The 144,179-nt window shown below is 35.7% G+C and overlaps 2 protein-coding genes across 6 annotated transcripts in view; both read left to right on the top strand.

Annotated features, from left to right (window-relative positions):
• The window catches only part of LOC136024880 (PDZ domain-containing protein GIPC3-like), a 101,719-nt gene extending 67,006 nt beyond the window's left edge, over positions 1 to 34,713 (top strand). The window contains exons 7-11 of one of the 2 annotated variants that reach the window (XM_065700409.1): positions 606 to 703; positions 7,186 to 7,364; positions 13,480 to 13,606; positions 23,668 to 23,789; positions 34,482 to 34,713. In XM_065700409.1, coding sequence (XP_065556481.1) covers positions 606 to 703; positions 7,186 to 7,364; positions 13,480 to 13,606; positions 23,668 to 23,789; positions 34,482 to 34,595 — 640 coding nt within the window. In that variant the 3' untranslated portion in view covers positions 34,596 to 34,713. The remainder of the gene's footprint in view (positions 1 to 605; positions 704 to 7,185; positions 7,365 to 13,479; positions 13,607 to 23,667; positions 23,790 to 34,481) is intronic. The other variant, XM_065700411.1, reaches the window with a different exon arrangement.
• Positions 34,714 to 61,736: 27,023 nt separating this feature from the next.
• LOC136024876 (phospholipase A and acyltransferase 3-like) lies at positions 61,737 to 143,935 on the top strand. 4 transcript variants are annotated; one of them, XM_065700402.1, is made up of 7 exons: positions 61,777 to 61,870; positions 81,164 to 81,300; positions 113,261 to 113,358; positions 120,499 to 120,680; positions 129,508 to 129,634; positions 138,059 to 138,192; positions 143,590 to 143,935. In XM_065700402.1, exons 3-7 carry the CDS (start codon positions 113,334 to 113,336, stop codon positions 143,722 to 143,724), a joined length of 603 nt encoding a protein of 200 aa, XP_065556474.1. In that variant the 5' UTR covers positions 61,777 to 61,870; positions 81,164 to 81,300; positions 113,261 to 113,333; the 3' UTR covers positions 143,725 to 143,935. The 4 variants fall into 4 exon arrangements, with proteins under 4 accessions (XP_065556472.1, XP_065556474.1, XP_065556473.1 ...); XM_065700400.1 differs by lacking the exon at positions 81,164 to 81,300 and having other exon boundaries at positions 61,737 to 61,870; XM_065700401.1 differs by lacking the exons at positions 61,777 to 61,870; positions 81,164 to 81,300 and adding an exon at positions 78,606 to 78,634.
• The last annotated feature ends 244 nt before the right edge of the window (positions 143,936 to 144,179 follow it).

Below are 144,179 nucleotides of genomic sequence, written 5' to 3'. Positions count from 1 at the left end.
GGATATATATCCAAATTTACCATGTACTTTTGGATTTTGAAAGTTTTTTCAGAGGTTTAAGGCATATTTTTTCCTTCTGAACAGCCCTACTGTATACTGATATCTAAAATTCTATTGAAATAATAGGATTTTTTTTCTTAGTAGAATTCTAGTTTAAGGGCTTCTTATTATCTTGAATATAGGTTGGTTTAGGTGAGTGAAGAATTCAGCAATCAATCCAGGGTCGAAAATATACCCTGCAAATGTATTGTTGAGCTACTATGTCTATTCTTTTCTTATTTCAAGGGTTTAAAAGATTGCATACATGACAGCTTTATCTGAATTTTGACAAAAAATGTTACACCTTAATGTTGAGTCTTTAATCTCTTTTTCAATTCAAGATCCGATTTTTTATAAGAAGGATCTATCTCAATTTAAAAGGAAATGTTAGATAGAACATTTTCTAAATTGTTATTTAAATTTCTTTAAAACTAGTGTATTTGGAACTGCTATTTATTCAATTTTACGGTTTTTACAATTTTAAGTATTCTGTAAATTAGTACATGAGCATATAATCTAAATAGAATATCTTGTATTCTTAAAAAGTCCATTTATATGTCTTTCAGAACATCGGAAGATGACTATCCGAATAAAGGATATAAATCTGATTGGTTTAGAAATGCACCCACTCTAAGGGAAGAGTTTCTTAAGAAGCTTCATATCGGTATGTTTTAGCTCATACTATTTTCTCTCTATTGTCTTTTGTTATTTTTGACCATTACAGCTTTGGTATGTTATCAAACAATTCGTGGTAACGAACTGTAGTAAGGAGCGACCTGGCTGAATAGTAACCGAAACTCTAAATAAATGGAGTTTTGATACCAACAGTTACATCAAAAGAATTGCATTTTAATGCTGATTTTAAATATATAAGTTTTATCAAGATCAGTTATACCCATCAAAAGCTACGAGCCAGATAAAATTTGCCTCATTTAGAAAATAGGGAGGGAAACCCCCTAAAAGTTGTACAATCTTAACAAAAATCACACCATCAAATTCAGCGTATGAGACAACCTCACTGTTGATGTTTCAAGCCCCTATCTACAAAAACGTGGAATTTCGTATTTTTCACCGGAAGACATATCACGGATGCGTGTTTTTTTCCCAGGGGTGATCGTATCGACTGAGTGGTCCTAGAATGTCGCAAGAGGGTTCATTCTAGCGGAAATTAAAAGCTGTAGTGCTCTTTTTAATTTACCGAAAAATTGGAGGGCACCTAGGCCCCATTCCTAGCTCATTTTTTCCTGAAAGTCACCGGATCAAAATTCTGAGATGGTCATTTTATTCACCATTGTCGAATAACCTAATAACTATGTCTTTAGGGACGACTTACTCCCCCACAGTCCTCGTAGGAGAAGCTGCAAATTACAAAATTTGACCTGTGTCAAACAGTTCGTGGTAACGAACTGTAGTAAGGAACGACCCGGCTCATGACAGAAATGCAGACAGATAACAGGCTGGGACTAAGAAGCACAAGTAATTACTCCCCATGGACTTTGTCTGTTACCAACAACCATATATATTTGTTCATTAAAAAAAATATTTGTTTTAATTCTCACATTTTAATGTAAGTTTATTTATATTTACATAATTTTTTTCTCTCTTTCTCGTATAGTGCTGAAGACGGCCCTTGGACATAGGGCCAAAATATTCACAGAATTGATTTCCATTAAATCATTTGAGCTCATTAGATCATATGAAATCCACGAAATCCTATACTTCTGATAACAAAATGTCGCACTTTTTAAAACTTAACTTCCAACTCTTCCTATGTAGTTGTAAAACAAAATTGTTCGTGTAAATCATTTCTAAGATATTTTTTTACATACTTATTGTTTGAATTTGCCTATGGGTCATACTCCCTGGTGTAAATTGTACAAGGATTGGTTACCTGACGAGCTTCGTGCTTCCTTACTTTTGGTCCAATTTTTCTAAGGCTCGTATACCTGAAAGCCTCGTGCTTCCTTACTTTGGTCTAATTTGTCTAAGGCTCGTATACCTGATGAGAGCATGGGATGAGCACGTGGGGTGCAGGTCCCACATATGAAGTATAGCAATATTTTGGTGGATTATGAACAGGATCTGCACCCTTCGGCTGACTACACATTAGAGCCTTGAATTTGAAATAAAATTTAGCCAGAATCACATGCCATTCAGTAGCATTTTAACAACAAAAAATACATGAAGCTGCAATGATGTTATACACTGCATAAAAGGTGTTTCATTTAGACAATATTTTCATTAATATAAAATATGTCTCAAGGGTGACACTAAAGATACCAAGTTAATGGTCTTTTAAGCTTCCTTCAGGTGAAAAAATGTAAAATTTTAAGTTACAAAATTTAAATATCACAAGGGGAGCATCGCGATTTTTGATATGCCCAGGTGAGGGATGACTCAAAACTAAGTGGGAACCACTGGTTGAGGGGAAGGCTTGCGAGTAAGATCTGATCACTCCTTCGTAAATTGAAAATACTCTAATTTTTCTATTTTTCGGAATTGACCCTCCCCCCAGCTCCCCAATGTGAGCGGATCCGTTCTGGTTATAATAGTCACGTATCTAGAATTTTTTCTTATTTTTCCCACTAAGTTTAATCCCGATCCCTCCACTCTAAGCTTTTCCCAAGATTCCCGGTACCACCCACCCACCTCCCCCCAGTGACACTGGACGTGGTCGGGATTTTAAAAAAAATCCGTGTTACGAGGTCCTTCTAAATATGAAATTTCATTAAGATCTGATCACTGTTTCGTAAGTTAAAAATACCTCATTTTTTCTAATTTTCAGAATTAACACCCCCTGACTTCCCAAAGAGAACAGATCCGTTACGGTTATGTCAATCACGTATCTAAGACTTGTGCTTTATTTTTCCATGAAGTCTCATCCCGATCCCTCCACTTTAAGCATTTTCCAAGATATTAGGTTCCCCCCTTCAACTTACCCCAATGTCACAAGATCTGGTTGGGATTTAAAATGAGAGCTCTGAGACATGATATACTTCTGATTATCAAATTTCGTTAGGATCTGATCACCCGTTCGTAAGATAAAAATACCTCATTTTTCGAATTTTTCCGAATTAACTTCTCCTCGCCCCCCCCCCAGACGGTTGAATCAGGGAAACGGCTATTTCTAATTTAATCTGTCTGGTCCCTGATACACCTGCCAAATTTTATCGTCCTAGCTTATTTGGAAGTGCCTAAACTAGCAAAACCGGGACAGGTAGACCGACCGACAGAATTTGTGATCGCTATATGTCACTTGTTTAATACCAAGTGCCATAAAAAGACCACAAGACAATGTCAGTAACAATACTTTAAAATTATTCCCCTTTGCTGTTTTTTATTTGGGACACTAAAGGTGGTGCTCTGTCATTTTTGATAAAAACATTACAATTATATTCCTGTATTACGATCCTGACCGAATAGAAGCACTGCAAGGGTAGATTGCTAAGCATAAGAATATATGTGAAGAGTAGAGAAAAGTCCTATACTCTCCGTTAAAGATTTTAAATTATCAATCTAGACCTCTCTTAATGACTTTGCCTCTTTGTGTACACGCAATGACAAATTTCTGCGCATTTCGACGGGCTTATTCTGTGATGTGAATATTAAAAAGCACAATACAAGTGCATGCCACTAGCAAAATCTTTTTTCGAAAATGACACACATTTCATATCATGTAATTAGACTCTGAGCACAGACGTCAGAGCCATAGTTTCAGTTGCTACTAGGCTTTTCAATTGGAATCATTTTTCATTGCACTTGCGTGAAGATGGAGTCATGAATCTTGAGTGGTTTTAGATCTGTGTCAAAAAAATTTTTGGGGAGTATAGGACTTTTTGCTTCTGCACATTACCTTTACTGTGCAAAAAGCAACTGAAACTACTACTGTGACATGCAGAGTTAAATCCTTTTCTGAGCGCATTAATCTGTATAACATTTGAAGAAACATTCCGCCACTGTTCATGCATATGCTTATGCCCTGCTTTGTACTAGTTGATGTTCCTCCCATAATATCTCCCTGAATAGGTTCTCCTTTCATATCTTCAATTTCAAAACGAATCTTGTGTCATGCGGATGCGAGCAGATTGCAAGACGTGGCCTATTTTTCTGGTTGCCTGTCTATGCATGTAATCTAGTAGCTATGGAGTATCCACTCTGTTTGAGACTTAATAGTACCCAGGCTCCTTTGAAGTGAATCGTCATAATTCCATTGAGGTGAATGGATTATTTGGGGTGAGGTGAATACTAGCGAAAATTTTTGAGGCTTCCGATCAAATTTGATTCTATTAGATCTAATATTGCGAATGACTCCACCTCTTGAAAATATTTTTTTACATTTTACTTGATTGACTTCCTTTTATTCAGAAATTTTGATTGTGCTTGTGTTTACAGCAACCCTTTTGTCTGTCTGACTTCGTAGACCAAGAACCGCAATATTTATTGAAAGCTCGCTAATTATTAGGATAGAATTTGGGTCTCTAATTTCAAGAATTTCTTCTTTTTTTTTAAATTTAAGCATTGATTTGGATAACAACACTAAGAATTGGTAGTGTTTCTTCAAATGCTCTATGATTGCAACTAAATTATTTTTTTATTATGCACGGTAAATAAATGTTTACTTCCGTGTCAAATATATCACTCGTTACCGTACAATTCCTATCTACTGCATATCAAACAGTTCGTGGTAACGAACTGTAGTAAGGAGCGACCCGGCTCAATAGTAACCAAAACTTTAAAGAATTGAATTTTGATATCAATAGCTACATCAAAAGAATCGCATTTTAATGCTGATTTTAAATATATAAGTTTCATCAATTTATTCCTACCCATCAAAAGTTACGAGCCTGAGATAATTTGCCTTACTTATGAAAATAGGGGGAAACAACCCCTAAAGGTCGTAGGATCTTAACGAAAATGACACCATCAGATTCAGCGTATCAGAGAACCCTACTGTAGAAGTTTCAAGCTCCTATCTACAAAAATGTGGAATTTTGTATTTTTGTTCCAGAAGACAAATCACGGGTGCGTGTTTATTTGTTTGATTGTTTTGTTTTTTTTTTCCCCAGGGGTCATCGTATCGATCAAGTGGTCCTAGAATGTCGCAAGAGGGCTCATTCTAACGGAAATGAAAAGTTCTAGTGCCCTTTTTAAGTGACCAAAAAATTTGGAGGGCATCTAGGCCCCCTCCCACCCTCATTTTTTCCCAAAGTCAATGGATCAAAATTTTGAGATAGCCATTTTGTTCAGCATAGTCGAAAACTATAATAACTATGTCTTTGGGGATGACGTACTCCCCCAGAATCCCTGGGGGAGGGGCTGCAAGTTAGAAAATTTGACCAGTGTTTACATATAGTAATGGTTATTGGGAAGTGTACAGACGTTTTCAGGGGGATTTTATTTTATTTGGGGGTGGGGCTGAGGAGAGGGGGCTATGTTGGAGGATCTTTCCCTGGAGGAATCTGTCATGGGGGAAGAAAAATTCAATGAAAAGGGCGCAGGATTCTCTAGCATTACTATGAGAAAACAATGAAAAATAAACATGAAAACGTTTTTTCAAATGAAAGGAAGAAGTAGCATTGAAACTTAAAACGAAATTCAATGAAAAGGGCGCAGGATTTTCCAGCATTACTATTAAAAAAAAAACAATGAAAATATAAATATGAAAAAGTTTTTTCAATTGAAAGTAATGAGAAGCATTAAAAGGAACAGAGATTATTACGGATATGAGGGGTTCTAAAAATACTTTAGCATAAAGAGCGAGGTATTTAGGAGGAGATAAATACCTTGCTCTTTATGCTAAAGTATTTTTTGTAATTTCAACTATTTATTCTACGGCCTTTCTGATTCAGGGGTCATTCTTAAAGAATTGGGACAAAACTTACGATTTAGTGTAAAAAGCGAGGTATTAACGAGGGTACAAACCCACTCGTATACATAATAAAAATATACGGTTATGAAATTTTGTTACGTAAGTTAATTCTTAAGTTACGCATATTTTTTACTAATAAAAACGTTCGTTAAAATTAAAAGTACTAGTTGCCTTTTTAAGTAACCGAAAAATTACAGGGCAACTAGGCCTCCTTCCTCACCCCTTATTTCCCAAAATCATCTGATCGAAACTAAGAGAAAGACATTTAGCCAAAAAAGAAATTAATATGCAAATTTCATTTTAATAATTTATGTGCGGAGAGCCAAAACCAAACATGCATTAATTCAAAAACGTTCAGAAATTAAATAAAAAAAACTAATTTTTTTAGCTGAAAGTAAGGAGCGACATTAAAACTTGAAACGAACAGAAATTAATCCGTATATGAAATGGGTTGTGCCCTCCACAATCCCTCGCTCTTTACGCTAAAGTTTGACTTTTTGCCACAATTCTACTTTTTAAAACAATTAATAGCTTTATCGTAAAGAGCGAGGGATTGCGGAGGGGACAACCCATTTCATATACGGATTAATTTTTGTTCGTTTTAAGTTTTAATGTCGCTCCTTACTTTCAACTAAGAAAATTAGTTTTTTTTATTTAATAAACATGGAAGAATTTATCTGAAAGCACGCGAAATAGAATAATTTTAAGCTTCAAAGAGATAAAAAAAAAGTTTGTGGGGAATATTTGCTTTAATATTTTCATAATTGAAGACATTGCTCTAGGATTTCGAAATAAAAAGAAATGGGTGGTGTTCAGAGATATAGTTTCAAAAGATTTATTCATATTAAATTAGTTACAATTTATTAGCATCGTTCACAAGTTATGATTGTGTGAGAAAACAGTCCAGAGTCTTAGAATAGCTAAAGAATACTTGTCAGTTTCAATCATAGCATCATCTATAAATAAAAGACCGTTTTTGGAAGGTTCTCTAAAATATTTAACCCTTCAACAAATATAATTTATGGATGCGCTTTTTCGTCTCATCCTAAGCTTTCTGCCTTGATTTATAGCAATAGATAATGCATTTAGGCGTGCTATTGATAAGATAATCTGAATTTTAAATTATAATTGAAGTAGGCTGCTCAGCCCACAGACTATCGTTCTAAAAGGCGGATTGAGCTTAAACGCGTTTATTGCTCAAAGGTCTTCGTTTCTTTTTATTTTAACTTTTTTAGTTTTTTAATCTGCTATACGTAACAAAATTTTCCCTTACATAGGAGATTTGTTAGAATTCGATAGACTGACTTATAAACACTGGGCAGTTTATGTTGGATGTGACGAAGTGGTTCATCTCTGTAATGTGAAATCAAGCTTGTTCTCTGGCACTTCTGCGTCTATTTCTACGTCCAAATATACTGAATGTGAAATTACTGACGAAAATCCTGTGCAGAAAAACGTAAAATCTTCTCTCTCTCTCTCTCTCTCTCTCTCTCTCTCTCTCTCTCTCTCTCTCTCTCTCTCTCTCTCTCTCTTGCTCTCTTTCTTTCTCTCTCCCTCAACCCATCTCTGTCCCTCTGCCTCCCTTGCCTCTTTTCCGAAGCCTCCTTCCCCTTTCTATAGATACTGTTTATGATTTACACTCTCCCAGTTTCCCTATTGCCCTTAGATATTTAGGCTAAAATTAAAACATTAAAAAGTCCGGCACCTGTCCGTTAGACATCCTAATTGCACTAATTAAAGCCTTTGCAGACATTCATCCAGAACCTTTGTCAGTAGTTTTTAATGAAATTACCTATACTGGTAAGTTCCCTGATAGTTGGAAATTAGGTTTTATTACTCTCGTAAAAACGAAGTATAGCAAACAAGATTTTGCTGGTATCCAGCCCATTAATCTTACTCCAGTATTTCTAAAGTTATATGAAAGTTTTTTTCCTGATTGGTTGAAAGGTAAATAATCCTAAACGTTGACCAAAGGCTATGCGGAGATTCGCACTATACCTGTACCACACACTATCTGGTTCACATTTTCTTTGTCGCAGTTGACTTAAAAGTTTTTGATTTAATTAACCACAATACATTAGTTAAAAACTAACCAATGCTTTCCTAGTTGACCCCTATTTAATAAGAATGATTTCGTCCTCTCTTTCTAATAGAACGCAAGTAGTTAAATACCTGAATGTATACTCTGATCCCCTCTGAATTCATAATGGTGTACCTCAGGGAACCCTCTTAGGCCCAATTCTATTTCCTACCATGATAAACAGTCTTGGTGTCGATTTCCCGGATAGATTGAAAATCGTTGACGATTTAACTGTCTTAGACATATTCAAATTAACCCAATAGACATCTTGGAGTCAATATCAGACGAAGCTGTTGCTAGCGATATGAGAGCCAGCCCTTTAAAGTCAACAGTTTTAACATTTAGTTTCCTAAAATCTCCCCCTTCTTTCTCTTGTCCTACCCCCTATCCCCTGAAATCTCTGTTAATACTCTGAACTTACTGGGTGTTACCATCTCAAGCGATTTAAAATAGGATTGCGACGTTAATGATTTCTTAAAACGTACAAATACTGCATTTTCTCTCCTCAAACTCCTCAACAAATTGAAATGTCCCAAATATCGCAGTGTTTGAGGATTTGTCTTTCTTTTGTACGTCCTACCCTCGAATACGCTTGTCCTGTTTGGCATCCTGGCATCTTTAATGAATTGTCGGACAGAATAGAGGCAGTTCAAAAAAAGGTACCTAAGAATAATGTTCAGTGAAGGTAAAGTGCCTTACATTTCCCTTCTTTGGAGAACAAATCTAGTCATCCTTAAGGAAAGGAGAGCACAAATTTCCTTGCATTTTGCCCACAACGCCGTGCATAACCCTCGTACTACTTCTCTTTTCCCCAGTGATCATCTACCACCTCCAAACTCGTCCCCACGTTTTGTTTCAAAAAAATCCCCGTTCTTGTCCCAATATGAGTTTGCAATTATCCCTCACATATTTGAAATTTTGAATTAATAACCCTCCCTCCTTCTCACTCTACTTTTATCTTAGAGTTTTAGTGTTTATTTTCCAGTTGATAACTTTGTAATGCTTGCTAGATAGACTTTTGTTTAATTTTGTTTTCCCTGTTTTTACTTTACGAGTTTTTGTCGTTTGACTTTTTTATTGACCGCAAATTATAATTTTGCACCGACACTAAAGTGCGAACTCGGCCCTTTTGGGCTTGTGATAGCCACTTTTTTTTTAAATAAATCTTATCTTATCTCCCTTATTGGATAATTGGATCCCTTATTGTTTTTGAACAATATTTGAACATCGTTATGAACCGTATTTACTAAAATGTTTGCTTTCTGTAATTCCATATCAAGGGAAACTTAAGTCTATTTGTAACATGTGAATGTAGAAACAAGACAGATAGATCTCTTACTTTTGTCATAAAAATGATGTTTGGGATCCACCCCTGTTTTTTTGTCTTTTCAGATAAATGACCTGTTTTTCTATTCTTAATTAAATTTGATTGTGTTTGCCAGTAATCTAATTTTCAAATACGCTAAACTCTCTTCAACAAGGCAACCCTTTTGCTAGAGACAATTACGTGGATTTAACTGTAATTTTGTACGAGTCACTACACGGTCTTATTAAATTTCAGGCTAATGATTGTTAATAAATGCGTAGGGCGAATTCAAATGAGGGACTTGATGCATTATATTGGCCCACGTCACACTGAGCCACACCCTAAGTGCTAAGATTTCTTATGTGTTTGAATATTATATTTGAGTCCACTTTAAGAATCTGAGTTGAGAGTTCATTTTTGGAGTTGATAGATATGTGTTTGTTAGTGACCCTTGGAAGAAATACCCAGGCAGGGTAGGAAAAGAGTTCGCGAGAAATATCGTCATTAGTATATTGACAGGACGATCTGTTTATCCTCCAAGGAAATAGCCAGAGATATTATTGGTGACCCAGGTTCTGCCATCCTTAACCCAGAGGTTGGCCCTTTTGATCGTTCGATCACGTTACCATACTTAACAAAACTGTCAGTGTTGGACCCGGATTTAATTGTGGTTCAGCGGTGGTCGATACATTACAATAGTGGTGGCTGCGATGCAATACCGCTCCAATAAGTGGTGGCAAAGACTAAAGGACCTATCAGGAGCACTGGTAATAAAAGAATCCGTGTTTTCAAAAAATATTATTTAATTTAGTCTGCATAGTAGCCTATTGTAATTAAATGTAAGAAAAATTATCAGAAAAAGACACAATCAATAAAATATATTACGAAAATTTGAATGAGGGTTGCCTAGTTAGAATATAGCAAATTTTTACGAATAAATACATCACACAAATAATAAGCATATGAAAGTAATCGGTGAGACGTAGCAATTTATCACGAGACTCAACTGAAAGATAATTGGACCATTCGAGAAAGTGTTTTCATGTAGGTAGACTGAAGATGTATTTTTATGTTAGCTGGATTTTGAAATAATGTTGGTCAGAGATGATACAGATACGAAACGAAGAAATATGGAACAAACAGATTCAGAAAGTGAATTGAGAGAATAGAACGGTAAAAGGAATCAAAGTAGACCAAGCAGCAGAAGTGGTAGGAACACTGTGAAATCGAGATCCATCAGGGGGTCACAGAAAAATAGTCATGCAGATATGATAAATATATATTAAATTTGATAAAAGAAAGAAAGAAAATACAAACGAAAGAGAGGAAGACAAAAAAAGATAAGAGAGAACAGTGGTAGCCGAAAGAGAGCACCGAGAGTATAATAAAAAATTACAGGATGAGATAGATCAAATTGAATAAAATTGTTAAGCCCATAAAATATATCATCAGGCTCGTATAGATAAAATTGAAATAGATTATCAGACTTGTATGGAAATCCTTACTAAAGCTTGCGAAGCCCGTCATGGACTGTTAATGAGTGAGAGATTGTTAGAGATTAATTCGGAAGTAAATAGGCCAAATAATGTTGAAAATAAGAAGCATGAAATTGATTTTCAAGAAAATTTTCAGAAAACAGAAGACTTCAGAAAACTTTTACTGAATATGAGACGTTGACAAAGTTCATGTCAAGGTGAAACAATTATTGTGCCAAACACAAATGAGAAGAAATATATTGTGGTAGGAACACTGTGAAATCGAGATCCATCAGGGGGTCACAGAAAAATAGTCATGCAGGTATGATAAATATATATTAAATTTGATAAAAGAAAGAAAGAAAATACAAACGAAAGAGAGGATTACAAAAAAAGATAAGAGAGAACAGTGGTAGCTGAAAGAGAGCACCGAGAGTATAATAAAAAATTACAGGATGAGATAGATCAAATTGAATAAAATTGTTAAGCCCATAAAATATATCATCAGGCTCGTATAGATAAAATTGAAATAGATTATCAGACTTGTATGGAAATCCTTACTAAAGCTTGCGAAGCCCGTCATGGACTGTTAATGATTGAGAGATTGTTAGAGATTAATGCGGAAGTAAATAGGCCAAATAATGTTGAAAATAAGAAGCATGAAATTGATTTTCAAGAAAATTTTCAGAAAACAGAAGACTTCAGAAAACTTTTACTGAATATGAGACGCTGACAAAGTTCATGTCAAGGTGAAACAATTATTGTGCCAAACACAAATGAGAAGAAATATATTGTATGCGCTTTTCCTCGTAAAGCTTGATAAAGTTTGGTCCAATATGAAACCACCAAATGATGGAATTCAATTCCTATTTCATGACAAATTATATGTTTCTACGGTAAAAGTAAAGAAAACTAAAAGAGAGAAAAAAGATGGACAGCGAAACTATAAGTTAAAAATTCAATTTTTATTCAGGGGTAAGTTGATTCCTGCTACGACTAGAGAAAGGGGAATAAAAAGAAAAATCTTAGGATGGAGGAGAAGGTCCGTGACCTGTTAAGAAAACTACTGATACTCAGAAAATAAAATTGAATGAACTACCATGGGTTGCGGAAAGATTGGGGAATATTGAATTTTGGGTTGGGTTGGAAAAGTTTGGGAAGGAATCTGAGATTAGTCCTATCAACTCTAACGGAGATTTGGTCCGTGACCTGTTAAGAAAACTACTGATACTCAGAAAATAAAATTGAATGAACTATCATGGGCTGCGGAAAGATTGGGGAATATTGAATTTTGGGTTGGATTGGAAAACTTTGGGAAGGAATCTGAGATTAGTCCTATCAACTCTAATGGAGATTTGGTTTCTTTTGGCGAAGAGGTGCCTCTTTGGGAGCTATGAATGATGTACGGTTAATTCAATAAACAAATTAATAAAAGATTGGGGGATATTGAACTTAGGATTGGATTGGAAAAGCTTGGGAAGGAATCTGAGATTAGTTTTATCAACTCTAACGGAGATTCGGTCTCTTTTGGAGAATAGGAGCCTTTTTGGGATCTATCAATAATGTACTGTTTGTTCGATAAACAACTGGTTGGCCAGTTAGGATGCTGTTTCTGAGATTTTGTCTGTCCGATCTGGAATCCTTGGATAATTCTGCCAGCTCTGTCATATTCCACCCTAACCTTTGTCCAGTAACTTTATTCACGGTTTAAACTTATCATGGGAGTCGACGATTGTTTCCTGCAAATCATTCATTGCATTTGCAAACCTGCAACCGTTCATGGCTTTCATGGTTTGCAAACCAGCAAACCAAGCTCATTCATTAAGTGACTTACTCAAATTTTATCTTAAGTTTGCATAGTTCTTCACTCTACTATCACAGGAGAGGGGACCCAAAATGAACTGATTAAGGATTTGCTAAAACTTTTAGCAGTTTTCCATGTGCCCTTATCGGTTTCAAAGGCCTTTGTATTTTCGGTCATGGATTATTTCAAATTATGCCAAGGGGTAATTTGTATTTTAATTGAGATGGAGCGTTGTTTCCATCGATTGAGATTAAGAGGCTAGTTTAGCCGATTTTTCATGATGACTAGCATTATCGAATCTGTCAGAAATTGTTCTGACACCTGTCAGAACCGGATTAGGTTCTAACCTGAAATAGGTCAGAACCTGTTTCTACGCTTCTCTCAAATGTAAATTCATGAGAGCGAAAAAAATTATTTAATTACGCTACGCACGATGATTTTCTGCAAATCTTGTGGGCTTAAATTTTCAAAACCTCATGTAAATCCCCATACGATCTACACCATCATTGCTATGCAGTGGAGACGTTTGAAGGGTGACAGATCCATAGCAAAGCTGTGAAAGCAGCAGCACAGACTCAGGTCAAAGAAAGAAGACAAATAAATTCAGTGTTCAAGTTGGTAAGAGTGGATCAATGTGGCACATGGGTGGTTATTTATCTCACGGGGAGAGGTTCTGGGGTTCCACCCCTTTTTTCTTTCTTTTTCTTCAGGCAAATGACCTGTTTTCCTTCTTTTATTTGCATTCACTTATATTGAAATGTCAGTATATCAATGAAATATCAAATATATATATATATATATATATATATATATATATATATATATATATATATATATATATATATATATATATATATATATATATATATATATATATATATATATATATACCTGTTTTTACTATAGGATCTATATAAAGTATGGTCCAATAGCCTCTGCAGGATCAACAATTCATTTGATAGAAAGTCTGCTCCAAATCCGTCGTATGAGATTTTCAAAAGGGCAATACTTTTCATTCTTGCTCCCGACAAAGGTAAGGGGTCTAATTTCACTTGAAGCAGTGTTTGTTAAAATTAATTTTTATCGTATAAGGTAATATGAAAAAAGGTTTGGTGTGATATCACCCTGTGGGGAGATTTAAGATTTATCTCCCCTAAATTTAAGATTTGTCTCCCCTTTCAAGCAGTTCGTGGTAACGAACTGTAGTAAGGAGCGACCCAGCTAAATAGTAATCAAAACTCTAAAAAATTGAATTTTGATAGCAATAGCTACATCAAAAGAATTGCATTTTAATGCTGATTTTAAACATATGTGTCTCATCAAGTTTAGTTTTACCCATCAAAAGTTACGAACCTGAGAAAATTTGCCTTTTTTAAGAAAATAGGAGGAAACACACCCTAAAAGTTGTAGAATCTTAACGAAAATGACTCAGATTCAGCGTATCAGAGAACCCTACTGTAGAAGTTTCAAGCTCCTATCTACAAAAATGTGGAATTTTGTATTTTTTTTCCTGAAGACAAATCACTGGTGCGTGTTTATTTGTTTGTTTTTTTTTTTTGTTTTTTTTTCTTTTTCCCAGGGGTCATCGTATCGATCAAGTGGTCCAAGAATGTCACAAGAGGGCTCGTTCTGACGGAAATGAAAAGTTTTAGTGCCCTTTTTAAGTGACCAAAAAATTGGAGGGTATCTAGGCCCCCTCCCACGCTCATTTTTTCCCAAAGTCAACAAATCAGAATTTTGAGATAGCCATTTTGTTCAGCATAGTCGAAAACCATAATAACTATGTCTTTGGGGATGACTTACTCCCCCAAAATCCCTGGAGGAGGGGCTGCAAGTTACAAACTTTGACCGGTGTTTACATATAGTAATGGTTATTGGGAAGTGTACAGACGTTTTCAGAGGGATTTCATTTTGTTTGGGGGTGGGGCTGAGGGGAGGGGGCTATGTTGGAGGATCTTTCCCTGGAGGAATCTGTCATGGGGGAAGAAAAATTCAATGAAAAGGGCACAGGATTTTCTAGCATTACTACAAGAAAACAGTGAAAAATAAACATGAAAACGTTTTTTCAAATGAAAGGATGGAGAAGCATTGAAACTTAAAACGAACAGAGATTATTACGCATATGAGGGGTTCTAAAAATACTTTAGCATAAAGAGCGAGGTATTTAGGAGGAGATAAATACCTCGCTCTTTATGCTAAAGTATTTTTAGTAATTTGAACTATTCATTCTACGGCCTTTCTGATTCAGGGGTCATTTTTAAAGAATTGGGACAAAACTTATGATTTAGCGTAAAGTACGAGGTATTAACAAGGGTACAAACCCCCTTGTATACATAAAAAAAATATAAGATTATGAAAGTTTGTTACGTCAGTTAATTCTTAAGTTACGTATATTTTTTACTAATAAAAACGTTCGTTAAAAATAAAAAGTTCTAGTTGCCTTTTTAAGTAACCGAAAAATTGGAGGGCAACTAGGCCCCTTTCTCCACCCTTTGTTTCTCAAAATCGTCTGATCAAAAAATTAAATTAATATTCAAATTTCATTTTAATAATTTAATTGCGGAGAGCCAAAACCAAACATGCATTAATTCAAAAACGTTCAGAAATTAAATATAAAAAACTAATTTTTTTCGCTGAAAGTAAGGAGTGACAGTAAAGCTTAAAACGTACAGAAATTACTCCACATATGAAATGGATTGTCCCCTCCGCAATCCCTCGCTCTTTACGCTAAAGTTTGACTCTTTGCCACAATTCTACTTTTTAAAACAATTAAAAGCTTTAGCGTAAAGAGCGATCGATTGCGGAGGGGACAACCCATTTCATATACGGAGTAATTTCTGTTTGTTTTAAGTTTTAATGTCGCTCCTTACTTTCAGCTAAAAAAAAATATTTTTTATTTATTTAATGTATATAAAGATTAAGAGATTAAGGTTTATCTCGCCTAATTTAAGATTTATCTCCCCTTTGTATATAAATGGGTAAATATGGTCCTAGTTTTGGCTTATTTTGTAAAGGGAAGGTAAATAGCAGTAGTAATAATTGAATGCGAATTTATATACTCAATAATCTGATAGTAACCAATAGGAAATTTAGTCTTAAAATTGGCCATGTGCGCATTTAGCGAAATAGCGAAATATTGTAGAAGCCATGATAATGTTACCTAGCGAAATTTTAGAATACTATTATTAAGTACTCTTTCTAACAACTATGCATAAGAGAATAGCTGTGCACTGTGCACATATGAATAACTGTGTATTAAAGAACCGATTCTATATAAATTTTAAATATAAATTTTTTCTTGCCTAGAGCTTCAATGTAAGAAACTTTGAGACAGGTCAAATTGTATTGTATCATTTTAGCTTCTAGTTTTGAGAAATAAGGATGAATATGGTCAAAATGCATCTGATTTCCTTAGCAATGCTAGATCATTTGGAGGAACTTAGCTTTCAGTTTTGAGAAACAGGGATTATATGCTTAAAATGCATCTGATATCCTTATCAAAGTTAGATCGTTTTTAGGAATTACCTTTTAGTTTCAAGGGAACAAGGATGTTTATGGTCAAAATGTACCAGATATCCTTTGTAATCTTGATCATTTTAAGTGACATAAAATTTAGTTTTAAGAAACAAGGATGTATATGGTCAAAATAGATTTGATGTCCTTAGGAATGATAAATCATTTTGAGGTACTTAGTTCTAATTGTGATAAACGAGGATGTGTATCGTCAAAATGCATCTAATATCCTTAGCAGTGTTAAATCACTTTGAGGAATTTCATAGAAGCTGGTCCATATTAGAAACTAGAGCATCCTTGCCCGAGATATAAAATACAGGTGAAGGTGAAAGAAGGTCCCTCATGTATACACCCAAAGGGGCACACCGGCATGTGCACACATCTCCTCAGTTGCGAACCTTCTGCCTGTGATGGGTTAAATTACTTGGTGATGCAGAATACTATCGTGGGAGGATCCTTTACAAGAGAATAGCTGGGACATGGTGTGAGGTCCAGATCAATTGAAACCGGCCTTTGCAAAGGGCTGCCTTGACCCTTTTGGGGTATCTGCAAGGCTAAGGATCTTGCAGGCAATTCCATTCCCACTTGAGGAGTGGGGACCCTCGAAGAAATAATAGCCTAGTAAACAACATAACATCGCACAGGCAAATAAGGCGGCTCTGAGATTAGGAATAAATTACTAAAGATTATGAGCATGATTTTCGGAAAACGGGAAGCACCTCAGAAAAATTCTAAATTAAACCGCTGTATACCTTGGATGTTAAAGAAGACTCGTTTCGTCAGGAAGAATTAGTGACAGCACTTAAAGGATTGAAGGATAATAAGATTCAAGGTGCTGGTAATGTGGTAAATGAGTTTCTTAAATATGGTAGCTCTGAGGTTAGAAATAAGCAACTGACTATTATGAATACAATTTTTGAAAAAGATGAAGTATCTACAGATTTTTAGGAAAACCTTAATTAGAACACTGAGTAAAAAAGGTGATAAGTGAGTGTGGTAATTATTGAGGCACTAGTCTGGTCTCTGTAGGTAGCAAATTACTCAGTAATATGATGCTTTTAGACTGAGAGATGCTGTAGACAGTTATAAGAGAAGAACAAAGGAATAAAAGAAGAAAAGGTAGAGGATGTTATGACTAAATTTTTACTCTTAGGTAAATAATCCATAAGTGCCAGAACTATCAGACACCTTTTGTCCTCAGCTTTAAAGATTATGAGCAACCGTTCAATTCTGTTGATAGAAGAGCTTTAGTGAAGATCTTTTGCTTGTAATGGTATACCAGACAAATACATTATAGTGATTAGCGCTATTGACGAGAATAACACTGCTGCAGTTAGGGTAGGACATGAGGTTAGCGAATAATTTCGTAAAGCAGGGTTATGTTCTATCCCCTTTATACAGATCATTTTGATGGACTTTTTTTTAAGGAGCACAGGAAAGACAATTGTAGACCATAGAATCAAATGGGGAGGAAAAACTCTTCTGGACTTAGATTATGCTGATGATTTGAACATATTAGATGAAAGTGTGAGCAAAATGAATGAATTTTTAGAGGTTTTGCGAGTTCATGATACTAAAATATGTTTGAATACTAATGTTAAGAAAACTAAGGCACTAAGGCTAGGAATAAGTGAAGATGTAAAGGTGACATTGGGTAACGAAAAGATTGATCAAGTTGACTGCTTCACTTACCTTGGTAGTATTATTGCTATTACCAGTAAAGACGATGAGAGAAGTGAAGATGTTAAAAACAAGGCTCAAAGTTTTTTCTAAAGTAAAAAAGAATGGAAAGATAAGGCTATAAGCCAAGATTAGAATTTTGGAAGCTGCAGTGATGGTAGTTGTCAAATATGGCTCTGTAGCATGGACGCTCAAAAGCGGATGAAGATTTGCTAGATGTTTTCCAGAGAATTTGCCTACGGACAGTTCTGGGTACTTGGCTGACCGTATTTCAAACAATAGGTTGTACAAAAGTGTAGTTCAATCCTGTTTTCTAGGGATATAATGAGAGAGAGGTTGATATGGCTAAGGTATATTTTGTGGATGAAGGATTTTAGATTGCCTAAGATTGTCCTTTTCAGCCAATTTTCTGTGGCTTAGCTGAAAGGAGTCGTCCGCAGTTGGGGTAGGAGGATGTCTCAAAGAAAGATTTAAAGGAAATGGAAATTTCCTGGCAGGATGTAAAGAGGGAAGCTTGGAATAAATTGTGATTAAAAAAGAGCGTACGTAGCTGTGTTGGTCTCAGACGACTTGGTACTGCGGTGAGTTAATAGCATTAGTAGTAGTAGTAAATACAACAATCTTATGGTCTTTTTTATTATTATAACCTTAAAACTTTCGCTTCATCAATTCTTTTGTTTATTATTAGTTTTGGGATGAACAATCTAATTGCACTGGTCAATTATGGAATAAATTCTCATTATTTTTCTTCTTTTCTTCAATCCATTTTTTTAAATATATTAAAAATCTATTTACTTAGCAATGCTTTGCATACTGGTCTTATTGGGACCAATTGGGGTCTTAGGAATAGACTACGCTTCTTTGAGGTAAAATTTATACAAGTTCAAGTTCAAGTTCCTTTTATTACCAATATCCATCCATTTATAAACAAAAAATATCCCAAAGGGCTCAATGGCCCGTTATTTGGGAAAAAAAACAACAAAACAAAACATAAATAACTATTAATTACATTCACACTTAAAATATATTTAGAGTCTACTCACCAATCCTCACCCGAGTACAACCGGTCTCCGCACCACCTGCTTACAAAAAATAAATAAAAATAAAAAAAATGTATATACATCGAGGATCCAACACTCACACCACCCAAATCTAAATAAATAAATTCAATCTAAAAAATTAAATAAATAAATTAAATCTTGATAACTAAACAATATAAATAACTGATCAATATTATAATTTAATTTATTTTTTTTTGATTAAAAAATTCTTCAACCGTTTCTTGAAGGATCCTATGGTACAGGACCGTCGAATCCCAACAGGAATGGAATTCCAGGCACGTCCAACAGCAACTATCAGACCAAAGTCCGAGCGCACTGCAGGGGTGGATGGCACTAGCACATCATCCTTGTTTCTAGTTTCATAAGGACTGACATTTCGAACAATTTCAAAAAGCCCGGAAAAACTTGATGGAAGGTCTCCACGGAAATACTGAAACGCAATGAAAGAGAGGTGTAATGTATGAATATCTTTAATCTTCAGAAGTTCAACAGAAATATGGGTGGTAGACTGAAGAACTTTTGCTGCTTTCAGTTGGAGATTATGTAAAGGTGTAAGTACAGATGGAAATGTTGACATCCACAGTGACGAGCAGTAGCATAAATAAGGGTAAATAAGAGAGAAATATAATACACGAAGGATAGAGAAAGGAAAGACTCGCTTCAGCTTTCGAATAATTCCAAGGCCTCGAGAAACCTTTAATCTCATTGACTCAGTATGCCGTTTGAAAGATAGATTTTCATCCAGAAGTATCCCAAGAAATCGAATAAACCGGTCAGCTGGGCGGGATATGGATCCCTTAGATGTTTTAAGCTCTGTCACTGTAGGGCAGCTTTTACCTATGCGGGAGAATATAAGAAAAAACGATTTTTTTACATTCAAAGCTAACAAATTTGCATCAAACCAACGATATATATTTTCTGCCATCAATTGTAGCTTGAGGATAAGAGATGATTCATCAGGTGCTGCAGCCCCCAGGGTGGTGTCGTCGGCGAATGCAAAGAGTTCTTCATGTTGACCAGGCGTATCCAAGGCTTCAACCACAGCATCTCCTTTCTGGCACAAATGACAACAGAAATCAGATCGTGGGTTGCTAAATAGTCGATAGAGGTCGTTGACGTATATGAGGAAAAGGGATGGCCCAAGAACTGAGCCTTGTGGCACTCCATATTCGACTGGAATATGCTCATCAGAAGCTTCAACTGCAATAGATCGGCCAGTTAGGAATGAAGAAAACCAGGACAGAGCTTCTCCACGAACACCTTGATGCGACAACTTACCAATAAGTATCTCGTGTGTGAGGCTGTCAAAAGCTTTCTTCACATCAAGGAATATTGCCGCAGGTATAAGGCCGAAGTCTAAAGACTGTCGTACAAAATGAAGAAGCATATTACATGCGTGTTCTGTTGAGCACTTCTCCCGAAAACCAAATTGGTGCCGATGAAAAAACTTCTTCGTGTCTAGGAAACTCAGCAAACGCTTTAGCATAGACTTTTCAAATATTTTAGAAAAGACGGACAGAAGAGATATAGGCCTATAGTTCTCCGGGTCCTCCTGGTCACCTCCTTTAAATAGTGCTATCACTCGTGCCAACTTGAGACGCTGAGGGAATATTCCGAGCTTGAATGACTGGTTAACTAAGTGGCACAGTGGTGTAATAATTGAGGGAAGAATCTGTTTGATTAATTTGGCCGGAATTTGGTCGAATCCAGATGAAGAATTTTTCAATGAAGAAATTATTGTTATCAGTTCCTGCTCCGTAACTAACTCAAGAACCATTGACTTTACACAGGAAGGACCGAGGAACTGCTTCCAAGTTCTAGAACTTGAAGAAGGAACCACACCTAACGCCGTTGTTTTCCCAACCTCAGCAAAAAATTTAGTCATCTGATGTCGTACTTGGTCTTCATCCAAGAAAAGCTGATTCTGAACACTAAGTGATTTAGGGAGCTTTCTAGGTCTTGTCGATGGTTGCGTAACTTCCTTAATTACATCCCAAGTTTTCTTAATATTTTTGCCGCAATCCGCAAACCTTCGGGAAAAATATGTAATTTTAGCTTTTCGAATCAGAGTTTTAAGCATTTTCCGGTATAGTTTAAAAGTCTCTAATTTAGTATCACTTGGTCTGTTCCTATACTCTTTCCAAAGGTTCTGTTTTCTCTTTATTGACTTTAGTATTCCAGCTGTAGTCCATGGGGCTATGGGTGTTGATCTCTTAGAAAGACTTGGTTGGGGTGTTCGGCAATGGTGGATAAATTTCTTCTTTACTGTTTCATTAAAAAAATCAAAAGCCTTATTATAATTTTCTAAGCTCACCCTCTCAGGTATTGTAAACTCCCATGACGTAGTGAATAAATCATCTTTGAGCTTTTCGATGTTTGCTGGTGTATATCGGAATCTTGGTTTATTATCAGGGACTATTCGGCGGGCAGACCGGGGGAGTGGAAGTAAAACTCCTACTGGAAAATGATCCGATGTATCTGATAGTAGCACTTCATTTTTTACAGAATGTATAGATGAGAACACATTGTCAATTAAGGTTGCAGATTGGTTTGAAATTCGTGTAGGGATATTTATACAGGGAGTTAACCCAGACGAGATTACTAGTGCCAGTATATCACAAGCCTGACTCGATGACATATCCATCATGTCAGCGTTAAAATCACCCATTAAAATTATTTCTGCCTTTTCAGACAATACTTTCCCAAGAACAATCTCTAATATTTCCATAAATTGTTTCATTGATCCGCTTGGAGTTCTGTATATTTCGCCAATTATTATCTTTTCATTGGAGCTAGTAGCCAATTCTATGAACAGAGATTCAAATACCCGTTCAATGTTTATAGACAGATCATCTCTTCTTACAACTGCCAGATTACTCAATACATAAAATCCTAGCCCCCCCTTTTTTGCTATCTTTCTATTTAGAAATATTGAATTATATCCGGGTATATCCATAAGTAGCTGGTTCTTTTCATTTAAAAAAGTTTCACATAATCCAATAATTCCAGGGCGAGAATTCTTACATATAAGCTGTATATCATCCAGGGAAGAATTCAGCCCTTGAGCATTCAAATGCACAACCCGGAAGACATCCTCCCACCGAGCCCCAACATCCCATAGCCCAAACTCCTCCACAAAATTACTATCAATAATATTACCTAAATTTTCATCAAAATTCATATTCGGTGTTCTTCCTATCGGGTTATTCAAAATTTCATTAAAATTTACTCTACGACTTTCATATTCACTAATTTCCTTTTCGTGAGATTAGCGTCAGTCCTCGATGAAAACTCAATTTCATACATTACTACTTACCAATATAGGTGATGAATAGAGACCACGCTGTAGTCGAGCGAACACGGGCGACGTAGACATCCTAATGACAGCAAATTCATAAGGCGAAGGCACGAACTTGAATTTTCGCTCTGGAACGGAAAAATATTTACAAGTAAAAAAGTAAAGAAAAGAGTAAATAACATGGAAAGAGAGAAATATAAGAAAATAAATATATAAGAAAAAACATAGATACGCACATTGTAAAAGAAAGCAAAAAAGGGAGTAAATAATATAGTAAATAGAGAAAAGGAAAAATAGGACAATAACTAAAAAAACACACACAGATACGGACGTTGCAAAAAAAGAGCAGCAAAATTGCATCCCCTCACTTTACTGAGGCGAAAATACTCGATAGTTTACGTCACGCGTCAGAAGCACCATCACTAATAACTGCGGATAAAACCAAGGCGAGGGGGTCATGGCATGCATCACTGAACTTAACCCAGTTTGAGCTAGAAGTTTTTTTGTTTCTAGCCATAGTTTAGTACCCTGTTGCATGACTTTAGTTTGAGATACTTTCTCAGCGGTTACTTTGGAATTTCGAAGCAAATTAATTTATGATAAATAATTCAGCTTTGCTATTTTAAGAAAATATTTCTTTTCTTGTTTCGTTTTTATGGCTTTAAATTGCTTTTTTAATATTTTGAAATTCTTTACTCTTTTTGGGTATAATTTGGTGACTTTCAAGAGTCACCTTGAATAAAAAGCAAAATCATCATAGGGGGGGGGGGTTAGGCTTACGGCCCAGAGAAAAATTACCAAAAGAAAGCTACTCAAAGATTTTTCCACTTCTAATCCTGTTTTATTGGCGTGGCTTCTTTTTCAGTGAAGTGTTACTTTTTGTCATAATGGTAAGCGTTTTAAGCTTCAAATTCACTAATTATTTTTATCACCAATTTTTTTGCTGTTTTCTTACTAATTAACCCATCAACCAACTGTCCTGATTGGTTTAAAGCAGAGGTAGTTTCAGGGGGGAGGGGTAAAGGGGCCATTTACCTCGGTTGCAGAAGTTTCAGGGGTACACAATTTTAAATAAATAAGCTAACGATTTTATCCTTTTGTGAATGTTGAAATTTTATTTTTATTAAAATAAATTAGAAGACATATTTATGAATTAAAGTAATTAGCAAATTATTAACGATTCGATAAAATTTATTTAAAAAACAACTAAACAATACTAATTAGGGAATTAAATTAAAATAGTTAATAAAAAGTATACAATTTAAATCAAAAAGTAAGAAACAAATCAATAATTTATAAATTTAAAATAATTTTATTTAGAAATGAATATTTTTTTAAAATTTGACCTGAGAAATGTGTAGGCCTAGTAAACACCTGTGTTTGAACTGCAGCAAAACAAAACATCTCTCTAGTAAAACTTATATTTGTGTATTTGTCCTTTAATTAGACATATCGGATACTTTAAGCATTATTAAGTATTGGAGCAAATATTCCATAGCACAAATTTTAAGACAAATACCTAATGCTTTTCTTCATATTTAGGGTTTAAAGGCTACAATCTTCTCACAATGAATTGCGAACATTTCGCACTCCTAGTCAGGAATAATCGTGCAGAATCGCTACAAGTGGAACAATTAGCAAGACGAATAAAGGATGTTCTTACTGTAAGTTTTTTTACTGTCTTAGTTCGAGGTATAAAATGAAACGTTATAGGTGTCTTCTGTTGTTTGTGGGTATGTTTCATTATCCTTCTACTAGCTTAATATAGAAAAATGAGTGCATCAATTTTATTGAATACGATCCTATTTTGGAAGCCTATAGCATTTCTAGTAGAGGTATTTCAAATTTGACAGTGACAAGCTTTAAGAGGATTACCGGTATACCTTATTGATTCCCTGAAGTTTTTGTTAAGGGAATCCATTTAACCAACCAAAAAATGTGCTTGTCCAGAAGTAGCGTTGAGCTATTAGAGATGTTTTTTCAAACGTAATTTGCTTAGAATCCTGCTGCTTGTCATAAATGGGAAGTTTCTCATAAACTTCCATAATGGGAGCTTGTTATAAATAGGAACATTTCACAAAAATGTTGTTACACGCCTTTCACTATCCATGACTGAGATTTTAGTGTCTCATTTTAGAGTGCTCGGAACTCTGATTCAGACGTTTAAAAAAATTGCATCAGATTCCCAATATTACCTTCGAAAACAGGGTGCCCGAACTGGCAGGTCCGTTTACCCTTTTATTTTGAAACTGTCTACCTACCGGTTTGTCCTTCAGAGTGTGAAAAGTTGCGCTTCCCGTCTCAATCATAGAGTAGTAGATACAGGTTTATGGGAAAGGGGTAATAATAAGTTGTGTTTCGTTTAGACTTAGATTTTTAAGAGAAAGTAGCACCTTGAAGTTAGAACTTTGGCCTCATAATGCTATATTAATACATTATTAATTATAATGTTTAATCATTATAGTTTTATAATTTGTTTCGGCATGGGAGATTCATATAAATATAAAGCAAATTAGACGATTCCACGTAGAAAAATTCTTGTAATTTCGCCGATACGTAATTTTCCAGGGGAAAATTGTAACACATCCAGGTGAAATTCTACCCTGAATTTTTTTTGCTAATGTCAAAAAAGCAGAGACCACTCCCTATTTTGCCAGTATCACAATTTAAAATAATGGAATGAAACAGGCAGGCACATCTGATAGTGCAATAAAAACTAAACATTTTCGCTAAGCCCTCTCAGAAATAGTTCTTAATAGCTCATAAATTTAACTGAAAAAAATGCGCTAAGGACAACCCGAAATATTATCTGATAACACTCTCAAAAAGTATTGCAATATACAGGAGCAGTTCAAATATAGGTAATTTCTTTAAAGTGGTTTTTCATCCTGCATGTCAATTATAGCAGCCAAATTGGAACTGACGATTCATTTAATCATTCTATTATCCCCGAACAGGGGATTCTCCCTGGGTAAAATAGGTCATCATGTAGATTGTAGTCGCCAAATCATAGTTTTAGACAGGCTTTCATGGGGCAGCTAGCTAGCACACCAATCCCTTGAGGGGGAATTCTTTTCGAGTCCTACTGTGGATAAAATCTCTAGATAATAAATATTCCTTGAGAAAAAATCCATGAAAAACAAATATCTTAAAGTATTCTTCAATATAGAACGTGCATTACGCAAAACCTCACATGCATGTCCTCCATAGTTACAAGCAGGGATCCCACACGCGGCCTGAGAAAATAGTTTCACGTGTGAATGCGTCATCCTTAACATTAAAAAAGATTCACTCTTACGTAAGAACCAAAGAAATCTTGAAACGTTTTGAACAAAAATGTCTTAAAAAAGTCTTTCAAATGTCCTTAAGAAAATGAAGAATAATATCTTGAAAATGTCTTAAAATATATTGAAAAACATCTTCGAATAAATCTTGATAACCCCCTCCCGCTTGTCTAACTAATTCTAGCACGGCCTGTTGTGTAGCAATAGAAAAAAACTATTAGATTACGTTTGTATCGTCACTATGAGATTCTGAAGTTAAAAAAAAACTATTGAGTAATTAATACATGCTTTGTTTAGAAAACATTCCCTATGACGTAACATGTAACTTCGTCAAACCCTGATGTAATTACCATTCACCTTGAATTACTGCTCATTTGCATAGATATAGTCTACACTACTGACATCACAGAGGATTTTACAGCTAAGCAGATTCCTGACGTCTCCTTCAAAAGCTGGGTGTCCGAACTGGCACCACTTCAACCTGCTCTTCTGAAACTACCTACGTCTGGGTTTATCCCCTAGGGTGTAAAAAATTGTCCCTACTATATAAGTATAGTGGTAGATACAATATCTACCACAAATAGTGGTAGATACAGTATTTTAGGAATGGGGCAATAACAAGTTGTGTTTCTTTTTTATATAGCTTTTTAGGATAAAGTAGCGACTTAAAGCTAGACTTGTAATTTCATCGTGCGTATTAATGCAATTATTATGGTTTTTAACTTATTCGGGCTTGGGAGATTACGTATAAATGCAAATTAACTTACATGAATGAAAGGTAGAAAAGTCTAGTAATTTTGAAAATATGGAATTCTAGTAATTTTACAGATATGGAAAAGTGTAATACATCAAAGGGAAAATTCGCCCTCAGATATACCACTAACTTCACAAAAACAGAAACCAGTGCTCCTGATTTTATGCTTCATATCGGTCCATCTCTCTTTTATCCTGGACGGATAAATACGTTAGAAAGTATTTTGACAAAATATTCCTACAGATCCCTATATTAGGATCTTATTCAGGAGTAAACATTCAGTGTAAAGTTTTTATAATTATAGTTAATCAACGTTGATTTTTTGGACGGGGGCAGGTCTAATTTTCCTTGGGGATTGAATTTCCTATAAGGGAGGAACAGTGACCTACTTAATATCGTCTCTTTAGTGTAGAACTAGGAATCAATGTAGTTTTATCTAAAATATTAAACAATTAAAGCCCCCACCTGCAGAGTGGATGGACATTGAAATTTTAATCTTCTGTCTGTCTGCTGAAGGCTCAAGTCCTACTATTGGTATAATTCAAGTTTTGGCTTGGGGTGGGGGTTAGGTGACCCTGAAAGCTCAGTCCCCTGTGGTATAGAGGCAATGGACCTTTGAGGCCCGAGCCCTGATCTAGTTGGGTCTGCGTCACTACAGATTCTGATTATAACTCCTGGCAAAAGCGTAAACGTTTCTACTGAATTTAGAATTCAGCTGACCATTGTGCCTAATATAGCTAAACAACAATGCTGTGGTGGATATACAAACGCTCTTGGGCCCTTCGCTAACGGCCAAGTGTACCTTACCACAAACTGTACACTATGATCAGCGATAAATTAAGAGCAAATAACTAATGATCTTAGTCTCATTGGGGATTGCATTTTGGTGGAACAAGACAGATTGAAACAATTATTTTGATGAAAAAAGAGCTTCCAATGACATTACGTATGCTACTTAAAACTCACTGCTGTACCAATTCCCCTAAATCCAACACAATTGTTCACGCTCCTCTTACTTTGCCTAAATCCACTTTAGTTTCACTCTTTTCCACCTCCCAAGAAGTTCCAATTCTCTGTAAATTCGTGTACATGTTTCCACCGATTAAGAGATGACCTTCTTTTTGTTTGGTCCTAGATGATGACCAAAAATTACAGTCCTTGGCAATATGTCATTTTCGTGCTGTAAAATGTCCTATTCATCTTAAATTTGTTTTTCATTACAACCCTACAAAGTAGGATTGACTAATATTTTTCCTATTACTTGCTGTTTGACTAACAGCTAGTCCAACAGATATCTGAAAATACTCGTAGACAATTCTCCTAGAAAAAAAAGCAGGTCTTCGTTTTCCCTCTGAAGCGCCCATGTTTCACAACCAAATTTGAACCGTAGCTTTGAATATTCTAGTCTTGGTTCGCATACAAATTTGTTCGGAGATAGAGTTTTTCTATCAAGTTGTTTGACAAAATGAAAAACCGTTCAAATCAAGGAGGCACAGTATTACTTACTTAGATTTAGGTCCTCCCACGCCGGAGGGCGCAAAAGGCAGCAACAGTGGTTCACCCGACGACCTGTCCTGAGCCCATGACCAAAACTCCTCCATCAAAGACCTCGTCAGCTTTGCCTCCTTCTCTAACATCCCGCCAATGGTCATTTTGGGTCTCCAGAGTTGTGGAGTTCAGGTGCTGTACAACACCATACGTCATGAGGCAGCCTTTCATCAGCCATTCACACCATGTGCCCCCAATACATCCAACATCGCTTTCTAATGACTTCAAGGATAGGGGTATGATTTGTCATGCTAAAAATCTCCTCAATTCTTATTCTCTCCGCTAAATATGTATTCAAAATAGATCTTAGATCTTACTTACCTCCGTTATTCCTGGTCTTGTTGAGGCCAGCCAGATCGGCTCTTCTCACACATTCCGTTTGGAGTTCCTTGATTCCGCGGCACTAAAATCTGCCATCGCTACAGGTCTGCGCTTGGGTTACGAGTCTTTTAAAATATAGGAATACAGGAAATTGCCCAGACGGTGTCTTGGATGCCAAAGTATCCGTCATTCAGTAGCTCACTGTCCATGTGCCCCGAATGAGATGAAGTGCTCTAAATGTTCTGGATGCCATTTCAATACTAAAGACAATCCTTGCTTAGAGGCTCCGAAATGTACCACCTGCGGCGAAGCTCATGTTTCCTATAGTGTGAATTGCCCAGTGATCAAACGCACTCTGAACTCTGCTCCAAAAGGAACCAAGCCAGTATTTTAAATTTTGCTTCTCTCAATATTAACGACACAAAAGACGAAGACTTGTTAATTAATGAATTATTACTCCATAACCTAGTGTTCTTGCAAGAACATCTTTTGATCAAATCAAACGTTTCTAGTATGAAGCGATCTTCTGTCCTCCATTTTTTCGCAAGAAGCCAAGAAAACTACAGCCCGCCCTTTCGGTGGGCTAGCAATTTTTTTCCGTTCCCCATCAAAGCCCTTTGTGATTCATTGTGATGATAACATCTTAGCGATTCAATGTGATAGTACCGCCTTTATAAACGTTTACTTACCTTGCAATCGACGTTCTATAGCATCGTTCACATCTTTCGCTAAATGTTGCTCCAGTTTAAAGTCTCTACTCGAAAGTCTACGTTTGAAAGATCTAAATTGGGTTTTAGCTGTTGATCTTAACTGAGACATTCTTGGTACCTCCGATAGATCAATCCTCTTGCTAGAATCACAACCTAGCATATATCACCTCGCAGTTAAGAGCCTCCCATTCACGTATATTCATAATAGAGGCTGTTCAAAATTGAACCTGGATCGCGTGATCTCTTCCAGTTCCAGCTTAATAACATCGATTATCAGGGTGGGCGAAGAGAAGATTGATGACGATCACCTTATTCTTAGCTGTAATTTGTCCTGTGAGCTATCTGGCAAAACACTTTCGGCTCAGCCGAAGTGGCATACGAAGTTGAACTGGGATCTTGCTAATGTCCCACTATGCCTTGCTACGCTAACTGCTTTACTTTCGACCATAAAAGTGCCATATCACCTGCTGCAAACGTCAGTTTCCTCGCCTTCAAGTAGAGTTGACCTAAATTGCTATTATCATCAAATTGTCAATTGCCTTAAATCAGCTTCGAAAGCTGCAGTGCCTGTGGATAAAGCTAGGATTGGTACAAGAAAACCTAATTGGAACGTTGATCCTGAAGTAAAATGTGCTAACCAAAAAGCCACATTTTGGCTACATATGTGGATATCATGTGACCGACCATCGTCCGGAGCTGTTTTCTCTGTGAAACAAAAGTGTAAACTTGAATATAAGGCCAGTTTGAAGAGAGCACGCTTGAATGCATGGACAGGCCTCACCGATAAGGCCTCCGGGAATAAGGTTATTAATAGTGAGAAATGTTCCCCATCTTCCCTATCTTGTCTCCAGCTAGCTAATTTTGAGGATCATTATAAGCGTGTGTTCAGTGTATTTAATAGTTTTCTTCAGTCTTTTTATTATAAGTTGCCTAAACCGCTTTTACCATATCGTCTCCTGCAGGCTCATGTCCAGCCTATAGCAATATCTTAAATTAGCGGGGCTTTAAGAAAAATTAAGCGTTCAAATAGTCTTGATGGCGACGGCCTTTCTTACCGATTTTTTGGTTATGATTGTCCTGCTCTACTTAACCATCTACAAATATTTTTCCAGTCTTACTTAGCACAGTCGCTTATTCCTGATAGTTTCCTTTGTGACCGTGTAACGTCTATTCAAAAGCGAGGCAAGGACCCCACGTCATGTGTGAATTATCGCCCCGTTACGGTATCGTGTTTCTTAAGTAAGTTGCTTGAACATTTGTTACTACCAGAAATTGAGTCGAATTGTAATTTTACGCCTTTTCAATTTGGTCTTTGGAAAAGTTTCGGTTGCTCCAATGCACATCATGTTTTAAGCCGACTCATGAAAGATGCCATAAAAACTAAAATGTCTTTATACTGTCTTACAGCTGATATTTCTGGAGCTTTCGACAATGTTGTGCACTCTCAGGCTTTATTTTCCCTTGCGTCTTCAGGTGTTACTCCTTCCATACTAGGTTTATTGTCTATTGTCTATTGTTTTATTGTCTTGGTATTCAAAGTCTAAAATTCAAGTTACCTGGAATGGCCAAATATCTGACCCGTTAAAAATTAATAAAAGAGTTTGGTTAGGTGCCGTATTGTCTCCTAGCATATTTAAATGCGTGCTTGCATCGTGCCTGCGTCCCCTTAGAAGTTCTGTTTTTTACGTTAATATTGGTTTGTCTTCTTTTGCATATGGATATGACGTTCTTCTTGTTGCCCGGACTCGCCGTGGATTGCTTTCTAATTTTAATATATTAAACAATCAACTATCTAAGATTGGACTGTCAGTTAATGCGTCTAAATGCGAGTTTATTTGTTTTAATAACACTTATGCGGTCGCTCCATTCGTTACTGGGACTGCAGTTCTACCATGTTCTTCTTTAGTTAGTTGGGTTGGTCTGTGTTTCGGCCCAACACTTTCCACTACCTGTTCATCCCTAGTGAATCAAGGCGTGAAAAACCTACGCGTCTCTTACGGAAAAATATCCCCAAACAAAAGTTGTTACAACCGCAACGGTTTGTGCAGGATTTATAACGCTTATTGCGCCCCTGTGCTTTTGTTTTTATCAGGCATGGCTCATCTGTTTCGTAAGGAAGATCGACATACTCTACGTACGGCTTATTTCAGATATTGCAAATTCCTCCTCCGGCTTCCTAGTTGGCACCGAAACAAAATAAATAATTGCTCGATTTGGTTTAATTGATGTGCCTTTTCGGATTCGGTCTTCCAGTGATGATTTATGTAAAAAGACTATGAACTTCATTCACGTTTATGAACCTCTGCAACCTTTTTTCCATATTGATACTGGTTAAGTAGTCCATGTTGTCTTTTGTTAGTTTGAATTTTTTTCTTCCCCGTTTATCGTTTTGTTTTTGTTTATTTATAATACTCCGTACTTTGTGTTTTTTATACTTTTACGGGTAATAAAATTCATTCATTCATTAGGCAGTTATTATCGAATGTCCGCAGTCGTTTTGCTAGTTGCGCAGTGATGCTCCAAGTTTCACAGCCATATGTAAGGACGGAGAGGACATAGCTATTATAAATTCTAAGCTTTAGCTACTGGGAATATTTATTATTTCTCCAGAAATTTGTAAAACAATTGAAAGCAGACCCAGCCAATGTTATTTGGCACAAAATTTTTCTTTCAGGATTGGCATCGCGTAAGAATGCCGCCAAGACCTTTGAACTCTTTCCGTGCTTCAATTTCCTCGCTGTTGACCAAGAGTCCTTCAGCTAAGTCAGGAATGATTGCATTTGACATTGATTTAGTATTGTTAGCGTTTATAGAGAGTCTAACAGCATTCGCCACACACCCAAGTTCATTTGTATTGTGTTGTATAGCTTCTGATTCGTGAGCGAAGAGTGCAATATCATCCGTAAAAACACCATCATAAAGTATTCTTAATGTGTTTAATTGTAGACCCTTACTGAAGCTGCATCCCCGAAGCACAAAATCTATGACTATGGCAAATAATAGTGGCAATAGAATGCATCAGTGCCTTACACCTGACTGAACAGTGAACCAGTCAGTTAAGTCACCCTCTGTTTGTACTGCGCCCATAATATCGAGTTATAGAGTTTTAATTATATTGACAATTTCGATTGGGATCCCATAACGCATTAAAATTTTACACATTGTTTCGCAGTGTATGGATTCGAAGGCCTTGAGAATGTCTATAAATACTGTGAGTAGTTGAACTTGCCATTCATTAAATTCTTCGAGCAGGACTCTCAGGTGAAATATTAGGCCACAACACGGTCTGTTTTGGCGGGATTTATGTTGTTCATCTCTCAGAACTTTTTACTTTGAATTATATTGAGAATAATTTGGTAAAAAATTTTGCTACCAACTGATTGTAAACCGATTCCTCTCCAATTATCACATTTAGTATTTTGTCCTTTTTTGAAGAGTTTGACAATTACTGCCTTTGAACATTCACTCGGGACTTTTTCATCATCCCAAACACGTGACAAAAGTTTAAACATGGGCACTTCAAGGGCGTTACTACCATATTTCAACAGTTCTGGGGGTTTACCATCGTTACCGGCTGCCTATCTGTTTTTTGAAGTTATTAGAGCCTCTTTTACTTCACTCAGCATGAGAGGTTCGGAAAAAATTCCAAGATCGAACAATGTTTCTTCACGGATTTTAAAAGAAGATCTGGGAGGCATTTGATTTAAAACCTTGCTGAAATGCTCCATTCAGCGTCAGATTATGTCATCCGTCTGGTTTAATAAGATGCCCTCTTTGTTTTCAACTTGGTTCGAAGAAGCCTTCGAAATACCCGCAAGCTTCTTCTTTATAGGACACACAGTACGACTATCTCCCCACCTGGTGGCTACTTCAGTCTGATCATCTATAGTTTCGAGGTAAATCCTCTTGTCATTCCTAGTCCATGTTTTGACTTGTTTATCGAGACGCTTATGCTGCGCTTTTAAGTATTCTAGATATTCTGTAGTGCATGTCGTGTTATCCTCATGCCTATCGACGAGAATTTTGACTTCTGCCCTTTGATCAATGATATCCCAGGTACTTTCAGATATCCACTCGTCTTTCTTCTTCCTATTATATCCCACAAGTTCTTGTGCCACTTATTTCAGGGATTCGACGATCTTTTCCCAATGATTATTAATTGACAACTCTTCCCTTAGCATAGAAAACTTATTTGACAAAGTAGATGTGTACTTTTGTAATACATTCGGATCTTACAGTTTTCTCACATAAATTGTTTTCATTGACCACTGGGGCTTTATGACAGTTTTTGGGGGATTAACAATCAAATAATATGTTCAAAGAAGTGAATGGGGTTCATCGGAATTTTATTTGTCAAGGTTGATGTATAAGCTAAGAGATTTTTCCAAGCCAGTCCAAGCATTCTGGGAATTAAAAAAATAAGGTATTCCTGACCATTTCCTCGAAAATTAGAACTCTACTTTATGTTAATAAACATATGAAATAATAAATATGTGTTGAAGAAGTTGCAAGAGAATAAAAAAATGTTCCATACATTAACGAATTTATCGAGATTCCACTAATTAAATATTAATTGCTTCCTTTTGATCAACGATTTTAGCAGTAAAACCGGATTGAATATCAGGAATCTGCATAGATATGTCCTTTAAATCAGTGCATCAAACGGCCTGAAAATGAGTTTATAATCCTTCTTAATTACTTTCTTATTGTTCCTTTAGAATTCAGAAAAATGGCCATAAAGATATAGAAAAGTATCAATTTCCGTGCTTTCTTCTTATGCCATGGCTTCTTAGTTCCTCATTATTGGTCTTCATGAATATTTTCTTGCTAATTTACATATGTATATTTTGAGTTATGTTTTAGGACGAAATCTAAAATACTAAAACTATTTTTAGTATTTTATTTAAGGGACGTTTTTAAACAAATAATGTTCTTTTTTTCGTTTTACTTTTTAGAATAATTTCAAAAATCTATTAAAGATTGGTAAAAGCAAAAAACCATAATTAAAATCCTATCTTGTTAGCTATATCTTATGGATTTAAATTCAGCAAAAAAGTAATGTTTTTGAAACAAGGAATAAAATGCAAATAAAACTAACAAGCAAACTGAAAAAATTAATGCACAAATTCTGCAGTGGAAGACTTTATTCCAAGATTAGTAAAGATCACACGAGGAAATTTTGATTTCTTTTGGTTATCCACTTGTATTTTTAATTTCTATAGATTCTGATTGCTTCTCAAGCAGTTCTCGCATTTGTCAAAGGAATACTTAGATGAGCTACGTTCTCAGGAGTTCTACGACTAATTCAGTTGAAATATGACAATATAACTCGCCGACTTAAAAATTGAACCCGGGCACGTACACGGGATTTTTGGGGAGGAGGTGCTTCGGAAATGGCAAACTTTAGCCTATTTCGGATCTGATGTATTAGGATCACATTAAAAGCCAATTTTTTGCATGCATGTGTTATTATCAAAATGCAACTTTTCAATAAATGAGGTATATTATTTATAAGTTGAATGACCTTTGAACTTTCGAAGTTGTGATCTTTTGGGAAGTGTGATGTGAACAGGGCCTACTGCTCTATTAGCTCCTATTGAAATGAGCTATGACTAGTAAAAAGCCGAGTAACATTTTCCTAGATAGTTTTTTTTCCGTCAGTTGCTTGATTGTTTTAATTTTCGCCTTTTTTTAAATGTTAATTTTTTAATTTTTTTTTTGTTTTAATTTTGTCTGCAGGATGTCCTTATTCCAACTTTTGGTGCCTGGAAATTTGGTCCATCTTCGGCAGCAATAACTTTTGGCGTTTCAACGGTCCTTCATCTTAGCAAAGACTATTCAAATACAAATTGAATAAGTGTTGGATATATAAACAGAGGTGACGAAACTTTTTATTTTTAACTTCTTATCAGCAAGCTTCTTTATGTTTTATCGGATTGTATCCAACAAATAAATAAAGTTATTATAAATACACCGTTGTTTAATTCGAGTTGCAGTTACACATCTTAATAGCGACTTTGTACGTAGCAAACATTATGGCTGTATTATGTCCCAATAATAATAAACTTGGCGGACCACTGTGGCCATGGACATTGTAAGTGATGTATTGCTTATAATACTCCCCCCTCCCCTTCCTCTCACGCACTTACGTTTTCAGCCAATAGATTAGAGTGAATTTTCACTAAACATTAAGATAAATTTTTATTTCCAAATTGTGTGCAAAAAATGTGATCCAAAAAGCTTCAAATTTTACGTTAAATATATCAAGTAAGCTTGTGACGTCCACTTCCTCCTTAGGACTTTTTCTTTTGCCTTCTTTGAGGCTGGAGTCTCGGTGATTTTATACCCTAAGTGAGGAACCACTTGTAAAAAAAAAAAATAAATAAATAAAAATAAAATAATAAATGCTGCCATAGTGACACCACAGACAGCTAGACTGAAAAACAATGAAGGATAAACTGAAGTGACCGAAGGATGAAAAGCAGAAAATATAATTTTCAGTCTGTGGGTAAGAAATGCAAAACAAAGTAGATTTTAAGGTCACAGTAAAAGCTCTACTCTAGGAAAGAGTAGACAACAGCCCATAGTAGTCAAAGTTTAAAAGTGTGTTAAGGAAAAGAAATTGTCTGGCTTCATCCACAACTGACTCATGAATGAGAACTGGTAGGATAAATTGATAACTTTCTTGCCCAACAAGGAAACTTTTTTACATGCTTTATTTCAAGTCTGCACTCTTCTAACAGCGATATTCCCATTTATTTTATCATTCCAAATAGTACTCGATATCTTCTTCTGCTAAATATTTAGCTCATAAATTTTGTTATTGTTTTGTCATACCAATATAAAACTGATTTCAGTTTTTACTATTGGTAATTATATAAAAGACTTTTTTTGTTTTTTTTTTTCCTGTTTGCAACCAGATGTCAACTGTTGTGTTCTGTTCAAACGTATTGAATAAGATTTTTCTTTTTTGTGCGAGACTTGGAAAGGATATACAACTCGGAAAACTTGAAAAGAGCAAGAACTTGAAAGTTAGCTTCAGAATTCAGGAAGTTTTGAGAGGTCGGAAAGATCCTAAGTGGAAATGCGGTGTCGTTTCTTACTGATAATATATCTGGCTGGAATGAAAAATGCAGAAGTGGTGCCCCAGCTTTTGTCAGCTAGCGCCACGCTTCGATGTATGTCAGAATCGTCAATTACTGTGGCTATATTACAGCCAGGACCACAGTCCCCTCAGTGATCATTGTTGCGAGGTATGTTTTCTATACTACTGGCAATGTAGAAAGAAATCATTACTAATCTAAAGACTGATACAAAGAAAAAGACCAAAATGAACTCACATCTTTACTTTTGGCCTAACTCACCAATTTTGTCAGAACAAACCCCAATTGTTGTAAGGGGTACGGTTAAAGGGACCAATGAAGCTTTCCTAGAAAGTGACAATGGTGGTCATTTAATAACACTCACAATATTAGATGCCTAAGAAACAATGAAAAACAAAAGAGTTTCAAGTATGTCTACTTCGGTAAATGCACCGTGTTCGGATGAAGGGACAAACGATTGGCAACACAGAAGCGTAAATATAAAGCAACATGAAAATACCAAAGCCCATGAAAATTTTTGAAAAAATATTTTAAATCGCGCAGTTTTGATCTACTCATAACAAAGCATTGAGTGAATGTTGACAAACGAGAGCCAAGAGTTCATATGGCACTTGTGACGAAGTCAGAACCTAAAATTAGACTCGGTAGTAGAGCTTTCGACTTTGCTGTTAGTCTAGAAGCACTGAACTCACTAAAGCACAGGAAATATCCTCCCCCCACCAACTCCCGCAAAGAGATTTAATTCAGTGCGGTTATGTCAATCACATATCTAGAACTTGTGCTTATTGTTTGCATCAAGTTTCACCTCGATATCCCCACTCTAAGCGTTTTCCAACATTTCCAGTTTCCAAGAATTCCATTTCTTCCATCCACACCCAATGTCCCCGAATCCAATTTGAATTAATAATAGAGCATCTGAGACATGTGATCTTCTTATATCAAGTTTCATTAAGACTCGATCACCCATACGTAAGATAGCCTTACATCAATTTTCACGATTTCCCCTCCCTCCAGCCAACCCATGGTTGAATCGAGGAATACAAATTTGATCATGTATCTATTTTCAAATTTTTTTCATGTAAAAATTGAAATCTTCCAGAATTCGAATCCAGTACCTCTCTCATTCAAAGCAAAAATCAAACCACTAGACCAACGTGACACAAATAAAAACAACAATCATTTGTTTTATCGCAAATAAAACTCTTCTCAACTGTCTCGTTCACTAGCAGCCCCCCACCCCAGATGGTTCTTCTCATTTATTTCTCATTTAATCTGGTCTGGTCCCAAGTTTCCAATTTTCATCCTCCTAGCTTGTCTAGAAGTATCAAAACTAGCAAAACCAAAACCGATAGACAGACCGATGTACAGACTGACGGACAAAAATTGCAATTGCTGTATGTAATTACATAAAAAAAAACTAGTTTTTTTAACTGAAAGTAAGGAGCGAAATTAAAACTTAAAATGAACAGAAATTACTCCGTATATGAAATGGGTTGTCCCCTCCGCAATCCCTCACTCTTTACGCTAAAGCTTTTAATTGTTTTAAAAAGCGGAATTGTGGCAAAGAGTCAAACTTTAGCGTAAAGAGCGAGGGATTGCGGAGGAGACAACCCATTTCATATACGGAGTAATTTCTGTTCATTTTAAGTTTTAATGTCGCTCTTTACTTTCAGTTAAAAAAACTAGTTTTTTTCAAGTAATTTCTGAACGTTTTTGAGTCAATAACTAACCAGTATCAATATGGAAAAAAGGCTGCAGAGGGCCATAAATGTGAATAAAGTTGATGGTCTTTTTACATATATCATCACTGGAAGACCGAAACCGAGAAGGCACATCAATTAAACCTAATCGATCAATTATTTTTTTGCTTCGGTGCCATCTAGGAAGCCGGAAAAGGAATTATCTGAAATAAGCTGTACGCAGAGTATGTCGATCATTCTTACGAAACAGATAAGCCATGCCTGATAAAAACAAAAGCACAGGGGTGCAATAAGCGTTATAAATCATGCACAAACCGTTGCGGTTCTAACGGCTTTTGTTTGGGGATATTTTTCCGTAAGCGACACATAGGTTTTTCACGGCTTGATTCACTAGGTATGAACAGGTAGTGGAAAGTGTTGGGCCAAAACACAGACCAAGCCAACTAACTAAAGAAGAACACGGTAGAACTGCAGTCCCAGCAACGAATGGAGCGACCGCATAAGGGCTATTAAAACAAATAAACTCCCATTTAGACGCTGAACTGACAGTCAAATCTTAGATAGTTCATTGGTTAATATAGTAAAATTAGAAACTAATCCACGGCGAGTCCGGACAACAAGAAGAATGTCATCTGCATATGCAATACAAGACAAACCAATATTAAAGGAAAAAACAGAAGGGGACGCAGGCACGATGTAAGCACGCATTTAAATATACTAGGGGACAATACGGCACCTTGCCGAACTCCTCTATTAATTTCTACCGGGTCAGATATTTGGCCATTCCAGGTAACTTGAATTTTAGACTTTGAATACCAATAAGACAATAAACTTATTACGGAAGTATTAACGCCCGAAGACGCAAGGGAAAATATAGCCTGAGAGTGCACAACATTGTCAAAAGCTCCAGATATCAACAGTAAGACAGTATAAAGACATTTCAGTTTTTACAGCATCTTTCATGAGTCGGCTTAAAACATGATGAGCATGGGAGCAACCGAAACTCTTCCAAAAACCAAATTGAAAAGGCGTAAAATCACAATTCGACTCAATTTCTGGTAGTAACAAATGTTCAAGCAACTTACTTAAGAAACAAGATACTGTAATGAGACGATAATTTTCACATGACGTGGGGTCCTTGCCTCGCTTTTGAATAGACGTTACACGGCCACAAAGGAAACTATCAGGAACAAACGACTGTGCTAACCAAGACTGGAAAAATATTTGTAGATGGTTAAGTAGAGCAGGACAATCATAAGCAAAAAATTGGTAAGAAAGGCCGTCACCATCAAGGCTATTTGAGCGCTTAATTTTTCTTAAGGCCTGGCGAATTTCAGATATTTCTAAAGGCTGGACATGAGCCTGCAGGAGACGATGGTAAAAGCGGTTTAAGCAACCTATAATAAAAAGACTGAAGAAAACTATTAAATACACTGAACACACGCTTATAATGATCAACAAAATTAGCTAGCTGGAGACAAGATAGGGTAGATGGGGAAAATTTTTCACTATAAATAACCTTGGTAAAATTCTAGTTAATTGACTTCTTACTATCTCAAAAAGGGTTTGGGTTAGGGAAATGAAACTTTCAGGTATGAATCTACAGACTAAAATATGTCCTGGAAAGGTATTTTGAAGCAACTGCCTCTACTCCTTCTCCCTCTAGATGGCCCTGACCTTTGATGACCTTTGAAAATATGTGTTATGTGTGTTATAAAAGTGAAACTTTGCAAAATAGATCTTCTGCTTAATTGAAGTACAATAAAATTGTTTTCAGCTTCATAACTTTACTCAATTGTATTTTATAAGATTTTAAAGATATACAAATACATTTCCTAAATTTGAAAAAAAAAACATTGATATAGCTCAAAATTCTACTCAAATAACAGGAATTCTATTTCCAGAACTAAAGGCAGAGAAAAAGCAACTAGTAACTGAAAATTAAGGTAAAATATTTTTTGTTGAAATTAGGTGTTAATAGGTGTCATGTAGGTAAATTTCAGGGCCCTCTAGAGGGAGAAGGAGCGGAGATGGGTACTTTAAAATACCTTCCCGGGACATATTTTAGCCTATAGACCCATCCCTGAAAGTTTCATTTTCCCAACCTAAACCTTTTCTGAGATAGCAAGAAGTCAATTAACTAGAATTTTTCGATAACCTTATTCCAGGAGGCTTTATCGGTGGGGCCTGGCCATGCATTCAAGCGTGCCCTCTTCAAACTGGCCTTATATTGAAGTTTACACTTTTGTTTCACAGAGAAAACAGCTTCGGACGATGGTTGGTCACATGATATCCACATACGTAGCCAAAATTTGGCTTTTTGCTTAGCATGTTTTACTTCAGGATCAACGTTCCAATTAGGCTTTCCTGTACCAATCCTAACTTTATCCACAGGCACTGCAGCTTTGGAAGCTGATTTAAGGCAATGGGAAATTTGATAATAATAGCAATTTAGGTCAACTCTATTTGAAGGCGGGGAAACTGACGTTTGCAGCAGGGGATATGGCACTTTTATGGTCACAGTAAAGCAGTTAGCGTAGCAAGGTATAGTGGGACATTAGCACGATCCCAGTTCAACTTCATATGCCACTTCGGCTGAGCCAAAAGTGTTTTGCCAGAGAGCTCACAGGACAAATTACAGCTAAGAATAAGGTGTTCGTCATCAATCTTCTCTTCGTCCACCCTGACAATCGATGATATTAAGCTGGAACTAGAAGAGATCACGTGATCCAGGTTCGATTTTGAACAGCCTTTGTTATGAATATACGTGAATGGGAGGCTCTTAACTGTGACATGATATATGCTAGGAAGTGACTCTAGAAAGAGAATTGATCTATCGGAGGTACTAAGAATGTCACAGTTAAGGTCACCAGCTAAAACTCAATTTAGGTCTTCCAAACGTGGACTTTCGAGTAGAGACAATAAACTGGAGCAACATTTAGCGGTGTTGTGAACGATGCTATAGAACGTCGATTGCAAGGTAAGTAAACGTTTGTAAAGACGGTATTGTCACATTGAATCGCTAAGATGTTATCATCACAATGAATCACAAAGGGCTTTGATGGGAACGGAAAAAAATTGCTAGCCCACCGGAAGGACGGCCTCCAGTTTTCTTGGCCTCTTGTGAAAAAAAATGGTGGACAGAAGATCGCTTCAGGCTAGAAACGTTTGATTTGGTCAAAAGATGTTCTTGCAAGAACACTATGTCATGGACTAATAATTCATTAATTAACAAGTCTTTGTCTTTTGTGCTGTTAATATTGAGAGAAGCAAAACTTAAAGTAGTGACTTGGTTCATTTTGGAGAAGACTTCAGAGCGCGTTTGATCACTGGGGAATTCATACTATAGGAAACATGAGCTTCGCCGCAGTTGGCACATTTCGGAGCCTCTAAGCAAGGATTGTCTTTAGTATTGGAATGGCATCCAGAACATTTAGAGCACTTCATCTCATTCGGGGCACATGGGCAGTGAGCTAACGAATGATGGATACTTTGGCATCTAAGACACCGTCTGGGCAATTCCTTGTATTTTGATATTTTAAAAGACTCGTAACACAAGCGCAGACCTGTAGCGATGGCAGATTTTAGTGCAGCGGAATCAAGGAACTCTAAACGGAATGTATGAGAAGAGCCGATCTGGCTGGCCTCAACAAGACCAGGAATAACAGAGAAGAGTATACTGCTAGAAACACTATCGGGGAGTTCCCTAATTACTCCAAGAGGTTAGCGATCAATCACTTTAGCAAGAATATTTGGATAGCTCGCAACAGCAGATGTGGCAAGAGAATTGGCGGAAACTTTATCCAGCGTAACAACGACCCATCTTTCCCTTACCGGATCGGACTTTACCGACACAACTCCGTCATGTCCGGCGAAAGAATCAAGCTTTTCCTTGCGAGAAACGGGTCTTTTAGTTCTGGAGGCGGGTATTTAAGAACGACGGCGTACGAGCGTTTGCGATTGGTACCCTTACTATACGAGACCAAAGAACTATTAATAGACGTTGCTGGACTATTGAGGTGAGTAGGTGATTTTAACCGATCAAGGCACTAGTTGACTTTGGCGGTAAGGATAGAATAAGCTGACGTCGGAAAGTTAGGGACTTCAGAGGGGAATTCGATCACGAACTCTGGAATATCAATATTTTCTGCAGAGCAGTGAAAAAGAGTAGCGGTAATGTCCGACAATGAGCTATTCTTAGCACTGGGTCCAGAACGACGAGGTATAGGCTCATTCTGGAAGCAATTGCTATATATAAGTTTCTTAGCGCCAAAAACATCTTCATACGGGAAAAAATCACTAGCATATTTCACAATCGACTGATGGTCCAACCCCTAATCGAGATTGTGGTGAGGAAAATTCAAAATTGGGCAATTATAAAGCAAACTGGTATTCCAATTGTCCATGATAAGTAAATTTCACTCACGACTCGGCATCAGTCCAAAAACAATTCAGTGAAAAAGGTATATCCACAGAGAAGTTCTCAATAAGCACAATTATGAAATGATCCACACTGGCTAAATGAGTGCAATGAGAATAAATAATAACTTATCATTGAGTGGGGTATATAATCCAGTGATTTGCAAGTAATCAGAATATTTCAATGCACGACTCAGATGATAGTAGTGCTATTCTTTTCTATTATCTTTTGCTGAGAAAAAAGACATTTTTCTTTTCTTTTATTAGTTGTTCTTATTTATGTTGCCTTTTTCTTTTGCTTGCTAGGCTCATGGGACGTGATGCGGTTGTTCTCGACGTGGTGGTAATATTTGATAATGGATAGAGGTAATGGTTGAATTCCATCATCAAGGTTACATGAATTTGAGTGAAATTCTCTTCTATTTTTTTTGCAGTTTTTAGAAGTATTATAGTTGTGACAATGAAGATAATTACAACACATTTATATTCCAAAAAACTAATTTATAAATTAATTGGAAACTCACCAAGTTTAAAGTTTGATTTTAATTCTACACCACAAAAGGAGCACCACCGCAGCTGAGAGTTTAACTGAGATAGACGTCCAAGACACTGGAATTGACCGAGAGTAATACCAGTATTTTAAAGACCTTGTAGTATGCGATGATGAATGAAGCATTGAGGGTTTAACAGGAAGGGAAATTGGGCGGCAGTTAAACTCTCAGCTACGCTGGTGCTACTTTTTCTAGAGTATAATTACAATCAAACATCAGATTAGGTAAGCTTTCGTTTAATTTATCAATTCTACTCCAAAGCAGAGCACCTTAACTACGCTTTTGAGTTAAACTGAGATTTTAATGATTAGCATGAGCTTAACCGGCACAAACAATCAATAATAACTCTAGTTGTAAAAATACACTATTGTACGATATTCATTTATAGTAAATATTTCAAACACAACCAACGTAATAATAAATTCAAAAGACAGATTGTTGTCATCCACTTTCTATTGGTCTTTCGTAGAACCTTGCTTTAAGGTAAGACAATGAAGTAGATCTGGTTCTATGAGCACCGTAAAAACTGAGATCTGTACCTGCAGAAATAGCACTTCTTAGATTCATCTAAAAATAGATTACTTTGGCGCAGCAATATGAAGCTTACACGATGCAAGAAAAAGTGCGTCGTAATTATTTTGATATCATGTCATTCTAATATAAGTAGCTAGTTGTGGCAACAAACACAGCGAATGTTGAAATCTTACCCCTGAATTTTGGTTACACGGTTTTGTTGTTTTTAACATCCCATTCATTTGAAAAACAAAACTTTCATCGTCGTTGTGTATCATATTACTAAAAGACAAACTAGCCTAAATATGAACTCTTTCACAAGCTAATGAAAATAATAAATCTGCTGATTTTTTTTCATGGTGTCTTTAGTTGAAGATTTTCGCTATACAAAGATGGTAATCTAAAGAGATCGAATACACGTTTTACATCCCAAATACTAGAAATATTGCGAAGACAAAGCCTTCTACTAAAGATACCTCTCTTGGACTTCTTGTGATTTCATTACTTCCAAGCTGAACACTTGGTAAAATTGCCGATAAAGCGCTGCTTGTAGTATTAATGCTCTATATCCAACACCTGAGAAACGAAACTTCGCAAGGAAGGTTAAGGCCTCCAGTAGAATTTCCTTCAAGGGCTTGATCACGTTTTTTCCACATAAGCCAATCCTTTGCTAGTGTTTTTAAATCCTGCTATTCATCAATGATAATATCAACTATGTAAACTGAATATCCTTGATAGAAAAAAACATACCGGTGACGACATAGGCCACTAGGCGTAACGTCTTGGACACTGGATGGTGCAAGGTCAGTTTCTGTCGGAGATACAAAATAAAAACATCATTCGGTAGAAGTATGGGACTTCTAGCTAAAAGTCTTAATATTATTGGATATTAGACTTATGTGGTTCAGTTTGAAAGGATCAAAATACCAGTTGCCTCATCCGTTTCTACTTTCTTAAGGCTCTTCAGAAGGAGACTAATTGGGAAAATATACTGAAGAAATGAGGCTTCCAACCTGTTGCAACTGTTACTACAAAAAGAACATTCTGGATCTGGTTTCCAAAAAACAAGTGGTTCAATCTGAAAATTTCAAATATCAAAGAGTTCATAATGTTAAATATTCAATTTCCATCTTTTTTTATTATCAAGTTTTTGTGGTACTTCATCAGATATGTTAACCACTCCTGGAATATGTTTAGCAGATAACAACCGTTTGCCCTACAAAACTAGCTTATGTTTTCACATTTGTCGGTATACTTGACGAAACATTCTTTAAATCCTTTTTCAAAAATTATTACCGCAGCCCCGCCCTTGTTTCCAGTGTGCTTAGCATGGATTTGTTAGTAAGACCATAGCAGATGAATGCAAAATAAATTTTTTACATTCATGTGTAAATGAATACAATACAAATTAGTTGTTTTGAAATTTGGATTTCAAATAGTTGATTTCAATAAATATATTACATTTCTTTCTATCAGAGTCTCACGAGTTTGTAATACTTTTATCTAGATTAGAGCTTTATTTGGTATAATTAGTTTTCAAAATAAATCTTTTTCGTTTTATTTGGAATCTTCAGTGAATTATTAAAATTGTTCATTGGTGTGTAGTAAACCAGGGAGGAACATGTGAGTATGAACATGGGCAGAGAATGAAGGGTTTAAACTATAGGTAAGTTTCTCTCCTGGAGATAATTTATCGAAAAATGATATCGGTATCGAATCGGTACAGTGAAAAAAAAAGGTAAAGGATGTGGCACTAGACCCTAAAGGTCCAAACGAGCAGTGCAGATTTCCGTCTCAAGAACCTTCAGCTAGGAAGTGCAATGGGGGGGATGAGGGCCAGCTATTCTGTTATTGACACAATGCCATACCGATATATCGGTGTCGAGGAGAATATCTAGACAAGTATGTTGACTGGACTTCATTTTAGTTAAAGGGAATATGAAACGAGCTAGAGAAAAGTGAGTTAGAAAACAGGTGGCCACGATTAAGAAAATAGAATTATTGCAGATTACAAATTATAATTGATTTGAAGTGCTTATCAATTTAGATTTTTTCTTTCCCATCATTTTGCTATGATAGACCCGGAAGGGTCAGAGGCGTGGATTTGGAGTATCTTACTTTCCGCTCACCATCTCTAGATAATATTTACCCTACTTGGCTAATATCAAACTGCTATATGTATAAACGCTCCTAATATAGCCAACCAGTTGGCTACTGAAAAACAGTTTAAATATACACGACAGAAAAATATTGCGTACTCTTTGGCTACTGAATCGAGTGTATGTATGCAGTGCAGAGGGGAGGAAAATAGTGAGCTAAGAAGGTTTGCCAACTAATTTTTTTTTTGATGGGGGGGTTTTTGTTGCCTAGATTTTATTTCAGTTAAAAAGGGTAGGAAGAGGGTTAAAAAACAGTAGGTTAAATAAGAGGTGGTCAAGATTAAGAAAAAAAGTGATTACTTTAGCAGAGTACAAAATATAATTGATTTGAAGTGCAAATCAATTTAGATTTTCTTTTTCCCATCATTTTGCTATTATAGACCAGGGGGTCGGAGACGGAGATGTGGAATATCTTACTTTCGACTCATCGTCTCTACATAATACTTACCCTACATGGCTAATATCAAACCGATTTATGTATAAACGTTATTAATATAACCAACCAATTAGCTATTGAGAAACATTTAGGCATAAACGACAAAAAAAAGCAAACCGGTTGGCATATGAGTCAAGTCTATGTAAATATTAAATTAAAAAAAAACAAGTTTTTTTAAACGAACAGAAATTGCTCCGCGCATGAAAGAGGCTGTTCCCTCCTCAACGCTCTGTTCTTTATGCTAAAATTTGAATCTTTCTCTCAATTTTATTTTATAAAACAGTAAGCAACTTAAGCATAATGAGTGGGGCGTTGAGGAGGGAACAGCCCTTTTCATACACGGAGTGATTTCTGTTCGTTTTAAGCTTTGATGTGGCTCCTTACTTTCAGTTAAAAAAACTCGCTTTTTTATATAATTTCTGAACGTTTTTGAATCAATGCATTTTTTATTTAGGCTCTCTACGCATGAATAATTACAACTAAATTTGCATATTATTTTTTTTTGCTAAATGGTATTTTCTTAGTTTTGATCAGACGATTTCAAGAAAAAGGGGTGGGAGAGAAGGCCTAGTTGCCCTCCAATTTTTTGTTACTTAAAAGGCAACTAGAACTTTTAATTTTTACCGATCGTTTTTATTAGTAAAAAATATACGTAACTTACGAATTAAATTACTTAACGGACTTCTATATTCGTATGATTTTATTATGTATATATTGGGCTTTGCCCCGTCGCTAATACCTCGCTCTTTACACCAAAACTTTAATTTTGCACCAACTCTTTAAGAATGACCCCTGAATCACAAAGTCCATAGAATAAATAGTTGAAATTACTCAAAATACTTTAGCGTACTGCACGAGGTATTTAGAAGAAGATGAACGAGGTATTTAGAAGAAGATAGAAGAAGAAGAAGATATTTAGAAGAAAAAGAAGAAGAATATGCGTAATAATCTCTGTTCATTTCAAGTTTTAAGGCTGCTCCTTGCTTTCAGTTAAGAAAACTTTTTCATGATCATTTTTTCATTGTTTTTTTAAAAATGCTTGAAAATCCTGAGCCCCCTTCATGGAATTTTGCTTCCACCGTGACAAATTCACCCAAGAAAAGATCCTCCAACGTATCCTCGTCCCTTCACCCCCTCCCCAACCGAAAAATTCCCCTGAAAATGTCTGTACACTTCCCAATAACCATTACTGTATGTAAACACTGGTTAAAGTTTGTAACTTGCAGCCCCTCCCCAGGGACTTTGGGGGAGTAAGTTAGCCCAAAAGACATACTTATTATATTTTTCGACTATGCTAAAAATTTTATCTCAAAAATCAGCGTGGGAGGGGGCCTAGGTGCCCTCCTTTTTTGGTCTCTTAAAAAGGGCACTAGAACTTTTAATTTCTGTTAGAATGAGCCCTCTCACGACATTCTAGGACCACTTGGTTGATAAGATCACCCCTCGGGAAAAAAGAAAAAAACACGCACCCGTGATCGATCTTCTGGGAAAAAATACGAAGTTCCACCATTTTTGTAGACATGAGCTCGAAACTTCTAAAGTAGGGTTCTCTGATACGCTGAATGCAATGATGTGGTTTTCCATAAGATTCTATGGCTTTTAGGGGGTGTATTCCTCTATTTACCAAACAAGGCCAATTTTCTCAGCCTCTTAACTTTTGATGAGTAAGACTAAATTTGATAAAACTTTACATTTAAAATTAGTATAAAAATCCGATTCTTTTGATGTATCTATTAGTATAAAAATTCCGTTTTTTAGAGTTTTGTTTACTATTGAGCTGGGTTGCTCCTTACTACAGTTTGTTACGACGAACTGTTTGAAATGGAAGGAAAATAGTTAACTAGGAATGTCTGCCAACGAGGGACAAATTTGTTTTTATTAATGGGGGTTGGGGGAAATTTTTTTAAATGGACTTTTTTCTCAGTTAGAGGGGAGAGGGTAAGAATAAGGTTATAGAACAGTGGGTAAGAAAAGAGGAGGTCTAGATTAAACAAAAAAGTGATTGTTTTAGCAGACTAAAAATTATAAATGATGTGCCAATAAATCAATTTTTCCATCATTTTGCTATGATAGACCGGGAGGGGTTGGAGGCAAAGGTTTTGGAATATCTTATTTTCCGCTCATCGTATCTAGATAATATTTACACTACTTGGCTATTATCAAACCACTTTATGTATATGAAGGATGACAGATTACCGAAGATTGTCCTTTTTGGCCAACCGTCTGGGGCTACACGGAAAGCAGGTCGTCCTTGTCTAGGTTGGGAGGATGTCATAAATAAAGATTTAAAGGAAATGGGAACTTCCTTGGAGGTGTAAAGAGGGAGTCTTTAAATGGATTAGGTTGGAGGAGGAGCGTGCGTAGCTGTGTTGGCCTCAGGCGGCTTGGTGCTGCAGTGAGTTATTAGTAGTGGTAGTAGTAGTTCCTATTATGGCCAAGAAGACGGCTTCTGGGAAAGGGTTTAAGTATACATGAAAATATAAAATAGCGAATTGGTTGGCTATTGAATCGAGTCTGTGTATACATAGGGAAGGGAAATAGTAAACTAGGAATGTCTTCCAACGAGAGCTACAAATATTTTTAACGGGGTGTTGGGAAGAGACACGCGTGTTGACCTCATTTAGTTAAAGGTGTTAAGAAGAGGATTAGAGAGTTTGCAAATTATAATTGATTTGAAGTGCCCATTAATTCAAATTTTTTCTTTCGCATCATTTTGCTACGATGGGCAGGGAAGGTTTAGAGGTGGGGATGTTGAATATCTTTCTTTCCGTTCATTATCTCTTGATAATATTTAGACTACTTGGATAATATAAAATATCTTTATGAATAAACGTCCGAAATATAGCCAACATCTCGGTTATTGAGGAATAGTATACAGGAAAATATAAAATATCGAATAGGTTGGATGCTGAATTGAGCCCGTGCTTATACAGGGAAAGAAATAGTGAACTAACATTGTCGGCCAACGAGAGCTAAAGGCTATTTTTAATGGGGTGGGGTGGGATTAGAGACAAGAGCGGCCAATATCAAGATGAATATCCAAAACAGCTATATAAAATAGTTTAGTTTATATAGAGAAATGTTTAGCAGCTTTTTAATGGGGGTTGAAAAGTTTGCAGAATACAGTTTTGGGAGATAGAGCTCTAAACGGGGATTGGCAGGCTAGAAGTGCCTGCCACAAATAGTAAGCACACTTTCAAGTAATTTAATTTTTGAGGGTTAGGGGGACCTGGTGATATTCCCATTGATAAGCCCTTTCAGTACTTAAATTGCTAAATGTTGCGAGAACTAAGTTTCAAATCCAAAAAATCACAGTTTTTTTTTACAGGAGGTTGAAATGTTTGCAGAATGTAGTCCTTTCATTCCTTATATCAATAAATTCAGTAAGAACTAATTTTTAAATCCCTCATGCTAAGAAATTCATAAACTGTAAAATTTATTGGATAAAAATGAATATAAAAGGATATCAGTTTATACTCAAACAAAAGAATGAACAATGTCTTGATGCTTTTGCAAGCCAAGATCATATTTCGGAGTAAATGGATAAATATTTGCTGGTCTTCTTCCATTCAGCTTGTAGCTTAGACACTCGAGCTGAAAATAGAATGTATTATTGGCAAATTTTCTTTCTCTTGCTTAAGGGCTAACAAATCACTTTTTCTATTTAGGTACTTGTGCATTACTCGGATTACACTCAATAAGTGAAGTTAGGTTCTTTTGTGAAACAAATTACGATGCAGGTACATTTCATGAAAAAACCTGGTTCCATAGCCACAAAGACAAAACTCAAAGACAAAAGGTTAGGTTAGGAGTCTAAGTTGTAATTTTACAATTTTCCAAGAAATCTATGTAAGTGATGTCTTTAATAACCAACTAGTTGGCAAATTCCACATGTGTATTGAAATTTCGATTGTAGCTAAATAGTTGGCTGCTTTAAACTAAAATTTATATATCGGATATTAATAGCCAACTACTTATCAAATTCTATAGTGTATAAACAGTTATCTTATTCTTGTTAGCTATCTAGTTGGCTCTTTCTAGCCAACTGGTTCTGTAAGCATCGACTAGATTCAGTTCCAAGCAGTTTGCTATTTTTTACTGTCGTGTATACTTAAACTATTTTTCAATAGCTGACTGATTGGCTATATTAGGAGTGTTTATGCATAAAGAGGTTTGATATTAGCCAAGTAGGGTAAATATTATCTAGAGATGATGAGCTGAAAGTAAGATACTCCAAATCCCCGCCTCTCACCCCTCTGGATCTATCTTAGCCAAATGATGGGAAAGAGAAAATCTAAATTGATTGGCACTTCAAATCAATTATATTTGTAACCTGCTAAAATAATCACATTTTCTTAATCGTGGCCATCTCTTTTTTCAACCCACTTTTCTTTAGCTTTTTCCACATCCCCTTTAACAAAAATAAAGTCCAGTCAACATACTTATCTAAATATCCTCTTCGCTCCGCTGACAAAGAATTTTTTGCTCGACACCGATATTTTGGTATGGTATCGTACCGGTACGATACTGATATAATTTGTCGATAAATAACCATCTGGAAACAAATGTGTTTCCGGTTTTGTGTTCCTCTACACAAATCTGTGGGGAAGAACATGTTCTTCCCTAGTATAGTCTATTACACACCAATGAAAAATCTTAATAATTCACTGAAAATTCCAAATAAAACAAAAAAAAAAATTTTTTTGAAAAGATTTAGAAAAACAATTATACCAAAGAAATCTTTAGTCTAGACACTTAAACTATTTTAAGTTGGTTTAGTTAAACAATACAAACATGAGAAAGAAATAGAAAGAAGTATAAGATATTTATCGAAGTTAACTATTTTAAATTCAAATTTCAGTACCAATAATTTGTATTCTAATCATTTACACATGAATGTAAAAAATTTACCTTATATTCATATGATATGGTCCCTTATTAACAAATCCAAACTAAAAACAGTACATACAGGAGTGAAGCTAGGATAATAAGTTTGGAGGAGGAATTTAAAGAACATTTCAACAAAATCGTCCAGTATGCTGACAAATGCGGACACATAAGCTAAATTTCCTGGGTATATAGGTAAATCTTCAAAGGTGTTGGCACTCGTCGCCGAGACTTTGGAGCCTCCACCTCAAAACCTTAGGACACATTCTCCCCACCCCTTTGGCCGTGTCCCTGACTGTATATCACAGTTTTAATCGATTGAATATCGGTTCTTTACGTCACGCAAGTGAGTATTATCAAAACCAATTTCATCAAACCTCCACTATTATCAAAACCTCCACTATTTCATCATCAAACCAATTATCAAAACCTCCACTATTGTCATAATTAGTTGGTGGCCCCGTCCTCAAAGACTGGACAAGCGAAAATTCCATGAAGAAATCTGTCACCATTTTCAGGGTAAGTTGCGAATAAAAAATCCGTTGGTATCTCATATTTTTTTTTCCGATATCCAATCATGACACTGACCCCCATCTCAAAAGCTATAGCTGTGGGACCTTTCAACTATGTTGAGCACATTAGCTATCTCAAAATCTTGATGGCTCACATTGAGAAGAAGGGAGCTAATTTCCCTAAAATATTCTTGACAATTTCAAAAGGGTACTAAAAATCTAGTTCCCGTTCAAATGAGCCCTCTCCAGATGTTCTACGACTATTGGTTCAATATGATCACCTCAGAGAAAAGAAACAAAAAAAAAAAAAACAAATAAACCAATCCGTGATCATTTTTCTGGCAAAAAAAATACACTTTTTTTGCACATAGGAACTTGAAACATCAGTGCTGTGGACATATGTGGATCCAATGAATCCCTCGGTTACCACTTTTTCTTCTCTGCTGGTTTAACGCGATTCAAGAAGAAGTTTGAACGACTATTTATCAAGTCTTGAAATCTACCCAAATAGTCATAGATGACAACATTTTTGACAAAAAAAAAACACAGAAAAAATAGAGACACATAAACGCACAAACAGACAGAAAAAAAGACATAGACACATAGACAGATGGACAAAGAAGTGCAGACAGATAGACAGACACACAGAAACACACAGACAGACAAAAAAAAACATTTACACTCAGACAGAGGGGTAAAATGATACACAGGTACAGAGACACACAGACAAAAAAAAACGAACAGACGGAAAGACAAAACACGGAGACACGTACAAACAGACAAAAATGTATAGAGACGGATCCAAAAAAAGACACACTGACAAACAGAAAAAAACTGACAGAAAGGCAGACAGACACACAGACAGACGAAAAAAAGACACATTGATACACAGACAAATATACAAAAAGAAACACAAAGAGACACATAGACATTCAGACATATAGGCAAATACAGACAAAATAGACAGAAGAAAGACACATAGACAAACCGAGAGAGGGTCAAGAAGAAGTACAAAAAGACACATACAGACACACACAAACTAAAAAAAGACTCATAGACACACAGAGAGGCGGACAAAAAGAAACACAGACAGAATAGCAAACAGACTAACAGAATAGAACAAAGACACTTGCAAATAAAAGGACAAACAGACAAAGAATCACACAGTTGCAAAGACCCACAGGCATGCAGGTGCACAAAACACAAAGAAACTGACAAAAAAGATGCACTGAAAGACAAAAGAAAGGCACATTGACACACTGGAAGACATATAAAAAGGCAAGTAAACACACAGGGAGACAGAAAAAAAACATACAGGCAGACAGACAAAAAGACACACAGAAAGACGGATAAAAGGACACATACCCACACAAAAAGACACACAGAAACAAAGATAGACCTTAATGAAAATCACTCTGTCATATTCAGTATGTCAAATAGCGCTTTTGTATAGGTTTCAAGGTCCATTTTCCAAAAATACAGAATTTTGAATTTTTTACCGGAAGAAAGATCGGTGATCCTTTTTCCCTTAGGGATGATGATATCTATCTTAATGGTCCCAGGAGATCAGGAGTGGGCTCATTTGAACAAAATTAAAATCTCTAGTGCCGATTTAAAAAGACTGAAACGATTAAGAATGCCCCCTCCACACGTTCTATTTCCCCCAAAGACATCAGATAAAAAAAAATTTGCATGGCCCTTCGATTTAATATAGCTGAAATTTCCAACAATCATACTTTTGGGGAATACATGACTCCCCCCTTATAATCCCTGAAGAAAGGGCTATAGGTTACACAATTCACACATCATTCACATGTAGCATTTCTTACTGGGAAATGTACCGAAAGCTTTTGGGGAGGAACTGTCTGCGGGGGAGGTGTACAGGGAAAACTTTCTTTGTGGATGAAGGTTTCCAGTGGTAATTTTCACGGGAAAGTTTACCATGTTGGAAGCTAAGAGATTTCCTGGGATAATTTATAAAACTGTCTGAGATTAAATAAAAGTAAGGTTTTGAAGTTGTTTTTCATTCAAAAGTAAGGACAAACATTTGAACCTAAAATGAACATAAACGCGTAGATTTCCGGGAAATTTACCATCCCAATGGAATATTTTCCCCAGAAAATCCTTCCCAGAAGAAAATCCCACCACAGACAATTCATCCCTGCTGAAATCCCCTCCCCGACATTTATGGCTAGGTAGTGTTCAAACCAATCTTATCTGGTATTGACATTTGACTTTTTTTTCAGCGTATCTTTCCTACCTCCTCATAGAGCAAATTCCTATGCTTGATCTTATTTTTAATGAAATATAAAAAGCCTTATTCAGCAACAAAATAAAAAAAATGGTTTTTCTTAGAAAAAGAGTGAACGGATAAAACAAGATAAGTAGGAGGCAGACCATAAATTATATTGGTTTTTACGATAGTACTTCTTACAAAAGGGTTTTCGCACAAATTTTGGAGAGGCTCATTCAATAGGAATTTGAAATTTTTTAGTGCTCTTTTCAAAAGTCAAAAGTGATTGGAAGGAAGTCAGCCCCTTCCCCCCAAAATAATTCAGGAAAATACTTAGTTGGTCTCAAATCCAAATGAATCCTCTCCCGATATTTTAGGACCCTAAACTAAATGCACACATTCCAGGTAAAAAACAAATAACACACAGCTGCAATCTTTTTGGCAAAAATACAAAGCTCCAAATTTGTTTTTAGATGAGTGCTATGGGCTTCAACATAAAGGTTTTATGAACGTTTAGTTGTTAGATGGACAGATGCCTTAAAGGTACATTTTAACGAAAAAAAAATATGCCAACTATCCGTGGGCCTTCAGATAAATACAGAACTAGTTCTAAGGAAGGAGAGCTGGAGGTGCATGTTGATATGTGATTCCTCTTGATTTCTGAGGAATTTTCTTGTCTACACTGTTATGACGAAAGTGAAGAGTAAAATTAAGCCCAAAACGAACGAAAATTATTCCACATAAGAGGGAACTGCTTCAGCCTCATCATCCTCTTCTCGTTGAAACTTAGGAGGTTGCTCATTTGATTGAAGATTGAGAGCTCTGGCCCTCTTTTTAAAGCTGAAAGTGATTGGTAACCAATTGACTGTTAGGACCCCCGCTGGAATTGGTTACTAGGGGCCCGGCGTCTTTAAGGTTCCCGACTTGTATACCCTTTTAGTTAATTAAATAACAATCAAAGAAAAACATTCCCCATAATATAAGAAGCAACTCGCTATATCTACCTGCAAATATTATTGATAAGAGAGGAGAAGATTTCAAATCATCCGCTAGAAACTTCAACCACCATGTTGTCTATTTGCTCTTTTATTTTTTGTCTTACTCCGTCACAAGTGCTACAAAACCTCCCTTGTTTTTTCTACGGTTCAGAAATAAATTGAATGAATAAGTATTACGTAGTAACGCTTAATAATGTCCTGAGAGACCGCCATTAAACTTTATAGTGATTCTTCTTGGTAAGTAACTCACGCCTCAGCAGGTACATTTAGAACTATTAGGGCTTGCACTAATCAACAAAATATTGCCCCAATATTGAGCTGTTCGACTAGACATAACAAATAGTAAACAGAGACAATATTCTGGACTTTAATTCAAACGGTCCTTTTCCAGGGGTAGCGTTACAAATATCGTCATTTCGTCATTTTTTTAGAATTGAAATACATTAATTGGTCGTTTCCTAATGTTTAACCAATCCCATTAGGTTCTTCTTGGAAAATTTTACCTCCTTTGGGGAATAATTCTTTTACAAAGTCTTTTATGATTTTATAAAACGTCGACGGTCCTTTAAGGCCATACAATGGCTACAACAACTATTGAACAGTCCCTTAAGAGCAGGTGTTTTTATTCTTTCTTGGCCTTGAAAATCAAACAGGAATGTTGTTATCACGGGTTCTTTGATTGAGACCTCTTCACCATCTGAATTATTTTAGGAACGGTAAATTATTTGTTGTTTTTCTTCCCAAATGGGCCATCAGTTTTGCTGGCTGAACTGAGAGCTATCAAAATTGCCTTAGAAACAGCAGTAAAAAGTACTTATTAGCAAAAGAAGTGCGTAAATAATATTGTTTCAACTTCAAAGAAGCATTAAAGTTGAAGAAGCGGATATTTTAGATAATCTGAGATAGAGACATAGCTAATGTCAGAAACATGAGTGAACTTTATAATGATCACCGTGTCTCTTTGAAATTTTAACATGTTTTAACCATCTTTAACCATGTTTTCATCGATAGAAATTATTTCACTGATGAGACAGCTTAAGAGGCCAGTGTAACTATTTCATCCCAAGGTCATCATGCAAGACATTTTAAAGACTTCCTGATAAGAAGCATAAATAAATTTTTTCCACGGTATTGTGTTTTAGACTAATATTACATTTTATTGTTTTATTGAATAGCTCCTTAGAATGAAAACATCTCCAGTTCGTAGACTTGCTCAAACTAGGAAGAAACTGGAACTCCGCTCAAAGAATATTCTTTGGTATCAGTGCTGATCCCATTCCCTATATCAGCAAAGCAGCCCAGAAGAAACCAGTAAAATCCTTAAAAGAAATTGACATTCCTTGTACTTGTTCACATTAATTGATAATTGGACATTTGGGTCAGAAACGACCATTTTTTGAATAAGTCCAATTTGGCACTTCTTCAAATTGAATCCTGGCTAATTTTGAACTTTTTCTTGAGAAAACTGAATTTGGGTGAAAGTGAAAGTGAAAAGTGAGAAAAGAATAGAAATCTATGAAACCACAGAAGGCAATAAGATGTGAAATAAGGAGGTAGGAAATTAAGGAAACGGTTTAAATTACTTGAATATTCACCTGCACAGTACAAAATTAAAATTTTTAGTTGCCCTGTTAATTGAGAGGAAGAAGTCAGTCTGGTTTAACTCTGCATTTGGTTTCTTATTTGCATTGTTTTCCAGTATTATTGAATTCAACGTTAAGTGATTATTTTATTTATGGCAGTCTATTGACAGAACATTTCATGTCTTCTCATAGATGGCTATTCATCATAATAGCTGCAATTTTTTGTTTGTTGCATATTGATCTAATCTAATTAAGATGCTGTAAAGTTAAAAATAGTAGATTTTAAAACAGAAAAAAAATAAGAAAAACTTGTTTCCCTTTACCATAACGAAGCTGAATTTATACATTAAAAATGAAACTGCTCTATATTATAGCATAAAAACATAAACTTTTCAAATCATGCTTTTTCAGTAGATTGCAGTGATACTCCGCTCTTGAGCAAGATTAGGGATATGGGTCGTACCCCTCCGATTTCTGGTACTAGTCTTACACTGAGTTAGTCTGTAGTTTTGATTTAGCTCATTTTCACATCAATTTGATGAAATTCCATTGGCCAAGTCCTAAACTAGTTAGGACTTGGCCAATTTTGTTTCAATAGCCCTTGGAATCTCTTAAAGGTACGATTTTCTAATGTTTTCAGCTTAATTTTGGATTTTTTGGTGTCCACTAAATCATTGATTAAAAGCGACGCTATTAGGGACAACCATTCGAAGTATATAGGTGCCTTCGGAATTCCAGAGAGTAAAACATCTCGTCATAAAAACAGTATAATTCCAAAATTAACTCGAGTGACAAAAAAAAACACAATAGCAGCAAAAACCTAAGAAAATAATGATATGCTGGGCAGGAGGGGTATGGGAAGCCATCCCATCATGAGGACAAAACACATGATAAAAATATCATAAATTTTAAAGTTCTAAGAAAAACAGTATAATTCCAAAATTAACTTGAGTAACAAAAAAACAAAACAACAACAACAACCTAAGAAAAGGAGGAAAGGAGGGAAGACCCCCTCTTCCTTTCTCCCTAAGAAAGGAGGAAGAAAAGAAAGATAGGAACAAAAAATATACTGCAACGCTGTAACATACTGCAACGATGAAAAGCAACGCTATAGATATGACAACTATTCAAATCATGCTGTACTAGAGACAACTATTTGAAGTTTATAGGTGCCTTCGAAATTCCAGAGAGCAAAACATCTCGTCATAAAAAGAGTATAATTCCAAAATTAACTTGAGGAATAAAAAACACAATAGCAACAACAACCTAAGAAACAAGGAAGAAAAGAAATATTGGAAATAAAGATATACTGGGCAGGAAGGGTATGGCAAGCCATACCATCGTGGGGACAAACAAAAACACATGAGGAAAAATATCATAAATTTTAAAGTTCCATCATCAATGATGAATAAACAAACGTTAAAAAACAATCTTTAGTATCTGCTTTTTTAAGTTTAGCTCAGATTTTTATGATGGATCAATGTGAGCTACACCGTTTTGGCTATATTTATTTGCAATGAATGAAATTTCAAATCTAAGTGAAAACGTTAACCTTTCATATCTTACAAAAGAATTTGGTTTATTCCCGACCATCAACGAGCCAAGTGGGTAAGAGGGGAGGGGGAACAAAATTAGAAGAGAAATATTGTAAAAAATTTGTTAGGAATTTGAATTTGAAAATACTAGGAGGAAATATTTACTTTTCGTATGTTTTTTAAATCCGAAATATTTAGGAAAAAGAACATATTTTTTGGTTTAGATGCATTTTCAAGTTTCGATAGTCGATTTAAAAAATTTCCAAGTATTCTTACAGCCCTGTTTTGTAGAACCTGAATTTGTTTTAAATATGTCTAAAAGGTGTCCTCAAATGTGTTTTCAATGCCCCGCTCTTTAAGCTAAAGTTTGACCCTTTGTCACAACTGTGCTTTGTAAAACAATAAAAACTTTATTGTAGAGATTGGAGTGTTGAGGAGGGAACAGCCTTTTTATATATGAAATAATTTCTGTTCGTTTTGAGTTTTAATGTCGCTCCTTACTTTCAGCTAAAAAATGTTTTTTTTTATTTAATTTCTAAACGTTTTTGAATTAATGCAGGGTTTGAATTTGGCTCACCGTACTTGAATAATTAAAACAAAAGTTGCATATAAATTATTTTTTTAAGCTAATAATAACCTTGTAATACCCTAATTTTGATTTTTGTTTCACTTGAATGACTCCTGAATCACAAAGGCTATTTAATTAGAATAATAGCCTCTTTTAAAAGTTAAAATAGAAACTTTAGCGTAAGAGCGAGCTACTGAGGAGTGGCAACCTATGTCATATACGCAATATTTTCTGTTCATTTTAAGTTTTAATGTTGCTTCTTGCTTTCAATTGAAAAAACCTGTTTGTATTCAATTACTGATAGTTTTTTAAATAATGCCGGGTATTCTAGCTATCCCTTAATGGAAAATTCCCTTCCCTCATGGGATACTTCTCCAGGGAAAGATTCTCCTACGTAACTGAAATTACCGATATTTGCGGAACTAATTTTGTAAGGCATAGTAACAAAACAGCCAAAGAGGTCGGAACTATTTCTCTGAAAATGAGAGTCACAAGTTGAGCAATTCGCAAATGACTGAAGAAATGAAAAAAAAGATCTTCAAAAGATATACGTAAGAATTTATGTTCGTTGTAAGCTTTAACGTTATTCCTTACTTTCAGTTAGAAGAAGCTTTTTTATTTTTTATTTAATAACAACCAGAAACCGAATACTTACAATATCTTTGGTTCATTATCACGTAAAAATTATAGCTATGAAGCTACTTAAGATAAAATTAAATGCTAGGATTGGCCGGAAAATAACACAACTAAATTATTGCATATATAAGCCATTATTTTTAAAAATTCGAAGTTTAGCGTAAAGAGCGAGGTATTGACGAGGGACAAACTTCCTCATCCACGTAATTTGAGGGAGTTTCCCCCCTCGTCAACACCTCACTTTTTACGCTTAAGTTCGAATTTTGTTCCAATTCTTTAAAAAAACTCGTGAATCACAAAGGCCAATTAATTAGATTAAATAGCTCTTTCGAAATTACTAAAAATACTTTAGTGTAAACAGCGAGGTATTGACGAGAAGATGAACATCCTCATACAGATAATAATTTCTGTTCGGTTTAAGTTTAATGTTACTCCTTGCTTTCAGTTGAAAAAACACGCTTCTTTAATTTGATTTCTGATCGTTTTTTAATAGTGCTTAGATATCCTTCATAGAAATTATCTTCCCCCATGGAAAATTCCTCCAATTGAAAGAGCTTCCACCGTAACTCACGCCCCCCCCCCCATTTAACAGCAAAAATACCCCTGGAAACGTCTGTATACTTACCAGTAACAAATACAATGTGTAAACAATGGACAAAGTTCATAACTTGCAGCCTTTCCCCCGGGTACTGTGGGGGATTAAATCGTCCTCAAAGATATAGTTATCAGATATTTCAACTCTGAAGAAAAAAATTAATATTTCAAAATTTTGATCCTATACATTTGGAAAAATATGAGCGTGGAAAAGGGCCTAGTTGCCCTCTAATTTTTTGGTCACACATAAAGGGCACTAGAAATTTTAATTTTCGTTCTAATGAGCCATTTCGTAAAATTTTTAGGACAACTGGGTTGGTATGACAACTCCTGGGAAAAAAACAACAAATAAACACGCATCCGTGATCTTTCTTCTGGCAAAAAATTCAAAAGTCCACATTTTTGCAGATAGGAGCTCCAAACCTGTACATTAGGGTTCTCTAATACGCTGAATCTGATGGTGGGATTTTTATTAATATGTTATGACATTTAGAGGGTGTTTCGCCCTTTTAAAAATAAGACAAATATTCTCGTTATTTTTGATGGGTGGAACTAAACTTGATGATACTTATAGATTTAAACTCAGCATAAGAACCTGATTCTTTTAATGTATCTATTGATTTCAAAATTTCGTTTTTTAGAGTTTTGGTTGCAATTGTGCCGGATCGCTCCTTATTTACAGTTGTTACCACGAACTGTTTGACAGGGAAGGAAAATAGCGAACTAAGATTTTCTTCCAACGAGAGCTAACGATTCTTTTTTAAAGGGGGGGGGGATAGGCGAAAGCATGTTGACTGTACTTATTTAGTAAAAAATTCTTAAGAGGAGGGTTAGGGAATAAGGAGTAAAAAAAAAGCTGCCAAGATTAATAAAAAATATGGCTTTGGGGTATGTCATAAAAGTACCATAATTTGCACTCTCCTAAAATAATTAAAGTTTTTGTTAATCCTGGCCATCTCTTTTCTAAACTCCTTTCTTCTAACCGACTTTTTTTTACTCCTTTTCAATAAATAAAATCCAGTCAACACCATTGTCCCTACACCCTCCTTAAAAAAAAGAATTGTAGGTACTCGTCGGCAGAAGTACATAGTTCACTATTTTCCTTTCCCTTATATACATAGAATCAAATCACTAGCTAAACAGTTTGCTATTTTAAATTTTAGTGTATGCTCAAACTATGTTTCAATAATCGACTGGTTGGCTATATTTAGTATGTTTATACATAAAGCGTAATATTACGTTTATACATAAAATTTTGCAAAAATATTAGCATCTTATCCATTATCCATTTCCCTTCCCCTCAATTTAAAAAAAAAGAATTATTAGCACTCGTGGGCAGACATTCCTAATCTGTTAATTTCCTTTCCTGCTTATGCATAAACTCAATTCAGTAGCCAACCGGTTCACTACTTTAAATTTTCGTTTATACTTAAACTGTTTTTCAGTAGTCAACTGGTTGGCTATATTTAGGATGTTTCTATATAAAGCGGTTTGTTATTAGCCAAATAACTTAAATATTTTCTACAGATGATGAGCGGAAAGCAGGATATTCCACATCCCCGCAACTGATACCTCCTTATCAATCATAGCGAAATGATGGAGAAGGGACAATCTACATTAATAGACGACTTAAATCAACTATAATTTGCAGTATGCTAAAGCAGCCACTTTTTTCTTAATATTGACTGCCTCTTTTCTAAAGTCCATTCCCCCAACCAACAAGTACCCATGTTATAGTTGATTTGAAGTGCCAATTAATTTGGATTTTCTTTTCCCCACCATTTTGCACTGATTGGCCAGGAATGGGTTGAGGGCGGAGATGAGGAATATCTTGCTTTCCGCTCATCATCTCTAGAAGATATAGATATAGAAGATTAGGTATTTATAGCTGACATCTTATTAGCCAACTAGTTAAATAATTCCTTAAGCACAACAAAAATTTTGCTGTTGGCTGACTATTTGGCTATTTAAAATATTTAATTTTGCTATTTAAAATTTGGACTCTACTGTGTATTAGAAATTATTGATAGCTGAATAGTTGGCTATTTTCAACTTAAGGTTGTATATACCTGAGATCTTAATAGCCAAATAGTTAGCTAATTCCCCACGTATGTTACAAACTTTATTCATAGCTGATTAGTTTGCTATTTTAAACTAAAGTTGATACATGCCTGAGATATTAATAACACAGCAGTTAGCTAATTTAATAGTGCATAGCCTATATAATTCTATTATTAGCTGAAAAGTTGGCTAATTCAGGCTAGAATTTATGTAAAGATGAGATCTAATAGCTAACTGGCTGGTAATTTAAAGATTCCCATATATACACTTCTTAATTTTACCAATCTAGTCGGCTAAAAAAAATTCTATATATATATATATATATATATATATATATATATATATATATATATATATATATATATATATATATATATATATGATGATTAGTAGGATATTTTTTCTGTAAATAAACTTTACTGTTTCATATTAGCTGCATGGTAGATATCCAATTTTTCGTGATACAATTTTCGGCAAAAAACTGCCACGAGTTTATTTCAAAGTGTCGGCAACGCTGGCTCGGGATTTAGAATTAAGAAGTAGCCAAAATATAGCTCCATACCAGAATCACTGCCATGGATTCTGCAGTATCTCCTAGTCTTGAAGCTGTAAATTCTTCTAGTTTTGATATTACTAAAAGGTAGCTTTCCAATTTATGTGTTTTTTGCATTTGGAAATTAGTTGTTAGGTGAATGAAACTTTCAGGAATACATCCAGAGCCTTAATGATCTCTAGGAAAATATTTTGGGTTTAACTTACTTTTTGATGGTGATTTGTGGTAGTTCTTTGCTCTGAAGATTATTTGAATTTATTTCTGCTCCTTACATTAATTTCTGCACAAAAATAGGTTGACAATTTTCAGGGAGATCAAACTTACCCCATAGTCTGTGGTAAATCTTACACCTTTCACTAAACCCCATATATGCAGACAAAAATTGTGTCACTAATAATTGCTAGCTGATACATCTATATAGGCTACATCAAAAATCAAAAACCATGCAAAACAATACTGTTGTTAATAGTTCTTATGTTCAATAGTAGAACACAGATTTTTTACTCATCATTGGGTATTTTCAACAGTATTGGTCTTACTCCATATGTAGGTAGAAGGAGTCTCTAAGAATGTTTTTTTTTTTTTTCAAATTTTTACTGTAAATATGAAAAAAGTAATACCATTCTTGAAGAAACAATGAGGAACAAATTGTAAAAATAATTTTTATTAAAAAAAGGATAATTTCAATGTGTATCCGAGGGAGTCCAGAATTTTGCCATTGTTATTTTTTGCCCTGTCATACAAATGGATAGCTAGGCTCTGGCAGCAAAGATATTTTATGCAAACAAGATTTTCATCAGAAAATCAAGCTGTTGTTCTGATATACCAGCCTTGTTGATCCTGTTAGGTATAGTATACAGCGTCATTGTACTCCTTTAGATATGTTTCCCTGATCTTCTTCATTTTTACTGTTAACAATATAACAGATGTCCGTTTGGTGAGTTGAAGGACCTAGTGAGATGTCAGAGTCTTCACTGGAAAGATCATTTATCTTTTCCAGTTTTGGCTCAAGTTTCTGCTCTTTTACTTTTCCTTTTTATGGCACTTGGTATTAACCAAGTGACATATAGCAATTGCCAATTCTGTTGGTCTGTCTGTCAGTCCTGGTTTTGCTACTAGGTAAGCTAAGACAATGAAATTTGGCAAGCATATCAGGGACCAGACCAGATTAAATTAGAAATAGTCGTTTTCCCGATTTGACCATCTGGGGGGGAGTGGGGGGCCAGTTAATTTGCAAAAAATAGAAAAAATGAAGTATTTTTAACTTATGAGTGGGTAATTGGATCTTAATGAAATTTGATGTTTGGAATGATATTGTGTCTCAGAGCTCTTATTTTAAATCCCAACCGGATCTGATGACATTGGGGGGAGTTGGAGGGGGAAACCTAAAGTCCTGGTTTTGCTACTTTAGGCACTTCCAGGTAAGCTAGGACAATGAAATTTGGCAAGCATATCAGGGACCAGACCAGATTAAATTAGAAATAGTCGTTTTCCCGATTTGATCATCTGTGGGGGGAGTGGGGGCCAGTTAATTTGGAAAAAATGAAGTATTTTCAATTATGAGCAGGTGATTGGATCTTAATGAAATTTGATGTTTGGAATGATATTGTGTCTCAGAGCTCTTATTTGAAATCCCGACCGAATCTGATGACATTGGGGGGAGATGGAGGGGGGACCTAAAATCTTGGAAAACACTTAGAGTGGAGGGATTGGGATGAAACTTGATGGGAAAAATAAGTGCAAAGTCCCAGATACATGATTGACATAATCGGAACTGATTCGCTCTCTTTGGGGGGGGGGTAATTCCTAAAAATTAGAAAAAATGAGGTATTTTCAACTTACAAATGGGTGATCAGATCTCAATGAAATTTGATGTTTAGAAGGATATCAAGTCTTAGAGCTCTTATTTTAAATCCCAACTGGATCTGGTGACGGGGCCGGGAGTTGGGAGGGGGAAACTTAAAACTTGGAAAACACTTAGAGTGGAGGGATCAGGATGAAACATGGTGGGAAATAAACACAAGTCCTAGATAGATGATTGACATAAACGGAAAGGATCCGCTCTCTTTGGGGTAGTTGAGGGGGGTATTTCTGAAAAATTAAAAAAATGAGGTATTTTTAACTTATGAACAGGTGATTGGATCTCAATGAAATTTGATATTTAGAAGGATATTGTGGCTCAGAGCTCTTATTTTAAACCCGACCGGATCTGGTGACATTGGGGGGGAGTTGGGAGGGGGAAACCTAAAACTTGGAAAACACTTAGAGTGGAAGGATCGGGATGAAACTTGGTGGGAAAAAAAAAACACGAGTCCTAGATACATGATTGACATAACCAGAACGGATCTGCTCTCTTTGGGGTAGTTGGGGGGGGGGGGTTAATTCTGAAGAATTAGAAAAAATAAGGTATTTTTAACTTACAAACAGGTGATTGGATCTCCATGAAATTTGATATTTAGAAGGATATTGTGTCTCAAAGCTCTTATTTTAAATGCTGTCCAGATCTGGTGACATTGGGGGAAGTTTGGGGTGGGGAAACCTAAAATGATGGAAAACGCTTAGATTGGAGGGATTGGGATGAAACTTGGTTGGAGAAATAAGCAGAAGTCTTGCATACGTGATTTACATAATTGGAACGGATCTGCTCAATTGGGGGGGGATTCTGAAAAATAAGAAAAAATGATGTATTTTTAACTTACAAAGGAGTGATCGGATCTTCATGAAACTTCATATTTAGAAGGACCTCATAACTCAGATATCTTATTTTAAATCTCAACCGGATCAAGCATAATTGGGGGGGGGGCAGTTTGGGGGACCAGAAATCTTAGAAAATACTTAAAGTGGTGAGATCAGGATGAAACTGGATGGGAAGAATAGAAACCTGTCTAAGATACGTGACTCACATAACTGGACCGGATCTGCTCTCTTTGGTGGAATTGGGGGGGGGGGGAGGTAATTTTGAAAATTGAGGTATTTGTAACTTACAAAAGGGTGACCAGATCTTAGTGAAATTTGATATTTAGAAGGATCTTGTGCTTTAAAGTTGTAATTTCAAATTCCGACCAGATCCTGTGACATTCGGGGGAGTTGGAGGGGGAAACCGGAATTCTTGGAAAACATGAAAATTGGGGTATTTTTATCTTACGAATAGATGATTGGATCGTAATGAAATTTGATTTTTAGAAGGAATTCATGTCTCAGAGCTCTTATTTCAAATCCTGACCAGATCTTTTGACATTGGGGGGAGTTGGAGGGGGAAATCTTGGAAAAACACTTGGAGTGGAGGAATTGGGATGAAGCTTGGTGGATAGAATAAACAAATGTCCTTGATACGTGATTGACAGAATCGTACGGGATTCGCTCTCTTTGGGGGAGTTGGGGGGAGGGGTTCAGTGATTTGGTGAGTTTGGTGCTTCTGGACGTGCTAGGGCGATGAAAATTGGTAGGCATGTCAGGGAGCTGCACAATTTGACTTGATAAAGTCGTTTTCCCAGATTCAACCATCTGGGGGGCAAAAGGGAGAGGAAAAATTAGAAAAAATTAGGGATTTATAACTTACGAGTGGGTGATCGGATCTTAATGAATTTTGATATTTAGAAGGACTTTGTGACTCAGAGCTATTATTTTAAATCTTGAGCGGCATTAAGCCTCTTATTGTCCTTTTTGAATCAATCTATTGATTCATAGAATTTTGTTAGAGCTCATACCATATGATCCCTTGGCTCTTAGCTCTTCTTGCCTCGTCACAAGTGCCATATGAGCTCTTAGCTCTTGTTTGTTCTTGTTTTTTTTCTTTCTCTCTTTGTTCAATTGCTCTCAAAGCTTCTAAAGATATGATATGATTACTTCAGCTTCCCAAGCAATTATTTGCCTACCAGATGTCCTGGATGCTGAGGTATTAAGGGAATAGTTGAATGTTGAGTCCAAGAGGAATTCTTCAAATGATTTCTCATGTGTATAAATCTTCTTAAGACAAACCAGCACTGACATAGTAATCTGATCAGTTGTAGTATTCACTGTTACTGTCTCTTGTTAAAATCTAGGTCTCTGATTTCTTTCTATCAACATATTGTTTTAACTTGGTTAGATGAAGCTTTGCCTTGTCAATATTTGCTGGGATAGTTTAATCATATATTCCTGTTGTTTAAAATTATTTTTTAATCAGTAAAGGAGTAGGGTAAGTTTCCTAGACCTGACATAAATTTTTACAAGTCCTTGTTTTGATAAAATGTCACCTGGGTGACAGTTTGCTTGTTTCCACTTCACAAGCTTCTTCTCATGGGATAATTTCAGCCTTTTGAAAACAACCCTGTCAAGGGGCTTCAGAACAAGGGATGCATGGTCCAGTAACTTAGGAATAGCAATATTGTTTTCTGAAGCAAGCTCCATAAGAATCAAGGGTAAATGAGAGTCATGGCCCACAAAAATAAGAAGTGCTTTTCCTTTCACCAAAAACAAGTAAACATCTTCAAACCAGTTATAGAACAGGTCTGCTGCCATCCATGTCTTCATAGTAGCTGAAAAACATGCATTTGACTAGCCTTTAGCAGGTAGTCATGAACTCCAGATGTTTCCTTCCCAAGAAGACTACCAGCAGTGGCAGTTTCTCACCTGATGCACAAATACATGTTAGAGCAGTTGTGTTATCATGCCCATTGGCACCAGTTTGCCATGTTGCTGGTGATCCTTTTGTGCAAGAAATTTTAAGGCTATCAGGATTGTAACAAAACAATGTTTCATCAAAGTTATACCAACATTCCAGTTTGTCTAAGTTGTCAAGCTCTTCTGTTGTTTTAGTAGGAAGTTACAAAAACCTAGAATAATGAAAGAGTCTGCTTGTTGCACAGCCCTCAGGTTTCTTAAGTGAAATGTTGTGTCTTTTCTTAAACCCAAACTCCTGGCTGCTTGATTGTGAAATGAGCCTACTAATTCTTTCACACTGATGTGTTTTGTATATTTTTATTGTTAACATTATGAATAATTGACAAAAAAAACTGAAGTCTAGACTAGTATTCCCAAAAGCTAGCCAAATGTATACATGCAGCATGATACATAATTTGTACTTTACTGAAAACAAAATAGATGTCAAGTTTTTTCAAGTATTATCTTTGGAATAAATATCAGTATATGTTTACTTAACTGCCTTTCCATGATCATTCTATATACTTTTGGTTTTCAAACAGTTTGTGGTAAAAATCTGTAGCAAGGAGTGAGCCAGCTCAATAGTAACCAAGATTCTAAAAAAAAATGAATCTTGATACTAATATAAACAACAAATGAATCAGAGTTTTATGCTTATTTTAAAAATTTAAGTTTTATCAAATTTTGTCTTACCCATCAAAATTTACAAGCCTGAAAAAATTTGCCTTATTTTCAAAAAAAAAGGAAACACCTTCTAAAAGTTATAAAATTTTAATGAAGATCAGATTCAGATTATCAGAGAATCCTACTGTAGACATTTCAAGCTTCTATCTGCAAAAATGTGGAAGAATTTTGTATTTTTGCCATAAGAAAGATCATGGATGTGGGTTTATTTGTTTATATGTTTTTTGTTTGTTTTTTTTCCCCAGGGATGATTGTATCAATCCAGTGGTCCTAGAGGACCCATTCTAATGGAAATTAAAAGTTTTAGCCTTTTTAAGTGACTAAAAAATTGGAGGGCGACTAGACCCCCTCCCATGCTCATTTTCCCCAAAGTCATCAGGTCAAATTTCCAGATAGCCATTTTGTTCAACAGAGTCAAAAAATCTAATAACTATGTCTTTGAGGATGACTTAATCCCCTGCAGTCCCCAGGGGAAGGGCTGTAAGTTATGAATATTGTCCATTGTTTACATGTAGTATTGGTTATTGGGAAGTATACAGACTTTTTCAGGGGGGATTTTCTCTGGTGGTGGGGAGAGGGTTATGTGAGAGGATCTTTCCATGGAGAAATATATCATAGGGAAAGAGATTTTTCATGAAGGACTCTCCAGCATTATGTAAAAAAGCAAAGAAAGATTAAATTAAAAAAACAGAACAAGTAGATTAAAACAATGAGGGGGTTCATCCCCTCCTCGATACCTCACTCTTTACACTAAAGTATTTTAGTAGTTTCAAAAGAGCTATTTATTCTAATTAAACAGCCTTTTTGATTGAGGGGTCATTCTTAAAGAATTGGAACAAAATATGAACTCTAGCATAAAGAGGGAGGTATTGACAAGGAGGCAAACCCCCTGATATCTATCTATATATATAAAAATAAGTTGTCTGTGTGTGGATCTGTGGATCAGGTGACGTCATGTTTGTTCGCATATGACGTCTGAATTATTTCACACTAATACAAAAGAAGAAAAAAACTAAAAAAGGTAAAAACTACAAAAAAAACTAAAAAGAAAAAAAAACTAAAAAAGCTAAAAAACTAAAAAAAAAACTAAAAAAAGATAAAAATCTAATAACTAAAAAAAAACTGAAAAAAAATAAAAAAAGGCAAAAACTACAAAAAAAAATAAAAAAGGCAAAAACTACAAAAAAAATAAAAACTAATAAAAAAACTAAAAAAGCTAAAAAACTAAAAAAACTAAAAAAAACTAAAAAAAGGTAAAAAACTAAAAAAAACTAAAAACTAAAAAAGAAAAAAACTAAAAAAAAGGAAAAAACTGAAAAATAAAAGAGAAAAAGAAAACTAAAAAAATATGAATAAATATATATAAAAATAAGTTGTTTGTGGGTTATCTCTGTCTGTCTGTCTGTCGAGTGACGTCGTGTTTGTCCGCATATGACGTCTGAATTATTTCACACTAATACAAAAGAAGAAAAAAAAACTAAAAAAGGTAAAAACTACAAAAAAAACTAAAAAGAAAAAAAACTAAAAAAGCTAAAAAACTAAAAAAAACTAAAAAAAGGTAAAAAACTAAAAAAAACTGAAAAAACTAAAAAAAGGCAAAAACTAAAAAAAAAAACTAAAAACTAATAAAAAAACTAAAAAAGCTAAAAAACTAAAAAAACTAAAAAAACTAAAAAAAGCTAAAAAACAAAAAAAACTAAAAACTAAAAAAGAAAAAACTAAAAAAAAGAAAAAACTGAAAAATAAGAGAAAAAGAAAACTAAAAAAATATTAATAAATATAAAAAATATAAATATAAATATAATATAAATTAGCAATCAACAAAGCACCGAGACACAAATGACGACCAGGACACAGGGAGTATAAATGACGACCAGGACATAGTTAAAAAAAAACAAACTAAAAAAACTAAAAAAATGGTAAAAACTACAAAAAAACTAAAAACTAATAAAAAAACTAAAAAATCTAAAAATCTAAATAAACTAAAAAAGAAAAAAAAAGAAAAAAGGAAAAAAATAAAGGAGAAAAACAAAACTAAAAAACTAATGTATATACAGACCGGGACACCGGGATACAAATGACGACCGGGATACAGGGAATATAAATGACGACCGGGACACAGGGACACAACTACAATGGGGACGCCGGGGGGCACAGGGGGATATAAATGACGACCGGGACACCGGGACACAAGGAATATAAATGACGCCCGGGACACTCAAAGAGAAATCACAGACTGGAACACCGGGACACAAATGACGACCGGGACACAGGGAATATAAATGACGACCGGGACACAGGGACATAACTACAAAGGGAACGCCGGGGTGCACAGGGGGATATATAAATGACGATGGCGACTCAGGGAATGGTCGATTAGCAATCACCATCAACAAAGCTCAAGGGCAATCATTAGAATCATGAGGTATAGATCTGAATACGGATTGTTTTCCCATGGACCATTACATGTTGCATGTTCAAGAGTCGGTAAACCTGACAATCTATTTATATGCACAGACAATGGGACAGCAAAGAATGTTGTATATTCGCAAGTTTTACGTAGTTAAAAACATATATATATATATATATATATATATATATATATATATATATATATATATCTATCTATATTCACAGGTGGGACATAGGGACACAACTACAATGGCGCGTAACTAATATGGCGCGTAACGACTTACGCGCGCGGGGGGGCTTGGGGGGGGCGCGAAGCGCCCCCACCAACTAGTATGCAATAAAAATATATAAATATAGAAGTTTATTGTGTAAGTTGATTTTTAAGCTACGTAATATTTGTTACTAATAAAAAACATTTTTAAAATAGAATTGAAAGCTCTAGTAGACTTCATCCAATCATTAGAATCATCCAACCAAAACTTTGAAAAAGCCATTTAGCCAAAAAAAGTAAAATTATTATAATTTTTCTTTAATTATTCATGCACGTTGAACCAAAATCAAAACCTTCATTACTTTAAAAACAGTTAGAAATTGAATAGAATAAACAGGTTTTTATGGCACTTGGTATTTACCAAGTGACATTTAGCAATCACAAATTCTTTTGCTCTGTCTGTCGGTCCTGGTTTTGCTAGTTTAGGCACTTTCAGATAAGCTAATACAACACTATTTGACAGGCGTATCAGGGACTAGACCAGATTAAATTGTAAATAGTCGTTTCCCCGATTCGACCATCTGGGAGGGGAGTGGGGGTATGGTTAATTTGGAAAAATTAGAAAAAATGAGGTATTTTTAACTTACAAATGGGTGACCGGACCTTAATGAAGTTTGGTGTTTAGAAGGATATCGTGTCTTAGCGCTCCTATTTAAAATTTCCGACCGTATCCGGTGACATTGGTGGGAGTTGGAGGAGGAAACCTAAAATCTTGGAAAACACTTAGAGTGGAGGGATCAGGATGAAACTTGGTGGGAAAAATAAGCGCAAGTCCTAGATACGTGATTGACATAACCAGAACGGATCCCCTCTCTTTGGAGGAGTTGGGGGGAGGGTTAATTCTGAAAATTAGAAGAAAGGAGGTATTTTTTTAACTTACGAAGGAGTGATTGGATCTTAACGAAATTTCATATTTAGAAGGACCTCGTAACTCACAAGGACCTCATAACCTGGCAGGAGTATGGGGGGGCCGAAAATCTTGGAAAACGCATAGAGTGGAGAGATCGGTATGAAACTTGGTGGCTAGAATAAGAAATTGTCGCAGATACATGATTGACGTAAATGGACTGGATCCGCTCTCTTTGGGAGAGTTAGGGGGGGGGGTCCAGTGCTTTGGTGAGTTTGGTGCTCCCGGACGTGATATGACGATCAAAATTGGTAGCCGTGTCAGGGATCTGCACAAATTGACTTGATAAAGTCGTTTTCCCCGTATCAACCCTCGGTGGGCTGAAGGGAGAGGAAAAATTAGAAAAAGGAGGTATTTCTAACTTACGAGTGGGTGATCGGATCTTAATGAATTTTGATATTTAGAAGGATCTTGTGTCTCACGAGTTCTTATTTTAAATCCTGGCCAGCATTAAGCCTCTAATTTTCCCTTCAAATTAATATATTGATTCTCAGAATTTTCCTAGAGCTCATGCCATATTAGCTCTTGGCTCTTCTGACCTCGTTACAAGTGCCATATGAGTTTTTGGCTCTTGATTTAACTGAAAGTAATGAACAACATTAAAACTTAGAACAAAGAGAAATTTGTACCTATATGAGGGGGTTCGCCCCCTCCTCAATACCTCTATCTTGACGCTAAAGCATTTTTAGCAATTTCAAAAGAGCTATTATTCTAATTAAACGGGCTTTGTTATTCAGGGGTCATTCTTAAAGAATTCGAACAAAATAAAACTTTAGCGTAAGAAGCAAGGTATTGACAAGGGGGCGAACCTTCTTTATATACACAATAAAGATATACAAATATAAGAGTTTGTTACGTAAGTTTATTTTGTAAGTTACGTATATTTATTACTAAAGAAAGCGTTTGTAAATAAAATGAAAAGTTCTAGTGACCTCTTTAAGTGACCAAATAATTGAAGGGCAACTATGCCCCCTCCTCCGCCCCTTTTTTATCAAAACTGTCCGATCAAAACTTTGAGAAAGCCAATTAGCCAGAAAAGTAAAATTAATATACAAATTTCGTTTTAATTATTCATGTATGTTGAGCAAAAATCAAAACCTGCATTAATTCAAAAACATTCAGAAATTAAATAAAAACTAGTTTTTTAACTGAAAGTAAGGAGTGACATTAAAACTTACAACAAACATAAAGTATTCTGTATACGAAAGGGCCTGCCCCCTGTTCATTGACCTGCTCTTTACACTAAAGTTTGACTCTTTCTCACAGCTCTAGTTTTTAAAACAATAAAATACTTTAGCGTAAAGAGCGGAGGATTGAGGAAGGGACAGTCCCTTTCATATACAGAATAATTTCTGTTCGTTTTAAGTGTTAGTGTCACTCCCTACTTTCAGTTTAAAAAAAAACTTTTTTTTAATTTAATTTTTATAAGAATCTATAGTTTGGCTTACTATTTGCATGTTGGACAAACTCTTTCATCAATTTTTGATACCAACTCAAACATTATTGTTTAATTTACTTTTATACCTCCTTAAGTTACCTTGTAAAATAAAACTTAATAACATTAAAAAAAAATTGCTCTATGCTTTTGGACATCCTGGATGCATTTACGCTTTTTGATCTATTTAAATTGTAAGAGTAGAAGTAGTCATAGTAGTAGCACTAAAAGTTTCAACTTAATTCCCCCAGTCGTTCGTGAGATATTGATGAGGTGTCTTATTGGCAACCATACACACACTGCTTTCTGAGCTAGTTTTAAAGCATAAATGCAGAGCGTTGATGTACCCAATTTTCTTAGAGACATAGTTACTGGACCTAGTGATCTAGGGCTGCTTGCCCTCCAATCACTTTTGACTCTTTAAAAGGCCACTAGGTCTTTTAATTTCCAGTGGATTTAGCTCCTTTAAAAGTTTCAATGATATTGCTAGCTATTATACAGATGCGCTGCCTATGATATTGCTTATATGCCCTTTTGAATACCTGGATATATGTTTAGTTTAATTTAAACTCCCCCTTAACATCCTCTAAAAGTTTCATCTTAACACATTAGCTTATTAGTTAAGGTAACTGTACTGGTATTATTTTTAGGATACACAATGCACCTTCTGGCTAGTTCAAAACTCGTGACAACTTGCCCTTAAAAGTCAAACTTACTAATGGAAGTCATTCTTGGGATCTTGCTTTGGAACCTTGTGAAAATTTGCATACTCATAGTTTGTTTTGATTTAATTCAATACCCACCTGAACATTCCTTTAAAGCTTCACCTTAATGCCTTTAGCTTATGTAGTAACAAATGTTGTAGCATTAGTAGAAGTATACACATACTGCCTTTGGTTCTTCATAATTCTCTTCAACAATTGCTGAAAGTTTCAATTAAATACTATCAACCGTTTTTGAAGAATTTTTGGTTTTTCCTCTCGACAACTGGTGTTGGCATAGTCGGTAACGGATTATTTCAATACAGTTTCAATGCTGCCCAAATTTTTCGCCTTAATACACTTAGCTTTAGTAGTAATAGTAGTTGTACCAGAAATAATAGTAGCAGCATTAGTAATAATAGTAGCAGTAGTATTAGCATGGCTAGAAGCAGTTGTAAAAGGATGCAAATATTGGCTTTTGAATAGTTCAACATCCTCTGCAACAAGCCCTGTAAGTTTCAAATTCACACACCAAACTGATCTAAAGACATTCTTAATACGCCTGTTTGACAACCTGTATACTGACGGTGTTTTACGATTCAGTTCACCTTCCCCCTCATAATTCCCTGGAAGTTTCACCTTTATGCCCTTAGGCATAGTTGTAATAGTAGTCACGGTAGTAGTGTTATCTCTAATAGTAGTAGTATTTGTAGAAACAGAACTATTACTTGTGGCACCAATAGTATTAATGTATTGCCTTTTTGTCAGTTAAACATCCCTCTTATCATGTCCTGGAAGTTTCAATTAAATACAATTAGCCGTTGCTATGACAGTGCTGATATGTCCTTTTGATAGCCTGTATATTCAGATAATTCTTTAAATTTTCATCTTAATGCTCTTGGTTTTGTTATTCAAGTTGTTGTTATACAAGCAGTAGTAAATGTAGAATTGGTAGTAATACTGGTAGTAGTATGAACATATTGCCTTTTGGTAAATTGATCTTACCCTTTAAGAATTATCTGGAAGTTCTAAATTACTACCCAAATCCATTCTCGAACTCTTAAGGCAATTTGCTTGCACTTTGTGTCTTTTGATTTAGTTCAAATTTCCCCTCAATATTTAAAAGTAGTAGCAGTAGTATCAGTAGTAGTGTTGATAGTTGTAGTAGTAGTAGTAGTAGCATCTAAATATCATCTTTTTGGTCAACTGTCCCTTATCATTTCTTGAAAGTTCCAAATTAATGTACTCATTCCTGAGTTAAGCCCTTTTGACAATCTGTTTGCACATATCATTCTCCGAAAGGTCCACCTGAATGTCCTTTTTTTTGAAAAGTAATAATAATTGCCTTAAGTACAGCCCTTGCCTTAAGGGCTCTGGGGGGTTGATATCCCCAAAGACATAATTTCTGGATCTTTCAACAAGGCTGAAAAAATAGATGTCTCGAAATTTTGATTAGATATTTATTTTGGGAAATGATAAGCGCGAGGGGGGGGGGCTGCTGACCTTTAAATAACTCTTGACTCTTAAAAAAGGGGTACAACTTACTATTTCTAATTAAATACATCATCCGAAGTTTATTTGACTTTCAAGGTCCAACCTTTCAATAGACAACCAAATGACATTTCAATATCACATTTCGAAGATTATGTGACTACAATTTTCCTTGAACTTTGTTCAGCTACGCTGAACAAAGTTGCTGTGCTAAAATTTTCTTGGATGTATTTGAGGAAATGATGGGCGTGGGAAGGATGGGCTGGATGCCCTCCAATCACTTTTCAAGTAATTCGTAGTAACGAACTATAATAAGGAGCGACCCAGCTTAATAGTAACCGAAACTCTAAAAAATGGAAGTTTGATACCAATAGTTACATCAATAGAATCGCATTTTTGCTGATTTTAAGTATACAAGTTTCATCAAGCTCAATCTTACCCATCAAAAGTTACGAGCCTAAGGAAATTTGCTTGATTTTAGAAAAGAGGGGAAAACACCCCCTACAAGTCATAGAAGCCTACCAAAAATTACACCATCAGATTCAGCGTATCAGAGAGCCTCACTGTAGAAGTTTCAAGCTCCTATCTTTAAAAATATGGAATTTGTATTGTGTTTTGTCAGAAGACAGATCACGGATGCGCGTTAATTTGTTTTTGTTGTTTTGTTTTTTTTCCCAGGGGTAATCGTATCGACCCAGTGGTCCTAGAATGTCGCAAGAGGGCTCATTCTAGCGGAAATAAAAACAATCTAGTGCCTTTTTAGTGACTAAAACTTAGAGGGCGCCTAGGCCCCCTCCCACGCTCATTTTTTCCCAAAGTCACTGGATCAAAATTTTGAGATAGCCATATTGTTCAGAATAGTCGAAAACCTTAAAAATTATATCTGGAACGACTTAATCCCCCAGAGTTCCCGGGGAAGGGGCTGCAAGTTACTAACTTTGACCGTTGTTTGCATATAATAATTATTATTGGGAAGTGTACAGACGTTTTCAGGGGGTTTTATTTGCGTTAAGGGGGAGGGGTCCTTGTGAGAGGATCTTTCCATGGAGGAATTTATCATGAGTGAAGAGAATATCCATGAAGGGGGCGCAGGATTTTCTAGCATTATTAAATACAAAATAATAAGAAAATAAACAAAAAAAGTTTATTTCAGCTGGAAGCAAGTAGTAGCATTGAAACCTAAAACGAACAGAAATCATCATCTATATGAGGGGGTCCATCTCCTCCCTAATTCCTCGCTCTTTACGCTAAAGTATTTCTAGTAATTTCAACTATTTATCCTACGGCCTTTGTGATTCAGGGGTCATTCTTAAAGAATTGGTTCACAATTCAAGGTTTAGTGTAAAGAGTAAGGTATTTACGATGGGTGAACCCCCTCATATACGCAATTAAAATATACAAATATAGAAGTTTGTTATGAAGTTAATTCTTAAGTTACGTATATCTTTTACTAATAAAAACGTTTGTAAAATAAAATAGATAAAAAGTTCTAATTGCATTCCAAGTAACCAAAAATTCGAAAAACTCAGAAACGTAAGTATAGGCTATCAGAAAACGCAATAGTTACTAGTTTTGACATCGCTTCTATGTATACAAACATTTATGTGGCAGTATCTGAGAAGTCCTTAACTTAAACTAGACCTACGTTGCCCGGGCAACGTGAAGTGTTGCGGCAACCTATGTCCGACTTTGCCGGCTAAAGTGTTGCGGGAGCAACACTTTGGTTTTGTTTCTTCGCTATCGATCAGTAATCACATGATCAAAGGCTTTTCCTCAGCGTTGAAAAAACAACAACTACAAAATAGTATCGAAAGAAGGGACTAAATTGGCTTTGCAGCCAGTTTAACTTTATCCTTTTCAATCGTAGACATCGTGACGGATGAAAACTCGGAACAATATCTTATATAATCTAGTTGGTATTATAAAGCTATCCGTAACTTTTCAGGATTAAAATACCATAGGTGACACTAATTATTACGAAGCTACCTCATTGTTTTACGTTATCGTTTGTACCCGTTGCGTAAACACTTAATTTTGTCACATTTAATGAGATCGAGTACAATGTGCACCAATTTGTTCAAATTTCGAGCCCAAAGTGAACAGATTCTTACTTACAAGTCCATCTCTCGTGATAGACATCAAGTTCACCGGAAACAAATAAATGGGTACACCAAATAGCAAAAGTTGCAAATCCCTCATAGCTGAAGATGATTGTAGCTCAACAGCCGATTATTACTTACAAGTCCCCTACATGTCTTACCAATGGAACCACATTGGTTTAACCATCAAATACACCGGAAACAAATAATAGGTACACCAACTAGCAAAAGTGGCAAACCCCTCATTGCCGAAGATGATTATGAGCTAACAGCCGTTTCTCGCCCAAAGTGAAGCGAATCTTACTTATAAGTCCTTCTCCCGTGATAGGCATCAAGTTCACCGGAAACAAATAAATGAGTAAACCAACTTGCATATTTGCAAACCCCTCATCGCTGAAGTTGACTGTAGTCTAACAGCAGATTATTACTTACAAGTCCCCTACATGTCTTACCACTGGAACCAAATTGGCTTTACCATCAAATACACTGGAAACACATAATAGATACACCAACTAGCAAAAGTTGCTAACACCTCATTGCCGAAGTTGATTATTACCTAAGAACCAACTGTTGCTTACAAGTCCTCTATATGTCTCACAATTTGTATCGGCCTAGATTTCGTTTCAGTGTGTACCTTACTACTGAAGTTGTCAACCCATTGAAACTTTCAAACTGGCATACCTCTTGAAGGCATTTTTATACCAAAAATGGATGTCATATACTTTGATCAGCTCATCAAGAGCTATCGATTGCCGTCAAAAAAAATTCTATCTGTCTTCGTTCAAAAGTTGATTTTTTTTTTGCCGTAGGTCAACTTTCTAACGTCACCATTTAGAAAGGAGCAAAGGATAAGCTCCAATTTCTTTAGCAATGAGAGAGCTTTTAAAGTTTATTAGGTACATCTGATACCATTTCTCTACCGCAATCCCAAGTCCGAAAAACCGAATGATAAACTCAGCTGAAATCACGAACAGAAATGGGCAAAAGCAATAGATGGCAGCACTTTCGGACCCGTGGGAAAATGACACATTTTTGCTTCTGTAAATTTTTCTATTTATCACTCAAAGAAGATATATTGGCTGTGGGGCCGGGTAACTGCCGCATATATTTAACACTTATAAATTTTAGTCCATCTTCAATTTGAAAGTGGTGCCTGCCTTCTTGCCTGCTAGAACGGAGCTTTCCACTCGAAAGCAGAAACATGCTTTGATGAAACGAAATCTTGGCTGCACAACTACAGATACTCCTCTCTGACATAGGCTATATAACTCCATTTGACTTAGCACACCATAGGCTCTGGCTCGTGGACAAGCAAAAACCATCCTTTTTGGCCCCAGCCAAGAGTTCTGCGGAGCTTTCCAAAATGTAATGTCATATTCATCAATCCGGCCTGAGCTCCACACTTTCTGTAAAAACCGCAAAGGTTAGACCCTTACCAGTTTCCAGGAATAAGCTGAGATCGGCGGCATAGGAAAAAAAAAACGGGACAAAACCAAAGTGTTGCTCTCGCAACACAATTAAGGGAAATTATGAGAAAGATTATCATTTAATTGAAGTTTCAACAATAGGTAAAGATTTTGATATTTTAATGATCTTGGTTAAACTCTGTAATAAGTATTAAGTGTATTTTCAGAAAGGGTCTGCCAATGGGGGCACCTTTTTCCGAGTTACTGACGAATATTTATATGGAATACCTTGAAAATTGGGCTTTAAACTCATTTATTCTGGAAACATATCTATTGAGGACGTTACATGGGCGACGTAATATCATTCTGAAATTATGGGGAAGATAAACTTAGGGGTTGTTTAAATCTTCTTAATACAAATGACTGAAAACTACATTTTACCTTCGAAATTTGAAAGTGCAAATAAAATACCATTCAATAAAATTAAACACTTTTTAACTAAACACTAGATTTGTTAACTATTTTTGACAATGATAAGCTTGATTTTACTATTACGAACGATTTAAAAAATATATTATAAAACCAGTAGACATTAATACAGAACCAGTTACAAAAAGACCTTTAAGGTTATTTGCCAGAAAGGCAAGATTAGCTGTGGAAGCAAATTTTGATTATTTTTCTTTAATTTCAGTGAGTTGCCTTATTTCAACTTCCTTTATTTATCAGTCCTGGTTGAACTTCGCTGAAGTAAGGATGCTGGGAATGCTTTAAAATTCTAATTTTAGTTTTAATGATTGTATTATTGTAAGTCTCTTTCCTTTTATGTTTTGCTGATGACAACCCTTGGACATAGGGTCGAAACATTCATTTAAATATAGAATTCCACGGTCTTTCGAAAAGAATCCCTTATTGTTGTTCTTGCTGTTGATGTTTACGGTCTAAAAGGCAGTGTGGTATTTGCTGCTATTTAAATCAAAAGCTGCAATGGGCATCCAGTTAATGAACAAGGAGGATTTGCAATATTTTAAGGACAGCTGAGGGCATTGAGCTATTGTTTTTATAGTTATTTACTCAAAACCCTGAAAACCCTCATAATAAAATCATCCCTTGATAAGTAATGTGGTAGTAAAATACATTACCATAAGCTGTTTTTTACCTGTGATTTTTATTCATTCGTTAATTTTCTGTTATACGATTTATGCCAGTATATTTGAGAGGAACATATTTTACAAATAATTCTCATAAACCGTAAACAATAAGATTTCTATACCCTCAGCTGAAAAATTTAAAGGTATTTGATACTCGACAAAAAGTTTTTTTTTTGTTATTCACCTTCAGCTAAACATTTCGTTTACTTTATTTCGTTTCTGTTTTTCTTATCTGTAGGTCTAATGATCTCATCTAGTAAACATACAAGTAACAGCAAGTAATTTGTATCGTTATCTAAAGGTTTCGTTTACTTCACTTATTTGGTTTAAGTTATTTTATCTTACCTTTCAATGATCTCATTAAGTAAATATAAGACCTAGCCTTTTCTTGTGTTAAATTACTAATTTTCAGTGCATTTTTGAATTTTATTTTTGATAATTCTTCCTGGTCCTATGGTAATTATAAGTATTAATTATTATGGTCCTATAGTAATCATGGCTTTTTCAGGCAAAGTTGCGCGTGCTTTTTAGCCTTTTTAGGCAGCACCCGCCTCCCTTGGAGTTTTTAAGGCTCAATAAGGTAAATCACGCGGTCCTTCAGTAATGTGTTTTTTTTTTCAGAAAAGTCTGTTTTTAATGGACAAAAAGCTGTATTGCGACTTTGCCTCAAAAGGCCTTAATGAAGGCAAAGATTTCGTTTGAACACTGCTAGCCAACATATATAGATCAGGGGTCAAGCTGTGAGTGTCTATTCAGAAAATTGTAGGGGGTGGGGCAAGATTTGTTTTTATTCTTTTTATAATGACAAAAAATTATATTTTCAGAATCCAAGAGGAATTTTCGCATCTAAAAGTCAGGACACCAAAATAAAGATAATTTTCAAAATTTAGGGGAGCAATTGTAACACCTTCCCATTCATGCCCCTGTGCTGAATATTCTGAAGAAAAAAGTTTTAATCTTGTGGATAAAAGCCTAAAAACTACCAAAACTTCAATATATGGAAGCATGTTTTCTGTTAAAGCAGCTGCTTTATTTCCTGATTTAATTTTTTTTTCAAGATTTAACTATTTTTGTCACATTATGGCAATCCTCTTGGGTTCCATGAGTTCAGTGGGTAGTCAGAGTTCAACCTGTCAACATCTATCTAAATTCAAAGCTACTGTACCAGAGGCATTCCGTGATTGTTGACCTTTGTATGACCAAATGGCAAAACAAAAACCATTTGTCCAGAGTGTAGACTATGATGCTCATATAGCTCAATTAAATGTGCCAATTGTGATTCTTGGTTCCACGCAGGGCTTACTTCTTCTACAGGTCTTTCTGTACCCCTTTCTGGCTTCCCTCGAACACCTCTTACCCCAGGTGAAAGAAATAGAATTTTACTTCTTTTCCTGACCCTTCACACAGACAGCCTTCTGTTTTAACAGAAAGATCAAACGTATCTCAAGAGCTAGGACTAGTTCAGTCTGTCTTACAGTTTCCCATGCCCCATCCCAGTGCCAAGTTCTTGAAGTCTCCCGAAAGCTCAACACACGTATCGTGCCAAACCACTGAGTGCAGCATGGATAAATCTAATCAAACAGACAGCGTCACAGCAGCCCCCTTCTTACAACGAGATTAAAAAAAAAACATTGACTTTAAAAGAAAAGTTAGCTGATGTGTTAATGCTTACTACAGATTTTTTGTCAATTTATAGAAGTGGCTCAAGCAGTCAACCTACAAATATTTCCATTCCCAACGAAGTAAATAACACTTTAGACTCTCATCAGCAAAAAAAGTGCATTGCCCTCAAGCTCAATGAATATTAATGAAGGAAGCAGAGGATTAAGGCCGTGATTAAGTGAACTTGAAAACATCAAGGTTCAAAATCGAAGTTAGGGTAGCCTTCTGTCTCTCAGTTCTCTAGAGAGCGTCGATTGTCAAAACCATTCAAATAGCTCCAATTATCAAGTCTTGTGGAAAGTTTTGATAAACGGCTTTCTTTGGCGAGATTCTTGGGTCCTTCAACCAAGAAATAGTAATAAATTCGGCTGCGTCTTACAAAGCTTGGTTACCGACGGGAGAAAAGCAAACAAGCAAAAGAGCACCAGTATTCTCAAGTATAAATTTTCCATGTATATGAAACTGTGACAAAATGCATAGAGTACATTCTAAAATTTATTGTTTTTTCCACTTTTTTTTCTAGGGATAGGCTATTTCAAATACCTCAGTTGATTAATTGGAAACTAAACACCAAACTTAGATGAAAGCTTTCTTCAAGGATTCCTAGAAAACCAAAGTTTTCTTGCGAATAAAGTTGGAGGACAAGCAATATAAACAAAGGTATTTATTCCAAATGAAAATTCAGTTAAGTATGTAAACACAAAGAAGGATAGAATGTAAGGAAAATAAATTTTTCTGTTATCGGTAATAGACGATTAATCTTATTAGTACGACTCTCGTATTGGAAGCCCTCGCGGAATTCTGGGATCCACAAGCGCTGGATCAATGCGTCCATGAAAAATCCTTTTAACTTGGGGAAAATCTTTTCAGTCCAAAAGCCGGGATCGCGGGCTATCTTCTCAATGTAAAAGTCTTTCTGGGTAAAAATCATGAAAAACCAAGTATCTACCTGAGCACATTCAAGCTGAGACTTTCCACGGTAAAAGTAGCTGTGCCACTATAGGCTTTTCGCCTATGCCCAAATTTTTCGTAGTTTCTGGACACTTTTTTTTTCCAAAAGTGCTCTTCTTCCACACGGCATAATTACTAAGTAATCTGGACTGGCACCAATGAAGCCATGCTCATAGTACAAAAAACAAAAATAAATAAAAAAAAGGAAGATAGAAGGAGAAAAGGAAGACTGTTTTCCTACATTAGTGATTAATATAGATCAGCTCTTGAATGAGGCCTTAACCCTACTCAGCCATACAATCACATAGATCGAACAGCAAAACCGTACATAATCAACCATAAAGAATAATCCATGGACAGGCAGTCGTGTCGTCAATAAGTATAAGTCGTCATTTACCAAATAATAAAAACAGTAAAGACAAATAATTCAGAGGCAACAACCCAACACAAGGGCTCATCACGAGAATACACACTTGCCTATAGGGTTTCGGAACTTTAAATTCTCTACCCAGGCAAGTGGCGTGCCTACCATAAATTACCTATGGTATCCCCGCGTTAGGCATCACCCCCAAAATATATGCCTATGAAAAAACAAGCAAATGTAGAACAACCAAGTAACACCAAAAAAAGCCTATCCTACCTTAGTTCTGGCTCTCATGTATTTAAGTTACTGGCTCTCATGTATTTAAGTTACCAATTCACAATCTATATTAAAACTAAACAATTATTCAAAGACAAAGCCGGAGAATATTGATTTTTAAAAATCCTTGTGTTATGAAAGACCAAGTAAAACTTCTATTTGCTCAAAGAAGGCACAAGAAAAGTGTTTGAGCCTTATGCCTTTAAGTAGAGAGCGATTTGGACAAAATGTATTGTTACTTTTTTTTGACAGGGTACTAAGAGGAGTTGCTGTAGAAACTTCAATAAGGGTTCATTCGATTGGAAATTGAAAGGGCTAGTGCCTTTTTTATCAGTCAAAAGTAATTGAAGGCTAAGCAATCCCCTCCCGCACTCATTATTTCCAAAAACACATTCAATCAAAGTTTTGATATAATCATTTTGTTCAGCGTAGTTGAAAGGTCCGAAAATTATGTCTGAGAACGACACCCCCCCCCTCCTACGTCTCTCAGGGCAAGGGTTGTAAGTCATGCCTGGGGGGCATATAATGTTTTTACAAAAACTGTAGTTGTATAAAATTCGAATGGAGCTCATTGGGACTGGTAATCAGAAGTTCTAGTTTCCTTTTTAAGAGTCAAAGTGATCGAAGGGTAGGTACGCCCCCCACACGTCGTATTTTCCTCAAATGCATACGATAGAAATTTTGAGATTGCTATTTGTTCAAAATCAGTCCAAACATTATATTACAGGGCCTTTAGGGTTGACACCAGCCCCCATAGTCTGGGAGTAAGGGTTATAAGTAATGCCCCGGGGGTATACAATGTTCCTATGGAAGGGGTAGTTGTATACACTTTAGAAGAGTCTTATCTGAATTGAAATGCATATTTCTAGTTCCCTTTTAAGAGTAAAATATGATGGAGAGCAAATACCCCCTCCCCTCTCCCTGAAACCCTTTTTTCCCGAAACGCATTCAATTGTAGTTGCCAGATAGTCATTTATATTACCACCACTACTACTACCAAACCACTCCATATACAATATTGATGGAAAATTTGAAATAAATCAAAAGGCATAATGTGCATGCAAATTGTCTTAAAAACATATCTCGAGAATGGATTTGGGTATTAAGTTGGAACTTTCAGAGAATGCTTAAAGGGGAAGATCAATTGACCAAAAGGCAATATGCACTCACCACTGCTGATACAACTGTTACTGCAAATTTTACTACTACTACTACTACTTTTATTGCTCCTGGGTGTAAGGCTAAGAGCATTGAGATGAAAATTTCAAGATGTATGTTAACATACACGTTATCAAAGGGATATATCAACAATGTTATAGCAATGGCTAACTATATTAAGTTGAAATTTCCAGGATTTGATGAGAGAGATATTGTACTGACAAAGAGGCAATATTATAATGCTACTACTGCTACTACTACTACCGCTATTCTCTCTCTCTCTCTCTCTCTCTCTCTCTCTCTCTCTCTCTCTCTCTCTCTCTCTCTCTCTCTCTCTCTCTCTCTCTCTTTCTATTGAGCATTATGCCGTTATGTATGTATTATGGATGTTTGTATATGACGTCAAAGGCTTTGTATATGACGTCATTATAAGTATATAAGAAGGCGTTTCAAAGAGAAATTTTAGTATAGATCTTAAAACGACAGAAGAAACAGCCGAGGAAGCTGCTCAAATAGTTAATTCAAAGATGTTAGTATAAATCTACAATGGCAGAAGAAACAGCCGAGGAAGCTGCTCAAAGAGTTAATGCCAAAAGGCTTGGGGCTAAAGAACGCAAAACCGCGCAGTTAGATGAAAATCAACCTGGACAGCGAGAGTCAAAACGTATCAAAACTGAAAATGATAGCGATGATGATTGGGTTTGGGATTTTGACTTGGATAAGGTCATCAAAACCGAACAAAGGTTCGGCGATATGTATTTCATAGTGACGAAAGACAAGCCAAGGTAAAACAAACCAAACAACTTGAAAGTGATACCGATGATAAGAAAAAACTAAGTTGAAAGGACTATCGTTTCCCAGTTGCATCATCTTTTCCACAAAAATAACAATTTAGTGCTTCTGTTCAAAACAACAATCGAATTGTTGCCTACTGATACACAACTATCAACGAAGTGGCAATCGTTATAGTCGGTGATCAGTTCTTACCTCGAGATAATATTGTTTATAGGCGAAACAATCAGTTGACAAGAATTGCTTAAACTCATCGATGCTACGATGCCCTACAATATCCTATCATTTTTTTGGATGGAGCCAACGGCTATCACTTTAGTATTAAATTGATAAATCCAGCAACAAAGAAATGGATAATAAATGCAGCGCAATGAAATATTATGTCTATAGATTAATGATTCGTCATTTATTACATTTACATATAATCCATCTTGGCATTAGATACAACAGCTTTTACATCCTAGACAATAGCCGGTTCATAGACATGACATTACGGCCCGTGTCTTCCGGCAAAAGTGTCTCTCCTTCATCTCCTACAGAGCTATGGGAGAAATACAAATCGCAAATGGCCGAGAATATACTCCACCGAATATGGCTAGAAAGGTCAGATATAACCTTGGACTTTACAACAGAAATTTATAACTGCACTTTAGTTATGATTGAAGATTTTTGCTTAATCTATTGCAAACAAACTTCTCAAGCATTTGGGAATGCCTTCATCTAATCGTACTGTTCTATTTCTACATGTGTAGAATGGGATCTTGGACAAAATTACAACACAATTGATCTATTGTCGTATGTTACAGACCGGGAGACAAGGAATATAAATGACGACCCGGACACTCAAAGAGAAATTACAGACCGGGACACAAATGACAAGCGGGACACAGGAAATATAAATGACGACCGGGGCACTCAAAGAGAAGTTACAGATCGGAACACAAATGACGACCGGGACACAGGGAATATAAATGACGACCGGGACACAGGGACACTACTACAACGGGGACGCCGGAAGGGCACATGGGGGATATATAAATGACGACGGGGACACAGGGAATATTTGATTAGCAATTACCATCAACAAAGACCAAGGGTAATCATTAGAAAAATGCGGTATAGATCTGAATACGGATTGTTTTCCCATGGACAATTATATGCTGCATGTTCAAGAGTCGGTAAACCTGACAATCTATTTATATGCACAGACAATGGGACAGCGAAGAATATTGTATATTCGCAAGTTTTTCGTAGTTAAAAACATAAAAAAAAGGAAAGGATACTGCATTAGACTTTACAGTCCTTACCGGCGGTGCTGATCTCCGTTTCTTGGCCCTTCAGCCGGGAAGTGCAATGGGGGGTTGGGGGCCAGCCATCCTGTGCTTTCGCACACCCTTCCTGTTAACCTTCCCCAGATTTCTCCGGGTACCCATTTAGAGCTGGGTCGACTCTGGCTAAGCTTACAGGGTCACACCACTGACCCCCGTCCCAAACCGAAGAATTGGGTACACTGGGATTCGAACCCGTGTCCTCTCAGACAAAGGATCCCGAATCCAGCGCACCAACCCACTCGGCCAGGACGGCTTCAAAACATATAGTTAAAAACATATATATATATATATATATATATATATATATATATATATATATATATATATATACTAGCTGTTGGGGTGGCGCTTCGCGCCACCCCAACACATAGTTGGTGGGGGCGCTTCGCACCCCCCCCAAGCCCCCCCGCCCGCGTAAGTCGTTACGCGCCATATTAGTTACGCGCCATTGTGGTTGTGTCCCTATGTCCCACCTGTGAATATAGATATATATATATACTAGCTGTTGGGGTGGCGCTTCGCGCCACCCCAACACCTAGTTGGTGGGGCGCTTCGCGCCCCCCCCCCCAAGCCCCCCCGCGCGCGTAAGTCGTTACGCGCCATATTAGTTACGCGCCATTGTAGTTGTGTCCCTGTGTCCCACCTGTGAATATAGATTGATTTATATATGTGTTTCAAACTACGTAAAAATTGCGAATATACAACATTCTTGGCTTTCCCATTGTCTGTCCATATACAAAGCCGTATGTACTAATAATGACGTCATATGCAAACGCTCTTTTTACAAACAAACAAACATGCATACACACAACTCGTTTTTATATAGATAGATAGATAGATAGATACAATACAAATTAACTACGTAAAACTTGTGAATATACAACAGTCTTCGCTGTCCCATTGTCTGTGCGTATAAATAGATTGTCAGGTTTACCGACCCTCAAAGATGCAACATACAATTGTACATTGGTAAAGCAATCTGTATTAAGATCTATACCGCATTTTTCTAGTGATTGCCCTTGAGCTTTGTTGATGGTGGTTGCAAATGCTAATCGAATTGGGAATTGCAATCTTTTAAATTGAAAAAGCAGATCCGTTGGAATCATGGGAATGCGAGGAATAAGAACAAACTCACCCTCATAAGGCCCTGTCAAGATTGTGGCCTCTATTAGGTTTTCCATTGTTTTTTTTTACGGCAAGTTGCGTGCCATTGCAAAGCTTTGGTGGGTTGATATTTCTTAAAAGTATTATTGGTACGCCTATTTTTAGTTGTAGCACGTGTGGTGGAAACCCTGAAGGATCTATGGAATTTAAAAATACAGATGGATAATTAACCGCTTCATTTGGTTCCAAAATACAAATTAACTGTGTAAAACTTGCGAATATACAACATTCTTCGCTGTCCAATTGTCGCTGCATATAAATAGATTGTCAGGTTTACCGACCCTCGAACATGCAACGTACAATTGTCCATGGAAAAAACAATCAGTATTAAGATCTGTACCACATTTTTCTAATGATTGACCTTGAGCTTTGTTAATGGTGATTGCAAATGCTAATCGAATTGGGAATTGCAATCTTTTAAATTGAAAATGCAGATCCGTTGGAATCATGGGAATGCGAGGAATAAGAACAGCCTCACCCTCAAAAGGCCCTGTCAAGATTGTGGCCTCTATTAGGTTTTCCATTGTTTTTTTTACGGCAAGTCGAGTGCCATTGCAAAGCTTTGGTGGGTTTATATTTCTTAAAAGTATTATTGGTACGCCTATTTTTAGTTGTAGCACGTGTGGTGGAAACCCTGAAAGATCTATGGAATTTAAAAATTCAGATGGATAATTAACCGCTTCATTTGGTTCCAAAACAGTGTCGACTGACTTGTAAAGGACTGCCTGGTCTCGAATCTTGGTCAAAACAATATTGTTGATTTCGTGGACGTCTATATTTTTGGGTGCGAGAATCGCTCTTTCACTTAGCCATTTATTATTTTTATAATTTTTTAGAATATTCGGAAATACTTTTTCAATCAATTCATTTTTGGACGTCACTAAATTACAGAAATCAGCAGGTAGTTGTATACGTCCTGAAATTGAGTCTACTGGGAGCTTTCCGTTTCCCATTGCCAGCAATTGATCTGAAAATGTTTGACCAGAGTCATCGTTTTGCAATCGGACACGCATATTTGTAGTTAATTTTAATGTTTTTACGTGTGCCCATAAATTAGAATTTTTCAGGCAAGCATTCATTTCGTCTGCAGGAGTTGATCTAGGTATTATAGGTAATGTTTGCCTGAAATCTCCCGCAAGCAATATTAATGTGCTGCCAAAGGGTTTCGACTTCCCTCGCAAATCTTTCAAGCATTGATCCAGAGCCTCGAGCGATTTTTTGTGTGCCATTGTGCACTCATCCCAAATAATAAGTTTGCATTGCTGCAATACTTTACCCATCCCAGATGATTTGGAAATATTGCACGTGGGAGTTTCTGTAGAATGCAAGTTCAGAGGCAATTTCAAAGCGGAATGAGCAGTTCTTCCACCAGACAGCAATGTTGCGGCTATTCCGGACGACGCAATTGCCAACTCTATATCATTTTTTGATCGAATTGATGCCAGAATCAGTTTTATCACAAACGTTTTACCAGTACCTCCTAGTTGTATACGTCCTGAAATTGAGTCTATCGTATCATAAATGTCTTTTTGTTCCGATGTTAACTTGGAAATGTTATTTTGTACATACGACAATAGATCACTCGTACTGTAACTTTGTTCACGATCCAATTCTACACATGTCGAAACAGCAGCGATACGGTTAGGTGAAGGCATTCCCAAATCCTGAAGAGGTTTGTTTGCCATACGTACGCACAAATCTTCTATAACAACTAAAGTGTAGTTATAAATTTCTGATGTAAAATCAAAAGTCATATCTGACGTCTCTAACTGTTTTCGATGGAGTATATCTTCGGACATTTTTGACTTATATTTTTCCCATAACTCTGTAGGAGCTGATGGAGAGCAAGTTGTTAAAATGATGCCAAACAATGCACGAATTTGACTTGGGGTTGACGTGTCGCACGCGTCATTGATGCAGTTATCCCAGTGTTGGTCATTCTCCAATAAATTCAGAGCTTGGCATGCACTACGGTAAGTGTCATGTATAGTACCATTTACAGTCCTCAAATACTCAAAGGATGTCGGACCGGGTACATTCACCAAAAGCAGGCGTAGAAAGAAGCATTCATGTTGATTGGGGTGAACGGTGTAGAGTCTTCCTATCGTGGTATCTTTGAAGATGGTAGGTTGGCCGTCGACTGACTTACCCTGTTTTCGACGTTCAAATACTTTATTTTTAGTATTCCACGTGTAATACGAAGGCACTTCAGTATACAGCAGTTTTTTTGCAAAAGAATCATTTTTGCAAAGCGAAAAAAAAGCTGTTAATGTTGTATCCGGTGGATTCAGGACTCTTTGTTGCACGTTGGTTTCCGTGAAATAAACACGTTGACCATTCTGTAAATGTACCGCTAAGTGAACAACAGCTGGACTACGTTCATGTATCGGAAATGAAAGAATTCGCCAAACAGCTTCATTACTGCTTATGTATCTTCCAGCCTGATATTGTACGATTTCATCGAAATCTTTGATTTCGGGCTGCAAGCCAAAAACTGCCATGTCACTGCCTTTGTTGACGTATTTACATATGTATTTGATTGCCTTTACGGAGTTACAGTATTCAACGTTTATGTGTGCATTAAATGTTTTTGATAATAATGGGGAATATGGAACAACCCACTGGTTATCTACTTCGATGGTGGTACCGTAACGCTTCTTTATTATTGCTGTTTTACCGCCATCTTCAGTATATCTTCTTCTATATTGTGGGTAACCATCATTGCCAGTAATTGTGTTTGATACTAAAAGTCGAGGATATTGCTTTGTGCACCTTCCTTTGGCCATGCATGGTGAATTTTCGTTCAATGCACTGCAAGGTCCATGTATCATATTTTTTACAATAATATCATGTAACCCCTTATCGACATATTTATCAGGTATTTCAGCGGAAATCACATCATCAATTTCGTTCGAAGTAATTTTTTTATGTAGCCAGATTAGTATATGTGCGTGTGGCAAACCTCGTTTTTGCCATTCCACTGAGTACATCCAGCATCGCACTGACCCAAACACTTCAAGTTTTACAATGTAGTTTATCAGTGATTTCAACTTTTGCCGGAAGACACGGGCCGTAATGTCATGCCTATGAACCGCCGATTGTCCTTGAAGTAAAAGCTGCAGTATCTCGTCCCAAGATTGATTACATGTAAATGTAATAAATAAATCTGGACGACCATAGAGACGAACATACGCAATAGCATCTTGAGCATATTCATGCATATGACGGGGACTGCCAGCATATGACGAAGGTAAAATTGTTAATCTTCCAACGTTTGTGGTATTACCGTCATTTATAACTGCATCTCGCAAATGAATGTATTGTTCAGAGCGGAGCTTGGTCTGATTCAGGCGGATATATAGCAAACGTTCTGATTCAATTTTAGCATACATATCAACGACGAATTGATGAAACAATTCACGGCATTTTAAAATATAATTTTCTTCATCCTGCCGAATCATTAGTCTATAGGAATAATAATGCATTGCACTGCATTTCTTATTCATTTCTTTGTTAGTGGCTGGATTCATCAATTTAATATTAAAGTGATAGCCGTCGGCTCCATCCCAAAAAATGATAGGATATTGTAGGGCATCGTAGCATCAATGAGTTTCAGCAATTCTTAACAACTGAGCGTTTCGCTTATGAAGAATAATATCTCGAGGTAAAAACTGATCACCGACCATAACGATTGCCACTTCGTCGATAGTTGGAGCATTGTATCTACGCACATGCTGGCCAGGAGGCGTTTTGTCAGCGGAAATAACAATTTTATGCGTATCAGTAGGCATCAAATCGATGGCTGTTTTGAACAGACGCACTAAATTATTATTTTCGTGGAAAAGATGTTGCAATTGGGAAACGATTGTCCTTTCAACGTTGGGAGAAATTTCGCAACGTGCATTCAATTCAGAATTTCTATCACTGATGAAGTACAATTGTAAAAATTTATGATTCTCGCCTGAGAATGGTAGAAGGGACCCTGCTCTATGATAAATTTGCCCTTTTACTTTGAAAGTAGACATAAATTGATCAGGCTTTTCGATTTGGGCTCCAAACGACGTCATTTTGAAACATGAGTTGTATTTTCTGATTTTTGACAAAAAACGCTTAGATTCTGACGTAGTTCCAGTAAGGAAAGTCTTCAATGGCTCTGGTGGTGCAGCCAATAGAGGAAGTTTAACTTTTCCTGAGGCGCAACACATTCCCATTGTTTCACCATTGAATTTCAAGGCCTTGCAATAGGGACAAATTTTAGACATTGTCCCGATTTGAACACATCTACTCAAGCTATAATCATCGACTGGGTTGTACCTGAATGCCAGGCGATAACTTTCAGGTTGCTCTGATTCCTCGGCACTCTTTCTTTTCTTACTTTCTCTATCAGCAGCAAGCCTGATTTCTTGCTGTTCTTGTGATTCCTCGGCACGCTTTCTTTTCTTAATTTCTCTATCAGCAGCAAGCCTGATTTCTTGCTGTTCTTGTAATTCCTCGGCACGCCTTCTTTTTTCACTGTCTCTTTTAGCAGCAAGTCTGCTTCCGCGTTGCTCTGGTAGTTCCTCGGCACGCTTTCTGTTCTTTCTTTCTCTATCAGCCTCAAGCCTGTTTCCTTGCTGTTCTTTTGATTCCTTGGCACGCTTTCTGTTCTTTCTTTCTCTATCAGCCTCAAGCCTGTTTCCTTGCTGTTCTTTTGATTCCTCGGCACGCCTTCTTTTTTCACTTTCTCTTTTAGCAGCAAGTCTGCTTTCGCGTTGCTCTGGTAGTTCCTCGGCGCGCTTTCTTTTCTGACTTTCTCTATCAGCAGCAAGTTTTTTGGCATAGACTCTTTGAACATCTTCATCGGCTTTTGCCATTGTAAGTTCATCAGTTATTGTAAACTTAAACATTAATAGATTTCTACGTGAACATATGTCTTAAATATCTTGAATGACGTCACCGTCAAAGCAAAAATGACGACAACTAATTTCATGACGTCAGTCAACACAGAAACATGACGTCACCTGATCCACAGACAGACACAGACAGACAACTTATTTATATATATATATATATATATATATATATATATATATATATATATATATATATATATATATATATATATATATATATATATATATATTTATACTAGCTGTTGGGGTGGCGCTTCGCGCCACCCCAACACCTAGTTGGTGGGGCGCTTCGCGCCCCCCCCCCAAGCCCCCCCGCGCGAGTAAGTCGTTACGCGCCATATTAGTTACGCGCCATTGTACTTGTGTCCCTGTGTCCCACCTGTGAATATAGATAGATTTATATATGTGTTTCAAACTACATAAAAATTGCGAATATACAACATTCTTGGCTTTCCCACTACTGGGAGCTTTCCGTTTCCAATTGCCAGCAATTGATCTGAAAATGTTTGACCAGAGTCATCGTTTTGCAATCGGACACGCATATTTGTAGTTAATTTTAATATTTTTACGTGTGCCCATAAATTAGAATTTTTCAGGCAAGCATTCATTTCGTCTGCAGGAGTTAAACTACGTAAAAATTGCGAATATACAACATTCTTGGCTTTCCCATTGTCTGTGCATATACAAAGCCGTATGTACTAATAATGACGTCATATACAAACGCTCTTTTTACAAACAAACAAACATGCATACACACAACTCGTTTTTATATAGATAGATAGATAGATAGATACAATACAAATTAACTGCGTAAAACTTGCGAATATACAACATTCTTCGTTGTCCAATTGTCGCTGCATATATTAAGATCTATACCACATTTTTCTAATGATTGACCTTGAGCTTTGTTAATGGTGATTGCAAATGCTAATCGAATTGGGAATTACAATCTTTTAAATTGAAAATGCATATCCGTTGGAATCATGGGAATGCGAGGAATAAGAACAGCCTCACCCTCAAAAGACCCTGTCAAATTGTTGCCTCTATTAGGTTTTCCATTGTTTTTTTTTACGGCAAGTCGCGTGCCATTGCAAAGCTTTGGTGGGTTGATGTTTCTTAAAAGTATTATTGGTACGCCTATTTTTAGTTGTAGCACGTGTGGTGGAAACCCTGAAAGATCTATGGAATTTAAAATTTCAGATGGATAATTAACCGCTTCATTTGGTTCCAAAACTGTGTCGACTGACTTGTAAAGGACTGCCTGGTCTCGAATCCTGGTCAAAACAATATTGTTGATTTCGTGGACGTCTATATTTTTGGGTGCGAGAATCGCTCTTTCACTTAGCCATTTATTATTTTTATAATTTTTTAGAATATTCGGAAATACTTTTTCAATCAATTCATTTTTGGACGTCACTAAATTACAGAAATCAGCAGGTAGTTGTATGCGTCCTGAAATTGAGTCTACTGGGCTTTCCGTTTCCCATTGCCAGCAATTGATCTGAATATGTTTGACCAGAGTCATCGTTTTGCAATCGGACACGCATATTTGTAGTTAATTTTAATATTTTTACGTGTGCCCATAAATTAGAATTTTTCAGGCAAGCATTCATTTCGTCTGCAGGAGTTGATCTAGGTATTATAGGTAATGTTTGCCTGAAATCTCCCGCAAGCAATATTAATGTGCTGCCAAAGGGTTTCAACTTCCCTCTCAAATCTTTCAAGCATTGATCCAGAGCCTCGAGCGATTTTTTGTGTGCCATTGTGCACTCATCCCAAATAATAAGTTTGCATTGCTGCAATACTTTACCCATACCAGATGATTTGGAAATATTGCACGTGGGAGTTTCTGTAGAATGCAAATTCAGAGGCAATTTCAAAGCGGAATGAGCAGTTCTTTCACCAGGCAGCAATGTTGCGGCTATTCCGGACGACGCAATTGCCAACGCTATATCATTTTTTGATCGAATTGATGCCAGAATCAGTTTTATCACAAACGTTTTACCAGTACCTCCTGGCGCATCCAAAAAGAAAATTTCTCCAACGTTGTTATCGACACAATGCATTATCGTATCATAAATGTCTTTTTGTTCCGACGTTAACTTGGAAATTTTATTTTGTACATACGACAATAGATCACTCGTACTGTAACTTTGTTCACGATCCAATTCTACACATGTCGAAACAGCAGCGATACGGTTAGGTGAACAACCCACTGGTTATCTACTTCGATGGTGGTACCGTTACGCTTCTTTATTATTGCTGTTTTACCGCCATCTTCAGTATGTCTTCTTCTATATTGTGGGTAACCATCATTGCCAGTAATTGTGTTGGATACTAAAAGTCGAGGATATTGCTTTGTGCACCTTCCTTTTGCCACGCATGGTGAATTTTCGTTCAGTGCACCGCAAGGTCCATGTATCATATTTTTTACAATACTATCATGTAACCCCTTATCGACATTTTTATCAGGTATTTCAGCGGAAATCACATCATCAATATCGTTCGAAGTAATTTTTTTATGTAGCCAGATTAGTATATGTGCGTGTGGCAAACCTCGTTTTTGCCATTCCACTGAGTACATCCAGCATCGCACTGACCCAAACACTTCAAGTTTTACAATGTAGTTTATCAGTGATTTCAACTTTTGCCGGAAGACACGGGCCGTAATATCATGCCTATGAACCGCCGATTGTCCTTGAAGTAAAAGCTGCAGTACCTCGTTCCAAGATTGATTACATGTAAATGTAATAAATAAATCTGGACGACCATAGAGACGAACATACGCAATAGCATCTTGAGCATATTCATGCATATGACGGGGAGTGCCAGCATATGACGAAGGTAAAATTGTTAATCTTCCAACGTTTGTGGTATTACCGTCATTTATAACTGCATCTCGCAAATGAATGTATTGTTCAGAGCGGAGCTTGGTCTGAGTCAGGCGGATATATAGCAAACGTTCTGATTCAATTTTAGCATACATATCAAAGACAAATTGGTGAAACAATTCACGGAATTTTAAAATATAATTTTCTTCATCCTGCCGAATCATTACCCTTTTACTTTGAAAGTAGACATAAATTGATCTGGATTTTCGATTTGGGCTCCAAACGACGTCATTTGGAAACATGAGTTGTATTTTCTGATTTTTGACAAAAAACGCTTAGATTCTGACGTAGTTCCAGTAAGGAAAGTCTTCAATGGCTCTGGTGGTGCAGCCAATAGAGGAAGTTTAACTTTTCCTGAGGCGCAACACATTCCCATTGTTTCACCATTGAATTTCAAGGCCTTGCAATAGGGACAAATTTTAGACATTGTCCCGATTTGAACACATCTACTCAAGCTATAATCATCGACTGGGCTGTACCTGAATGCCAGGCGATAACTTTCAGGTTGCTCTTATTCCTCGGCACGCTTTCTTTTCTTACTTTCTCTATCAGCAGCAAGCCTGATTTCTTGCTGTTTTTGTGATTCCTCGGCACGCCTTCTTTTTTCACTTTCTCTTTTAGCAGCAAGTCTGCTTTCGCGTTGCTCTGGTAGTTCCTCGGCACGCTTTCTGTTCTTTCTTTCTCTATCAGCCTCAAGCCTGTTTCCTTGCTGTTCTTTTGATTCCTCGGCACGCTTTCTTTTCTGACTTTCTCTATCAGCAGCAAGTTTTTTGGCATAGACTCTTTGAGCATCTTCATCGGCTTTTGCCATTGTAAGTTCATCAGTCATTTTAAACTTAAACATTAATAGATTTCTACGTGAACATATATGTCTTAAATATCTTTAATGACGTCACCGTCATAGCAAAAATGACGACAACTAACTTCATGACGCCAGTCGACACAGAAACATGACGTCACCTGATTCACAGACAGACAACTTATTTTTATATATATAGATAGATATAATTCTAAAATTGTGAGGTAATTTTCTATTTTGAAATAAAAACTAAAAATTATTGCTCAGACAACATAAATATTTTTGATATTTACATAATAGCTTTATTGGTTCTGGACTGAAAACTAAATATGCTAATCAAATTGGGAATTGCAATCTTTTAGGTTGAAAAGGCAGATCCATTGGAATCATGAGAATGCGTGGAATAAGAAAAGCCTCACCCTCAAAAGGCCCTGTCAAGATTGTTGCCTCTATTACGTTATAACAGACATAACACGTCATTTGTGTCCCGGTGTCCCGGTCTGTAGTTTCGTTAGTCGACAAACATGACGTCAGGCGACAAACAACTTCATGACGACATACAGCTCAATCCTTATAATGACGTCAGTCGACAAACATGACGTCAGTCGACACACAAACATGACGTCAGTCGACAGACAGACAAACAACTTATTTATATATATATATATATATATATATATATATATATATATATATATATATATATATATATATATATATATATATATATATATATATTGTGTGTATATCTATCTATATTCACAGGTGGGACACAGGGACACAACTACAATGGCGCGTAACGACTTATGTGCGCGGGGGGGGGCTTGAGGGGGCGCCAAGTGCCCCCCCCCCCCCAACCAAGTGTTGGTGTGGCGAGAAGCGCCACACCAACAGCTAGTTATAAATAGTATCAAAGCTAGTAATATCATTACTACAGCTGTGACTACTGTTACAACTATGCCTAAGGGTATGAAGGAATTTTTTCAGGAATTTTGAGCGGGGAAGGTGGACTGAATCACAACAGCTGACGACGGCTTGAGAGCCGTCGTCAGTATGCAGGTTGTCAAAAGAGTGTAACAGTAATATTTTAGGAACAGTTTGGGGTGTCAATTTGAAACTAACAAGACTTGTTGTTAGGGATATTAAACTAATCAAAAGAAAATATTTCTATCCTAATGCTGCTGCTTTTACTCATACCACTACTACTGTTACTATTATTACTACATCTATTACTTTTACTGAAAAGTTTATGGTACTACTATTAATTCTATTGCTATTACTACAACTCCTACTGTTATTAATTCTAAGGGCTTTAAGGTGAAAAGGTGAAAATTTACATATATATATATATATATATATATATATATATATATATATATATATATATATATATATATATATATATATATATGTATATATATATATATATATATATATATATATATATATATATATATATATATATATATATATATATATATATATATATATAACATATCTATCAATATATATAAAAATAAGTTGTCTGTGTGTGTGTGTGTGTGTCGAGTGACGTCATGTTTGTGTGACGAGTGACGTCATGTTTGTCGACTGACGTCATTATAATTATTGAGCTGTATGCGTCATGAAGTTGTTTGTCGACTGACGTCATGTTTGTCAACTTATGAAATTACATACCGGGACACAAATGACGACCGGGACACAGGGAATATAAATGACGTCTGGGAACCTCAAAGAGAAATTACCGACTGGGACACCCGGACATAAATCACGACCGGGACACAGGGAATACAAATGACGACCGGGACACAAGGACACAACTACAACGGGGACGCCGGGGGCACAGGCGGGATTTATAAATGACGACCGGGACACAGAGATAGTTCGAATAGAAATTACAGACCGGGACACAAATGACGACCGGGACACCCGGACACAGGGAATATAAATGACGACCGGGACACTCAAAGAGAAATTACAAACTGGGACACCGGGACACAAATGACGACCGGGACACAGGGAATATAAATGACGACCGGGACACAGGGACACATCATTAGAATAATGAGGTATAGATCTGAATACGGATTGTTTTCCCATGGACAATTATATGTTGCATGTTCAAGAGTCAGTAAACCTGACAATCTATTTCTATGCACGGACAATAGGACAGCGAAGAATGTTGTATATTCGCATGTTTTATGTAGTTAAAAACATATATACATATATATATCTATCTCTATTCACAGGTTGGACACAGGGACACAACTACAATGGCGCGTAACTAATATGGCGCGTAAGGACTTACGCGCGGGGGGGGCTTGGGGGTTGCGAAGCGCCACCCCAACAGCTAGTATATATATATATATATATATATATATATATATATATATATATATATATATATATATATATATATATATATATATATATATATATATATATATATATATATATGTATATATATATATGTATATATATATATATATATATATATATGTATATATATATATGTATATATATATATATATATATATATATATATATATATATATATATATATATATATATATATATATATATATATATATATGTATATATATATATATATATATATATATATATATATATATATATATATATATATATATATATATATATGTATATATATATATATATATATATATATATATATATATATATATATATATATATATATATATATATATATAAATAATTGTTTATTGTTATAATCTATATATTTATATATATATATATATATATATATATATATATATATATAAATAAATAATTGTTTATTGTTATAATCTATATATTTATATATATATATATATATATATATATATATATATATATATATATATATATATATATATATACTAGCTGTTGGGGTGGCGCTTCGCGCCACCCCAACACCTAGTTGGTGGGGGCGCTTCGCGCCCCCCCCAAGCCCCCCCGCGCGCGTAAGTCGTTACGCGCCATAATAGTTACGCGCCATTGTAGTTGTGTCCCTATGTACCACCTGTGAATATAGACAGATATATATATATATATATCTATATATATAAAAATATATATATATATATATATATATATATATATATATATATATATACTAGCTGTTGGGGTGGCGCTTCGCGCCACCCCAACACCTAGTTGGTGGGGGCGCTTCGCGCCCCCCCCAAGCCCCCCCGCGCGCGTAAGTCGTTACGCGCCATAATAGTTACGCGCCATTGTAGTTGTGTCCCTATGTCCCACCTGTGAATATAGATATATATATATATATATGGTTTTAACTACGTAAAACTTGCGAATATACAACATTCTTTGCTGTCCCATTGTCTTTGCATATAAATAGATTGTCAGGTTATCCCCCTGTTTCCCCCGGTGTCCCCGTTGTAGTTGTGTCCCTGTGTCCCGGTCGTCATTTATATTCCCTGTGTCCCGGGTCCCGGTCATCATTTGTATCCCGGTGTCCCGGTCTGTATATACATTCGTTTTTTAGTTTTGTTTTTCTCCTTTATTTTTTTCCTTTTTTTTTCTTTTTTAGCTTATTTAGATTTTTAGATTTTTTAGTTTTTTTTATTAGTTTTTAGTTTTTATTTCTTTTTAGTTTTTTTGTCCCGGTCGTCATTTATATCCCCCTGTTTCCCCCGGTGTCCCCGTTGTAGTTGTGTCCCTGTGTCCCGGTCGTTATTTATATTCCCTGTGTCCCGGTCGTCATTTGTATCCCGGTGTACCGGTCTGTATATACATTCGTTTTTTAGTTTTGTTTTTCTCCTTTATTTTTTTCCTTTTTTTTCTTTTTTAGTTTATTTAGATTTTTAGATTTTTTAGTTTTTTTATTAGTTTTTAGTTTTTTTTTCTTTTTAGTTTTTTTGTAGTTTTTACCTTCTTTTTAGTTTTGTTAATTTTTTTTTTTACTTGTGTCCTGGTCGTCATTTATACTCCCTGTGTCCCGGTGCTTTGTTGATTGCTAATCGAACATTCCTTTTGTCCTGGTCGCTTTCTCTTTGAGTGTCGTCATTTATTTTTTTCTTTTTTAGTTCTTTTAGTTTTTACCTTTTTTAGTTTTTTTTTTAGTTTTTAGTTTTTTTAGTTTTTTACCTTTTTTTAGTTTTTTTAGTTTTTTAGCTTTTTTATTTTTTTTATTAGTTTTTAGTTTTTTTGTAGTTTTTGCCTTTTTTTTTAGTTTTTTGTCCTGGTCGCTTTCTCTTTGAGTGTCGTCATTTATTAGTTTTTTCCTTTTTTTTTTTAGTTTTTTATTGGTTTTTTACCTTTATTTTAGCTTATTTTTCAGTTTTTTCCTTTTTTTTAGTTTTTTTTTATTTTTTATTTTTTTTAGTTTTTTACCTTTTTTTAGTTTTTTTAGTTTTTTTAGTTTTTTAGCTTTTTTACTTTTTTTATTAGTTTTTAGTTTTTTTTTGTAGTTTTTGCCTTTTTTTTAGTTTTTTCAGTTTTTTTTTAGTTTTTTATTGGTTTTTACCTTTATAGTTTTTTTAGTTTTTTAGCTTTTTTATTTTTTTTATTAGTTTTTAGTTTTTTTTGTAGTTTTTGCCTTTTTTTAGTTTTTTCAGTTTTGACGTCACCTAATCCAGTTTTTTCAGGTGACGTCACCTGACACATCCATCCACACATCCATCCACACATCCACAGACAGACAACTTATTTTTATATATATAGATAGATATATATATATATATATATATATATATATATATATATATATATATATATAAGTTGTTTATGAGTTAAAAATAACTTATAAAAACAAGTTGCTGTTGTGTCAGCAACAAAGCACCGGGACACAAATGACGACCGGGACACAGGGAATATAAATGACGACCGCGACACTCAAAGAGAAATTACAGACTGGGACACCGGGACACAAATGACGACCTTGACACAGGGAAGCAACAACAGCGGGGACGCCGGGGGGCACAGGGGGATATATAAATGACGACGGGGACACAGGGAATGTTGGATTAGCAATCACCATCAACAAAGCTCAAGGGCAATCATTAGAATAATGAGGTATAGATCTGAATACAGAGTGTTTTTCCCATGGACAATTATATGTTGCATGTTCAAGAGTCGGTAAACCTGACAATCTATTTATATGCACAGACAATGGGACAGCCAAGAATGTTGTACATTCGCAAGTTTTACGTAGTTAAAAATATATATATATCTATCTATATTCACTGGTGGGACACAGTGACACAACTACACTGCCGCGTAACTAATATGGTGCGTAACGACTTACGCGCGCGGGGGGGCTTGGGGGGGGGCGTGACGTGCCAATATATATATATATATATATATATATATATATATATATATATATATATATATATATATATATATATATATATATGTGTGTAGAAACTCTGTGGAACATAATCAAAACAAACTATGCCCACACAGGGTGTCAAGCAGATACATCAGAAAAGCTTCAGGAACGGTTGATGGTATTGAGCCTTCAGCGTGTGTTGAACGGAATCTCGAAGAAACCAAAGGTACTATGACTTACTTGACTTGACTTATGTCTCCTGCCGGGCGTGGTTAAGTGTAGAGAGTGATGACAGCTTCCTCCAACTGGTGTGATCAGCAGCTAACGCTGATGCGTCGTGGACATCGATGTATGTCAGCATCAAGTATTTTAAAAGACTATCGGACCATCGGTGTCTCGGTCTTCCGCGGGGTCATTTCCTGCCGGCTTCAATGGGGTTAAAGTCCAGCACGATTTTTCCAAATAGGTGTGATGGCATTCTAAGGAGACCACCGCACCATCGTAGATCGTGCTCCACTATTTGGATGGAAAACAGCGTCTGCTACGTTGTTTGTTGTAACTTATCGTTGCTGACGAAGTCGAACTATCTCAGGCTTTCTATCCTGCTAATGCTTTTCGTCTGGAATGCGTGTATGATCTTGAGAGCTGTGATTGTGGCCTGCCAGGTTTCTGTTCAAAAAAGAATTACAGATCCAACCAGGGCGTTGAAGATTCGCAGCTTCTTGTTTTGACTAATAATTGGCTTCCGCCGTAGGTAACGAGTTAACCTCCCCGTGGCAGCAGATGCCTTGGCTATTCTTGCTTGTAGTTCAGGGAGAAGGAATCTGTCGGAAAGGTGCTATGCGCATACTGTTACTAATGCTGCTACAACTATTGCTGCGACGCAAGGTAAGGGTATTAAAGTGAAGCTTTTAAAGAAAAATAAGGCGAGTGCTGAATTAATTCAAAGCAAACTATGAGCATGTGGACATTCAAAAAGATGACAGAGTAATATCTCAATCATGGCCGTATCCAGAGGGTAGGAGTTTCGACCCCCCCCCTCCTCCGAAATTTTTGTCCGACTCTTAAAAGCGTAAAAAATGAATATAAGCAAATTTTATATGCTTTTTTGAAGTTTTTCTTTTTGTAAAACACCCTCCAAAAATACTTTTGCAAAACTTCCCCTCCCCTCGAAAAATAAATCCTGGATACGGCCCTGATCTTAAGGACAACTTATTTTATTAAGTCAGACCTTTGAGAGTAAGTTTTTGGGGGTTTGAAACTAGCTAAAAGTTACTATGTTTATACTTATACTATAACTAATGACGCCGTTTTCTAAGGGGCATATAGGCAGTATCATATGTAGCCCCACTCTATAATAGTAAGAAATATCATTGAAAATTTTTAAGGAGCTAATTCGATTCAAAGTTCTAATGCCCTTTTTAAGAGTAAAAAGAGATTGAAGGGCAAGCAGCCCTTCTTTCAATCCCCGTTCATTTTCCAAAAACGTCGTCAAAATCTTGAGATAGCCATTTTGTTCAGCATAGTAAAACAGTCCAGTAACTACGTCTTTAGGGATCTTGGGTCTGTGAACCCCCCAGAATTATACAATTGCCCCATTATGCTTTAAAACTAAGTGTTGCTTTAAAACTAAATTAAAAGGCGTTGTGTATGGTTTTCAATAAGGCACCTCAGTAATATATCAAGAACGACGGGGGGTATTAAGTTGAAACTTTTGGGCTAACTGCTATTACTATGTATGCTCTTACAGTTTAATTTGACAGGTTGAACTCTGACTACCCACTGAACTCATGGAACCCAAGAGGATTGCCATAATTTGACAAAAATAATTAAGTCTTGAGAAAAAAGAAACAAATCAGGAAATAAAGCTGCTTCAACAGAAAACATGCTTCCTTATCTTGAGGTATTGGTAGTTATTAGGTTTTTATCCACAATATTAAAACTTTTTTCTTCAGCATTCAGCACAGGGGCATGAATTGCTCCCCTATATTTTGAAAATTATCTTTATTTTGGTGTTCTGATTTTTGGCAGCGAAATTCCCCTTGGATTCTGAAAATATATTTATTTTTTTTGCATTATAAAAAGAATAAAAACAAATCTTGACCCACCCCCTACAATTTTCTGAATTGACACTCATAGCTTGTCCCTGATCTATACATGCTGGCTAGCAGTATTCAAACGGAAGTCTGCCTTCATTATGGCCTTTTGAGGCAAAGTCACAATACAGCTTTTTGTCCGTTTAAAATAGACTTTTCTGAAAGAAAAAAAAAACATGTTATGGCCTAAACCTGTCGTAAGGGGGTTAATTTCCCTCGTTTGCAGAATTCTGTATTTCCTGTGACATCTTCACATGGTAAATTCTATAGAAATTGGCACTTGAAAAATAATCATTTACTCAAGTTTGTAATTAGGTTATGGTAAAAAAAATTACCTGCTAAAAGTTGAAAACTTGCTTAAGCCTTTGTCTTGTACAAGAGAAAAATAACAGAGAACGTGTTACCTCTGAGAAAACACAATTTTAGCCGATTTCGGAGCTTAGGATCTGAGACCTATTTGTGGAAAGACAACCAAACTTAGTCAGAGTTAACAGATTAGTGTCTTACTTAGGCTTTTGCTTTTTTTAGAGTCGATTTCAAATCTTTGGGGGCGGAGGAAAGTATAGGGTGTATAATTTTTCGTAGTAGAACATGGACCGTGATTCCCAATCAGTTATTGATTAAATCCGGTAGCAATCAATGGTTACGAAGTTTTTTGTCTTTAGAGGATTTCCGGTGGGAGGGATATTTTTTACTTGAGCTACTTTGCAAGTGTGCCCTTTGGGTCACCCTTGATGCAGTTTTCCCATGGTTTTGGCACTAAAGGTTTAGTTTCACCAAAAAATTTAAATTAATCTAAGCTTTCTGCAATAGTATTTTTTTTTCTATCTCCTTAGAGTCAATTAGCTCTTAAATATAATCTAGTTGCTTTTAAAAATTTTTGTGTATCAAAACAGTTTTGTTGTAACAAAACTGTTTTGTGACCGAAACAGACGTAAGAAAAGTTATTTCTTTTCATTACACACTGGTAGATTTACCCGGAAAACAGAATTGCTAGAATCTTCAAAAGAATATCACCAAAATAATTATTTAACCGCTTAACTACTTAACATGCTTCTAGTCCATGGAATCGTTATTTTTCATCATCACGATTAATTTTTTTATGTTAGAATTTTTAACATAGTTAACATGCTTCTAGATTTTGGAATCGTTCGTTTTCATCAGCATGATTTTTTTTTTTTTTTTTTTTTTTTTTTTTTTTTTTTTTTTTTTTTTTTTTTTTTTTAGAATTTTAAACACAGTTAACATGCTTCTAGATTTTGGAATCGTTCGTTTTCATTAGCACGATTTTTTTTTTTATGTTAGAATTTTTAACACAGTTAATATGCTTTTAGATTTTGGAATCGTTAGCTTTCATCAGTACGATTAATTTTTTTTATGTTAGATTTTTTAATACAATTAACATGCCTCTAGATTTTGAAATCGTTATTTTTCATTAGCACGATTTATTTTTTTGTGTTAGAATTTTTATCACAGTTAGCATGCTTCTAGATTTTGGAATAGTTAGTTTTCTTCAGCACGATTTATTTTTTTTATTTTAGAATTTTTAACACAGCAGACAAACGAGGAGGGGGTAAAAGTATTTCAGGTAATTATTTCAGGTAAAATTGTTTTCAGCTTCATAACTTTGCTCAATTCCATTTTATAAGGTTTTTAAAGATATACAAATACATTTCCTAAATTTTGAAGAAAAAAAAACATTTATATGGCTCAAAATTCTACAAAATAGCTAGAATTGCATTTTCACAACTAAAGAAAGAGAAAAAACAACTAGTAACTGAAAATTAAGGTAAAATGTTGTTTTGTCAAAATTTCAATAGGTATAGACCTATCATGTAGTCAAACTTCAGGGCCCTCTAGAGGGAGAAGGAGTGGAGGTGGGTGCTTTTAAATACCTTCCCAGGACATACTTTAGCCTATAGACTCATCCCTGAAAGTTTCATTTTCCTATCCTAAACCCTTTTTACAAGATAGCAAGAAGTCAATTAATTAGAATTTTACCGATGCTTTTTTTTGTTCTTCTATATGGCTATTTAATAATTGCTTTGGGGGTAAATTACATTTTGAGTCTTTTAAATACTCAAAACAGTAAATTTGCAGTTACAACCTAATTTAGCCTAGATCAAGCTTAGATTAAGTGAATAGGCCTAGATTATATAACTTTATACTTTTTTTTTGGCTCTTTCGTAATTTAGTAGTTGGTTCTTTGGTAAATTATGCTGTGAGCTGTTAAAGGGCTCAAAACAGCCCCTAGTAACCAAAAGTTTGAAAAGAACTGGGTTGTGAGAATAATTGCCATTTAGGCTATAGTCCTAGTTGGTTCAGAAATGATAATTTTTATTTTCCCTAATCTTAATAGCAAATTGTCATTTGAAAAAAAATTGCAGGAAATTTCAAAAAGATCTTGAAACGCCTCAAAAGTGGCATCATTTTTTGTTATTATGTCATTTTGAGGGGTGGCATGCTTCTTCCAAAAATTTATACAAATTTGTTATCAAAATAAAATTTAACTAGCCTATTAAGAATAAGAAAGTGATAATTACTATTCCTGAATGAGTTTCAAATGGTATTTCTATGGCACTTGGTATTAACCAAGTGACATATAGCAATCGCAAATTCTGTCGGTCTGTCGGTCCTGATTTGGCTACTTTAGGCACTTCCAGGTAAGCTAGGACGATGAAATTTGGCAGGCGTATCTGGGACCGGACCAGATTAAATTAGAAATAGTCTTTTTCCCGATTTGACCATCTGGGGGAGGGGGATTGGGTGGCCCGTTAATTCGGAAAAATAGAAAAATTGAAGTATTTTTAACTTACGAACAGGTGATCGGATCTCAATGAAATTTGATATTTAGAAGGATATCGCGTCTCAGAGCTTTAATTTTAAATCTCGAACAGATCTGGTGACATTGGGGGGGGGAGTTGGGAGGGGGAAACCTAAAACTTGGAAATCACATAGAGTGGAGGGATCGGGATGAAACTTAGTGGGAAAAATAAGCACACGTCTTAGATACATGATTGACATAACCAGAATGGATCTGCTCTCTTTGGGGTATTTTTTTTTTTGGGGGGGGGGTTAATTCTGAAAAATTGGAAAACATGAGGTATTTTAACTTACGAACGGGCGATCAGATCTCAATGAAATTTGATATTTAGAAAGATATCGTGTCTCAGAGCTCTTATCTTAAATCCCGACCGGATCTGGTGACATTGGGGGGGCGTTGGGAGGGGGAACCCTAAAACTTGGAAAACACTTAGAGTGGAGGGATCGGAATAAAACTTGGTGGGAAAAATAAGGACAAGTCCTAGATACATGATTGACATAACCGGAACGGATCTGCTCTCTTTGGGGTAGCTGGGGGGGGGGGTTAATTCTGAAAAATTAAAAAAATGAGGTATTTTTAACTTACAAACGGGTGATCGAATCTTCATGAAACTTCATATTTAGAAGTGACTCAGATCTCTTATTTTAAATCTCAACCGGATCCACTGTAATTGGGTGGGGGCAGTTGAGGGGAACCGGAAATCTTAGAAAATACTTAAAGCGGTGGTATGAGGATGAAACTGGATGGGAAGAATAAAAACCTGTCTAAGACACGTGACTGACATAATCAGACCGGATCTGCTGTCTTTGGTGGAGTTGGGGGGGGGGTAATTTTGAAAAGTGAGCTATTCGTAACTTACGAAAGGGTGACCTGATCTTAATGAAATTTGATATTTAGAAGGGTTTAGAAGCTCTAATTTTAAATTCCGACCAGATCCTGTTACTTTGGGGGAAGTTGGAGGGGGAAACCGGAATTCTTTGAAAACGTGAAAATTGGGGTATTTTATTTTACGAATAGGTGATCGGATCTTAATGAAATTTGATATTTAGAGGGAAATCAAGTCTCAGAGCTCTTATTCCAAATCCCGACCAGATGTTTTGACATTGGGGGAGTTGGAGGGGGAAATCTTGGAAAACACTTGGAGTGGAGGAATCGGGATGAAGCCTGGTGGATAGAATAAGTAAATGTCCTTGATACGTGATTGACGGAACCGTACTGGATTCGCTCTCTTTGGTTGAGTTGGGGGGAGGTGTTCAGTGATTTGGCGAGTTTCGTGCTTCTGGACGTGCTAGGACGATGAAAATGGGTAGGCGTGTCAGGGAGCTGCACAAATTGACTTGATAAAGTCGTTTTGCCAGATTAGACCATCTGGGGGGCTAAAGGGAGAGGAAAAAATAGAAAAAATAGTTATTTATAAAATACGACTGGGTGATCGGATCTTAATGAATTTTAATATTTAGAAGGACATCGTGACTCAGAGCTTTATTTTAAATCCTGACCGGCATTAAGCCTCTTATTTTCCTTTTAAATCAATCTATTTATTCATAGAGTTTTGCTAGAGCTCATACCATATGATCTCTTGTCTCTTAGCGCTTCCTGTCTCGTCGCAAGCGCCATATGAGCTCTTAGCTCTTTTTTGTTCCTCGGCAGTTTTTTTTTACTAGGCCCGTAACAAGTTTTTAAATTTTTGTTACTAGCCTACTAAGTGTTTTACATTTTGGAACCCATTGAGAATTCCCCTTCCTCTTGATCTGCCAATACAAGAAAGAGAAAATATATTATACTCTTTAGTCAGAACTAATCTATGTTAAAATTCTACTTTAGCTACTTTTGGCTATCTTGGAAAGGGGTAAGGCTATGAAAATGAAACTTTCAGGGGTAGACTAAAGTATGTCCTGGGAAGGCATATTGAAGTAACTGCCTTCACTCTTTCTCCCTCTGGATAGCCCTGACTTTTGATGGATGATCTTTAAAAGTCTCTGTGTTATAAAGTGAAAATGGTGAATATTTCACAGTTTATATAATTAACCTACTAAGAAATTGAGTACACCACTCAATACTTTTTTTATGTTCTTTACAAATATACTAGTTGCTTCTATTGCAAATTCCAATTTAAGCACTTTTTGACCTAGCCTAACCTAACCATAAATAATTTTGGTGCTGAGAAAACCTAGTATTATTTTGTAGAAACTGACCAAAAAAGGCATAATTGAATTGAAAATTGGGCTTCAAGGAAGAAGAATTTTAAGAGCTCAAAAAGTGCTTAAATTTGAATTTACGATAGAAGCGATTATTATATTGATAAAGAACATAAAAAAGGCATTGAGTGCTATGTTCAAAGTTTGAGACCAATGTTTTAAGCCTTTTTATTCTCCATGTCTTGGTCATTTTTAAGAGCTCAAAAAGTGCTAAAATTTGAATTTGAGCAAAAGAAGCCACGCTGTTCCCTTCTCCGACATCCAGGCAGGTGAAGCTTCAGACTGTGACCTCTTGAGTTGTTAGTCAGGGAGGGGGTGAAGATCTGGTTCAGGTGACTAGATTTGAAAATTTTGCATGTCATGATCACATCTCCTCTATATCTTTGATATGTGAGGGTTGGAAGTCTCAGAGACCTTAGGCGATCCTGGTAAGGGGCATTATTTAAGCCACGGTCCAGTTTGGCTGCTCTCCTTTGGACGCTTTCAAGGGCTCTTGTGTCCATTTTATTTTGGGGAAAGGCCAAACTCAAGGTGGGGACAGACAAGGGATTTATAACTTTTTGTAACCACATATAACGTTACAAAAGAGCGCTTAATTAGTCCAAGAGCTCGATTAGCTTTTGCAACCTGAGCCTGAGTGTGGCTGTGGAATTTTAAATCCCCCCTCACAATGACGCCTAAGTCTCTCTCCTCGGCAACTGCTTCCGACCGATCACACCTTATATGGTAGGGATGGGGGGGCTGTTGTTGTGCCCTAAGTACGGTACCTTGCTCTTAGTTGCATTGAATTGTAGGGCCCAAGTTGATGACCAGGAGGATAGCCTGTCGAGGTCCAGCTGAATGCAGGCTCTTTCTTCTTCAGTTTCAGCAGGCCTGAAACTGATGAGCTTACAGTTGTCAGCATATAATGTTAAAAGGTTGCATAGATAGGTTGTACAGTCGTTAATATATATGCTGAACAAAGTTGGCCCAAGGATGGTTCCCTGTGGGACGCCGCTTATGACTGGGGAAGTGGAGGAGAAAACTGGATTGTCATTATCAGTGTAGATCATGACGCGTTGAGGTCTTCCAGTTAGGAATGCTCCAATCCAATCAATCACATCTTTATGCTCCTGGTTAGCTTTAAGCTTCAGCATTAGGTATGAGTGTTCAACTTTGTCAAAGGCTTTGGCTTGGTTGAGTAAGATAATGTCGACCGGTTCACCCATATCTAAAACTTTAGTTGCATGATCATATGACTGAATAACGTTGGTGACGATTAACCTGCTCCTGGGAAATGCATGTTGTCTATTGCTAATAAGAGTATTTTCTTCTGAATGGTTTATTAGAGCATGATTAATGATACCTTCCATGATCTTGCAAATGGCTGCGGTTAGGCGTACTGGTCGATAATTTCCCATGTTATCCTTATCACCTTTCTTAAAATTTGGTATAATATTTGCTATTCTCCAGTCATTTGGTACTTACTTTTTGGCCAGGGACATGTTGAATATTCTGGCAAGGGGGAGGGAAACCTGAGCAGTAGATTCTATCAAAAGCTGAGGGTGGAGGTTATCAGGTTCAGCAGCTTTGTTGGAGCTTAAACTTCTTAGTATTTTAAATACATCTTCTTGAGTAATTATTACAGGAGGCATTGGGTTATGTACTGTTACAGGAGGTATGGTTGGGAGTGTAATACCAGGTGGCTTTAGAGGTGAAGTTTGTGCAAAAGCTGGCATTCATGTAATCAGCAATTTCTTTTGGGTCCGTAGTACTGGAGCCATCTGATTTTTTTTAGCCTGTTGGTTTGCCGATAGGAAGTGTTGTTGGCTGTAACATAACACCAGAATTTTTTAGGGTTTTTCTTTGAGTTATTTGCAATAGGTTCTTCATGGTCTCAGATAACTTTTCTTGTCATGTTTCTCAGCTTGTTTTGGAGCTTGATGTATTTGCTGTGATGGTTGTCACATTTGCATTTTAGATATTTATTCCATGCTCTATTTTTCTTTCTGATACTTTTCTTAATATTCCTGGGAAGGTATGGAAGAGTCTTTGGTTTATCTGACCAATAAACCTTTGTATGCTTCCTACATGCACCTACTGAAGTAGACTTAAGGTGATTCCAACTAGATTCAACGTCTGTCTTATCTGATAATTCCTCATCCCAATTTGTTAGCTAGTTCTTCACGGATCAAAGTGTAATTTGTAAAAGCTCTCTTAAGTTTACCATCACAACTATGGTTAATATTAATGTTGTTTATTATGCATACGTGGTCACTTGCACCAATACCTGGAAGGTAACAGGTGGAAGTAATCCTCTCAGGATCATTTGTAATAAGGAGGTCTAGTAATGATGGTTGTTGCAAATGTCTAAATCTAGTGTGCTGCGTTATTATCTGAGATAGGAAGTTGTCAGCAGGGGTTCGGGTGGTTGTGTATGAGGGGTCATTAGGGGGTGAGTACCCAATACCTTCAAACCAACGAACTTCTGGCATATTGAAATCACCATAAACACAAGTGATGAATTTAAATTGCAAAACATCTGTATTAGGTTAGAAACAGCTTGGTGAGATACTAGTTGGTTCGGAGCTGATGAGCTACGAAAAAGCACACCAATGTTCACAGTTTTGAATCCAATCAAAAGGACACTCCTCTTCAACACAGGTTACTATCTAGGTTGCTCAGGAGTAACTATCCAGGGATTTGAGTATGTGCGTCATCCAATTTGGTCAACGAGTTCTTAGGACACATCTCACAAACGCAGAAAACATCTACATCCTTTTCATAAAGTAACACTTTTAGTTCTGAAAGTTTTGGCACTAAAGAATCAATGTTTGTGTATAATATTCATAGTTGCATCCGTTTTCTTTGGCTGGCTGGGCTGTTGCTAGTTCCGGCTTTGCAACTCTGTTACAGATTTTCGTCGCCTAAGCTAGCAGTGATGTAGTCAGTTTCAGACAATTCAGTGCAGCACTTGACGAAGAGACAGAGCTCAAAACCAAAGCCGCGGAAACAAAGGTTGAACTTATACAAGTCTTTCTGCCTTGGCTTAATGCACTATTTACACTATTAACAAGGGATATGGGTAAGTTTAGTGAACAATCGGGAGAGAGGGGAAAGGACTCCCTCCCCCTGGGGGATCGCGTTTTTTGACACGATGGCGCCGTCACGGATGACAAGGTTTTGTTCACTGGCTGCTGTACGCTTCTTCATCTCTTCAACTAGTTCTTTCCTTCTCTGGTAGTCTTTATTGGATGCATCAGCAAAAAAGGAAATATTCTCCCTTGTTGCTCTTGAGGTCTTCAATATTTCCAGTTTTATTTTGTTGTCATTTATAGAAAAAAGGATTGGATTGGGTCTGTTGAGGGTACTTGTATTCTTACCATTAGGTAGACGTTTCAAGTTGGTAATAACCCCAACAATAATTGAGAATTCATCTTTTAAGTAAGTTGAGATGAATTGAGCATCGTTGGTTTGCAGAGGAATGCCATAGGCAATCAGATTAAGTTGTCTTCTGTTTCTGTCTTGCTCTTGTCTTACTATTTTGCGGTTGTCTGTTTCGAGAAGGGTGGTTATAGAATTTTCGACAAGTTTCTGCATATCATCTACGGAAACCTTTGATTGTATAGCCGTCACGAGTGTTTCCACCTGAGCCCCCACAGTGTCCAATGAAGTCTGCATATCAGATCTGAAACCAGCAAACGTGTCACACGTTTCACTACAATGGGAGTCGAGAGTACTTTTCACTATATTTGGAACATCAGGTTTACTAGAACCCGTTTTGCATAATGGGCATGTCCAGATACTTCTACGTCTTTTGTTCATTTTACAGAAAATGTTGTATTTGGCTATACTCATTCCTAGACATGTTGCGCAGAGCCTTTTATCACATTTGCCACACTGAATGGCTGGCGAGGACTCACTCAGAACACAACCATAGACAGCACACTTATCGACTCCTTTTTCGGGTGTTGGGGGTTTTGGGCGTTTCGAGCTATTGGACGCCATAATTTCAGAGCAAGCGGCAACGTTGATCAGAAAAATTTGAAAGACTACTTAACGTGCGTCACGTATCAAGGGCAATTCAAAGGCATACAAGGTTGTAGTAAGTGTCTTCCACAAATAAATTACAATCAAACAAAAATGGGTGCCTCCTCCCTCCTTCCTGATCCAAAACTTCTCAGAAGCGTATGGGAGAAGTAATGCTGTGTTATTTTCAAGTACAGGAAAAATAACACTCCGTGTTTTCTAGTACGGATAGCGCTCAGTTGTTTTAAATACAGATAGCGCTCTATAGTCTTAAGTACAGATAGCGCTCCGTTATTTTGAGTACAGGAAAAGAATAGCGCTCCGCAACGGATGTCAATTCACCACTATCGTCATTACGTAAACAAAACAGGTCATGAGAGTTCAAATTTCAATGACAAAATACTGGATTGACTAAACACCAATTCAGGTAATTTATATATTGTTCTTTTAGGTAACTTCTTCTGGAACGACTGGTAATACTTGCATTTAGATTTATGAATTCAGTCCTTAATATTTTTGTTTTTAATATACTGCACTTAATTTTCAACCACACAGATTATCATCATAATATTATTATAGTATTCTAGTATAGTATTACTATGTTACACTAAAGTAGAGAGTTTGAATCAGGTAACTCTATTACTTTCAGTGATGTTGGACATGCTGTGGTTTAAACTTAAACATTAAGAAATCTTTGTTCAGAAGATGCTATAGTACCTGACAGTTTGTCCCTAATTTGACTTTCATTCTTTTACCTTAAAATAATTGCCAAAGCAAGTTGAATATTTGTAATTCTCCTCAGAGTCTTCTTCTAGCCCATCATAACTTCAAGTCTTCTTTTTAACAGCCTTTTTATCGCTGAACCTATAACAAGGATAATAAATCTATATGTCGTTTTGGAAGTATCTTTAGAGCACTTTAGCAACTCCTAAAGGTTTTTTGGTATTTTCTTTATAAAAAATAAAATAACCAAATTTCTCTTTCTCTAAAGCTTCAAAAAAAACACATTTGCCCATCATCATCCACTTTCCATTAATTGATACCATAGGCAATATCACTGCTTCACCATGTTTCTAAGCACTGGAAAATTCCCCATGTCTAAGTTTATATATTGTAAATAGTGATTGAAAAAAGCAATCAACTATTTTTGGCACAAATCTTGTGACAATCAATACCTGCTTGTGGAACTCGACTGTTTTTTTTTTTGTTTTTTTTTCTGCAACAGAGCAAAAGGAAGCAGATTGTCCACACAGCACACAGCACATGGCCATATCCAGGATCGCAGGGCCATGTCCAGGATTGCTGGATTGCCCCAGCTGGGGGAGGTACAAGAAAAACTTTAGAAAATGCATCAAAAATTTGTTTATATTCATTTTTGTTACATTTTGGCAAGTCAGACAAATATTCCGGAGGGGGATTAACCCCTCTTGATATGGCTTTGCATCCATGCATGTTTAGGAATTAAACATAGTTAGGTACAGTAAGCTGCTATAAAACTTCTTGGAGAACAAACAGATTTAAAATTGTGCATATGCTGTCTTAATTGATATTTCTTCTTGCAGTCCGGTTGGAGAAGAATATCCTAGCAAAGGATTTGTCTCTGAATGGTTCAAAAATGTAGAAATTCTGAAAGACATGTTCACTGAAATGCTCCATATTGGTAAGTTAATTTTTCTTATCATAAGTATTTGCTCTTGTATATTTATCTAGAGTATTAGTAATTAATATTTATTTCTTTCCTTTAAAGAAAAAAGTAAGAAAAGATTATAAATCATAAAAGTAAAAGAATTTAAATAGGCAAAAATATTTAAAAACAGATATAATATTCTAAACAAAGATGGTGGATAAAAACAATAAAAAAAAGAAACTTCTGACAATAAAAGAAAAGTCCAAATATTTTGGCTTCACATCCAGAAGCCTTTATAAACAAGAAGGGGACACAGGGACACAACTATAATGGCGCGTAACGACTTACGCGCACGGGGGGGCTTGGGGGTCGCGAAGTGCCCCCACCAACTAGGTGTTGGGGTGGCGCGAAGTGCCACCCCAACAGCTAGTATATATATATATATATATATATATATATATATATATATATATATATATATATATATATATATATATATATATAATATATATGTATAATATATATATATATATATATATATATATATATATATATATATATATATATATATATATATACATATATATATATATCTATATATATATAAAAATAAGTTGTCTGTGGATGTGTGGGTCTGTCTGTCGGGTGACGTCATGTTAGTGTGTTGACTGACGTCATGAAGTTAGTTGTCGTCATTTATGTTATGACGGTGACGTCATTAAAGATATTTAAGACATGCGTTCACGTAGAAATCTATTAATGTTTAACTGTAAAATGACTGATGAACTTACAATGGCAACAGCCGAGGAAGATGCTCAAAGAGTCTATGCTAAAAAACTTGCTGCTGATAGAGAAAGTAAGAAAAGAAAGTGTGCCGAGGAATCAAAAGAACAGCAAGGAAACAGGCTTGAGGCTGATAGAGAAAGTAAGAAAAGAAAACGTGCCGAGGAATCAGAGCAACCTGAAAGTTATCGCCTGGCATTCAGGTACAGCCCAGTCGATGATTATAGCTTGAGTAGATGTGTTCAAATCGGGACTATGTCTAAAATTTGTCCCTATTGCAAGGCCTTGAAATTCAATGGTGAAACAATGGGAATGTGTTTCGCCTCGGGAAAAGCTAACCCTCTATTGGCTGCACCACCAGAGCCATTGAAGACTTTCCTTACTGGAACTACGTCAGAATCTAAGCGTTTTTTGTCACAAATCAGAAAATATAACTCATGTTTCCAAATGACGTCGTTTGGAGCCCAAATCGAAAATCCAGATCAATTTATGTCTACTTTCAAAGTAAAAGGGCAAATTTATCATAGAGCAGGGTCCCTTCTACCATTCTCAGGCGAGAATCATAAATTTTTACAATTGTACTTCATCAGTGATAGAAATTCTGAATTGAATGCACGTTGCGAAATTTCTCCCAACGTTGAAAGGACAATCGTTTCCCAATTGCAACATCTTTTCCACGAAAATAATAATTTAGTGCGTCTGTTCAAAACAGCCATCGATTTGATGCTTATTGATACGCATAAAATTGTTATTTCCGCTGACAAAACGCCTCCTGGCCAACATGTGCGTAGATACAATGCTCCAACTATCGACGAAGTGGCAATCGTTATGGTCGGTGATCAGTTTTTACCTCGAGATATTATTCTTCATAAGCGAAACGCTCAGTTGTTAAGAATTGCTGAAACTCATCGATGCTACGATGCCCTACAATATCCTATCATTTTTTGGGATGGAGCCGACGGCTATCACTTTAATATTAAATTGATGAATCCAGCCACTAACAAAGAAATGAATAAGAAATGCAGTGCAATGCATTATTATTCCTATAGACTAATGATTCGGCAGGATGAAGAAAATTATATTTTAAAATGCCGTCAATTGTTTCACCAATTCGTCGTTGATATGTATGCTAAAATTGAATCAGAACGTTTGCTATATATCCACCTGAATCAGACCAAGCTCCGCTCTGAACAATACATTCATTTGCGGGATGCAGTTATAAATGATGGTAATACCACAAACGTTGGAAGATTAACAATTTTACCTTCGTCATATGCTGGCAGTCCCCGTCATATGCATGAATATGCTCAAGATGCTATTGCGTATGTTCGTCTCTATGGTCGTCCAGATTTATTTATTACATTTACATGTAATCAATCTTGGGACGAGATACTGCAGCTTTTACTTCAAGGACAATCGGCGGTTCATAGACATAACATTACGGCCCGTGTCTTCCGGCAAAAGTTGAAATCACTGATAAACTACATAGTAAATTTTGAAGTGTTTGGGTCAATGCGATGCCTCTGTCTCGGTCGTCGTTTGTGTCCCGGTCTGTAATTTCTCTTTGAGTGTTTTTTCTTTTTAGTTTTTTTTTTAGTTTTTTACCTTTTTTCTTTTTTCAGTTTTCTTTTTCTTCTTTATTTTTCAGCGTCACTATGAAGTACATATCGCCGAACCTTTGTTTTTTTAACTTAAATCTGGTAGGCATTGATGACCTTATCCAAGTCAAAATCCCAAACCCAATCATCAATTGCGCGGTTTTGCGTTCTTTGGCCACAAGCCTGTTTTCTTGCTGTTCTTGTGATTCCTCGGCACGTTTTCTTTTCTTACTTTCTCTATCAGCCGCAAGCCTGTTTTCTTGCTGTTCTTGTGATTCCTCGGCACGCTTTCTTTTCTTACTTTCTCTATCAGCAGCAAGTTTTTTGGCATAGACTCGTTGAGCAGCTTCCTCGGCTGTTGCCATTGTAGGTTCTTCAGTCATTTTTCCGTGAACGAATGTCTTAAATACTTTTAATGACGTCATCGTCATTACAAACATGACGACAACTAACTTCATGACATCAGTCGACACACAAACATGACGTCACACACACAGACAACTTATTTTTATAGATATATAGATATATATATATATATATATATATATATATATATATATATATATATATATATATATATATATATTTATATATATATATATATATATATATATATGTATATATATATATATATATATATATATATATATATATATATATATATATATATATATATATATATATATATATATATATATATATATATATCTATATTCACAGGTGGGAGACAGGGACACAACTACAATGGCGCGTAACTAATATCGCGCGTAACTAATATGGCGCGTAACGACTTACGCGCGCGGGGGGGGGGGGGTGGGGCGCGAAGCGCCTCCACCAACTAGGTCTTTGTCAACAGCTAGTATATGTATATATATATATATATATATATATATATATATATATATATATATATATATATATATATATATATATATATATAGTATATATATATATATATATATAGTATATATATATATATATATATATATAGTATATCTATATATATAAAAATAAGTTGTCTGTGTGTGGATCTGTGTGTGGATCAGGTGACGTCATGTTTGTCCGCATATGACGTCTGAATTATTTCACACTAATACAAAAGAAGAAAAAAACTAAAAAAGGTAAAAACTACAAAAAAAAACTAAAAAGAAAAAAAAACTAAAAAAGCTAAAAAACTAAAAAAACTAAAAAAAGGTAAAAATCTAATAACTAAAAAAAAACTGAAAAAAATAAAAAAAGGCAAAAACTACAAAAAAAATAAAAACTAATAAAAAAACTAAAAAAGCTAAAAAACTAAAAAAACTAAAAAAACTAAAAAAAGGTAAAAAACTAAAAAAAACTAAAAACTAAAAAAGAAAAAAACTAAAAAAAGGAAAAAACTGAAAAATAAAAGAGAAAAAGAAAACTAAAAAAATATGAATAAATATATATAAAAATAAGTTGTTTGTGGGTTATGTCTGTCTGTCTGTCTGTCGAGTGACGTCGTGTTTGTCCGCATATGACGTCTGAATTATTTCACACTAATACAAAAGAAGAAAAAAAACTAAAAAAGCTAAAAAACTAAAAAAAACTAAAAAAAGGTAAAAAACTAAAAACAAAAAAAAACTGAAAAAACTAAAAAAAGGCAAAAACTAAAAAAAAACTAAAAACTAATAAAAAAAACTAAAAAAGCTAAAAAACTAAAAAAACTAAAAAAAGGTAAAAAACAAAAAAAAACTAAAAACTAAAAAAGAAAAAACTAAAAAAAAGGAAAAAACTGAAAAATAAGAGAAAAAGAAAACTAAAAAAATATTAATAAATATAAAAAATATAAATATAAATATAATATAAATTAGCAATCAACAAAGCACCGAGACACAAATGACGACCGGGACACAGGGAGTATAAATGACGACCAGGACATAAGTAAAAAAAAAAACTAAAAAAATAAAAAAATGGTAAAAACTACAAAAAAACTAAAAACTAATAAAAAAACTAAAAAATCTAAAAATCTAAATAAACTAAAAAAGAAAAAAAAAGAAAAAAGGAAAAAAATAAAGGAGAAAAACAAAACTAAAAAACGAATGTATATACAGACCGGGACACCGGGATACAAATGACGACCGGGACACAGGGAATATAAATGACGACCGGGACACAGGGACACAACTACAATGGGGACGCCGGGAGGCACAGGGGGATATAAATGACGACCGGGACACCGGGACACTCAAAGAGAAATCACAGACTGGAACACCGGGACACAAATGACGACCGGGACACAGGGAATATAAATGACGACCGGGACACAGGGACATAACTACAAAGGGGACGCCGGGGTGCACAGGGGGATATATAAATGACGATGGCGACTCAGGGAATGGTCGATTAGCAATCACCATCAACAAAGCTCAAGGGCAATCATTAGAATCATGAGGTATAGATCTGAATACGGATTGTTTTCCCATGGACCATTATATGTTGCATGTTCAAGAGTCGGTAAACCTGACAATCTATTTATATGCACAGACAATGGGACAGCAAAGAATGTTGTATATTCGCAAGTTTTACGTAGTTAAAAACATATATATATATATATATATATATATATATATATATATATATATATATATATATATATATATATATATATCTATATTCACAGGTGGGACATAGGGACACAACTACAATGGCGCGTAACTAATATGGCGCGTAACGACTTACGCGCGCGGGGGGCTTGGGGGGGGGCGCGAAGCGCCCCCACCAACTAGGTGTTGAGGTGGCGCGAAGCGCCACCCCAACAGCTAGTATATATATATATATATATATATATATATATACTATATATATATATATACCATATATATATATATATATATATATATATATATATATATATATATATATATTCAGATGTGAAGTCAAAATATTCAGATATTTTTATTAATAAAAATGTTTTTATTTCTTTGTCCACTGTCTTTGTTCAAAATAATATTTTTTAAATTTTCAAATAAAAAGTCACTGTGGTCTAAGAAATTATTTAAAGTAAAAGAAAGGAAGAGAGACTTGAATAAAAAAAGGAAGTAATTTTGAGAATTATAAAATTGATACAAAAAGTTTAAAGCTGCTCAAAAAAGGCTTATAGTGACTGTTTATGGCCTGTGATGAGTAATAGACAACCCTAGGAACTGAATGTCTTTTGTATCACAACATTTAGCTGTAATTGGATGTAAAAAAGGCTTATCAAAAATTAGAGATTCTGATTATATGTCTGAAAATTAATTCTGATTAGGAGTTGCTGTTTGGTCTGTAAAAAAATAATAATAAAAATGAAACTTTGTCGTAGATATGTAAATACTTTCAACACCAAGCTTTGGCCTATCTTGACAGTACTAGCTGAAATGCTGTCTTTATGTATGTATGTGTAGTTTCAAGATTAAATACTGTAGAAAGTATAGTTCATCAAAATTATATTACAGGTGGTGTAAACGTCCAATAGCTTTGCAAAAAAAACTATTTTAACTTATTCCCCCCCCAAAAAAAATGATTTTTTTTTTGTTTCATTCAAAAAATAAAATTTTTTGCTACTATGCTCAAATAATTTCGTGATTCAATTTATTAGTAAGACATGGTTGCCAAACTGGACATGTGGATTTGATTTAGTTTTGAGCATAAACAAAGAATTCATTTCAATTAATCATTTGAATGCTAAATCTTCTATTGTAAATGTTAATTTTAAGCTCGATTTCAATTACATCAAAGTTGAATTGCTCATAATGAAAATATCTAGCATCTCTATGAAGAAATTATTTGGAATTTTCTCCAAGGATCTACGCAAAATTCCTTCTTTTTTGCTAGTGTTGTTTGAATAAATTTAAATAAATCGGCAAGACATGAACGTCAAACAGGGAGTGGATTTAAGTGGAGTTTGAGCATGATCGTGAGCATTTTTTAATTGAGTCATTGGAATGCCAAAGTCTTCTACTGTAAGAAAATGATTGAGAAGTTTGAATTTACGTCAAGCACCGTCTCTTGAGATCGTCTCATTCCATCTTTTCTCAAATCACATCCCATCATCTTTCTTTATATTCATAAAAAGAACTCAAATTTAAAAACCTATATTGGGTATGGTATAGGTTTTATAATCAACGTTTACCATTCCTAAATTTAAGACTGAGTTAAGAAACATCTCTTTTTACTGTGATGTATATTCTCAACCATAAGTCTTAGCTTACAAGCTATTGGATGAATAAATAAATATTAATCAGCATCAATATTAATTGATGAATTAAAAAAAAAAATGTTGCTCCTCTAATATTTTTGTCAAAGAACTCTTCACATTGTCCAAGCAAAATAAACCTATGGTTTGATAACCCGTGTTGGGCCTTAACCCGTGTTAAAGAGCTAAAATATTCTCTTTGTCGCTTTTAGACGCTTAAACCGGTGATAAAGTTGAGTTCAATTGATAGCTAAAAAGAGGTGCGTGGCTTGTAATATTTTTTTGAAGATGCTGACCAGAGATTGCTTAAATATGTCACATTGCCCAGGCATCGTAAATCAATTGCCTGGTAAACCCATGTAAAAGGGAAAAATATTGTCTCTATGTCATTTTTGCACTCAACTGAATAGAGATTCAACTGAATTTTGTTGAAGCTTAATTCATTCGTAAGGAAGGGCATGTTTTTTTCGTGGTTGCCTACGCCATTTGTTAGAAGTACTATTTATTTTTATATGATATTAATTTTGTTAAAATGTTCTGAATATTTTTTACTTTTTAAGTATTTCTTGTTAAATAAAGCCTTAATTGTTATAGGAGATTTGCTGGAATTTGAGAGAGGACATTATAGACATTGGGCAGTCTATATAGGAAACGGATCGAAGTACGAAAATGAGGTTGTGCACCTCTGTAATTTGGGGTCAACCAGTCGCTGGTTTTCTGGTGGATCCAAGTTCACAGAGGGCCAGAACAATAGCGGAAATCCAGTACAAGCTGGCGTAAAATATTTCTCCTTTATTCTTTTTTTTGTGACGTTTTTGTCTAAAAGCAAAATGGATTATCACAAACTATTGAACTAATAGGCTTACCCATTTGGGCAAATCTGCTACCTTCTCGCAGATTTGCCTGAGAACAAAGCTTTTCTGCTACCTTGTGCTCACAGGTATCATTCGCTAACATAGGCAAATGCCATTGAAGAATTTGCTATATCTTTGAAATATCTAGAATACATATCAAAGAATTTCAAATAAGGACTTACGGTATTAGATTTAAACATCTATATAAAAACATAGATATCAGGCTATAGATGGAAACAAAATATAGATGCAGATATAATGTCTATAAAACATACATATCAATGTCTATAAGATCTTAAATAAAAATAGAATCTAGTATTACCAAGAGTTGATGCCAATATTAAAGGTAAAACGATTTCGTTTTTACATTAACCGTCGAATATTTTCTTTCTGCTTCTGTTAAATAGCAGCTGGCGCATTGGATTTTCGATTCCTCCCCCTCAAAATTTATATTTAGTAGTAATGCTCCAATTCCGGAGGCTGATGCGTCAGTTTGTAATCAAAATACTTGGAAAAGTCTTGTGATTTTAGCCCTGGAGCTTTCAATAATTCCTTTTTGAGTGCTTCCAGGGCCTTTTCGGGCATTCAAATTTATGTGATTTTTTTTGTTAAAGATTCGTCATAGGCTTAGCCACTGTCGCATAGCTCTTGATATATCATACTAATTTATAGCTTTTCTGATTTTTTTTTGGTGGTTTTGACTGCTCTTTCACTGTGACTTTTTCTGGATTCCGCGAAATAGTACCTTGATTTATCAACTGTCCTAGAAAGACCAATTTTGGTGCCACAACTTTTAGCTTTTTCGGTTTTACTTTTAACCCAGCTTTTTCGAATTGTGTTAGTATTTTTCTAAGCCCATTCAAATGTATCTTTTAGATTTTCTTTGAATAATATTACATCATCTAAATAAGCTACGGTATATCTTTTCCTTTTTAAATTGAATCTTCAGATTTTTCCTTGTTCATCATCTTTCAATACTTTCAATAAGATTAAATAAAAAAAAAACTGATTTTCTTAGCTGAAAGTAAGGAGCGAAATTAAAACTTAAAACGAACAGAAATTACTCCGTATATGAAATGAGTTGTCCCCTCCGCAATCCCTCACTCTTTACGCTAAAGCTTTTAATTGTTTTAAAAAGTAGAATTGTGGCAAAGAGTCAAAAGCTTTTAATTGTTTTAAAAAGTAGAATTGTGGCAAAGAGTCAAAAGCTTTTAATTGTTTTAAAAAGTAGAATTGTGGCAAAGAGTCAAACTTTAGCGTAAAGAGCGAGGGATTGCGGAGGGGACAACTCATTTCATATACGGAGTAATTTCTGTTCGTTTTAAGTTTTAATGTTACTTTCAGCTAAAAAATTAGTTTTTTTATTTAATTTCTGAACGTTTTTGAATTAATACATGTTTGGTTTTGGCTCTCCGCACATAAATTATTAAAATGAAATTTGTATATTAATTCTTTTTTTTTGGCTAAATGGCTTTCTCTTAGTTTTGACCAGACGATTTTGAGAAATAAGGGGTGGAGAAGGAGGCCTAGTTGCCCTCCAATTTTTCGGTTAATTAAAAAGGCAACTAGAACTTTTAATTTTTAACGAACGTTTTTATTAGTAAAAAAATATACGTAACTTAAGAATTAACTTACGTAACAAACTTTCATAACCTTATATTTTTATTATGTATACGAAGGGGTTTGTACCCTCGTTAATACCTCGCTCTTTACACTAAATCGTTAGTTTTATCCCAATTCTTTAAGAATGACCCCTGAATCAGAAAGGCCGTAGAATAAATAGTTGAAATTACTAAATCTTTATGCTAAAGTATTTTTAGAACCCCTCATATGCGTAATAATCTCTGTTCGTTTTAAGTTTCAATGCTACTTCTTCCTTTCATTTGAAAAAACGTTTTCATGTTTATTTTTCATTGTTTTCTTATAGTAGTGCTAGAGAATCCTGCGCCCTTGTCATTGAATTGTTCTTCCCCCATGACAGATTCCTCCAAGGAAAGATCCTCCAACATAGCCCCCTCTCCTCAGCCACACCCCCAAACAAAATAAAATCCCCCTGAAAACGTCTGTACACTTCCCAATAACCATTACTATATGTAAACACTGGTCAAAGTTTGTAACTTGCAGCCCCTCCCCTAGGGATTGTGGGGGAGTAAGTCATCCCCAAAGACATAGTTATTATGGTTTTCGACTATGTTGAACAAAATGGCTATCTCAAAATTTTGATCCGCTGACTTTGGGAAAAAATGAGCGTGGGAGAGGGCCTAGATGCCCTCCAATTTTTTTGGTCACTTAAAAAGGGCACTAGAACTTTTCATTTCCTTTAGAATGAGCCCTCTCGCGATATTCTAGGACCACTTTGTCGATACGATGACCCCTGGGAAAAAAACAACAAACAAACAAATTAACACGCACCCGTGATTTGTCTTCTGGCAAAAAATACAAAATTCCACGTTTTTGTACATAGGAGCTTGAAACTTCTACAGTAGGGTTCTCTGATACGCTGAATCTGATGGTGTTATTTTCGTTAAGATCCTACGACTTTTAGGGGTGTTTCCCCCTATTTTCCTAAATAAGGAAAATTTTCTCAGGCTCGTAACTTTTGATGGGTAAGACTAAACTTGATGAAACTTATATATTTAAAATCAGCATTAAAATGCGATTCTTTTGATGTAGCTATGGATATCAAAATTCAATTTTTTAGAGTTTTGGTTACTATTGAGCCGGGTCGCTCCTTACTACAGTTCGTTACCACGAACTGTTTGACTATTGAGCCGGGTCGCTGCTTACTACAGTTCGTTATCACGAACTGTTTGATGATAAATCACAAGGCATGCGCTCAAATGTGACCGTTGTTCCATCTTCAAAATTACTGTTGCTTTTTGCCTTGTTTCTGGGTCTAAGGCTATTTGCCAATATCCCGCTATCAGGTCAAAACTAGTGCAGTGCATGGGTCCTAAAGAATCTAATATCGTATCTATTTGTGGTAATTTCGTTACATTTTTCATAGTAACTGTATTGAATACCCTTAAGTCTACGCAACATTTCCATGTATTGTCATGTTTCGTTCTGACTATTACTAGTGGAAGACACCATTCGATAACCCCTTTTTTAACGACTCCCTGTTTTTCCATTTCTTTGATCTGGTCATCAAGCCATGATCTCAAATGATTGGGGTATTATATGGGGATTTTTTCATTGGTTTGCTTGCGTTGGTATTTTGTCAGTAATCACGACTGTTAAGCCGTAATCTGCTATAACTCTCGCGTAAGTTCACATATAGTCCTATATTATACTTCCGACTTTGGTTTTTACATTTTCTAATGAATCTTCTAAATTAAACTGTTTCAAAAAATTGGTTTTTGTCATTCCGTAATTTTCTTGTGGTTGTGGTTTCGACCCATAAACCCATAAAATTTAAGTCTGGACTGCCTAGTGATTTTATATCTGTATTTGAATTTTTTTTTCTGGCCTTTGGGTTTATTTAGCTCTACCTTATCACTGCTTAGATTTGATAATTTCATATATACGATATCTTTCTCAATTTTTATGATTTGGTTTTCTACAAAAATCGAGGGAGACTACACCAGGGTGTATTTGACGTTGCTAAGACATGAGACGTCGTTCCTCCTTCGATAGTTATTTTCCCGTTTATTTTTAAATTGTATTCCGGATTGTCACTATTTTTAGCGTCTGTTACGCAAACCTGTCAATCAGTTTTGTTTGGCTTTGTTATGGTAATATTATTGGTTATTGGATCACACACGATTCCCTATTTTCTTATAGCGTCCAAGGAATACCAAGGAATGGTTGTTGTTTACGTATTATCGCTGTTACCATTATTTCATTATTCCCTGTGCTAAATTTTAAAGGACATTCCCCCAAAAGTGTCAGTTTGTGACCTGTTACAGAGGTCAAGGTATTGTGGCATCTGCTAACACGATTTTGTTCACTAGGAGGAGACCTGCTGAAAGGTTCCTCTCTAATTAAGGATTTTGAAGAAGCTGAATCAAGAAACATGGTAAACTTTGAAAACACTCGATTTTAAAACAATGTAAAATCGGTAATTCGTTATTCGTTTCTGTATCACAACATTCTTAACCATATAGGGATCTTAGAAAATGTACAGCTTTGGCGACTTTTACAGGCTGGGCATTTAAATGCCCGACGTTATTTGTCCAAAAGCTTCGGGGATTTTCCCAGTTTTCTTCAGTGTTACTATTTTTAACTAGGGTGCTGTTTATCGTCTGATTTGTCGGCATAAATTCAGGAATATTACTTGATGCTGGCCAAGTATTATTTGTTCCCTGCCTTATTGAATTCCTGCCGCCTTTTGCTCAGAACTGGTGTTTTGTATTGTATACTGGCCCTTCCCTTTGTGTTCTATACCATCAACCTGCCGCATAATGATTCGGATCCCCACAATAATAGAACTTGAATCTTTGTCTATATTACTTCGTGATCTGCCGTTCTGCATGGGGTCTTTAGCCATTTCTGTATATTCTTGATCTGTCACTATTTTCTCTACTATTGTCTTCAGGAGGAGGTGGGTGTCCATAATGCTTGGTGTTCCAAAACATTAAGGAGCTAATACCATGGGATTGGTCTTCAAATGGGGAGGTGTCAGTCCATAGTGAGGGATTTCGGCTGTCCTCATGCCTCATGGCTTTACCAACGGGTTTCCCTATTTTTGAATGCTTTCAGTAAACAATATCTTGATTTTCTGTTATATTTACGGACATCTGCTCAAATTTTTCATCGCCTCATTGATTTATTGCCTCTCTTTCAACCAAGGTAATAGCATGTTCTAGATTTTAATATTAAAGTCCGGGATAATATTAATCGGAAGTTTTTTAGTAACCCTTGTATAATTGTATATAATTGTGCTTTTTGTATGATCTCATCACTTTCACTTTTATCTAATTGTAAGCATACAGACCGTCAAATTTGGTCCACATGTTCCCCAATACTGGTTGAGGTGTTAAACGGAACTACCTCATTTCTTAGCTTCTCGGGAACACTTATTTCTGTGAACCTTGTTTTAAAAGATTCAATTAGTGTCAATGTTTTTTACCTCTTTTTTCTAAGTAATTCGAAATATTGTCGTATACTTCCCCTCATTCTGGCCGCTACGCATTGTTATTTGATTTTATTGACAAATGTTTCATTTAAATCAGGGGTCTCCAAACTATGGCCCGCAGGCCACATCCGGCCCGCCACATAATTTCATCCGGCCCGCCAAACACATCCCCGTGTGTTGGCCTTGAAAAAAAATTATCGTACGCCTGGCATCGCAGAATTATTCAAAGCTGGGGCTGTTGATGGTGGCGCTCAGGCGGCTCAACCCGAGTCAGTTTCCCTCTCTCGATTGTGTGAATCACAGATGCTAGTACTGGTAGGTATGTGTTGTGCATTACAACCAATCAGTTGTGTATAACTGTATATTGTAGGGATAAAGGGCAAGTGGGGCTTCGTTGTATTCTGTGCAGTTGTGTGAGATAGAGCGTGGGGGTGAGTGAACTGAGGTGTTGATAGGGTTTGATCGCTAATTACGTGTTGCGAGCAGTGTTGTCATAGGCTGTGTGGTGTGTGGTTAGGATGCTTTCGCACTACGAGCAGAGCCGAGCGGAATGGAGCTCAGCAGCGCGGTTGGGCATTCACATGTAAGCAGAGCGACGGCCTTCACAATGAACCATTCGCTATGGAGGATTTCGTGTGCTTTTTAACACCACATACAAGCTGTTTTTCCTGTACAAATTATTTTATTTGTTTTACCCTTATGTTTTCAGATATGGAAAATACAAAGAAAAGGAAAAAATAACGAATGGAAAATAAAGTACTTTTTGTGAAAGCAAATAATAAAGCTTTATGCTTCATATGTAGAGACAGTGTTGCTGTTCTGAAGGAATACAATATTCGTTGACACTATGAATCTAAACATGACTCAAGTTATTCTCACATCACAGGATCAGAACGTACTAAAAAGTTTGAATCATTTCAGCACAGTCTGCATTCTCAACAAGTTGTTTTCAGTAAGAAAATGTCTGAAAATGAAACTTCAACTAGAGCCAGTTACAAAGTTGCCTATGTGTTGGCTAAAAAAGGAAAACCTTTAACTGATGGTAGTATCATAAAAGAGTGTATAGTGGAAGCAGCAGGAGAGGTGTGTCCAGAAAAAGTAAACCTCTTCAAAATGATAAGTCTTGGGTCGAATACTGTTGCTCGTAGAATTGAAGATTTAGGAGGCGACATAATTTGGCAAATAAAGGAAAAAACAAAAAGCTTTTGCTGGTATTATCTTGCTTTGGATGAATCAACTGATGTGTGTGATACCTCTCAGCTCTTAGTATTCATTCGTGGTGTTGATAGTGAATTTAATGTGACCTAAGAATTAGCATCAGTTCACAGCATGCACAGCACAACAACTGGAAAAGACATAACAGAATATAACCTGGAATGGAAACAAGTGCAGTGTGTGACAATTGATGGAGGAAAGAATTTTTCTGCATTGCCTTATCCATCAACAAGCATTGTGCCTAAAATATGTTGATATCTCTTGTGTCATGAAACCTGTTGTTTCTGTGGTTAATTTCATTAGATCTCATGCACTCAACCATCGCCAGTTCCGTGATTTCTTGAAAGAAATTGATTCGGAGTTTGTTGACTTGCCTTATTATACAGCAGTTAGATGGCTTAGTTGTGGAAAGGTTTGCTGCATTTCTTTGAGCTCAGATCACAAATTGATTTATCTCTCACAGAGAAAAATAAGCCTCAGCCATTATTATCACATTGTGAATGTATTTGGAAATTGGCATTTTTTGCAAATATGACAGGCCATATGAATCACTTGAATCTGAAATTGCAAGGCAAAACAAATGTGATCAGTGACTACTTTGTTCATGTCAAGGCATTCAGAGCAAAACTTGCGCTACTTGAAGGCCAGGTGAAAGTTAAGAATTTTGCTCATTTTCCATGTTGTAAAAAATTTCATGCAGAAAGTAAAGTTGAATTTCCTTCTTCATTTGCAAATGAAATAATTTCAGATTTTAAAAAGCAGTTTAAGGAGCAATTTGCTGACCTTGATGCCAAAAAAAAATAAAATCAGGCTCTTTCATAATCCATTTGACTACAATGCTGAAAATCTTCCAACTCTATTTCAAATGGAAATGTCTGCAGCCAGATCAGTTTCCAAATTTGATAAAGTTTGCTTGTAGTTTTGTGTCCATTTTTGGTACAACATACTTGTGTGAACAAACATTTTCCAAGATGACGTATGTGAAATCTAACTATCGAGCAAATTTATCTGATGATCATGAATTCTATTCTTACAATTGGCTCATCTAATCTGGAACCTGATTTTAATTAAATTTTAAAGTCAAAACGACAGTATCATTCGTCACACTAATTTTGTTGCATAAAACTAAAGGCAGGAGTCTATTTAGTTTACCCTGATTTTTTCCAACAAGATATTTTTTAATTTTTTTATGTTTATACTCTAATATTTGAGGAAATTAAATTACTGGCAATGATTTTTTTTTTGTCTCACTTTTTATCCCTTCGGCCCGCATGAATATGGGAAATATATAATATGGCCCTCACATTGAAAAGTTTGGAGACCCCTGCTTTAAATCATAGGGAATTCTTAATTTTTCAGTGATTTCATTGACATCGGAAGCTCCCGCGTATTCTGGTATAATTTTTGCAATTTCTAGTACCGCTGTTAGGGAAGTCATTTTGCTTTCTGGTAAAGTTATCTTATTTTAATCTATATATATATATATATATATATATATATATATATATATATATATATATATATATATATATATATATATATATATATATATATATATATATATATATATATATATATATATATATATATATATTAGACCGAGTTTTTCCGCAAGCCACCAGATGTAATAAAGTAGATTTTATTGTGGTGCTATAATGATTGTTAAACTCGCCCTTGTTGGGGATGTGGGGTACGGTCCTAATGGTGATTAAAACTAGGGTAGCGGTTCTTTAGGGTTGGCCGAACTAATTATATTGGCGTCTTACTGGTATAGATGAAAACCTCAAATAATGTTCAGAGAGTCGGATCATAAATATAACTAATTTTATTAACTTCTGAGCAGAAACGGTACAGGACTTACACACAAAAGGCTATTAAGTATTCACTTTGCTCTTACTATATCAAAACGATTCAAAATCCAATCGTGATAAAAGCAGTTTTAAGATTACGACCGTGTTATCGCAAAAATAGACTCGTATTTACTTTTTGCCCTGAATGTACCTCCTTATTAAAACAACGATGTGGTTGTTACAAAATGTTGTATCTCCACAGTTATTCCGTCAGCTCTTAGTTTGATGGTAAGTTTCAAAACCCATCATCTTAAACCGATTATTTCGAAACTTCTTCATAATTTATGCTTTGCATTGTTGCAATTTTATTTGATTGATCATTAAAATCAATTTCTGACTTTATTGGTCAGCCTATGATAATATTGTCAAAAAATTTTAGGCACAATGATAGATACCGTTCCAACTAAATATTCATAGGAACCCCTACTTCAGGCAAGGGTGATAATCTCAGTACAATGTGGAGCATCAAAAGCGTGCATGATAAGTCACCCAGGTCACTTTGTACCGTGTTGCATTGTTATTATTGTTATTAGTAGAAGTAGATAGTGGTAGAAGTAGTGTATAGAATGATCTTTTGTATCTTTGTAAGGTATTTTTCTTGTTTTAGGATTTATTTGATGTTTGGGCTGATAGTACCTGCCGGATTAATAATTCGTATGATGAGAAATCTCACCCATTTCCTTGCAATGAGATTTTCGATAGGGCCATACGTTTCAGCATTGCCTCTGAAAAAGGTAGTAATCTAAATCTATCTGTTTCATCTGGAAAATCGTATTTTAAAATTAGTCACCCGATTTTACTAGATTTGATTGTTTTGTAAAAAAAAAAAAATAACACTGAAAAACCTTGTACGATTCCCAGCGAAATAGCATTTTCGGAAAATAAAATTTAATTCGTGTTACCTATGTTAGTATTCTATTGCTCTTTTCACTCCTAAGCTTAATTTATAATCCGGACCCAATCAAGAAATTAGTCTATCTGATATATATATATATATATATATATATATATATATATATATATATATATATATATATATATATATATATATATATATATATATATATATATATAAACAAATAAAAACTAGTACAAATGAAACAAGTAATTATGCTTCCCTATTTTTCTAGGATTATAGAAAACCAGCTACTGAAAACACAAAAGCCAAGTTAAAAAAAAAAAGAATTTTGATTTGGGAGTCAAAAGTGAGTATGTAGCCTGACAACAATAAACTAATCTATAAAGCTTTTCATAACCTTACACCGGTTGTGACAGCAGTAATTTTCAAGATACAATTGAAATTATCTTAAAAACATAAGCGTAAAATTATTATTTTTTTTTTAATACCTGCAAATTCGTTGAACAGCATACAGAAATATTAGATTGACTTATCAGGTAGCACTTTGATTTTGCCAGCTATAATACCAATAATGAGCAATATACTATCTTAAAATGTAAGAAATGATCTTTAGTATTACTTGAAATTAACATCAAACTAGATCTACCTTGCATGAGCAACGTGAGGTGTTACGGCAACCTTTGTTCGCATTCGCCGAGTAAAGTGTTGCTGAGCAACACTTTAGTTTGTTTTTTCGCTTCGATTAAATGCTGAAGTTGTTAATCTGTAAGGATCTCAAAATAAATACTAGGTAGACTAACTCGCAAAAGATGCAAACCTCTCATCGCTGAATATGATAAATAATAGCTACACCAAACAGCAAAAGTTGCGAACCCCTCATTGCAGAAGATGATTATCAGCTAACAGGCGACTGTTGATCAAAACTTCCTTATATGTCTAACAATTGATATTGGCCTATTTTTGGTTTCAGTGTGTACCTTACTACTGAAGTTGTCAACCCCTTTAAACTTTCAAACTGGTATATCTTATGAAAGAATTTTTCTGCAAGAAAATGGATGACATCTACTTTGATCAGCTCATCAAGAGCTATCGACTGCCGTCGAAAAAAAATATATCTGTCTTAGTTCAAAAGTTGACTTTTGCCGTGGACCAAGTTTCTAAGGTCATCACTTAGAAAGGAACAAAGGATAAACTCTAATTTCTTTAGCAATGAGACAACTTTTAAAGTTTAAGAGGCACATCTGATATCATTTCTGTATCGGCCTATTTTTGGTTTCACTATGTACCTTGCTATGGAAGTTGTTAACTTCTTTAAAATTTCAAATTAGTATATCTCATGAAGGAATTTTTCTACCAAAAATTGGACGACGTACTTTATCAGCTCATTAAGAGCTATCGACTGCCGTCGAAAGAAAAAAATCTATCTGTTTAAGTTCAAAAGTTGAATTTTTTGCCGTATGCCAAGTTTCTAACGTTATCACTTAGAAAGGAGCAAAGGATAAACTCTAACTTCTTTAACAATAAGAGAACCTTTAAAGTTTAAGAGGCACATCTGATTCCATTTTTCTACCGCAATCAAAAAGCAATGCGAAAAACCGAATGATAAACTCAGCTGAAATCACGAACAAAAATGGGTAGAAACACAAGGAAAAACCATCCTTTTTGGCTCCAGGCAAGAGATCTACGGAGCTTTCCAAAATGCAGTCATATTCATCAATCCGGCTTTGGGTCCACACTTTCCGTAAAACCGCAGAGGTTAGAGCCTTACCACTTTCTAGGAATAAGCTGAAATCGGGGTGCAAGAAAAAAAAATCACAACAAAACCAAATTGTTGCTCTCACAATACAAATAAGACAGAATCTTGACATGTCCTTTTCAAAAGCAAAACGAGAGCGAGTCATTGAACTAAACCATTATGCAGAAGTGAATGCAGAACATGCAGAACAAAAATGAGTAGAAACACAAGGAAAAACCATCCTTTTTGGCTCCAGGCAAGAGATCTACGGAGCTTTCCAAAATGCAGTCATATTCATCAATCCGGCTTTAGGTCCACACTTTCTGTAAAACCGCAGAGGTTAGAGCCTTACCACTTTCTAGGAATAAGCTGAAATCGGGGTGCAAGAAAAAAAATCACAACAAAACCAAATTGTTGCTCTCACAATACAAATAAGACAGAATCTTGACATGTCCTTTTCAGAAGCAAAACGAGAGCGAGTCATTGAACTAAACCATTGTGCAGAAGTGATACCAAATTAAACGAAAAAAAAATAAAGCAACAGTCGTAAAATGCTTAATTTTTATTCAGTAAAAAGTGTCCTTAATTGGTTTGCTTTTACTGTAGCAAAACTCTTATACTATTTTGTGTTTTCAATAGAGCGATATTTTTCTATAACCCTAGAAACATAGGGAAATACAATTAGATATTTTATTTGTACTAGTTTTGTTGATAACTTGATATATATCAGATAGGCTTTGAAATAATAATTTTTGTCTCTTTTAAGTTTCAACTTCGCTCTTTACTTCCCTCGAAAATACTTTGTTTTTTTAAATTAATCTTTGCTCGTTTTTTATTGAAATTTAATATAGAAAGAACGCCGCCATGATCTTTTTTGTTTACAACGGAATAATTTCTGCAAGTTTTAAGTTGTAATGTCACTCCTTAATTTCAGTTGGAAACTTTTTTCTTAATATAATTTCTTATCATCACCGATCTAGAGTAGATAAGATACCTTTAGAAAATACTGCAGACTACCTTGACAGTTGCGAAAAACTTCCAATTTGTAACAAAAAGTTTGTTATCCACACTTTACAAAACAATACATGTTTTTGAGGGACGTTTGGTTTTCGATGAAAAAAAAGCTGTTTTTACTCGGTTCACTTTGCCTGAAAAGGCCATAATGAAGACAGGGCTTTATAAATCGCCTACTGACAAGCAGAAACTAAAATGCTACTGTAACAAAAAAGGGCTGTTTAAGGACTGATTTAAAATCGAATTTTTTATACCTAATCAATTTTTATAAATTTTAATAAAAATGCACTATTGGTTGTTTCCTCCATATTTTCAAATGATCAGAGTGCCTTTTCCAATAAAATGACCCCAAAAAGGTGTTTTTCAAAACCTAAGCAGGAGCAACTAAAACTAAGGGGCAAAGAAGTCCCTTCCCCTCAATTACGTTCGAAACTATCATGCCGTTCGAACTATCATAGAGGCTTCATCGCAGAGTGAAGTTTGAAGTTTCAATGCAGAACTGTTGATCATTCAAGCTTAATTTTAGGTAGATTTTGAGTTGAAAGGTTTTTAGTTTTTGTTACATTTTTTCGCAGTAAACTCTTACTTTTAAGATGAGTAGGGGATTCATGATACTTGCTAAAAGCTTTTGGAGGAGGAGTATCCGTGAGGGGCTATTATAAACCTCCAGTTAAGGGCTTTGGACCCTAATTATTGCAATGGTACTGTTCAATGCTTCCAAACTCTTCTACTTAAGAAGCGGTACCAAAATGCACCGTTTTTAGTACTATATTGCACTTTTGGGTGGTAAAATTGATAAAAAGCACGAAGATATGAGTAGTAGCTTTAAAATGAGCCTTCCCAGGACCTGCTTCAAAAAACGAGTACATTTGCTAAAAAATAGTGGATTATCTGAAAAATAATCATAAGAAGGGACAAATCATGATTGAAAAAAAAAAAAATCAGAAAGCAGAAATTGATCAAAAGCAGAAATTGAACGCGAGATAATCCAATTTGAAGTCCAGCGCTGCTCCAGTTCAGGGTTTTGGACCATAATTATTATGTAATGATCACGTTTTATACTTCCAAGATTTCCCACTTAAAAAATGGCACCAAAAGGACTGTTTTCAGTACTATATCTCACTTATGAATGATATAATGGATAAAAAACACGTACATATGAGAAATTTTTTTCAAATGAGTCATTAGAGATCATTCTTAAAATGTTCTGGTAGCCCACTAGCCCCAGACTCTCCACTTTAGACATGGCACCAAAAGTGCCGTTTTAATACCATTTGAAACTTGCATATGGTGGAATTTATAGGAGGAACGTAGATATGAGCAATATTTTTTATATGGGCTGTCAAAAATCTATCTATGATGTTCTGGTTGCCTCCTTGCCCCACGTCTTGAGAAATGGTATAAACAGTGCCTTTTTCGTGCCAAATTGCACTTGCAGATGACGGAATTTATGTAAACCACATACATATAAGAAATACCTTTTGAATGAGCTCGTAAGTATCTTTTTTTGATGTTTTAGTAGCCTGCTAGGCCTGGAAGAAAGAAGAAAAAAAGCCGTTTCAACTTTTTTTTTAATTTTACTTATTATGGGCAGTGGTTCGCTCTTTACTTGGTTGCAGCTACTGCTTCAACCATGAAAAAGAGCTCATTGCAAATCCTCCAAAGAAATTAGTTAACATTCAAATCTGCGAAATCTAAAATATGGTAGAATTTGTAAAAACCTAGTAAATATAAGCAATACCTTTCAATTGAGCCATTAAACATCTATCTACGATTTTGTGGTAGCCTGCTAATGTTGCAGGAACTTACTAGTGTGCAAGCGATTTATGAAACGTACTAAGGGGACTGGGAGGGGGAGTGTACGGGAGGGGTTCTTTCAAGCCTCCAGTTTACGGTTCCAGTTAAATCTATTACATTAGTACCTGCTTTGTACTTCAGAACTTTTCCACTTAAGAAAGTGGTGCCAAAAGTGTTGTTTTCAGCGTTGTGTCGCACTTATGAATTGTAAAATTGAAAAAAAAAAACAAGAAACATGTAGATATGAGCCATAGCTTTCAAATGAGCCATTAAATGTAACTCTTCAAAGTTCTGCTAGTTCAATAGCCCAAGCTTTTCCACTTGAAACATGGCACAAAAGTGCTGTTTTAGTGCCATATGGAACTTGCAGATGGTGTAATTTATAGGAAGAACGTAGATATGAGCGATATCTTTTATATGAGCTATGAAAAATCTGTCTACGATGTTCTATTAGTCTGATAGAGTCTCCCCTTAAGAAGTGGCATAAAAAGTGCCGTGTGTCACGTACATTTGGCAGAATTGATAAAAAGGATGAAGATATGAGACATAGCTTTTGAATGAGCCATTAGGCATGTCTCTGTGATTTCCTGGTAACCGCGAGGCATGAAAAAAAAAACGAAAAAACAGGAGGTAGGTCAGTGCTACGATGCAAAAAAGGGATTTTCCTTGTTGTTGAAGGAGAATGACTGTAATTTTCCTATAGCAGGTTTTTGATCATACTGATTTATGCTGAATTGTACTCTTCATTTTGATCTGGTACCATTTTCGAGGGATTTCAGGCTTTTTTCGAAATCATCATAATTCTCTTTTCGCAATAAACTTTTAATTTTAAGACCAACCGAAAAAATGCTTACCATTCCTGAAAAAGTGTCAGATGGCAATTTTTTTTTATTAGGCAGTTTTTTTTTCAAGACGAATCTTCCAGATTTTAATTCTTATTGGCTGTATTTCACTGTCAATAAAAAGGTTTCATTCCTATTTTGAACTGTTTTACCTTCGTCATGGAAAGGCAGTGTGGTCTTCGAAGTTATCTAAGCTCAGCAGAAATGTGCCTTTAGGCTTAGAGAGTTATTTGACCTGTCTCTAAATAAAAAAGCCACTCATTACTCAGAAATGAATTAAAATTTCCAAAAAAGATCGTCTCTTGTGTAGGTAGGATAAACGGTATTATAAAATAAGTTTGATTTAATTAAAAATTATGATATAGATCTTTAATTCTTATTTTAGTATTGAAATAGATTTCCCTCTCGGGAAATGCTTTAAAAATGAGCCTAGAAAATGACTGAAAAAAGACACAGGACACCGATACATCGATATGTCCGATACGAAATATGTGATACCAACATGGCTGACACCGATACCACGTACAGGCCTTCCCCAGGAGCTATGAAGGGCCATATCATCATCAAAACCATATTTATTGTACCTTTGAACTATGTTAAACAAAATGCTAACAAAAGCGCTTAGGATACCTTTATTTGGGCCAGTAGTCTAATTTTTTGATCAAAAGCTATTGACGTATCAGTTTAGAAGGAGTTAGATTTGAGAAAGTTATGTTTCTTTTAATCTTGAAGTTAGTACGTTGGATTGGTCATTTTATTTCTAGTTTGTTTCCTCTTTTTTTGCCTATAACACGCAATTTGATGCAAAAAAAATATTCAGCGATTTAAATCAGGAACGGAGAAATAGAAAGAATTGATGATATTCTTCTGTTTTTCTGCTTTTTGGTAAATTCTGTTACAATTGGCTCTTACTTGCTTCTTTTTATTGGTGAAGAACAATCGATGTACTGTTTTCCCTGGCACAAAAGGATTTTGGAATAATTTCTGATGCCCATTTGGTTCCATCGGCTGCACCTTTTCTAGCGATCTCCTGCCAGTCCTTGTCCCACTTGACTATGTCATTGAAAACTTTCTCATAGTTCTAGATCGTCTTGCAATTACCATATCCACTCCTCACATAATTGAACGAAAGGTCCCAGATTAAGGGTATTGGTGACGATATTTATATATTTATTTATATTTTATATATATATTTAGGTTGTAGAATGGCCAATTGTAGAAAAAGCCAAGACAGATTGTCCAATTAAATGGGCATCAAATGCAAGGTTAATGTTCCGTGGTTTCCTCTTTTTTCTTCGGTTTTACCCGCCCAAACAACTCTGAAGAAGATAATGTCTAAGAGCTGTTTTCATCAGGGAAGATAAACTCTTGGAGCCAACTCCACAGGAGTGCTTTCTGTCTCTGGTATTAGAGCCAGTACATGTGGTGTTTTCTTCTAGATCTGGGAGGAATTCCCTTCCTGTCAGTTTAGCCTCCAGGAGATTCAGATGTCGACGAGAGGAAGAAATTTCAATGACTGGGTCATTACACAAGTAGCAAAGACACAATAGTCCCATTTCTAAAAATTTTCTTTAGTCAAGTTAGTTTAAATTTCATGCATATCACTGTTGTCTTAATGTAAAGCTTTTCAGCACTTTCTATTTCCTAAAGCTGAATTCCTGCTCATCTTCAGCAAGATGTTGTCTGGTCACCATGACTTGTTTTCTCTTTGTATTGTATTGTATGAGATTAATGACGCTTCTTGACTGCTAAGGTCCCTGCGTCGGACCTGCAGTGCATTGCTGCAGCATGATTCGATCTCTGGGTCCCGTATTGCCAAGCTAAGGTCAAATTCACTGCGCCACCACAGGACTTGTTTTCTCTTTTATCGCGACGTTGGAGTCAATTCACAAAAATTTTGGAAGGAGGGGGCAAAATGTATTTTCCAATATGTAGGGGGAGGGGCAAATTTGTTTTTGTTTTTCAATATAAATACCAAAAAGGCATCTTTCAATGAAAATACTCCTTCAAAAATTTTTTTTTCAAAACCAAAAAGGTGGGTAGAGGGCAAAATAACTTGTTAGGCAAATTTTGTTCTACGCATTTTTTGAGAAATGTTTCGAATTGATCGGCTCTTATTATATCCATATACTTGGAGAATTCTGAAAAACTGGTACTCTACTCAAAAATAGGCTTGCTTGACTTATTTTTAGAGAATTGGAATTATATAGTGAAAATCGTTGATTTTATGGGTGGTAAAAGACTATTGAGTGCTTAATAAATTCGCTCATTACCTTCGTCACATTTTTTATTTTTTTATTAATTAATAAGTAGTCCTGCTTGGTTGAAAGCAGAGGAGGTTTTAGGGGGAGGGCAAAGGGGACACTTTCCCTGACGCAGAAATTTCAGGGGCACAAAATTTTGTTGACCCTTTCCAGAAATATTTTGTAATATTTGAAGATTTTATCTTTATTAAAATAAAGGTGAGGACGAAAATTTAATAAATGAAAATAATTAATAAATTATTTAATAATTGGTAAAATAAATTAAAATATTGTTAAATAATACTAATTAAGGAGCTAAATTAAAATAATTAACAAAAAGTAAATAATTTTGTTAATAAATAAATATTTTGTTAAAGTTTCGTTTGCTAATCAATGGGCGTGCTAATCAAGATTTTTCTCAGGGGGCAAAAGAGGCCAGATCTGTTACTGATTGAAAATGTTACCTAGATATTGACGTCTAGAAAATTACGCATGAAATCCGGAAATCAGCAAACAAAGTTATCTTTCCATTAAAACTTGTATTTGTGGATTTGTCCTTTAATTAGACAGATGGGGATATATTATCTATTATTGATCACTGCTGCAAATATTCCGTAATATGAATTTCAAGAAGCTTACCTAATGTATTTTTTTTTTTCATAATTTAGAGTTTGAGAGGTACAATATTCTCAAAATGAATTGCGAACATTTCGCACACTTCGTAAGAAACCATCATGCAGAATCCCAACAAGTGAAGGATTTTCTTCTTGGGGTCTATGAAAATGGACTTTCAGTAGCACGAGTAAGTTTTTTTTTTTTTTTTTTTTTGTCATGCTTCAACCAGCAAGACATAGAAAAAAGATTTCATCAGTTTTATTGAACACGATCCTATTTTGGTAGCCTACAGCATTTCTATTCGACGTATTTCTAATTTGACAGTGACTAGCATGAAGGGGATCACCGGTATACTATATAGGTTCCTTAAAGTTTCTGTTAAGGTAATCCATTAACCGACCAAAAACACTTGCCCCGAAGCAGTGTTGCGATATTGGAGATGCTTTTTTCAATGTAATTTGTGTAGAATTCTGCTGCTTGTTATAAATGGGAACGCTTTTCACAGTTGATGATTCTCAGAAGTGCTGTTACACGCCTTCCACTTTCCATGACCGAGACTTCAACGTCTCATTTTTGGAGTGCTTAAAACTCTGATTCAGACGTCACAGAAGATTTTGGACCAAATCAGATTCTCGACGTCCCCTTAGAAAGCTGGGTATCTGGACTGGTTGGTCCGGTTATCCTGCTCTTCTGAAACTGCCTATCTACTGATTTGTCCCTCAAGGTGTGAAAAAATGGCCTTATCGCCCCAAGCAAACAGTGGTAGATGGAGGGTTATGGGAAGGGGGAATAAAAAGCTGTGTTTCGTTATTGCTTAGATTCTTAAGAGGAGGTAGCGGCTTAAAGTTAGACTCGCAACTTCATAGTTCGCATTTTTGTAATTATAATAGCCTTATAATTTGTTTTGGCTTGGGAGATTCATGTAAATGAAGTCAAATTACATGAATGCAAGGGGGGGAAATCTTGTAATTTTGCGGATATGTAATTTTGCCTGAGGAAAATTGTAACATATCCAGGAGAAAATTCTCCCCTGAATATACCACTAACGTCACAAAAGCAGAGACCAGTGTGCCTGGTTTTGCCTCATATTGATCCATCTTTCTTTTGTCCTGCACGGATAAATACATTGGAAAATATCATGACAATTCATTCCTACAGATCCCTAAATTCGCGTAATCCATTATCAGATGACAGTATTTCATTCAGGAGTAAATGTTCAGTGTCAAGTTTTTACATTCAGTACTCTGTTTTGCTTCTTTTCTCTATTTTCTCCTTTTTTCTTTCTTATCATTGTTGTTGTTGATTTATTTCTTCCAGAATCGAAAAGTATCTAAAACAAAAAAGATGTTGTCAATGTAATACGTAATCCCCAGATCATTTTTTTTTCTTTACCATCATAGAAATTATCTTCTCTGAAAACATAATTTAAAGCTGGGGCTTCACCTACCGGACTCTGCAGATTCTGGTCTTTCTGGATAGCAAAGCTGGTCCGAGAAAGAGCCCCCAGATGATTTTTTCACTCCCACTTTTCGAGGTTCTTTAACCTTTTTGTTTTCCTGCTTAATCAAAGTCAATTTTTAACTTCATCTGTTTCTTCCACCATTAAAAGTATTTTTTTCAGCTTTAAAGCTACCAGAATCCGGAAATCTGTAAGCTTAAATTTCTCTTTTTCCAAGCTGCTCTGAGGTACTTCTGGTCTGGCTTCAAGGTCCAGATTACATGCGAAGAAAGCGTAAACCCAGATTTTGAAAGCCCAGATTCTAGAAATTCTGGGAGGTAATGCCCCAGATTAGCTCCTTTTCTATTGGCTCGTGTGATTCCGTTAGGGCTGAAAAAAAAAACGTTATTTAGGCTTATATATTTTTGATTGACCCTAGGCCACGTTCCAGGTCAGCCAAAAAGTATATAAAATATGACTAAAGGTGCTTTTTTGTTGAAGCGATTGGGAAGAACTGTTGAATAAAACAATTTTTTTAAACTTCTATTGTATATTTACATCTATTGAATATATAAACATCTATTATATTATAAATATTAGAATTTATCAATCAATAGACTTAAAAAAAACTAATATCAAATTAGTATAGCAGTTCCTTCCAATTCTTTCAGCCAAAACGCACCTATAGGTACTTTTCATATACTGTCTGACCGACCTGGAACGAATCCCTGCATGACTAGGAGCAGGAAATTCTGAGCTACTTTGAGATACTCAGCTTGGTTTTATTGCATTAAAGATCAGGATTTCCTTAGTCACAATAAATCTATTATTCAAAATTTTAAATTTCAAGAAAAGACTTGAGATCATCACATCATCAAGGTCTCTTAGCAAAGACTCAATTTCTTCCTGTTCAGGGGAAAGTTTTTAATTTTTTCCTGAGGATTCCAGGAGACATAAGTGCCGTGGTCGTAAATATACTCCCTAGTACGAATCAAGGAGTAAACAGTCTCAAATGCACTGGTTTCAACCAGTTTTGAGACTTTGTTTTGACAACTGAAACTACGCTAAAAATGCACTCGACACAAGCGGATGAGTGTGGAAGGGACATGATAGGTAACGCGAATATGCAAAGTTCCGAATAACTGTTGGAGCCCAGACCATTTTGAAGCTCATCCAGTTCCCCCCCCCCAAAAAACAAAAACAAAAACACTGTACTCCTAAAGTACTGAGGCAGTAAAGGCTTAGATTCAGCATGGATTAATCGCCACTGAGAGTTTAATTCTTCTAAAGATTGTTGATTGACTCGGGTAGGGAACATGACTAGCATTGGTACCAAGAAACTTCTACTACGTAACTTCTTTGAGCGACTTTTTTGCGCTTGTTGTTTTTTGTCATGGTGTTGCTATTTTCTTCTTTTTTTATCTATTTTTCTGTTCTTATGTCCGTCTTGTTGCATGTTTTATGACAGGTCTGCTGATAAAAAGATAACCAATAAACCACATGTAAGCCATTCTCTTTATTCTGGCATGTGTATAAGCAAGCTCCAAAAGCATTAAAAAACAAAATATCCTTGCATGTTTATTTGTAACTTTTTCTACTGTTAAGTATTAGTCAAATTTATCCTTTGACCATTTATAACAAAGATTTTTTGACGGGGGGATTTTTTGGGGGTGGGGAATCTTTACAAAAACCACAAAATTTTGTTAATATATATTTTTGTTATTTGTTACAGGCTAGACAAAAACCTTGGGGTGGGGGGGGGGGATCCAAACCCTATGGGGGTTCCAAGAACATATCGGATATTTTGTGGGGATGGGGGAATCTTTACAAAGCCACCGAAATTTCGTTCATATGCATATTAGTTAATTTTCTACAGGTTAGACATAAAATGTAAATCTCCTTTGACAGAAGCAGCCATAACCGGACCAATCGCTTTCTTTTTCTGCAAAACTATGCAAACTATGCCCCCAAAGATGGCAAAACCCCACACAGCCGCAGAGGTAAGTTTTGTACGTTGCATAACTTTCCCTTTGTTTATATATATATATATATATGTATATATATATATATATATATATATATATATATATATATATATATATATATATATATATATATATATATATATATATATATATATATATATATATATATAGGGGGCAAATTTATCCTTTGTCTCTAAAAAGGCTAGGGGTATTAGGGTAAATCCTTTAAAAAGTGTCGAGGGGGATGTCAAACAAAATCAAAACGTACTATATGCAGGAGGGCTGTCAAAAGGGTACAATAGCGTTATCTATGGAATGGCTAAAATATTAAGTAAGAACACTAAAATCATGCTGAGAGGGCAGTTGAAAAAGGAATTGAAATAAGCCAGAATCCTCTCCTTGCTCTTTTAGATGCTCTTTACACAGATTGAAATATTAATAAGCCATCTTATTCAAAATAGTCACGAGGTCTAACAGCTTTGCCCCCGCAGATGTCATGCCCCCCATATTCCCCATGAGCAAGGATTGTAAATTATCCAATTTGTCTATTTTTAACATGCAGGATTTATTATTGGGATAGGGGGGAATGTTTGATCATGGGTGTGTCCGAAAATACTAAAATCATGCTGAGAGGGGATTTGAAAAAGGAATGGAGAGAACCCAGACTCCCCGCCTCTTTCTTTGTTAGATGTTCCCCTTTACACTGATAGAAATATTAATAAGCCATTTTATTCAGAATAGTTACAAGGTGTAATAGCTTTGCTCCCGCAGATGCCATGCCCCCACAGTCCCCATGAGCGAGGATTGTAAATTATCCAATTTGTCAATTTTTAACATGCAGGATTTATTATTGGGACAGGGGGAAATGTTTGATAGTGTCCAAAAATACTAAGTTGGAACTCTAAAATCATGCTGAGAGGGGGCTTGAAAAAGGAATGGAGAGAACCCAGACTCCCCGCCTCTTGCTTTGTTAGATGTTCCCCTTTACACTGATAGAAATATTGAAAAACTATTTTATTCAGAATAGTCACAAGGTGTAATTACCTTAAATTACCTTAAATCGCATTTGCCAGCGAGATAAGGTGGTAGATCCTCCTGTAGTTCTCGCTGGTGGTGAGTGATATAATTATGTCGACTTAGCTTCCCAGTCCAGCCTCCACTCAGCCCTCTCCCAGTCCCTGTCGACTCCAGCCTTGAAGGAGTGGGGAGTCTCAGCTTGGATGGTAGACTCGGATAGGCTATTCCAGAGGGGGACCACCCGAATGGAAAAGAAACCACGTCGTAATAGCTTTGTCCCCGCAGATTTCATGCCCTCATAGCCCCCTGAGCAATGATTGTAAATTGCCTGAGACGTGATTTCGGGGAATGTTGAGGAGTATATTCAGCTAAATCATAAGACACTATCTCATCCAGGCTATCAAAAAGTCATATCTACAATATCTTAGGAACGGGTAAGGGTATTAAAGTCAAGCTTTCAGGGCCAGTACTGCTATTATTGATGCTGCAAATGCGACTAGCTGCGAATCCAACAGTGACTAATTCCGACTGCCACTGTTTGTAACTGATATGACATTTACTTTTGACAACTTTTGGAGGGGATGTTGAACAAAATCAAAACACACTATGTGTATGCTGATTTTCAAAAGGGAACATCAGCAGTATCTAAGGAACGGCTGTTGAAACTTTCAGGGAGATTTGAACAGAGCTTGAACTTTTAGGGTATGCTAAGGGGGATTTTAATTTAAATCAAAAGACACTTATGTGCTTCCAAGCTATCAACAGAATATATCTGCCGTGTTTTCGGAGCGGCTAGGGGTCAGAATATTGAATCAAAAGATGGTATGTACATATCGGTTATCAGAAGGACGAATCTGAAATGTCCCAATAACGGCTAATGACATTTAGTTGAAACTTTCAGCGAATTTTGAAGGGAGTTGAAATAAATCAAAGGGCGCAAATCTGAACTATTAAACTAGTATTATATATATTTAAATTCTTACGCCAAATATATGAAAAACTGGCAAAATATTCATTATGTTATCCAAAACATTGACAATCAAAAACAAACAGAAATTAATAATAATAATAAAAAGGTCGAATTATAAGCTCATCGAAACTTTGATTGTTTTTAGTTATTCCTTTACATTTTCCATTTCGATAGGTTTCCATCCCTATGATTGTTTCTCTTGCTGCCCCTACATTTGGCAGAGGAATGCTTGGACAAATTGCAATCACAGGAACTGTAGCGCTGTTTCAGTTGGGATATGACATGACAACCCGTCGAATTAGAAATTAAACCAGAATATCAACCATATGAAAATTTTAAAAGCCTTCAGACTTTAAGGAGGCACGGATATGAACCCCCAACCGTGCTTTCTTAACTTCAACTAGTGTGTTTTGTTTTTCAAATAAGGCGGAGATGTCGTCAAGTAAATTTTTTGTTCTTTGTTATTTACTATTTTGTTGTTTTGTCATTTTTTCTTATTGGAATACAAGGAATTATTTTATTCTGTTGATATTTATACGGATGACGTACTGCAAAGTAACGAGCAATTTTGTATATTATTACTATAAGGAATGAACAGATAAGAGGCGGAAATACAATAAAACGTCAAGGCCGGTATGAGCTCAAATTAAAATAACATTAAAATGGAATCAAAGCTAATAGAAACATAATTTACTGCACGAATAATATTGTTTCTCTGCTTTTCAAATTGTCAAAAGACTAGGGTGGCATACTGACGACATAAT

Source organism: Artemia franciscana, chromosome 3, assembly GCF_032884065.1.
Source record: "Artemia franciscana chromosome 3, ASM3288406v1, whole genome shotgun sequence".
NCBI classification, from domain to species: Eukaryota; Metazoa; Arthropoda; class Branchiopoda; order Anostraca; family Artemiidae; genus Artemia; species Artemia franciscana.
The sequence above is the reverse complement of the archived record's forward strand: the minus strand, read 5'-3'. Positions and strand labels throughout refer to the sequence as shown.

Excerpts from the sequence above, each read along its gene's own strand:
- LOC136024876 (XM_065700400.1), top strand. The coding sequence starts at position 61,806 with ATGGATTCTGCAGTATCTCCTAGTCTTGAAGCTGTAAATTCTTCTAGT. Across the intron at positions 129,635-138,058 it reads CAGCATTGCCTCTGAAAAAG|AGTTTGAGAGGTACAATATT; the intron begins GTAGTAATCTAA and ends TTCATAATTTAG. Across the intron at positions 138,193-143,589 it reads ATGGACTTTCAGTAGCACGA|GTTTCCATCCCTATGATTGT; the intron begins GTAAGTTTTTTT and ends CCATTTCGATAG.